The 110,063-nt window shown below is 42.0% G+C and overlaps 4 protein-coding genes across 11 annotated transcripts; 3 read left to right on the forward strand and 1 right to left on the reverse strand.

Moving 5' to 3' along the window:
• Positions 1 to 335: 335 nt before the first annotated feature.
• On the reverse strand, positions 336 to 6,726 carry mb (myoglobin). Of its 3 annotated transcripts, none has more exons than XM_026170700.2 (4): positions 6,577 to 6,726; positions 1,710 to 1,795; positions 864 to 1,083; positions 336 to 760 (listed from the first exon to the last, which is right to left on the reverse strand). In XM_026170700.2, exons 2-4 carry the CDS (start codon positions 1,790 to 1,792, stop codon positions 620 to 622), a joined length of 444 nt encoding a protein of 147 aa, XP_026026485.1. In that variant the 5' UTR covers positions 1,793 to 1,795; positions 6,577 to 6,726; the 3' UTR covers positions 336 to 619. The 3 variants fall into 3 exon arrangements, with proteins under 3 accessions (XP_026026485.1, XP_026026484.1, XP_026026486.1); XM_026170699.2 differs by having other exon boundaries at positions 6,646 to 6,712; XM_026170701.2 differs by lacking the exon at positions 6,577 to 6,726 and adding an exon at positions 2,367 to 2,608.
• On the forward strand, positions 5,618 to 16,329 carry serhl (serine hydrolase like). 2 transcript variants are annotated; one of them, XM_026170696.2, is made up of 12 exons: positions 5,618 to 5,816; positions 7,098 to 7,241; positions 7,608 to 7,721; positions 9,507 to 9,548; positions 9,642 to 9,661; positions 9,744 to 9,818; positions 12,252 to 12,358; positions 12,432 to 12,511; positions 12,609 to 12,643; positions 12,725 to 12,801; positions 12,892 to 12,979; positions 14,500 to 16,329. In XM_026170696.2, the coding sequence occupies exons 1-12, from the start codon at positions 5,759 to 5,761 to the stop codon at positions 14,641 to 14,643; spliced, it is 984 nt and encodes a 327-aa protein (XP_026026481.2). In that variant the 5' UTR covers positions 5,618 to 5,758; the 3' UTR covers positions 14,644 to 16,329. The 2 variants fall into 2 exon arrangements, with proteins under 2 accessions (XP_026026481.2, XP_026026483.2); XM_026170698.2 differs by lacking the exon at positions 5,618 to 5,816 and adding an exon at positions 5,864 to 5,987.
• A 17,479-nt stretch (positions 16,330 to 33,808) lies between these two features.
• On the forward strand, positions 33,809 to 45,333 carry LOC113024078 (serine hydrolase-like protein). Of its 3 annotated transcripts, none has more exons than XM_026170702.2 (13): positions 33,809 to 33,943; positions 34,113 to 34,256; positions 35,974 to 36,087; positions 36,198 to 36,239; positions 37,236 to 37,255; positions 37,363 to 37,437; positions 37,582 to 37,688; positions 38,030 to 38,109; positions 38,204 to 38,238; positions 38,343 to 38,419; positions 38,563 to 38,647; positions 41,951 to 43,911; positions 44,242 to 45,333. In XM_026170702.2, the coding sequence occupies exons 1-12, from the start codon at positions 33,922 to 33,924 to the stop codon at positions 42,068 to 42,070; spliced, it is 921 nt and encodes a 306-aa protein (XP_026026487.2). In that variant the 5' UTR covers positions 33,809 to 33,921; the 3' UTR covers positions 42,071 to 43,911; positions 44,242 to 45,333. The 3 variants fall into 3 exon arrangements, with proteins under 3 accessions (XP_026026487.2, XP_080158999.1, XP_080159000.1); XM_080302873.1 differs by having other exon boundaries at positions 33,907 to 33,979; XM_080302874.1 differs by lacking the exons at positions 41,951 to 43,911; positions 44,242 to 45,333 and adding an exon at positions 40,182 to 41,111 and having other exon boundaries at positions 33,907 to 33,979.
• Positions 45,334 to 49,584: 4,251 nt separating this feature from the next.
• Positions 49,585 to 73,437, forward strand: septin3 (septin 3). Of its 3 annotated transcripts, none has more exons than XM_026170704.2 (10): positions 49,585 to 49,740; positions 59,170 to 59,559; positions 59,645 to 59,773; positions 63,868 to 63,949; positions 64,135 to 64,272; positions 65,431 to 65,548; positions 68,403 to 68,498; positions 68,727 to 68,823; positions 68,922 to 68,973; positions 71,263 to 73,437. In XM_026170704.2, exons 1-10 carry the CDS (start codon positions 49,713 to 49,715, stop codon positions 71,390 to 71,392), a joined length of 1,260 nt encoding a protein of 419 aa, XP_026026489.2. In that variant the 5' UTR covers positions 49,585 to 49,712; the 3' UTR covers positions 71,393 to 73,437. The 3 variants fall into 3 exon arrangements, with proteins under 3 accessions (XP_026026489.2, XP_026026493.1, XP_026026492.1); XM_026170708.2 differs by lacking the exon at positions 49,585 to 49,740 and adding an exon at positions 49,910 to 50,097; XM_026170707.2 differs by lacking the exon at positions 49,585 to 49,740 and adding an exon at positions 55,014 to 55,207.
• The last annotated feature ends 36,626 nt before the right edge of the window (positions 73,438 to 110,063 follow it).

The raw sequence follows: 110,063 nt of genomic DNA on the forward strand, positions 1-110,063 counted from the left end.
GACTGCTAAAGTCTTTGTCTCATCCTGTTCACAGGATGAATGTGACCAAGAGTGGAAAGTGAGTCTGAAAGATAATACCCTGCGTGAGAGTCCAACAATACTGAGCAATTTGAGGGTTTTTTTGAGTGTCTTTGAGACCACGGGCACGCATGCCAACACCAAGGGTTTCACTCTTTACTTGCTTATCAAGACAGTCTGACAAATGTCCTCAGTTGACTTTCAGATCAGTCAGCAGCCACTATCAAGTTTAACTATAACGTGTCAGGACAATGCATATTCAAATGTGTAGAATGAGGAAAAAAAAAAAAAACCAAACAGAACTTCAATGGACAAAGTAGTGCAGAGAGTTTTATTGTTACGAGTGATTTCAGCATTATGCGTTTCCAAGTTCAAGAATGCAGATCAAGAATTTTATTTAGCTGAAACACAAAGCTGTTAATTTCTGAGTGACACTAGAAGTGTAAAGCAGTTGAATACAGTAAACCAAGCAACTCTGAATCAAACTGATTCCAGAAAGTGTAACAGACAGATTACTGAGGCTTTCAATTTCCCTATAAATCATTTGCATGTGGATATTTTTCATGTCTTCAGCTATGTATGGAAGAGTAGTAAGTCAGTCTCAGCCTGTGAAGCCCAGCTCTTTGTAGCTGACCTCAAGGTCAGCGATGACCTTGCTCATCACGTTCCTCAGGCCCTGTTGTCCAGCGGCATCGAGTCCAGCCTTCTCTGCAAAGACTTTAACGATGACCTCAGAGATCAGCTGGAAGGAGAAAAATTCATTTACTTCAGTCAAGCTCAGTTTAACAGCAAGCATGAGGTGATGGAGCTACAGTAAACTTTGTCCTCTTGCACACTAAGCTCACCTTGAAGTTGTTAATGGGGATCTTGTGCTTTGTTGCATGGCTGTTGGCCAGAGGTTTGAGAATGGCAGCATGGTTGCCTTTGGCCTTCAGCAGTTCGCCCAGTTTCTTTAGCACGGTGGCTCCATGGTCAGCAACAGCAGAGCTACTGGCCAGCTCACCCTGAGGGATGCCGACAAATTTGGGGAACAGCTTCTGGGTCTCCGGGTGCTCCGTGAATAAACTGAAGAGGAAATAGAGCAGCAGGGTCATACCACACAGATCATGGTTTGCATTTTAGCCATTTAGGGTGGCAGTGTAGACGCCATAATTTATCCTACTTTGATTACATCACTCTTATGCACAAAATGTTTATTCCTGGCTGTGATAAGACTGGATACAAACACATGGGACCGCTTTGATAAGGCCCATCCCATCTCCTTCAGTAGAATAGCTCTGTGCCGCCATTATGATCCTCAATATGCTCATGTTTGTGTTGGCACTGGCGGAAGTTTGGAAATTAAATTAGATCAGTTAATGGCGTTTTTCCCCTCTTGTCCATTAACACAAATTAGAAGGGGGGAGGAAATCTAAGCAACTGAATATAACCGAGTCAAACATCAACCATGACCTTAAGACAAAGATTTAATATCTCCGTGTTTTAAACAAACACAGATTTAGGCATCATAAAAGTTAGTGATGTGGCAGTGGTTGCCAAGTGTGCAATTAGACAGGTGGTGGCATAAATAACACATGAATTCTATTCTTAAACTGCACTGGAGGAGATGAATTTTTAAACTCCTGGCCACAGGTCTGAGTAATGAGACCTACAATGAGTACAATCTTATTTTTCTTTCCAGAGTCACTGACCGGTTCAAAACCAGGCTCCCATAGCCAGTGTAGTCTGCTTCCACTGGTCCCCAGTACTTCAGAACTGCGTCAAAGTCCCCCATGATCTGAGAAGATGAGGGGAGAGAGTGAAAGAAAAAAAAAAAAAAAAAAAAAAGTTGCCTGATTATATGAAGCTTGTCAGTTACAGATGCAGTTATCCTGTACTGCACTTCTGTTTGAGTTAATGGCTGAGAACCAACAACAATATCAGTCAAGGGCAACTTGTGAAAGATGGATATATTACCTCAGATGAACTCAGGGAGTCTGACTGGCAACCTCAGTATAGCTTTAAATAGTTTATTTGAAGTGAAATCAGATTCACTTTTAGTTTTAATGCATTTGAGGTCATGAGAACGCTGCGAGATATGTAAACAGAGTGAAGTTCTTACAGATTATCCCACAGTGCACTAATCAGTCATGCATTTCCTTTGTTCTGCTTACGCTAGTTTATTAAGATAGCTTTTAATTTAGCAGTGTTGACATTTTACATTTCCCCCTTTAACTGAACTCAGATTCCCAAACATCCTGAAAGAAAAAAAAAAGTTTAAGATTAATTTTACCCCTGAAATGTTTAACTCCCAAGTCATGATATATATTGTTTAATTAATTCTATTATTGCAGAATCCATTGCCTTACCTGCAAGCTTGTAATATATCCTGTGTAGTTACACCAAATTCCTCTTGTCCTGACTAAACCCCCCCAGAGCTGACCTTTTATACTCCCTCCCTCTGTGCTGTCACCAAGTTTGTTTCCCCCCCCCCCTCCCTCCAGCTCTGTGAGGCTGCCTCTTACTGCACGTCTCCCAAATGTTCCCAATGCCTCCAACGTCTACCTGGAAACTTAATTCCAGGTGACTTAGCCACTTGGGGCATCTTTGGTGTGTTTTGTGGCCGAGCCATCAAGTAGCCCAGGTAGAGTGAGTAAAGTAGGTCATTTGAGGGAGGGGGAAAAAAAAAAAAAAAAAAAAAAAAAAAATCCACACACACACAACAAAAATAACTACATACAAAAATAGGGCTCTAGTTGAGAATTTAGTTTTACCTTTCCAAGCTGCAAATCTAGCATCTTAAAGCAATTTTCCATTTGTGATTTTAGAGCAGCCTACTCACATTAGACAGCAGGTGAATTTCACAGCAATCCCTGCACTAAAACTTCATCCAGTACTTTCACTTATCAGTTTGTCATTAGCTACTCAAATAGTTCTGCAGTAAAACCTGCAGAGATACAGTAATTCTGCTCAACTAGAGCAATTCAAACTAATCGCATCAAAATGTCATTGATTCTAAGCTTCACAATGGATATAATGTGAAGGCAGAACACACGCTATACTTCAGGATCTTTTCCTGCTTTGATCAAACTTTTCTAGATTAATTTCCTAATTTTGACTTTAGATTCAGATAGTGGGTTTCAATTGTAATAAATTTGATCAAATTCCTCCCAAGAGTATTAAAATGTCAGAATTTTTTCAGTCTTGATTTTCTTGAGTCTAGCCAGTGATTTTAGTTTACTAGAAATACCCTGCAGTAAAAACACAACACGCTCCAGTCAGCTTACAATAGTCTGTGCCCTTTTCTTCCATGCTACACTTAAGGACACTTCTACACGCATTACTATGATTTCTACCACCTGAGTTTCAGTGGTGGGGAGGACAGACACTTAGAGGGTTTTCTAGATTAATCATAATCTAGAAAACCCTCTAATGGGAGGAAGTAGTCAGAAGCCTGACAGTTTTCCCAGTACCTTGCATAATTTTATGTGCAAAAACAGCTGCGCACCATGTCATATTTTTATTGCTAATCAATTTATAATTTCACTCTTAAATAGCAACATTTCAACACAGTTAAGATCAGATTATCAGCCATGTTGGTGGAAATACAGGAATCTTTATATCCAACAGCCAAGATTAGTTGTGGTCATGACTGTATGCAAGATCTGATGCACTGTGAATGTAATCAGGGAATTAGATGCTATAAAAATCCAGATAACACCCGCAACCACATGTACAAAATGTGTGATTGAAATTCCATCAGGAGAATATATGTGCAGAGACACACTCACCAACTCAAGAATACACACCAACCCAGGAAGTCAAGGTTATGTAAGACACCAGCAGCTTAATTGTTCAGTACAAACCTGCTGTAATGTTTTGTATAAAAATCATTTACCATGTGCGTAAGATAAATTAATGTACAAACACACTCATGACTAATTATCAGGAAAGCCCCTCTGGTGACCAATAAAACTACTTTACATTTCCATGAGATACATTTGGATTGTATAGCTGGTTCGAGTTTTGGGTCAGTTTGTGTTGGCGAATCACATTTTCTCAGCACGTTTACTTCTGCCCGAGTCCTAATTATTCAGTTTTCAAAAGGGTACACACTGAACAATGAAACCTCTGTTTCTTTTGATTCCAGTCTCAGCCGATTTGAAATGTATCAGATTCCGTTACTGAGGACTGATTGTTTGGTATTCCCTCCAACCTGAAACCTGAGCCCCTGCGCTGCCCACATGCTTCAATTTATTACTACGCCATTGCACAGGTAGCTGCACGGCAGAATTATTCAAATGCAACCAGTAAGAAAAATGCAAAGCGAAATGTCCAGGCTAAGGCACTGCAATGATGCCGACATGCACACATCGGTAACAAAGTCATATACAACACTCCCATTATAGCTCATCTTAACTAAAACCCTAGTCAATATTTTGACCTTTACTGCCAATAGCAGTCATTTAGTTACTATAGGACAGTAGTCAAACCTTGTAAATGTTTTAGGTTTGCAGGCAAATTGCATCCCCCCCACATAACTGCTAAAGTGCACCGTGTTGATGTTCACAATGGAATCATCTTGCCTCTCAAGCAAATGGAAAGTGTGTACACAGATGCTGCACAGTCCAGCTTTGATGCATTTGAACATAATTTGGAATCAGGTGACACATCTGATCCGAGGTCAAATACAGTTAATGACTTGGGGGGGGTAGGCTGCGATCTGCTGCCGCCTTCATTTGTTAAAATTACAAACTAATTCAGTGTCAACTATATAATATTAACCTGACCAGTTTCCTGGGAGAAGTTTGCGTGTTTGCAATTGCTATAATTGAGTATCAGTGTTGAACTAGACATATTAGAAGGCCTTCTTTCGTGAGTCTTCATTCATACTGCACAGTTCTGAAGTCTAGTTGAAAGCAGCATTAGGAAAAGAGCATGAAGCTGAAGTCAAGTACTGCATTTTTCCAGCATGGAACACTCGCCTACTATCCGCTGCAGCATGAATGCACACTTAAGTGTGCAAGACTAGTGTGGCACCAAAACAGTATAGATACAGCCTGCATTTAGAGTGAGGAGCAAGACCAGACAAATGCCCTACCAAGCACTTGCTGCCCATTAGTGACCTCGGGGAAATTTGAATAGACAGGTGGACTTTAGCAACAGCACCACAGGGTGAAGAGGGACAAATGAAGTCAGAGTGAAGACAGACCTTCCACCCCTCCATTCCCAGTGGAAATCAGTTTCAGATCACATCTATTTTTAAATTTAGTGTCCTATAACACATCTTTAACCTCTCCTACACTGCTGAAAGTTGGTGCATTGACTGGGCTGACCTGTCCCATCCCACTTTTCCTTTGGCATTTCCTCTTGGAAAATGCTGGTAAATGGCCACACACACACGAAGGGATTCATTATTAGTCACTACTGGGCTAATGTTGATAGAAATTAGGGAGTGCATTCGACATCTAAAATCCAGTTGTGATTAAATCTCACTGAATTCCACCAGGGGCCCTCTGCTGGACTTTTTCACATAACATTGGGGAGGCAAACGACAAGTCCCTCCTCTTCTAAACTGTGATTGGTTTACACTATGGCTTCAATAAGTGTCTAGCCAATAGAATTTCGCGTGCGGTCCAACACCCGGAAGACAGCAGTGAGTGTCAAAGAACCCGAAGTAGGTTGAAGCAGTTTAAACGTTTAAGGAAAAAAAAAAGAAGTTGTCAGTCAGGTTTTATTTGCAGTGTTTTCAGGCGCAAAGATGATGCAGGCTTTGAAAGGCGTCAGACACGTGACATCCAGCACAATGAAACAAGCAGGTAACCGGCAAGGCTCGTGCTCGTTTTAAAGCAGTCCGAAGTGGGGGAAAGAAATAGTGTTTGCAAAGTAGCGACTTCGTCTACAATTAAAGCACATTCGCAGTCTTACAGCGCCGATATGAGCGAAAATGTCATTCACAGACTTAACAAAAATATCTGGACAGCCAACAGGTTTGTGGGGCAAAGGTTATTGCCCGATTGAACTTGTGATTTTAAAGTATTGTTAACTGTAGGAATAGCGTGTCAAACATGAGGCCTGGGGTCCAGCACCAGCCCACTGAAGGGTCCAGTCCGGCTCACTGGCTAGCTTTGCTAGTCTGAAAACTGCCAAAAAGTCAAATAGCTTTAGTTTCAGTAAGATGTTCAGCTCCTCCTAGTGAGGCGAGGCCAGCATTACTACATAGTTACTGTATGCGAAGTTAAAGTTGGGACTTGGACAAGGTGTTTTAAAGGATACTATTAAGAGGCAAAAGAAAAAAAAGTCAAGCTGTTACCCATTTTATAACTAGATTATGAATATTTAACTTGCTGTATTGAGATTTTAGAGCAGATTAAATCATTTGTGGCCCATTAACTGAAGTTTGACATCCCTGCCACTTTCAGTGGCATGTTGAAGACATATTGCCAGCTTTGCACAGTTTTCTAAAAATGTGACCTAGTGTAGACACGCAGCTGAACAGGGCTCCGACCCCATATTAAGTTTAAAGAAAAGTAATAAACTTGCAGAGATAAAAAGGCAAATGCGCAGGTTTTGGCTTACTTTACTTGGTGCTCATTGAGAACTTTCCCAAAGTTTTATGGATCCAGAATTTAGTCAAGTCACTCCTACCTGTGGTAAGGTTGGCATTTAAGTTTCCTGAAAACACAGAGAGAGACACATTAAAGAGTCACATAATTGAAAAATGTGTTAAAAGTATTAACCAAAGAAAGAAAACAAACTATTTCTGAATCAGTAAAGAAGCTCTCACCTTCCTTCAAGACAGGTACCAATGAGCTGAGCACGGCTTTTATTCCTGTTCGGTTAATTGAGCAAGTGAGACACAGGTATCTGCAATTAGTCAAACAAAAGCTGTGCCCACAAAGCCAAGCCCCGCCTCCAAACAAAGGGGAGTTAGGGCGTGAGGAGACATATTTCACCCACATGACCACCAGGGAAAGTTTTTTGTTTTTTTTAAATGATTGTTCCTTTACATCAACTAATACATACAGTTGGTCACATGATCAGAAACTAAACCAGACAGATGTCGCAAGTCTTGTTAAACCAGAGTGCGCTGTGTCCAGTTTCAGAGCTCTCTGTGGCAGTCCCGTGGGGGGAGATCCGAGGTAAAGTCTGGGGTCCTGACCACGGACATCCTGTGCTGTGCCTGCATGGCTGGGCTGACAACTGCGGTTCATTCAACACGCTTGTTCCCCTTCTGCCAAAAGGTGAGTGTTTTGTACAATGCACATTGACCATCTCCAGTGGCTCCCACTGTAGAAACCTCAGTGCCAAAAATTGAACCCCATGGACAATAATTCTTAAAATCAGCGGATTCTGCTGCTCAGCTCACTCAGGTGTGTGGCGTTCGGTTAATTTGAGTGTACAGCTTGTGCAAACAGGTGCTGCCGCTCAGCTGCTGGAACAGCTGCATCCCATCCAAAAAGACTGGATCTGAGGATGACATAATTACCACAGCACTTTACCCAGATTTTACAATTGTAGCTGACGGATTAGGAGCGTTTTCCTAGCTTTGTGTCCTTATTAACCTGAAAGCAATTTTTAGTTTGCCTTCTCCCTGTGTCTCCACTCAGAGTGTCGATATGTGGCAATGGACCTGGCAGGTCACGGTCGCTCGTCGCACCGTCCTCCTGGAGTTCTGCACGCCTTTCCTTCCTACGTGATGGATGTACGCAGAGTCGTTGATGGTGTGTGAGTTCGAGGACACTTGCAGTTAAGCCTTTAAATCCCATCAGAGATATCAGTGTTTGTTCCAGGATTGCAGTTTGTGATCATCGAGTTTTGGCTGAAACTTACATGTTATCCTTCCATAAACTTCTGCACCCCACATTTTATAATCCTAAGAGGTCTTTAACTCTACACTTAGTTGCTTTCCCTCATATCCATGGGAGTCGCTTTGGTCCATTAGGTTGAGAGAAACTCTGTGAGAAATGTTGTGACAGCTAACATGACATATTTATTGCTCGTTACTGCTCTCAAAGGCAAGCTGCAGCAGTATACAGCTCCTGCAGCCAGCACAGCTGCTGGCTGAAGATGCGGATGTGTCTAATGCTCAGGCTATGATGCTATTTATGTATTCATGACTGCACGGTAACTATCCTTCACTGGTCCTGTTAACATGAGCTAGCATTAAGCCTGAGCCTGTGATGACAGGTATGTAATAAATACACCGCAGGTGTTCGGGAGGCAGCATGGCTGCAGTATAACTGGGAACTACTGCAAACTTTAGTTATAGTTATTGTTAATTTAAATGTAAATAATTATTGTTTTAGTTTGCACTTGAAGCAGGCTTGTAGCCCCGAACAAAAAATTGTGTTTTGGAAAAAAAGTTTAACAATGAAACTCTAAAAATCTGTAAAAATCTTGGCAAAGCTTTCGAATTAGGAGGAAAACAGTGAGGTTTGAAGAGCAAAGGATAAAAAGCTGAAAATGTAAATGAAGGCCAGTAGATGATGTGTGCTGAAATCACATCCTGGACTCGGACCGTTCTAGAGCCGGGGGCTGCTGTGGCTGAAGGATGATTCACTGTGTTTTTTGGTTATATGAGACACATAATCAAAACACACAGTGGGATGTTTGTGGTAAATTTACAATATTTTTATTACAGTATAAAACAAAAGGCTTAAAGGCCACCCATGTGGAACAGAAGATGCTGTTTTCCATCAACATGTTTGACATGATGCAAGCCAGTTTGAACCATTTCCATAAAAAAGGCACAGTGTATGAAAGAGCTGTCTTGTGTTAACTGACCTATCATTTCTTTACAAGTCTTGGCTACTCCTCCTAGTTTAATCAAATGTACATGCGGTGATCACCTAATGTGGCTTCACCCAAACTGAGCACAGTTTGGGTGGCTTGGTGTGTAGATAAATGCGCCTGTAACATATTTATCTATACTTGGAGTACCACCAACTACCTGATGCGGGTGTTACGCCAAAGCTTAGCCATCCTGCAGTCACGATCACAGCTACGGCCCGTCACAGAGGACTGAAGCAGCCCCACTGTTGAAGTTTCACCCACTCACGCTGTGCTCATAGGCAGTGATGAGTTGCCGCATCATCCGTAACAGTGTCATAATACTCAGCCTTCACTGTGGATCAGAGGGAATGTAAAATATATGAATATAAAAGCATCTGTGGCTTTTTCACAGGATGCTTTGTGAGCTTTGACAGTTTTGTTGTTTTTTTTAAAAGTGGGCAAACTCTGACCTCTGAGGTAGAGCATACACTGCAGTTGAAAATGAGATGATTTTAATATGAATATACATTTGACATAATTTAATATGCAGTTTATGGATCTAGAAAAAAAGGCCCTTTAATGAATGTTATTAATTTCGAGCATATTGCCAGAGCTGCCATGCATCTTCCTGACAGCTGAATCACAGCAGTGAGGATTTCTTTGAGCTAAAAATGGTCTGTGTTCTGTGATGAGATACTGAACCTGGTTGATGATGTGTGAAATTACTCCCACAGCTCTGCAGTGGAGCAAATTCTCCATTATAGGCCACAGCATGGGTGAGTGCAGCTGTATAAAGAATTCAAGCTTTAAAACGTATGTTTAAAAGTGCACGTTTATTTTATTTCTCTGTCCACCTCTTTGTATTTCAGGTGGTAACGTTGCAGGAATGGTAGGTGACTTACGATTAAGACACATTTGAGAGTGCTGTGCTTTATTGGGTGGCATCATTGTCCATGTGGCGTCTTCTGCAGTTCAGCGCTCTGTATCCGGAGATGGTGGATGCCGTTGTGCTGCTGGACTCCTACGGATTTTTACCTACAGACCAGGTACTTGTTTCTTTTTTTTTCCTTTGTTACTCCACATCTGTTTTCATAGGAAACATTATTCAACAATACAGAAACAGATGATACCCACACATTCTCTGACTCACCCAGTATACGGTTAACCCTGTACACCCCCCACCACCATCCCAACCTATGTAGTGGCACATTGAAAGAATTAGAATAAGTTAGAAAAGGGTTAGGGTAAAGGTGTTGGATATACATGCCAGACTGAAGTAGTTGAATGCTCACTTTTCATGTCTTACCTCACCCTAAGTGAATTTGTGAGTCGAGCCTGGGGCCACTGTGGCATTGTTTTAGTATGCAACTGAACAGTAGCTGCGTATGATTTACTGTTTTCCACAAATAATATGGCTTGAAATATTGGCCTGTCCTCTGGTGTGCTTTTGCCAGTGCAGGCCACTAGCAGCTCAGTGGGGGGAGAGCAGGTGTAGCGGTGTTACGGTTCTAGCAGGTGTCCCAGAGAGCCATGATGGCTAACCAGCATCCAAAAAATGCAGTAGTGCAGCCATCACTGGTACACTGGTTATCAATGATTATTTCTCCCCAAAACGAGATGTCTGCTGTGGGGGGGAAAAAGTCTGTTCTGTCCACCATGATTTTCTTTCCTGCTTCTTCTAGAAATGCTCCATAATAATTGATTTCCAATCCTCATGAAATGTGGGTTGCTCTTGGGGCATCAAGGCAGACCTGGCTCTGTAGATTATTCTAGTTAAGTAAAACTACATATCAGAAAAATGATCAAACCTTTTCTGCACAACCTGTGGAAGCTTTGGTTCAAATGTGATTGGGAAGCCTGCGTGACTTCAATAATGTTATCGTTAAAGTAGCAATACAGTGTCGTGCAAAAGTCTTGAGTCGCCCGTCATTTCACTTTACTGCATTGACGGTGTGTTTGGAAGCATTGTCATACTGAAAAATGAAACTGTTACCAGTCAGATGGGGTGGATCAAAATCTGACCATATGTTTTTATAATTCCATCAATTTGATAAGATCTCCAACACCACCAGATGAAATGCAGCTTCAAACCAGGGCAGAGCCTCCACTGTGTTTTGCAGATGGCTCTAGACAGCCTAGAGCAGGGGTGGGCAATCTCAGGCCACGAGGGCCGGTGTCCCTGCAGGTTTTAGATGTGTCCTCGAACCAACGCAGCTGATTTAAATGGCTAAATTAGCTCCTCAACATGTCTTGAAGTTCTCCAGAGGCCTGGTAATGAACTAATCATGTGATTCAGGTGTGTTGACCCAAGGTGAGATCTAAAACCTGCAGAGACACCGGCCCTCGTGGACCGGGATTGCCCACCCCTGGCCTAGATAGTCAGTGTTGTTCCTCCTCTGCTTATACTGACACAAACTGGAACCAAAAATACTGAATTCTCTAATTCATCGCTACATACTGATTTTTCCAGTTCTTGTGTAATTTGGAGTCAGGAGAACTGCTTTTCAAGACCACTTTAAAGCATTATAAGAAAATCTGGCTCCTTGGAAACAAAATGTAAAGAAATAAAGGGTATTGCAAGACTTTTCCGCAGCACTGTTTGTCACCATAAATACAATTCCCATCAGCGGTTCATTTACACCCTCTTGTGCATCATGTGAACCCATGAAGGGGGAAATTATAACGCTGACGTGTCTCCAATTACTTCTTCCTGAGTGAAGTGTGATTTTTAAGCATTGTTAGGCCTCTCACTGTGTTTGTATTATCTCATCCAGCCTGCTATTATTTAAATTTTCCAGTCTTCTGTGTAGAACAAGAACAAACTTCTTAGTTACAGGCAGCTTAAAAAGGGATGTTATGTGTGAAATAAGAGCTGTTTGATTTACTCCAATGTTTCTTTTCCAGCAAACAGAAAGATGACCTGGGTGCCGCTTTCAAAAGTGGACAACTATTTATTTATTTATTTATTTATTTATTTTTGATGAACTTTAATGTGACAGCTTCTTTTATAGTATGCAAAAAGGCTGCTGTTGTCTAGCAACTTCATCTAAATTAAGTTTTTCTCCTGAACACGTTGAGGTGTAGGTGAAAAGTAGAGGAGGTGCTCGGTTTTTGAGAGCATATAATTTGCAGTGACGAGAAGCCCCCCTCAGAGAGAAACACCTCTCTGGTGACCTCTAGCTAATTATAGTTTGATTTACACTTCAGGGCTTCATGACTTTGTGACAGTGTCTGATGAAGTCTGGATTGTGAGAAAATGAAAAATGCTGTAGGCGGTTTGACATTTTGAAAGGCGTTGCATTTAAGAAACACTTGCGGCCACCAGTGTAATTGAGTCTGGCGCGATTTTGACCTTTAGGCCTAGGCTAAGGCTTTACATTATATTATTGCATGTTGCATGTCTCTATATTATTCCTGTACAATTCACCCTTGTGAGTCGTTTTCAGTTGCTGTCCTTATTTATCTCTGCTCCCTCGCAGAAGGAAATGCCCAAAGTGATCAGGCAGGGGTTCGAAGAGATGCTTCTGTTTGAAAAAACGATGGAGGAGAAGAAGAGAGTGTACACTTACGAGAAGGCAGTAGAAAGGTAAAGCGCCTTCCCTTATCGGCAGTTTTAAAGGAGTTCACTCATGCGCTAACTTTGTTTTTGCAACCTTCAGGTTGATGTCTGTAAACCAAACTCTTTCTGAACGCTCTGCGAAAATCCTTCTGGAGCGAGGTCTGGTTCAGGTTGAGGGAGGTGCGTGTTTATCTTCCTCTCGTTTACCTTCTCTCAAGACTCATCTCTATTTCTTTTTCCCCTTATGTTTAAAGTGTAACTTCTCTTTCCCTTGCAGGAGTTGTGTTCTCCAGAGACTTTCGTGTTAATCTGGTAGGTTTCCCCTGATCACTTCTACCCAAGCTGTCATTTGCAGCAGATGGTATAAATGTGCACAATGTTTCTCAATTTCAGAAAAACATAGCACGCATCAGTTTGGAGCAGAGTCTGGAGCTGCATTCGAGGATCACGGCCTCTGTCCTAGTTGTTCTGTAAGATGGTCTCCTGCCTCTCGTTCTCTTATTGCTTGTGGAAAAAAATAAGAGACAAAATAGATTTGCAAATTTTTTTTGTCTTTACAGAGCAGAAAGTGGCTTGGACAAAATATTTGCTGAAGACGAGCAAAAAAAATTTACATCAGCACTTCTTCAGGCCTACAGGGACAAAAATGTGAGTGCACCTAACAGTCTGTTTGTGGAAAGCAGGTATGTTTGCATCCCCGTGTTTATTTTTAGCCGTTAAGCCTGCGCATAATTGTTCCTAGCAGACAGACAGCTGCACGGATGCTAGAGTAGCAGTGCAGTATGAGCTCAGTGTCTCAGGAGCAGCAGAAATTTATATAGCTGTGAATCTCAACACTGACCTACATACAGGAACTTGGTCAAGTGCTGCTGATGAGGGAGAGCAGAGGATGCGTTTCCACCAATCGTCTCCACTGAGTGGGTTTCTTTCCCAGTCAGATTTTCACTGAGAAACAAAAGATAAGCGTGGCATGTGGTGAGCACAGTGGAGCATTCAGCTCTTTCCCTCAGGTGTTTGTAGAGATTAAAGTAGAGATGTGAGAGCGAACGTAGGACTTGCATTCATTAAGCGCCCAAAAATATTCCAAATGACTTGCGATGCTGCTGTAAACATGGAGGACTTCATGTTTACAAGTTTAACACACAGTCATTTAAAATGGCTTTTCATAGCAGCCATGAGGGTAAGTAGCAGTCAAGTGCTGCTAATGTAGTGCACTTGATTAATTGATAATCAGTAACTGTGATTAACTCTATAGAATCAGAAGCTGGAACAAGTGTGTTAACACAATGCTTCAATGCATCTCGGACTTAGTTAGCATGTTCAATGTTAAACTTCGTGATGGCACAATAAGAGAAAAAGACTGAACAAGTATGGATACCTCTTCTCGGTAAAAAGAATATGGCAGCACATTTTAGGTTTGCAGAGGTGCTGAACAAATCACATGACTTCCGGAACTAACATGGAGATGTTTGACCACAACGCTAAACACAGCACACCAGCACAAATGTTTCATACCAACAGTGAAGCACGGAGGAGGAAGAGTAATGATTTGGGCTTGTTTTGCAGTCACAGGTCCCAAGCACCTCGCAGTCATTGAGTCAACCGCAAACTTCTCTGTATACTAGAGAATTCTGGAGTCGGATACGAGGCAATCTGTCAAACAGTTAAAGCTTGGCTAAAATAATACCATGAAACGGGACAATCATCCCAAGCACAGCAGAAAACAGAATGACGGAAGAAGAAAAGAATCAAGTTGTTGCAATCGGCCAGTCAAAGTCCAGACGTCAGCCCGACTGTAATGTGATCTAAGGAGAGCTGTGCATAAATAAATGTCTACGAACTAAACTAACCTTGAAAGACTTTTCAGATTTAGTCTAAGTTCATGACCTAAACTGCATAAAAAGATGGATGTAGCCATTATGTCATTGGTTTCCATGTTAAATTCTTTACTTGTGTGATTGAGACCTTAAACTCACCATGAAAATGTTTAGTGATTTCAGAAATAAAAAGAGAACTAGGGTCAGTTTTTGCGATCAGAGAACTCGCCCCCTGCTGGGCAGATCTTTCTGTGCTTCGCAGTCTGCGGCTCAAGTGGCCGGAAAGTCCTTTATTCCATGTTGAAAGCCTGCTTTATTCACCATCGTGACTGGTCTCATCTGTGTTTTCAGCAATCCGTGGTGACTGTTCCAGGTGATCATCACATCCACCTGAATAAGCCTGACATCGTCGCTCCAGTTGTGTCTGACTTCCTGCAGACCAAAGTCCTCTCACGCTCTGCTACACCAACTAATGGCCAGACCTCTAAGTTATAACAGACCAGTTACTCCTCGAGTCACGTCACACTGACTCTACTGCTAATCCTGTATTTGTACTGTACTATTTACACAGGTTTAATTTTGGTGCTTAAAACTCACTCGGCTGGTCGTCTTAGTGGACTCATTAATTATTTAAAGCCTTTTAAAAGGTAGTGATGCTGTTTAAATGAGAAAACAAAATTTTGCCATCACTGCCATCTCTGTCTGTTAACTCAGGCTTTCTGCCTCAGGATCTGCACTCACTAACATGAGGGCATCAGAGGTTTGAGTTCTTCTATTGCGCTGCCTGGAGCATGCACCACATACTCCAAGCAGAGGCAGTTTCAAACACATTATACCACATTGGAGCTCTCAAACTTAAACTATTATTAAACTATTCCATAGCTTGATAATTGTCCCAAGCACAGCAATAGTCTGTGGCCATATTAAAGTCACACAGGTGAAACTGGATGAAGGGGTTTGTCATTATCTGTGAATTCCTCCCACACAATCACTTGAGCCACCAAACTTGGCACAAAGGTACATCTTGAAGGCCTCTGAAGGTTCTCATCTATGTCAGGTATTATTAGGTCCTGGTATTGCCTAGCAACCACCTAGCAAGAGGCTCAAATGACTGCTTTTTAGCCTTTACATTCCTATAACACCTTATAAAATTAGCTTTAATTTCATAACTTCTTATTTATATCCACAAAATCTGAATTATGCATGTTGAGCAACCACCTAGCAACAGGCTAAAATCCATTTTTAGCATATGAACAACATCGCTTATTGTTTTACTGTTCTCCCTGTGATTAAGTATATCAGTTGTCCACAGCACCAACAGGCCAAGCAATACTGTAGCATGGGCACGTATGTGTTTCTCTAATGTGTTACTTCTCGTCTCCTCTGTCCTCCCTGGAAATCCTGTCTCAAGTGTGCCGTTTTTAAGGATGTCTCATTCCTAAAATGCATCTGGAGGAGAGAGGAGGCTGCACAGGTATGGCTTTGTGGTAGTTCTTTAACCTCTAGCGTAGGCCATAAGAGCTAAGATATACAAACTGTGCTGGACTCTTTAAACAACTGCTCGTTTCATCCTCTTAAGTGTTTCAGTTTTTTTTAAGATGATCACAGTGTTTCTGTGAAAAGTAATATCTGCTCACATTGTGGAATGTTGTGAATGGTGTTTTGTTTTTGTTTTTGTTTGTTTTTTGTTTTTTAATGCTGTGATATCCTAAAATACAGTAGTAGCCTTTAACAAAACCATGGGCAAATGATGTGGCTGTGCTACACGTCATGTTTCAGTTCAACCTGCAGAGCCAGTGACACCATCAGCTGAATCGCCCCGTGCCGGCTGCCTTTGAGGAATGATTGGGATTCACTGTGGCAGCTCAGAAGTCTCACCAGTGTGCTGTGTGTCATTAATATTTTAGCAAGTGCACAGTTTCTCAGATGTGCGACCACATGTTTAATCTCATAGGTTAAGTAAGCAGTGGAGAGGAAAGTGTGTACCAACACAGAGAGAGCAGAGGACGACTCGTGACTTGAATAACAACTATGATTTTCCGTACAGGGTGTCTTTTTAGTAAATCTCAAGTACTGAAAAGCTTTTATTTTGAAGAAACAATTTCCATAAAAACAATTTCTGTGCCTGATGCACTTTTTTCTCTTTTTTTTCTTATATTAAACTGATGGCATTAATTGCAACTGTCTTACAGTGTCTTTGTTCTTCATGAAATTATAAAATCTTGAAAGTTCAATTAAAGTTTTTCGACTTTCTGACAGCTGTTGAAGCACTTGTGAGCTTGGCAACATCAATTTTAAAACAAGCTCAAGAAAAGGGGAAAAACAGTCTTATCGTAGATATCTCATAACTTTCTATAATGTTCAATACAATTCAATTTTATTTATATAGCGCCAAATTGCAACAGCAGTCGCCTCAAGGTGCTTTATGTCCTGATTGTGGGTACTTTTTTTTTTTAATTCTACTGCAGTATTTCAGGGACACCAATGCTTAAAATATAGTATTTATAATAATTAAAATTTAATGGTGCATAAATTTGTTTTTTTTATTAGATTGATGCCATATAGGTTGAACCGTGGGCGGCCACTGTGGCTGTTGCAAATTATCCAGGCGTCTTGTTTTAGCCTCTAAATTTAAAAACAACAATAATATTAACAGTAAAGTTTATTTATAAAGCACTTCTCAAAAGGATCATTATAAAGTCCCTCCCAGAATAAAAGCAGAATAAGATAAAAGAAACTAAGAGGAATAAATTACAAATCAATTAAAATAAAGATTCAAGAGGAATGTCAAAATAAGAACGAGATAATGTTATTCCAATTTTAATGCAAATCATATCTTAGAAATCTAGACATTACTCCTTTAAGTGTATCATATTTGATAAATGTGATTCTGGGACTACTAACATAAAGTGCACAACTGTTTTTAAGCAACGAATTGTACAAAAATGTCATATGTAGCAAAAATTATACAAAATAAAACTCATATGCAAACTTATATTAAACTTCTTTGTGTTTATGTTCAAAATACACTCCAGTATTAAAAAATAAGAATTTTTTGGCAATTAATGTTTCAGGCTTTATGAATAAGCATGGTAAAAAAATAAACATAAACACATAAACTCTAGAATAAAAGTTATGAAAAGCCTTACTGTCAAGTGTTCCTCTGACTGTGAGGTGTCCACACTTGAAAAAGACCAGACTTTGAATTTCACTCAACTTTATTTAGACCAACTAGTTTGATAGCTGGTAGGTAGCAGCAGGTAAAAAACCTTTCAACACAAAAATAAAGAACATTTCATTAACCATTCAGATAAATTACATGCATTACACAAAAGACAGATGAAATAACAAAATACACTTCAGTAAAGCCATTTACCATGTGGTTAACTGTGTTAATTTAACTGTGGTTCTTAAATAAATATACACAATGTGTCTTCTTTGCATTTAACACTTTTTTATAAACAATTGTATTTTAAAGTATACATTTTAGAGTTCACAAACATTTTAATAGAGACTTTAACTAAGGATTTTCTTTACAAAGAATTATTTTCTTTAAATCAAAACCAAACATTTATTCACTAGTTTTACGATCCACCCAAGGATTTGGGGTAACTATTTTTAATATTAATTAACATAAATATGTGGGAACACTAACTGCACAAACAATTTATTCAAACTTAAACATTCATTTTTGTCAATATAATTAAACTTAAATGCAGCAACTATTTCCCTAAGCGTAAAACATTTGCACAACTGAGCTTCCATAGTCCCAGATACATCTGCAAAAGCAAAATGTGAACTCAAGAGCTTACCGATAGCCTGTCTTGTTCAAAGTCTTCCTCACAGTGGAAAAGTGCTTTGTTTGCCATCCTCTCAGTATGTTGCACCCGGGTCAAATGACTGCTGCATGCATTTAAAGGTTTACTCGGCACGCCCACCCTTGATTGCTCTAATGTGGCTCACCTGGCAGGGCGGCGCACACCAGGCCGTGCTTAGTTGTTGATTGCACCCAAGGTCTAATCAGTGGCCATGGGTAAGCAGCAGCACCGAACAGGTAGAGGGCAGGAGGAGGAAAAGAGGAATAACAGCCACACCTACTAGGTCAGCGCGACACTTACAATACAAATGAGTTTCCAGCAGTGATTTAAAAGATGACACTGATGACGTGAGCCAGTTTTCCTCAGGTGGGTCATTCCAAAATCAAGGAGCCCTTAACAGCAAACGCTCGACTGCCTTTTGTCTCTCAGCGTGAGTTAACAGGGTCTGCCTGAGGATCTGAGGCTGCACACTGGTTCAGGAACAGCAGTTTGAATGTGTAATGTAGTGCCAGGCCAAGAAGGGCTTTAAAATCAATTCTAAGAGTAATGGGCAGCCAGTGCAGAGTCATTAGGAGTGGTGTAATATGTCCAGTTTCTTGTAAGAAGTCTGGCTGCTGCATTTTGCACCATCTGAAGTCAGTTGAATGCTTTCTGATTAATACTTTTTAAAAGACCACTGCAACAATCTAGGCGAGAGGAAATGAAAGCATGAACGGAGGCATATACATGTCTGTTTGGTGCTCTGCGGTTATCCATCCTGCTGCACTAAGGAGCCACATGAGAGGAATGTCTGTCTCTCTTCTGTTTGTCAAATTCAAAGTTAAAGGAAGGATTTTTCAGAAGTTTTTACTACAGATAAGCGACTGGAGTCCAGCCTGAGAGTTCAGTTGAAGTAGGGCTCAGGCTGCTTCCTCCTCAACCTGACTCTGACCTTCAAACAAAAACCTGTCATTTTATATAAAGAGGAGCAAAAGTCCATCGCGTTGCAGTGAAGGTTTGAAATACTGATCTGCTACTTTTTGAATGAGTTCTTTGAATTCATTCAGCAGTTTCTTTGACTCTGCTTGTTAGCAAACTAATCTTTGAGGCTTTTATCGGGCGTTTTAAGTTTCTGTGCTTAAGGAAGTATCCAGAATCCTTTCTTAAATAAAAGTACCACAAATACCTCAGTGTGGAAATAAATGAATGTTTGAACAAAGCGTGATCTACTCAAAGCATCAGCTCCAAGATGTTTTAGTGGACTCATATTCGACAGGGCACCACTCTGTAGACCTCCTTCCTAAATCAAGACAAATCTGTGTGCAGCCACCGCCCCTCTCATAAATAAACTTGACAGTAATCTGATTCTGAAAAAATAATAAAAGTAAACTCACTTGTGTATCTGTGTTATATTAAAATTAACTTCTGTTGTTGATCTTTCACAATTTCAGCCTTAACTTTGTGTAAGAACTTTGTGTCTGAGCTGCATACTGAGGTTGTGTGGTGTCCATGCTCAGAGCTCACTGTAGGGCCCCAGGGGGAGGGATCATAGACTGTATATGAAAGAGGGAGAGATCAGAGGTAAAATCTGGAGTCTAGGGTCGTCCTTTGCTTTGGTCAGTCAGCTGAGACTGAAGAAGTCACTTGGATGAGTGACAAAACTTCCCACTGAAAATGCTAAGTCCAGATAAACAGAATCAACTTTTGGATATTTGAGATTCATCTGCTGCTACTTTTGTTCTCCACTTGTATCGACTGAAAATATGTGAAAAAGAAGCTGGAGCTTTAGGAGCCCTGGGGAACTGTTACTCAAGATCACTTTGAAGATTACGAGAAACTCTGGCTGCTTGCAAGTAAAATAGAAATTAAATGAGGGGTGGCTCAAGACTTTTGCACAGTATTTTATTGTATTAGTACATAGAAACCACTATCCTGATTATCTTTAATTTATCTAATAATAAACACAAAGTCATCAAATAATAAGACAAATATTTGTTGAAATCTGTTTATACCTGTAATTTTAATGAGCACATGAGTTAGGTTTGGGATTAGAGTCATTCCATTGTGTATGTAGAAAGACTCACGGAGGCTGTGCGAGTTTATGGAGCTGAAGAATAGTTTTATCCAAACAAAATTAAAATTTTAACACAAGCTTAGATCTCTGCTGGTTTATTTGTTTGTTGCTGCTGAAGGACTTTGGGGAACTAAAATTGATCTCAGTGTTCTTTGAAATCTGCCTTTTGAAGATGTGTGAAAATTCACTCCTGCAGCACTGCAGATGAATTCTCACACACTGGCCTCTGCTCACCACCAAAGACTCGCGTTAAGTAGAGGAGAACTTATTTTAAGCTGTGATTTGTGTTTTGCTCTGTTGCAAATTTAAGCAAAGCATCTATTAGGAAATGGCCTGAAGTCAAGCTAAGCTGCGATGCCTGTAGATCACGTGATCTCAATACCAGCCCACATCACCTACACCTACACATTCAGTTGGCAAAACCCAAATAGGGGGACGCATGATTTGTGCCATTTGAGCTTGCTTACACTTTGTGCACACCTGCAAGCTGCTTTGCAACCCATTTTTGCAACCCATGCACCAAATGCATGATTTGTTCATGCATTTGGTGCATGCTTGCAAATATGAATCCTCCTACTGTCTGTGGTGTTCCTGACCGAGACTGTTTAAAACGGTTTCAAATGCAAGTCTCGTGATTCTATCTATTTACAGGCATCTCTTTAGGCTGATTTGGTTTTATTTCCTCTTTTTTCAAATATTATAGAGGCAAATTTGGTGTGATTTCATTTGTAGTGTCATTATATGAACAGTTTTACTGCACTTTATGAGGAAGTTCAAGCACTTCTGGACTGCAGATTTGGTATTTTAATGACTTTTACATTAAAAGTCACCATGGAGGCCAGGAATTACTACATAAAAAGCAAAGACTTTTACCACTGGGATTTAGAATTGTTTATATTTCCATCTCTTTTGTATTATTTTAATCCAATCTTTCGAGTATCCTCTTGTATCTTGTCAAGTCTTTGTCTGTGTTAAATGAGTCCCAGTCTAGTTACTTCCTCGTTTATTTTGTTAGTTATTTGTCTCTTGTGCTTTGCCACTGGTTGCACTTCCCTTGTTATTTTCTTGATTCCTTTCAGCTGTGTCTTGTTACCCTGGAGTTTCTACTTCCTTTGATTACTTAATTTATAACCTTCGTTTCCCCTTTTCCTTTGTTTGGCTGTCATACTTGTGTGTTTCTGCTGTTGAAGTGGCATCACTGTTGGTTTTCTTCATGGGCTTTGTATTCTTGGAACTACTTTTCTATCACCATATAAAGTTGTGGTTTGGAGTCAGATTACATGTATTTGTAATATTAAATTCAATAGTCACAGGTATGTTATTTCTCACATTACAATGATTCTAAACTTATATTCGTGTGCCTTTATTTTCATAACAATCAACTGACTTTAGGCCATGTGCAGGTTGATTGGCTTACAACTTCTAAGAGGTGGAGATACAAATATTACTTTTATTTTTATCGTTAAAAGGATACAGTGCTGTGCAGTCCCCAGCCCCAAACAACTGTCTACCGAAAAAAAAATATATAGTTTCGATGTCATGCTGTCTGAGCTGGTTTTCAGTTTTATGTTAAAATTTGAAGTAAAAAAAAAGAGAGAGCGAGCTGGTGGGTTTTTTTTGGGGGGGTGTTTCCCGCTAGGACAGGAATCTGTGTCAGTGCGTGGAACTGTAGCCTGAGGTTTATTTATAGTCTTACCTTGAAATCCTGTGACAATGCTTATTGAGCCATTTTACTGCGTACTGCAAAGTTATGTAAGAAGTATTGTAGTAAAAAAGAAGCCACATAAAACAAGAAACTACATGATAGTAACAAACTACTGAGGGAGCGTTTCCTCCATGTTTCAGTCAGCCAAGTTCTCAGTTCATTTTCTTCGTGGTATCCCACAGGTGTTCTCTTGGATTTGGCGCACGTAAGACCAATACAAGCTTTTTTTTTCCTTTCCTTCCGCAGGCATTGCTTTGGATTATTATCCCACTGAAATGTCTGCTTCTTTATTGATCCCAAAAAGCCCCAGACTTTGACATTTGCTTTATGGGCTTGTTATCCTGTCTTCCTCTGCAAATTTAATCCTGCCTGTCTTTGTCGTCAAGCACATGAATGGTTTCCTCTGTTATCAGTCATCATCCGTACCCATACCTGCTGATCCGATTTCAAATTGCCTGTGAGCTCACTCGCATCTGGTCATTCTCACCGATCTCTGAAACAGTCCTGCTTCCTGCTTCTCGCCTGGTTTTTTTTTTTTTTTTTTTTTTTTTTTTAAATTTTACTCACAGTGATGCAGTCCAGTCTGCTGCTGGTCTTTCAGGGTCGGTCTGTGAGCATTTGGTTCACAGTCACAAGCTGCCATTTTTGAGCAAACAGCTCTATTTGATAACTTGAACCTTTAAAAAAAAAAAAAAAAAAAAAAAAAAAAAAAAGCTCATTTTACTTAAGTAACCAACACCAAACTGATGAACAGTGGCTCTACCTGAAGTAAGTAACCAGTCCTTGTAGCTCCACCAACCAGGATTCATCAGAACATGCCACACTTGTTTAAAGTTGTAGTGAATGTAATCAAATATGAGCACATCTAACATTTTATATACGAACCATAATTTAACCCCCAGAAAACTTAGTCCCTGTCGACCTTTGCAGTCAAAAAAAGTTTAGCAGCATATGCACACATTGTTATCATACATTGCCCCTGATTTGTTCAAGGCTTAAGAGGTCAAATACAGAAGACCTATTTTCTTTTAACTTGACAACCTGACTCTTTGGGTGACCTCGAGGCTTCTACTTTAGAGTCTTTGATCTGGGATCTATTCAAATGTGTTGAAGTCTGAAGGAAACAAACTGCTGAATAGTGTAAATACTCCCTGTGAGACGACAGCCTTCAGAACAAGACTTGTACACACATGCAGTCTCTCATATTCTCCTTGTTATCATGAGGGAAAACCTCTCCCCACCACATTTCCAACAACATCTAAGAACAAAAACACAATAAGTCAAAGAAAAACACATAAATATTGTGTATAACAACCAGAGGGACGTGAGACTCCACAGATGTGATGCATCTTCATTGAGCTTATAGGCAGTAAAGCTAGAATTCTCTGTGCCAGTTAATGATAGAGAAAAGACAAAGGCTGCAAGATAAAAACCTCTCGAGTGGATCTCTCAGATCACACAGAAGGTCCCAGTTTGGTGCTGGGACTGCTGATGGGTCTGCAGAGATTTGCACACCCACAGCTGCATGCTGTAGTTAGTGGGGTTGAAATATGTGGAACAGCCAGTAATTTGGCCTATTGTTTGTTGTGCTGATGGTCCTTTAGCCTTGTCCCTGCTGGAAAAGAAACAAAAGTCCAAACAGACAAAGAACGTCTTTGTAGTGAAGTTTAAAAAAAACAAAACAAAAGAAAAATTAATCTGTCAACCGGAACTGTCGTCTGTGCTTCCCATAAATGCTTTTTTTTTTTTAACCTCCCCTTCCTTTTTGTGGCGAAACCAACTTTAAAGCACACTCATTGCTGTTGGGCTACATGTTTGGATACTAACACTGGGCTGAATAGAAAAGGAGAGACGGTGGGTCACACGATAACAGCTCTTAAGGAGATATCTGAAGAGCATCATCTGCGGAGCATCTTTAGTCTGATGTGGTGATGTTAGAGCCCTGAATGAAAGGCATTTTCGCAGCGTGGGATAGCAGACTTTTCAGAGGAGACTGGAGCAGGAAAAAAAAGTGCAGGAAAATACTTGGACCAAAGATTAATTTGCGTCTGTATGCGTGCATGTCCTTCATTTTTACTGTGCTCACACAACGGGAGCCTGTTTCTTGTGCACAGTTCAGCACATGAGAGGAGTCAAATAAAATCCTAATGACCCTCTAAATAGTACTTTGTGTCTTTGAGACGTGATCTCGGTTATGTAGGACAAGATGTGTGGTGCGGAGGCTCGTGATAAAAAAGGGCATAATCATGCAAAATGCTAAAATTAGCCTCAAAAACAGACTTTGGAGCTTTGAGGGTTTGTGGTGTTCAGTGGAGGGCAGTAGGATGCTGGTTCCTCCTAGTGCATCACACCAAGGCTGCTAAAACAAAAACAAAAAAATATCAATATTTCTACGAAATGATTCACAACTCTCAAAATGACAGGACCGAATGGCTAAATGATGATTTACTGGAAGGACAGGGGTTGTGATCACGGCGTGGAACTAATGTGAGGTCTTTTAGTTTGGCTGCAGCTCTGGTTAAATGTTAATGTTTATAAAATTACTCTTTTTTTAATGTGTCTGCATCTTAATGACTAATCTGTCACTTCATCCAGTAATAAAGTCTTATAGTGTTTGTGCTCCAATAGTGTGAATTTCTATCAATTAAAATATGGCATTATTTAAAAAAAATCAGCTTTACTTTCCAATACTATCAGACGTTTTTGTTTCATCATTTCATTTTCTTTTCTGGCATTAAAAAAAACAAAATGCATTTTACATTCAGGAGAATCATAAAGATGTCTGCATGGTTGGCCTTTGACCCAAATGTGTTATTTCTCTTCAGGCTGTTGTTTTAAAGTGAGGTCTAATTCGGGTTATATGAGGTTTGTCTTTAGCTCCTCTTTTCCTGTCACTGAGAAATAATCTCTCTGCCAAATGTGTTTCTCCTGAGCAGGATTTATGTTTGCCAGAGCTGCATAAATTAATTTTCTAAGTTGCTTCTAACTTTTTTGAAGAATTCAACATATCCACCACCTCCTCTCTCTTAATCTACTTATTTCCTTTATTAAGATGCTGGAGCAACACAAACATGTGCAGCTGAGGCTACAAGTTACTGTTTAGTTGTTTTGCATGATCTCTGTACTGTAACTAATGGCACACCTATTCGGCTGCTCATTAATACAAATATCTAACCAGCTAATCGCTTGGCAGGACCTCAGGCACGTCGACATAATCAAGACGACCTACTGAAGTTCAAACAGGGCATCAGAATGCATGAGAAAGCTGATTTCAGTGACCTTGAACGTGGCATGGTTGTTGGTGAAGAAGGGCTGGAATTGCAGAAACTGCTGATCTGCTGCGATTTTCCCACACAGGCATCTCTCGGGTTTATGGAGAATGGTCTAAAAAAGAGAAACCATTCACTGAGCAGCAGCTTTCTGGGTGAAAATGCCTTGTGGTGCCACTTCTGTCAGCTAATAACATAAAAGTGAGGCTGCAGTCCAACAAGGCTCACCATGCCTGGACATCAGAAGATCAGAAAAACGTGTTTCAACATTTGGATGGTAAGATCAGAATTTGGCACAAACAACGTGAAAACGTCGATCCATTCGGCCTTGTATCAGCAGTTCAGGCTGCCAGTGGTGTAATGGTGTGGGTGACATGTTTTTGGCATTCTTTGGGCCCCACCTACTAAACCACAGACTGAGCATTGTATCTGATCACTCCATCCATCTCCATCCATGTTTTGTTTCTTCTTTACAGAAAACGTGTCGGTGAAAAATAACCCCGACGCAAACAAGCAATTTTAATAAACACTCTAAGATGTCCGCTTTCTAACAGAGTCTGTAAACAGAAGTTAATTACAGCTCTGTCTCTCTAAGCAAAGCCATGGTTATCAGCTGATTTGGATGTGGCACCACCAGGATAAAAGCACCTGAGCTTAGAGCTCAGCCTCGCTTTCTCCCCTGTTCTCATTTCCAAGATTACAAATGAATTCTCAGTCCATCCCACCAGGAATGCAAGTGAGGGAGGTGAGGAAGGGATACGAGGAAAGAATGACACAGCTGCACCGTGAATCATTTTGAGCGTCTGAGCTCATGACCCCAGATGCTCGTGATGTTTTTGCAAAGTCACGAGATGAGACCTCCAGTGTTTCAAAAACACAGAAACACCTGAGAGCAGAAAAGTTTGTTAAAAAAGTAATGTACAAGATGTGAAGTATGAACAAATGGTTTGTGAATTCCAGCTTTCATGTGTCTCCCAAAAAAGCCTCCTCTCTCCCCACGATGCCTTTTAGGAGTTGAGTCACCCTCCAAGATGGTGCATTGAAATTGATTTCCGGGTCTCAGCCAGGAGGGCGGAGGAGACGAGGAGGCACAAATTAGAGCAAGAAAAGAGCCTCCTCTTTGTGCACTCTTTGTGAGTTTGGTGAAGATCTGGCAATGCGCCTCACTTTTCACACACACCTGCATCCAACACCGCTGATGAGCGCACTTCATGGTTCAGTTGGCTCTCTTTCTTTCTGTTAATTAGCTACAATAAAAGTCGGTAATAACCGTCAGCTGTCGTGCTCTTTCTATTTTTCCCTGGGCTCGGGAGCCGAGCTGTGACAACACTTTCACATCTCCTTGTATTGCGCTGTGTGAGCTTGCATCAGCAGCAGAATTAAGCAGCCTTTGTCTCTTTGTGCTTCTGCCTGCGACACATTTGGTGCTGATAAAAGATGTTCCTGTTACAAATTACCGGGAAACACCGCCTCCTTATTCGAGCCATTTAACCGTCAAGTCAGATGCTTTCGCTGCTGTTGTCGCCGCCTGTTTCTGGGCACAGTGTTGATGCAGGACAAATCAATAAAAGTCCAACATAAAGCTCTTTTTCTGTGAACATGACAAATGTTTGGTGTTTTTTCCAGCTCTTGCAGGTCAAAATCTTTTCTTGTAACTGGTTGAAAAATTTAAAAAAAAAACCCCACTTATTTATCCACAAGGGGTAATTAAAATTTTGCCACGTGATCCAAAATGACCGCTCACAGTTCAGGTACAGAAGTACTGACTGTGGGGGAACAAAGGAAGGTCAGAGGTCAGATTGTTTCTGTGTGTCACCACAGATGGTTAGTGTTAACCTTCATTTTCTCAAAAAAGTATTCCAAGGGTTGAAAGTCAGGGTGTTTTTCAGAAGTTTTTCTAGCATCATATTTTTGAAGGGCCATTTCATATTTTCCTTTATCTGGAAAGCTTGAGCCTCAGAAGATCGTTCAGGTTTTTTAGGGTAAACATCTGCTCAGGCTCAAAGCACGAGCCTTCATCCTGGATGATGACGGTGCATAAATTTAATTTAAACCTGTTACTCTGCTTCTCAAACAATCTTTGGCTCCCGTACATGAATGACTGTTTCAGAAATTCACATTGAGAAAATCTGAGCGAAGTCCATCATGAATTTTGGACGTAATATTAACAGGAGCTTGTTCTTTCTGAAAAAGTTAATTTGGATTAGGTGCATATTGTGTCATATCATTGGAAAATCACACTGAAGTTGGCTGAAAATGTGTTTTCCTTTTCTTAATATTCAAGCTTTAATATCTGTGAAATCATTCCCCCCCTGACCCGCCTTGTATGTGAGAAACTGTAAATAAAATATCAGCCTGTGAAGCTGGGATTTCTATAGGCCTCCAAACCTGCCGAGATCGGACATCCAAATATTCTAGAGATTTCAAGACTTTAACCTGAGGCCACAGTCAGTATTCATCTAGTTATAGTACCGGATATTCATCCTCAAACATCAGAAATCTAGCTCAAGTAGATTTGTAGATAATGGAATTTTTAAATGATCAAACACAAAGGTAAATGAAACCAATGACAGTCTCATCTCCTCCTGCTTTCATCTCGTCTTCTAAGTGGATCTCTTGTTAATATACAAATAAAAAAGTCTGTATGAGCAATGCTGTACAGATTATCTTGTAACAAAGTTATTAAGATCCTTTTATCACTATCTAACACCCCAATCTCTCTCATATATTACTTTTAGTGATGTTTCACATCTTAGAGACAACTTTTATGACAACTTTAGCCAATTCACACCAAGTTTTACATTAATTTATATGATTCAATACATTAAACATGAAGCTTTTATGAATTCGGTTATCGTGTAACCCTCCTGCTTCTCCTCACAGTTCAGGTGCCTTTTGATTCGACTGCGGCGTGTATTCAAATAATCTCCTTTAGCTCACAAATAATATAAAAGATACTGAACAGGTAAAACAACTTCACCTTAAAGAGCTCCAGCATTAAATATGCAGAAAAAACACTAATGGGAGTACAGACTAATGAGCTGGCACTTCACGAAGAAATGCAGCGTTTGTACTGCAGTGTTTTTGCATAATTTTATAGTAATGGGCCTCGGTGGTGAAAAGCATCATTTTTTTCTGCGGTGAGTGAACGAGGAGCTGCTTCTTTAGCCTAAAGGTTAATGTTTTACATCATTAACGACACGTCACTTTGGAGGATGTTAATGCAGGGGATTTCTGTTTTGGGGCAACAGTAATGCTGAACTTTATGGGTTCTTTCACAAACTGGATGTGAAAAGAAAAACTTGTACCTTTGTGGTGACATTTGGTTTACTTGTTTCCAAACTGGCTTGCCCACATTAACAACACTGGGAATAAACAAGAGTTAAAGCCTCGTTTCTCCCAGGAGCTGAGTCAAAAACGATGGGAGCACCTCAGCTTTTTGAAAAGTTGAAGGGGACATGTGCTTTTCCCAAGTTTCTGTCATATATTTATAATGGCATGATGTACATGACGTCACTACATACAAGTAATCCTGTGAGTCGTCAGCGCTGACTTCAGACTGCTTTTACCCTTGGCTCTGTATGATGTGAGTGAGCGCAGACGTCTTTCATGTACCTGTTTGTTTGCAAGTAGCAGCCAATCAGAAGAAGACTGGCTAAAGGGGGGTGTTGCCATGAGTGTATTTTTTTTTTCATTCTTAACCCTCTTTTTTGTTTTTGTTTGTTTAGCAAAAAATGATATAGAGTAAAACTCATGCTTGATATTTAATTTCTTCATATTTTAGGTTTCATTGGGTAAAAGGCAGAAGAGCTCAATCTGCTCTTGTCACCAAGGCTCAGTATAAGATAAATAAGGATTATTTTGAACTGTGAATCATTTGAGGATATTAATAAGGCTCATTCAAATATATCGATGATTACTGTCTCAGACTGACAAAAATCTCTATCAATAGTATCAAAAATCACTTCCTGCTACAAAAGCAGGCAGTGTGTTCAGCCAGTGGTGGCTACATTTCATGTCAGAATATTATTAAATCAGCTTAAAACAAAGACTACCTTTTAAGGAAGATGGAAGCTGCAGACATGCATCTAACATGCAACATCTACATGCGTACATCTGTAGCTGCTTCTGCTTACATTCTCCTCTGAAGCTACCTTACTAATCTGCACCTAATGTTATATTTCCTGTGTTTCTTTTTTCCAAAGCATGATCCAGAGAAGGCACAGGATAGATGTTTTTTTTACCCCCCGATTTTCTTTTTCTATGTCAAATATGAATAATTACTTTCAATTTCCCCACACCTTCTAAAATAAATTGAATTTAAAGAACACCGAATTCCTTTTATGCACTCAGACACGTCCATCTTCCTTTTTCCATCTTCCCAGGTGTGAAAATCCGCCCGTACTCTGTCACTCCAAAGTGCAGACTCGATAATGAATGACTGCAGCGTCGTCTCTGAAGCCTGTCGTTTGCTGGAAACATCTCGCATCACCAACTGACGTTCAACTTACAGGATCCATTTCCAGTTTTTTGTGTGAGGCTCTTTTCACTCGGGCTTAGGAGGCTTATCACATCACTGCCTGTAAATTACTCGCTGTCTGCTTTGGACGTTGCACCACATCCTGATGTGATGGTTTCTCATCAGTCTGTCAGAAGCCTTTGATGCAGCTGATACCTCCTTATTTCTATCCAGATTGTCTTGTGCTATCAGAGCAGATGCTGCACTGCAATATGTTCACGTGTAAAAGAAGCAAATGTTGGTCTGAAGAATCGCCGCTGTGTTTTTAATTTGAAGCGATTATCCAGCGTGAACTCTGCTGTTTGAAGTGGATGCAGTCTTCATTTACAGCACCAGAGTCATGCAGAAGCATTGAATCAAGGATGGAAACAGGACGAAGTTGCCGTAGAAACATGATGTGACTGATAATGCAATTCTGTCGTGTTACAGAGGAGGAATAATCCAGAATAATGTCAAACAATAGTGATGATAAATTATCAAATTTGTGCCACATTTTTCAGAACAAGGCTCCAAAGTGCAATCGAGTAAGAGAAACAACGTGCCAAAAACAGGAAACTAGATTTCAAATAATCAATAATCAATAATTCGATGAAGGAAGGAGAAGCTTGTGTTGTGAAGCAATGAAAGAATAACTGCTTTTCTAAAAGAGGAAACTATTCTAGCTGTTTTCATGTTCACAGAGACATCTGACAGCATGATCAGCTTTAATACAACAAAACTAACCTGCAAAAAATCTGTAACCTGTTAGAAGCTGAGATTAATCTCTAAATTTCTGTCTTCACTAAGCCTTTATTCTGCTTCATCCCATTGAAATAATAATTATGTAATATATATATGGAATATCATCTTTGTTGAGCCTGAAAGTTCAAACTTATTTATGAATTTAAAGTTAGAATTTAAAAAAGAAATGGAAGAAGAGAAGTTGCAGAAACACGTGTGTGCATGTTTGTGTGAATATGTCTGCAAAAAAGCAACTGCATGTCAGGTTTAGTGATGGAGGACCCCAAATGCAGACTCCTAGGCTGATGTCACATGTTATAGATGGAAACCTGGCCCATGAGAAATCACAGGAACTCTAGACAGACACACAGAGAGCTATGAAACGAGACGACGGGAGCAGTAACAGTACAGGAACAGGATGATACGACAAAAAACTAAGGGGAAATAAGGGCTATGAACACATATAAGGTAATTAGGATGATGGGAAACACCAGGAAACACAGCTGGAACTAGTCGGGAAGACTTGGAATGGGAATCAAAACCAAATACAATGTACACGTGATAGCAGAGTACCAAAAATCAACAGGATGTCAGGTCTGCTCTTGCTCTTGACGAAGGCGGTCCCACTTTTCTCCTCTCCTCCTCCTCCTCTCCCTTAGCTTCCCTGCTTAGCCTCTTATGTCCTTGTCTAGTCTCGAGTTTTTTGTATTACTTTTCCCTGGAACACTCTCTCACAGTCTGTTCTCTAAAACCTAAAAGAGGAATTATGGATTTGATCAACTGGTCCCTAAATGCAATTGACACCCCTTTCTCAATGAGAAGTTTGGGCTCGGGTGAGCCTGAGTGCTCAAGATATCTACCTATTTGGAACCATAGTAACAGGGTTCTGGCTGATCGGAGCTGGCTTGGCCCTGACTTATCGAAGAATTAAGAAAGCGTAACCGGCTGTTCAAACCCCCACAAGGCTGCCCGCTGGGATTGAAACGATGGGAGAGGCGTGAGTTTCTCAAAATGGGCTCATTGAGTGCAGCACGGATAAGATCTTGGAGAAGCTTACGGCTGCTGTGAATACTCAGAATAAGATCTCTGAGTGCAGACTGGATACACCTTGGAGGGGCTCGCTCGGAATAACATCTCTGAGCGCAAATTGGATTACATTTTGGGAGGCTCACTGTGGTCGTGAGTTCTCAGAATCTGCTCTTTGAACACAAGAATGACAACATCACAGAGCGCAAGTTTGATAACATCATGGAGAAGCTCATGGCTCTCCAACGGGAGATTGAGAGACCAGTGTTGGACTGTTAAAACAGCTTTGAAATTCATATGAGCTGTTCGCACTAAAGTAAAAAGCACCATCACTTCATGCGGATACCCTCTCGGCGCCAGCTGCGGTCTCAAGGCTGGAGCCGAACAAAAACACCCTGATAACGACTGTGTTTAGTCTTTTTCTTCCCATTCCATGCAAGGCCACCTGGGTTGGCTGGAAGACTGTTTACTTAGCTTAGCAGGGTGAAGGACACTGTCTCAGCTGAACTCTGGAAACGCACACACATACATATACACTGATATGCACACACTCATCCCCCTCCCTTTCCAAAAGCCTTCGATGCTTGTTCCCTACTGGGGAACACGGCGGGTCTGAGCCCGCGCTGGAATGGTAGCGCTGGGCAGGATGGCTGCTGTGTTTGCTTCGGATTACTCCTCACCCCCCACCCGACCCTGTGGCTTGTCACGTGTTCCATTATGTTGTGCTGTGGACATTTATGTGCTTTTTTGTGCAGAGGAGTTTTTTTGTTTCCTGTTCTCATGCTGTCCTGCCAGGAGCCCAGCATGAGTAGAGGTCTCTTCTTTTCCTCTTGTACTTTCCCATCGTAGTGTATATTTCAGTGTTTTTTTTCTGTAACGCTACCGATCTCCGACCTGTATCCCCATGTGATGTCTGTGTTGTGTGTGTGAGGTCGGGGGGGGGTCCTATTTCACTGCAGGACAACCTGCACGTGGCGAATAAAGCCTTGATTGATTGATTGATTGATTGATTGATTGATTGATTGATTGATTGATTGATTGATTGATTGATTGCTGTGTGGCAGTAAGAGTAGGACCCAACTGTAGGACTTGGAGACAAGAGATTACCTAAAAGAGGCAGTTTTGTTGTAGAAACACAGAAATACAAAAACCCAAAAACTCAAGCAAGAAACTACTTCTGTGATTTCTTTGATCTCTTTGATTTTTTACAGTTTCTCTGACTATTGCTCAGACATCCACTCCTAGGAAAATTGTGGTGTTGTGTTAATAAACACTCGCTTGGTCGCACTTGCTGATGATCAGTTAATCAGCTACATTTGATTATTAATGCCTGGCTGCTGCTTCCCCTTTAAAATCCCATAGAAGCATTGACCACATTATTTTTATTATCGCACGATACACGAAAACTTGAAATTCATAGAGGCTGTATTTTCATTTTCCAAGGACTGCAAATGGGATGGAGTGAAAGTAATGCCGGTTCATTAAATCCAGACGTATTCATGTCTGATTGTGCTCGAATGGTTCATTTGAGTAAATGATGCTGAGTAAATGATTTGTTGCTATGATAAGTATGCTTCATTTTAAAACAGTTGTTAATATTTAAAAGTTACTACACTGATGTTTAAATATTTAATCTCTCTTTTTTTAAGTAATGCTCATCTAAGAAAACAAAGTCATTAACTGTGACTGAACACACAAAACAACCTTGAATATGAAATTTATACTCTTGTCATCAGGCCAAAGTGAGAGCTAAAAAAAAACCAAATATAGAGAAAAATATGTTTGCGCTTAGAGGCTCAGAATAACGACTCGGCGGTGTCGTTTTATTGCACTCGTTCTGCAAATTCAGCTGCAGCTCCACTAAATTTGATGCTATTAAGAGACAAAACCATTTTAGGTAGCAGACACCCTTTTTGCTGAACGTTTCACACTCAGCAGACTGTGAGAAATGGTGATAGGGAGCGGTGTCACAACAGCTGGAAATGGTTAAGAGATGTGTTAAGTTAATTTTTCATGTCCACAATATGATGGCAGAGACTTTGTACTGATTTTGGAGGATTCAGTAGCCTCTAATATATTGTTTATTTCTTTTGTTTGGTAAAGATGCTTTTTAATGCTCCTATATGTTAAAAATTTAGCATTTTTAACATATGGGAGTCTGTCACTAAAGCCACTAAAGGACCTGCAGTTTTTGGCCCTGCAGCCCGTGATGCACATGTGATCTTTCACTTGACGCTCCGGACACCAAACAGGCTGTTTACTTTAAGACAAAACAGGCCACTGGCCAAATTTATTCCTGTGTTTATGACTTAATTGTTTCTAGCTTCCTAAACTTCTGATGGCTTCACCTTATCTGACCTCACAGTGGAACAAACAGAAAGTGCTCTGGGCTGATAGGTCACGCTGTCCTCCGGCACTCCGGCAGGCCTTACTGACTGGAACAAAAGTAGCATGCTTTTACCCGGTGTGTGTAAAGGTGAAACACACCCCTGCGGTGTAGGATTGGCCATAGCTGCAGCATGTCATTCTGAACATCCAATAAAATCGCTGGCCAAAGGTCAGGAACTTCCTGCTTTAAAAAAAAATTGAAAGAGTTTGTGTGATTTGTTTACTTTACTGAACTTTGCACGTTTGTTTCCCTGAGACAAAAACTGAACACTGAAATGTCATCAGTGAAACAAGAAGGTAGTATATCTGCACAAAAAACGAGACCAGATGGTGGTTTGTTTGGGGTTTTTTTTACCACTTTCAGCCCTCATTGCTGTTGTGAAATCCTTTGACTGATCATCAAATGTCTGACAGATTGTTGTGTTTGTACTGCCGACTGACTGAATCTGTGCTGTGTTGTCTCTAGTTTCAGAGCTCTCTATACCGGTCCCATGGGGAGAGATCAGAGGCAAAGCCTGGGGTCCTGAACACGGCCACCCGGTGCTGTGCCTGCATGGCTGGGCAGATAACTGCGGTTCATTCAACACGCTCATTCCCTTCTTACCTAAAGGTAATTCACCACAGACAGGACAAGGGTGAGAAAAACTGTCACCTGTGGGCTGTTGTAGCCGTGGGTAAGTGGCTGTCAGGCCTGTGTGAATCATTATCTTTTGTGCCTTATTGCCCCGTACTCTGTACTCCCAGCACACCAAGGCTAGAGTGCAACCATCCAGTGTGAGCTCAAGAGTAACATCACAACAGTAATCCTGACCACGGACATTATATAAACAATCAAGTGGCAATCATTAGTTTATTAATTAAATACCTCTAGCGGAGGGGGGTCTAAACTATCCACCAGTGGTTTATATCTGCTGCTAAATCATAATAACTTTGGTTTTGTAGGCTTGTGGTCATAAACCACAAACATTATTAAATGATAACGGTCACAATGCCGGGAAAAGGTCAGGGGATGTTAAGCCACGTTATTTAAAACCACAAGTGAAAATCCAAAAGCAGAACATCAGTCAAAATACTGCCAGGAAGGACCGTCAAACTCACTTTACATCAGGAGCTACATAGAGCTTGCCTTATCCTAACTGTCCCAAACCAGTGAAACTCCGCTTTTTGTCAGTGTGAAGATGTTTAACTACACATTTAATGCCATTAGATATAAGAAAAAAGAAGTGCAGTTACAGTAATACACGTCGGTTTTTCTATATGATTAAAAAAATGCAGTAATGTGTGAAAATGTGTACAGAAATTACAGAAAATGTTCTGGTAGCTCACTCTAAACACTCTCCTGTAGCTACAATTGCGTTAATTCGTATTTCATGACTTGCATGGCTTTTTTTATTTGACTGGCATGTTTAATATTCAGCTAAAACAAAACCCAATCCAAACGCTTGTCAGGTTTAGGGTTAAGAAGTTAATAGCCATTATCGAGCTGCCTTAGTCTGAACCAAACAGGCAGATGAACACGGCTGTGACCGTCTCCACTCCAGATGTTTTTTAAGATTAAGTTTATTTTATTGCTTTTTATTTATGCGTTATTTTATTTTATAAAAATGTTTTCCATTTGTTAAATATTTACAAATTTCATTGTGATATTTTTATGTTTTTATTTTCAATTTCATTTATTTCATTTTATTTTGTTATTTTTTAATATTGACTTAATATTTATTAATTTATTTAAATTATTAATATTAATATTATTTAAATTAACTATTTAATTGGTGAATTAATATTATTAATATTTAAACATTTTAAATATTATTGATGCTGCTGGTCTGTTGTGGTGAAGAGAGAGCTGAGTGTAAAAGCGAAATTCTCATTTTACCGGTCGATCTACGTCCCCTCTCTCGTCTATGGTCACGAGCTGCAGGTAGTGACCAAAAGAATGAGATCACGGATACAAGCAGTAGAAATGAGCTTTCTCCAAAGGGTGGCTGGCCTCTCCCTTAGAGACAGGTCAAGCAATTCAGCCATCCAGGAGGAGGGGCTCAGAGTAGAGCCGCTGCTCCTCCACATCAAAAGGAGCCGGTTGAAGGTGTTTGGGCAGATGACAAGGATGCCTCCTGGGCACCCTGCTGGTTGAGGTGTTCCGGGCATGTCCCACTGGGAGGAGGGCCCAGTGCAGACCCAGGACACGTTGATCTCTCAGGCGGCCTGGGAACACCTTGGCCTTCCCCCAGACAAGCTGGGAGGTCTGAGCTTCTCTGCTTAGGCTGCTTCCCCCGTGATCCAGCCCAGGATAAGCATTCTGTCTCTCTCTCTCTGCTCCTGCTTAGAGTGCAGATATGTGGCAGTGGACATGCCAGGACACGGTCTGTCATCTCACCGGCCTCCTGGAGTCTTCTATTCATTTCCTGCGTATGCAGTAGACGTACGCAGAGTTGCTGAAAGTGAGTGGGACCTGTTCGTCTCTCAGTAGCCGGGCTGCACTTCCAATCTCTTGGTTACAACAGCCGAGCTAGATTTGATCAGATGAGTTGTCTGTGTCATACCCCTGCAGGTCTCAGCTGGACAAAGTTCTCCATCATGGGTCACAGCATGGGTGAGTCACAGGCATGAACACTGACACTGCGCTGTGTATTTTGCATTTAATCTTCTGGAAAGTCTGAATTTAAAAGAAGAACTTTTATAGGAACACAGTGGCTATCTAAACTAAGGTCTAACTGATTAAACGTGCTGCTGTGCTGCGTGTGGATCCACCAATCAAAGCGATGCTGCAACAATTAGTGATTTAATCAACGCATCAAGGGAACAGAGAACTCCAAATCTTCTGGCAATTGCCTAAATGGTAAAACGTGTTCTGGTTGGTGCTTCAAAGTAAACCTAAACAAGTTGTTCATGCCGAGCATATTTTTTGTTATTTTTATGCATAATGGTGACAGTGCTCACATAAACTAGTGTATCCTTTCCTACGGTCCATCACTGCATATCCTAATCTCCCAGACATGCACATAGACATTGAAACAATAGAAAGAAGTATAATGAAATGTTACTTTAAGCATTTATAAATTACTTTATCAATACTGTTTCCAATAAACAAAACATTTGGAAATTAAATAATTTGAACAATTTGCATATTTCTGCAAATATCTAATCAGCCAATCACATGGCAGCGATTCAGAACATTTAGGCACATAGACATGGTCAAGCCAATCTGCTAAAGTTCAAGCTGACCATCAGAATGGATAAGAAAGTTGATTTAAGTAAATACTAAAAGCCAAATGGGCTGGTCTATTTCAGAAACTGCTGTTCTGTTTGCAATTTCCCACACAGCCATCCTGGTACTAGAAAGGTGCCAAATAAAGTGGCTGGTGAGGGTTGCAATCCAGAAAAATTGATGCTGTAAAGTTTTTACTGGAATTCCTGGGGAAAGAAAAAATGGGAATACTAATGAAATGAATCACTGTTGCTTTTTTTCTGTCATTTTAAAGAAAGTAAACAAAGAAAACAATACTTGTTTTCAGCCAGAGTTTGTTTTAAAGTCAAGGTGTCACAAAAATGATCGTGTTAATTTGACGATGTGCTCACTCCCTTACAGGTGGCAACATCACCGTCATGGTAAATTAAACACATCACGTTCATCTAATCGCTGCTTTTATGAAATATGTGTCATAAACTGCGTTTTCAAAGTGATCACAGCAGGGACTTCACTGTGTTTCCTACAGTTCAGCGCATTGTATCCTGAGATGGTGGATGGCATCATAGTGCTGGACGTTTTTGGATTTGTACCTACAGATCCGGTACTTCAGCACTACTTCTCGTCACTGCTGGGGAAAAAACAACAACAATCTAATAGTTGGAAAGATGCAGAACTACTTTATTAAATTATCTTTATGAGCCACTCCTGTCTGTGTTTGTGTTTCTCACCTCTCATTTTATCGCAGAAAGAAATTCCCCGAATCATGAGGCAGGGGATGGAGGAGATGCTCAAGTTTGAAAAAAAGGCAGAAGAGAAGAAGAGGGTTTACACGTACGAGAAGGCAGTGGAGAGGTATCGCTTTATTTTATAGCCAATTCAAGTGGAGTAAGCCTTTTGTTTATGTGTTCGTGCAGAAGTGAAGTGAAGCTCTGCTGCTTTCTTCATGCATCTGAACTGCTGGCAATCACTGTGGGTAATTTTGGCATCAGGTTTTGACAGAGTGAACTGCATTTTGTTGTTAGTTTGTTTTCTTAAAAAAGGGGGAGCACCTCTTGTTCTGCCACATCAATTTGTTTTATTTCAAACAGCAGAAGTCCTTGCTGTGTGGAATAAAAATAAACTGCAGAGAGGGATGAAACAGAAGAAGGTAAAACTGAGTCGCAGTTTTGACTAAATTTTTTTGTTTCCTTCAGGCTGTTGGCTGCAAACCCGACTCTGTCTGAACGGTCTATTCAAACGCTTTTAGAGCGAGGCCTGACTCGAGTTGAAGGAGGTATGTCTTTATCGCTTCTCCTCCTGTCAGCGAGGAATAATCTCACTTTGCTTTCTCTCATTTGCTGGCAGCTGAATGTGTTTCTCCTCATCAGGATTTGTGTTCTCCAGAGACCTCCGAGTTAATTTTGTGAGTCACTTTTAACCTCCCCAAACTTCACCACATCCCACTTTGTGTCTCCTCCAACAGAGGTTTGGCATTCAGTTCACATACATTTGCTGTGTTTTATGCAGAAAAACATAGAGCGGATCACTTTGGAGCAGAGCCTGGAGATGCAGTCACTGATTCAAGCTCCTGTTTTACTTATCCTGTAAGATTTTTACCACTAATCTGATATTACAGTATACTTTATTTTACAGCGTGGACATGTCTGTTTGCGGTTTAAATGATTTCTGCTCTTTAAAATAAAGCATGTCAAAAAAAACATGTAACACCAATCTGTGTTTTTTCTAGAGCTGACAAAGGTTTCAGTCCAGCATCTAGAGAATCGAGCCAGAAACTCACTTCGAAACTCCTCCAAGTCTATCAGGAAAGAAATGTGAGTTTAATTTTATGTAAGAGTAAATCACTCTCTACTAACATCTGTATGATTAAAAAAAACCCTACAATAACACAGAGAAACGACCAAACCTCAACAATCAGGTGAGTCCCTATGAGCAAAGACTCAGCAACAGTGGGAAGGAGAAACTCCCTCTTAACAGGAAGAAACCTTCAGCCAGAAACAGGCTCAGGGAGGGGCGGCCATCTGTCGCAACTGTTTGTGGGTGAGGGGAGGAGACAGGACACACTTACTGCCTGATGCATCATCAGTTATTGAATTTTCTGTGCAGCCTAATTAGCCGGAGCCAAATTAGATCAAATATTTAAAATGTTTTTATGTAGCACTTTTTTCGAAATCCACTTTATGAAGTGTTTCATGTGAATAGTGCCAAAAAAAATGCTGATTACCAGTAAACTTTAGTAAAATTAGAAAATAAAACCAAAAGTCAGGAAAGGCTTTCCCATGAAAGTTTGTTTTAACCTCCTCAGATCTGAGCTATTGCTGAGCATCCACTTTTAATTTCTCCCATGAGTCAGACTGATGAGTGTAAAAGCAGCACATGTTGAACAAAAAGTCATCCTCATTGTCCTCATATGGAAGCAATTATTTAGTTATGCTGTAAAATAAACTAAAGCCACCATATTTGATCAAGTATAAATTATTTTACTGAGGAAAACGAAGCATAAAGTGCAGAAAAGCCGAACTTTAATGTCCCTGTATGAGGATTCAGGGTCTCGGGAAGTTAAAGGAAGTGATGGATGCCAACCTGATTTCCTCAGGCACATTGTTGAAGAGGCTAACTGCAAAAGACCTTTGCATGAGGATCTGTACTGATGTATACATTAGTAAGACAGTGTTGCTGTGTGGAGTTTTCCTCTTCTCCTTGTGTCCCCGTGGGTTCGGTCCAGCTACTTCAGCTTCCTCCCACAGTCCAAGGACGTGCAGTTAGTGGGATTAGGTTAACTGGTTGATTCTAAATTGCCCATAGGTGCAAAGGTTGTGTGTTAGACCTATGGCAGATCGATGATCTGTGCAAGATCTACTATGCCTCTTGCCCTGTGGCAGCTGGGATAGACTCCAGCTCCTCCACGACCTCAATTGGTAAAGCAGAAGAAACTGGATGGATGGTTAAGACCCAATTTTTATGTTGCATTTGTGAAATTAGAGAACTTAGAAGATGAAAACTATGTATTTTTCTCACTAAGGAAAAAGAACAACTGTGAAGTGGAAGTAAAAAAAATAAAATAAATCTGTTTAGGTTTGAGCAAATAAATCAAAGTAAAAGAAGCCTAGTTTGGTGATAAATAAAACATTTATAAGCCTAATGGCTTTACAAGTGGTTTAAAAAAAAAAGGTACGCGCACACAGTCAAATATGCCCACGCACTGTAAAATGTGACTTTGATTTCTCTTATTAGGATAAGAGATTCATGTTTATGCCTCCATACTAATCACCACTACTGAGATTCAGCAAAATTAAGAGGGCACTATTCACATGAATCTAGTATTTATTTATTTATTTTTTTTATCAGAGCCACAGGAAGCCACCGGGGACGGGCAGAAGAACTGCATGTGGCTCTGAGCTGCTGGACCAAGACGCCCGAGCTCAAAGCAAGACCGCAAAGGACCTTAAAATAAAATAACATCCTGAAACATCAAAATACTTAAAAACATGGAGGCAGTATTTATTTCAGATGCAAACAACAAAATGTCAGGGTGCAACTAATGATCCTTGTGTCATATTTACAAATGTTTTTCTTGGTTTTATTGCTATATTAGAAAAAATAAGAAACTGACTGTAACTGATATGAAGCACTGGGTCCTGCAGACAAACGGTTTGATTAAAAATGACAGCAGGCTGATCTGTATGAGAAACAATCATTTTCTGCTTTCAAAGAGCAGATGCTCTATCGCTGTGTAATTGGAATCCAGCTAATTGGATGGCATATCAGCTAATAGTAAGTAACCCGATTAATATTCATTAAATGATTATTTATGAGGCGTTAACTAGCCACATAAAGCCAATTGATTATTTCTTAACAGGATCCGTGACGCACCCTGCATATTAATTCATGCATTAAGTCGCGTTAGTTAGAAATGTTTTACAACTTTATTAAAAAGTGTACACCTGAAATCCCAAAACAGAGAATCTGCAGCAGTCAGATGCCTCCAATCACGGCTGAATCCATATTATAGTTTTAAAATAAAACGTGCAGGATTCATAAAGATCTGCTAATAAAAAACACAGAAGGGTCCTATTAAACAAATACAAATGACAGCGTGTAAAATCTGCACACTTTTTATTGTACTTAACTAAAACTGGATAAAAAAAAAAACAACACTTAGTTCACTATTATAACCTTGGTCAGCAGCCATCTTCAAATGTAATTGCGGACTTGGAGTCGAGCAAAAAGGAAAGATTTTAATAGCTTGAAGAAATAAACCTGTTTTATGTGACTTTATTATTATCTCACATCATTATTTTGGTCCGCTCTTCTTCACAATGTTCATCAGCATACATTTGTTTATGCTGAGCTCTCTGAAGTTTGTGGTTTGGACTTTGACAGGAGCATTGCTACACCTTGACTTTTTTTTTTTTTTTTTAGTCATTCTGCTGTGCTCGGGATCATTGTCCTATTGCATAATTCAATCTGTCCCAAGCCGAGCTACTGGTCTCACATTTGACTCTAGAATACTTTGGCATGCGAGATTTCAAGGCTCACTCAATGGCAGGTGCTGTTGCTGCAAAACAAGCCCAATAATCAGCCCTCCATCACTGTGCTTGACAGCTTGTATGTGCTGAATGTGACACTTTGCATTGTGGCCACACATCTCCACTTTGGTGGAGACTTCTGTTGCCAAACAATCCGTATTTGTTCAGTCTTTCTTTAAATGTATTGTCATGAATGTTCACCGTAACATGCTAACTGAGCCCTGTACCTGTAGCTCTGGGGTTTTCCAGTTTCTCTGAGAATTGCATGGTATGATCTTTGAAAGTGAATTTTCTGGGGCAGCCACTCCTTGGAAGATTGTGGGATTGTGTTAACACACAATGTTCCCGACCAGCAAACTGCCAAATGCTGTGCTTTCAAAGAGGAGATCAAACTTGCCGGTTGATCAACTGCATTTGATTATTGGTACCTGGCTGCATCGTATTCTCTTAATTCCTGTGGAAGCTGTAAGGGTGTGGCATTTTACCGACCTGCACAGAGTTCGGTGAAAACTTTCTTTTTCACAGTTCAACACTCTTCTCTTTTACTACTAAATCCTCTTACCCTGTTTGTCTGTCTGTCTCTCTCAGGACACTGTGGTGAGAGTACCTGGCAGTCATCATGTGCATCTTGATAATCCTGAAGTCGTCGCTCCATTTATTTGTGACTTCCTGCAGACCAAAGTGCTCTCACAGCAGGTGAAAGCCTAGTGGACAAGATGTAACCATCACACACTCACATTCTCCATGTGAAGTTTCACACTTCAAAAGTCTCAGTGCACTGTTTTCGTCTCTCTTAGAGCTCACATTACCATAAAATTGTTCCAGTAATTTGTTCTGCTCTGTACAAACCCAACTGGAGAGTCATTTGGAATAATAATACTGAATAATAAAAAAAAAACATGATTTATGAAACTAGACTTTTTCAATCTTTTGCAGTTTTTGTAGAAATGGTGTATCTAGCTCATTAGTTATATAAAGGACCAGGACAGAAGTGTTTCTCTTTATGTCGCTGAAAAGAAGCACTCCTGAAATGTTTCCATGTATTAATCCATCCATTTACAAGAAAATAACAGCAATTTCAGCAAAATATATCAGTTTTCTCTCATTCAGCCCGTCCTCTTGGCCAGGACTCCCTTGAAAAAGAGGTCTTTGATCTCAACGGGACATTCCTGGTTAAATAAAGGTTAAATAAAATAAATTAAAAAGTGTCATTACAAAGAAAAGATGCGGCTAGGCTCTTTGGCTTAACCACCTTAACTTTGGAGTGGTACTGCAGCCTGTGACTAATGCCATTGTCTGCAAGAAGGCTCTAAATCTGATGGTGATTCAGACCTAACCCTCTCATGATGTGACCCATTATTCCTGCAACATAACTCTTCCTGGTGCAGTAAAAAATCCAAAGAGGATGCCCCCCTCCTCTGTGATTGTCGCACTTTGCAAAGCCATGCAGTGGCTAGGCTGGACTGGATCCTAAAATGAGCCAGCCCAGGTGACACCAACGCTTTGTAAAGTCATTTAACACCTCCTCACGTCAACCTTTTTTTGATTGTGATTAGTTGTTGTCATATAAAGGCATCTTCTGATTTAATTTTCTTTTTCATGTAAATACTTCGGCAGTAGTTTGTTCTGTTGTCGTATTGCTTCTGTCAGGCGCTGAATGCCATCTACATCTCGATGAGCATCAGCCGACTGTGAAAACATGGGGCCGGGAACAAAAAGCCATTTAGACGTTTTAACATATTGCCATGCATTGTGGTTTTGTGGCAGTCTGCTTGAGTTTTCAGTGCAGTCGCATGTGCGTAAAAAGCCCCGAACTGAATAAAAATCCTCTGCGTGTAACTTATGCAGCGAGGAAGTCACAGTTCATCGCTTCTGTTTATGTGAGGCTGATCTGTTTAACTGCTGCTTTTCATGAATCTGGTGGCGGCGCTGAGTGATGCTAAAAATGGCAGTCATTAAAAAAGATGACATCCTCTGACAACTGGATATGTAGGCCACCCTCTGCTCAGATTTTTTGACTTTAAAAAAATAAATAAATAAAAATAAAATCTGACTGTCTTAAACACTTCAGCTGCTGTCAGTCAGAGCAGATATGAAAGGAGTCCCTCACACAGAGATGGCTCCCTCTCTCTCAATGTCACATAAACTGTGTGATGGCCTTGGTGTTAAATGGAGTGGAATTGATTTTACGCAGCGCGTAGCAAGGCAGCGAGCATCCACAGACATCTGAAGGGCTTGTCCCCCTCCACCAGCAAAACCCCCACACCTACCCACCCTCCTCAAAAATGATTATAGTTATATAAGTTTCCCTCCCACTCCCGCCGTCGTCATGGCAACCCCCACCCCTCCTTTTTGAACGTCAGAGCCGGGAGCTGGAGGATGAAGCCGCATCCAGCTTCAGCATCTCGTGCCTCTCAGAGAGCACCTGTGATTATTTTGCAGAGGAGGAGCAGCTGCTGCAGCGACGGCGATCATCTAATGAGAGGTTCGGACTCTGGGCTGCTCTTCGTCGCTTAAAAAAATCGCCACCGATCGAGCAGCGTCTGCAGGTAAAAGCGTGGTGCCTCTATTTACTCCCGTGCGCTATTTTTAGAAAAAAAAAACACCTGTGCCAGCTAATGATTGTGAAACTGAGAGGAGTAATGATGGAAAGCCCCGCTGCCTGTTTAGTCGCTGTAGTGTCTTTTTTTCTGTCATGAGAAGGGAGCGGGAAAGCTTTCTCGGAGATGCAGTTAGCGGTGCGTATTTGGAAGGTTTAAACAACTCTGCTCATCCACCCTTCCCCACGATCTCGTCTCTTTTGCTTCTCTCCCTGTCCTCTCCTCCTCACCCTCACCCTCCTTCTCCCTCACCCTTCCCATTCTTTTTTGCCCTGACAGCCGGTATGTCGTGGTTGTTCTTGGACTGGTTCGTCCCACTCTACTTGCTGGTGTCGGTGTTGGTGCTGGCAGGCTTCGGAGCGTGCCTGTACTTCCTAGAGCCCGGGTTGCAGGATGCCCACAAGTGGAGCAACAAAACAGTCCGGCATCACCCGCTGGTGGCCAGTGTGAACTGCAGAGATGACGATAGCAATGCCCTGATATGATCAAGAGGGCGAGGCGAAGCGGGAGGGCGGCTGACCATCTGGACAGGGGTGCTGCCGCCGGGACACCCGTGGGATGGGAGCCAACACCCAAACGACCGTGGAAGAAAAATGGGAGAGAAAGGACGAGAAAGGAGGGGAACATTATCTGTTGTCTGATAATGCAAACCCTGTTCTATATCATTCCAACTTTTCTCTGATCTCTGCTGATTTTCGTTGTAGAGGTGAGAGAAAAGTAAAGCAGAGGTGTTTTTAACGTTCTTAAAAATAAAAATAAAAAAAGAAGAAGAAAAATAAAAATAAAAAAGCCAGATGCACAATGCGAAGAAGACTGCATCCAGAAAGAGATCGTGAGGTGATTGGAGGAAGTGTTGCCCTTTAGAAATGTGTTTGTAAATTTCACGCCATCCTATACTTGTGCCAAGTTTTACATGCATTTTGTAATTTTGACAATCACTTTGCATATCTCATAAAGTTTACTTACATTGTGCATTTAATTAGCTGAAGTGAGCGACATAAGTGCAATGACTTTGCTGCCAGCTGGGAGGGTTTTTAATCCTCTCTCTGAAGTCGGCGTGGCAGCTGCTCAGACGCATGTGGATTGTTTAGTGCCGCTGTGCCAAAACGGTGTGTTATTCGTGACTTACTTTAAACTGTTATGTACCCAATAAATGCAACTGATTCATTTAAGGTGCCAAGATTATCATAGATGGACCAAGACGACTGACAAATAGCCTAGTATTTGGTAAAGGGTTTTTTTTTCTTTGCTTTGTTTGTTTTCATTGTTTTTACTTGACAGCATGGTGAGAAACTGTGGGTGTGTAACGACCCTCTTTTAAGAATCATATGCTTCCTTTGTTCATACAAAAATAAAACTGCTCAGTCCCCACTTCTTTGTATTTGCTGTTGCATGAATATCCACCCTAAATATATAGTCTAAAGATTTATGTGCTTCTAAATAATTCGTGTGTGTGTGTGTGTGTGTGTGTGTGTATATATATATATATATATATATATATATACACATAAATCCTTTTAAACTGTCAGCAGTTTAAAAGGATTTATGTGTATATATATATATATATATATATATATATATATATATATATATATATATATATATATATATACACATAAATCCTTTTAAACTGTCAGCAGTTCCATCAAAATTTCTCAAACTGTTTTAAGTTACCTGACTTTTTAAGCCCTGACAAGATAAAATATGGACAAAAGCAAAGGGCTTTGGATTTTCTGCCCTCCTTAGAAATCTCAACCTGGCTCTTTTGTAGGTTGAACCCTTGGTTTGGAAAGCCTTTCAAGTCAAATAATATGACAGCCCAGAGCAGTAAAATACTCTTTATGCTTTGATTCAGCAATATTAAAACTATGATATCATCTGCACTTCAGTCAAAGATTGAAATGCATGTTTTCTGTATTTTTGTAAGTAAATTTGAATGTAGGACTTTCATTTACAGTGCAGTCTTTTTATATATACCTTCAGCTTTTAAAAAAAAAAAGCTTACAATACTGCACCTACACTTTTGAAAAGCCCTTTAAACTCTGCTCAGAGTAGATGCTTCGAGTTTGAAGGTCACTCACTCATGGAGTGCGTAGAGTCTGTAATGAAGAGGCTTTTTCATTCAAGGCAGTTCGAGGATAAAACTAGCTCTGCAACAGAAATCATGCGTAGATATTCATATTTTCTCTTGTAATGCAGAAAAAAACAAACTCTGACAGTGTAGTTGTCAGCAGAGGAGGAGCATTCACATTATTATGAAATGCATTTGTAGGTGTGGGGTTGTTTGTCTATAGTACCTTGTTACTATTCTACCCAGACTCTGCAGCTGAGGACGATGTAGTAGCTTAATCTGGTTTGAAGTATACGATGCATCATTTCACCTGTGACATTAATGTTTTTGTGACTAGGCTCTATAAAAGCATCAAACATAAGTTAATGATCTGAGTGCTTCTGTCACTCATATTTTGCGCTATAATCAGACAAGCTTCACAGTGTCCCACGAACCAAATCAAATGAGACACCAGTGTGGGAGTGCAACAGTGAAGCCTCAGTGTCGAGGTATGGAGAGAATGGCACTTGTGTGCCCACTACTTCCTACTGCTCTGCTCCAAGTCTCACACACTGTGCCTTGTTTACTCTCTCAGTCTGTCAGCAGCAGACACGGGGCATCATCGCCACACGTCAGGTCAGTGTCTTTTTCTGCAGCTCTAACTAAAGAACAAAAAACAGTTGTTTTTTTCATAGTAAACACTGTTTTGTGCTGGTATTTTCAGTGTTGGTGCATACCAGCCATGCTGCCTCAGACTGCAGTGTTTAAAAGTAATTTAATGCACTCATAAAAGTGCTGCACTTTTACATAACTTGAGTGCTACGATTTTATGCAATTATGTGGTACTTAAGCCCTACTACATATTTTCTGTACAGACATAAGTGCTTATTCAATATTTCAATATATATATATAAAAACATAGTCAGTTGATAAAATGTGGTGTATTGGCTTAGACTTCCTAGACGTGTTTTTATTTTTAAACAGATTAACACTGGATTCGCTTCACCTGCACTTATCGATGACATTAAACCATTAAAGTAAATAAATCTAACACTCCTTTGGAACTACAGTAAGATTTTCAAACTTTTGATATAAGTGTAGTTTGCAGATATTTCTGTTCTTTATCTTACCCCTTTAATATTTATTAAAAGTTTGTCCTGTTTGTCATTTGCAGTCTCTCTATGTTTCTCTTTCCTCGCTTCTCCTTAAGTGGAGAGTTCTTCCTCCCCGCTGTTGCCATGTTTCTCTCTACATTGATTATCTGATTTTTGGGTCCTACCTCTAACACTGTATGGTCTAATATTGTGAAGTGCTGCTTGTTAAGTAAAATTCAATAGGAAAAAATCTAATTGAAACTTGCACTTCAGTTAATTTGAGTATTTTTTTAAGAATGTTATTCCCACATTTTCTATTAATTTGGACAGTGTTTATAGAAATGATGTTTGGCATAAAGTTGAATTCTATTCTATTCTATTCTATTCATATAAAACAAGTTATATTTTTTCTTAGTTTCTTCATTCTCATCATGTGATTAGTCTTTCTTTGCATCTTTGTCTTGCTAAAACAGAATGAGTGTTTTTAACCGTCTGGCACCTTTGATCCCACGAGTGCCTGACTCCAGCAGACAAACAAAGGAGCATCCAAAAGTGTGTTTGTCACCTCCTCTGCCTCTTTCTTCTCCCGTCATTAAGAAGAAAGCCATTCACATCCCATCATTTGATGAGAAGGGACTTATCTTTGAAAAACACAACACAAAGCTGTACACGGCGGACAGGTAAATTAATGTGAGGTTTGTTTTTCTGTCTTGGATTTTTTGTGCTACATAATCTAGTAATTATTGGTACATTTTTTTCTTTCCAGATCATTTGATTCAATTTGGACATCCAAGACACCAAGCCCGCCCTCGAGGAGTAAATCATGTCAGCTTTCACAGAGAAACCATGGAGAAAGAGCTTCAACCCTCCCAAGGACCAAACCTCAAACATGCAGCTCTCAGTCTCTCTCTGCAAAACCCAGCACCTCCATTTCTCCTTCTCCTAAGCCAAATTCCTCTCTCACTCTTCCCACTGTCAAACCAAAGCCAAGTGATTCTCTTCATCTTCCCGCCTCACAGGCGAGTGATCTTTCTCCATTACTGCACCAGCCAGCACCAAAGCCAAGTGTATCTCCAACTCTGACAGTCCCAACACCCAGGCTAAGCCCATCTCCAATGTCCCTTTGCCAAGGGACGAGCTCAGACGGTCCACCAGTAAAACAGCCTTCTCCTATTGCAAAAGAAAGACGTGCTAAATCGATTCCCATCTGTAATGTCAAAGCGGAGACATCAAATGAGATAAAGCATGAAATTCTTGACCAGGATGCTTTACTGGACTTTACTCACCCTGAGATGAGAAAAGGTCGTATGAACAGAGAGTCTCAACATCAGACTTACTCAGAATCCTACAGACGCCCGGTCACATCTTCGAATCCTTGCTTTCTGCAAAGCAAACTTGGACTAAGTAAAAAAGACAATACTGCCAAAGATGAAGCAAAGGCTCTGCAAAGGAGTACAGACATTACTGCATTACCTAAACCAAAGTGGAACATCAATCAGCACCAGGAATTTCAACCCAGTAGAATGACAGGAACACAAATATCCACTAACTCTAAAGGCATTAAGTCTGCTAACGTTGATCACCAGGAGTCTCCGTCAGTGTTTGATGGACCGGCCACTCTGTCAGGTCCTCAAAGAAAATATAAAAACTACCCTCAGAAGAGCAATTACTCTCAGACCTTACATTTTACCTCAGCTTACCCACCATACGAGCAACTGTATTCTGAGAAAAAAGCAGCTTTACCCGTGACTTCTCAAACATCCTTTTCCACTGAGCCTCTTTTTAATCAGTCAGGCGTTTCGCCAAGCATCGAGGCAAGGAGGAGACGGTTCGACCTGCACAGTGAAACAAGACCAGAAGCAGCATTTCTATCAGCTTCTCGTCCCAGGAAACAGCAGGAAGAAAACAATAATCAGACAATTACAGGAAACTCTCATAAAATCTTTCATGAAACTGGTGCATCTCAAAACATCAAGTCCCCACAGAGACCCCTCAGGTTCCCGTCGAAGGCACAGAGTCAAACTGTGGATGTAAGATGTGCAGTGAGTCAGTCTCACTGTTTATCAAAGGATTACAGCTGCCAGTCAAGAGAAGCTGATCAGAAAATGGAGGCTTCCCAGTGCACACACAGGTTAAATCAGCTTAAGACATGTCAGGTGGCACCTCAGACCCAGGAGGCCTCCCACCCTCCCTCTGGTGTGTGCACCACCTCACAAAGGGGATCCTTTTTGAAACCTGACCTTCAGTCACACAGATGTGGCTTAGATCAGGAACAGTCTCCTCCTGAAAAACAGATGAAGGTCAGCAGCACAGGACTGAATCAAACAGACATGTTAGCACCACCTGACCTCCGTGGGGTGCCAGCAAAGCTACCAGAACATCCCTCAGAGAAATATGTTGCAAGCTGGCCCCCGTCTGTAGCACACTGCCCATTCAGCACAGACAGTTTTGGCCTAAGCTCAAAGGGGGTCTTTGACAGAGTATACCAGAGCCTGGAAAAGACAACAACAGCAACAACAGCTTCCAGTCTACTAAATCAGCTGAATGACTCTGAAACAGGCAAAGTATTTTTCTCAGAGGAATCAGAAGACCCCTATTACGTCACGATGTATTACCCAGGCTCAATTTATGTGGGTGAGTACAAATATATCCAAGTCACCTGCAAGATTTTAACAGAACAAACCCAGCGACAGCGCCTCTTTGATGCCCCTGCTTTTATTTGGAGTGGGAGTTGAATAATTTTCTAACTTCTAAGGGGGGGTGGGAACTCTGATGAGGGGGTGGTTAAAGAGGATAGCAGAGGGACTAAAGGCAGCGCTTCTTATCAGTAGAGTAACAGACGTGGCGAGGAGAGATGTGACAAAGTTGGTTAGCAGACTGTTTCAAAGTGAATAGCACAGGAAGACGTGCCAAAGCAGTTTTACACTAAAACACGCTGAAAACATGCAGAAAGGAAGGCGGGACGAAAGGAGAGCAGCTCGGAGATAAAGTGTGAGTACAGTGCTGCAGCTGTATTTTTCTTCCTCTAACACCTAAAGAGTAATAACAACACAATATCACACAAACACTGGGAAGTACAGACTAACAGATGTGTCAAACTTAAATCATGTCGTAACATAGCAGGGTAGAGATTAAAAAACAAAGCACACATAGTACCTCAGCACTGCCTGGATGTTGTATGCCTATGAGTTAAAATGAGAGCTTCTGAGGCCCAACAAGGGAAAAACTACCAGGCGTATTTGACAGAGCAAAGAAAATTTAAACTAACAGCTTCATCTGGAGTCTTCATTAGTAGATTTCTTGCAGTTAGATCTGTTAATATATTTTCTGTCTTACAAGACCCTCAGATTCAGGGTCTCTCGTGGGATTCCACCGCTCAGAAAGCCCCGTTACACTCGCTGTTAATCATTACACACTGAGCTTCCACCGGTGGCAGGATACATCAGAGCACATTTGCATTAAATTTGAAGTGCTTTAGTTCACGGCATGTCACAGCTGATAGTGTGTCTCTTCACAGAAAAGGAAGCGCGGCACATACAGACAACGTCTACATATTCAGCCATCATTAGTTTAATTATTCAGCACTGTAGTTTTCCTGCTGTGACAAAATGTATTTGGGGGAAAGCTTCTCTATACTGCACTTCTTTCTACATTTTAAACAGTGCATTTAGCAGACATGCAGTTGTTACTTTGCAGATAAGACTTCAAACTTTAGGAGCCTGTTTATGTACCAGTTGTTACGTTTCGGTGTGTCAGTGTTTTGTTTTTGCGTGACTGTTATGTATTTCCTGCTTTACTTTGAAAGTCTGTGTTATCTTAGTGTGTTCAGTTTACATTTTCCCTGTCTCGTCAGTTCTAATTTGCCCCAGCTGTGTTTCCCTCCTGTGGTCCATTTCCTGATTGCTCCTTCTATGTATTTAAGCCTTGTGTTTCAGTGTGTCATGGTTCGCGATCTCCCCCGTGTTGTAAATAGTTTGGTGTTTTTGTTGTAAATAAATAGTCTGTTGTAAATAGTTGTGAATGGGTTTGTTAATATTTTCGTTTGAGACACCTTCGTTTTGGGATTCTGGTGGAGAGCTTTAGTTTTTTTCTCGTGTGTCTTTTTCTTGTTTTTATTTTCATACGTTGCACGCCGGTTGCCTAGGCCGGGGTGTAACATATGGGGACTCGTCCGGGATTGCCTTCGCTGGAGGGTCCGAGGGACCGCTCCAGCCTTCGTTTGTCTTCGCTGGAGGGTCCGAGGGACCGCTCCAGCCTTCTGCAGCTGGTGGGCTGCGTGTCCGTGTGTGCAGCTGGTGGGCTGCGTGTCCGTGTGTGCGGCTGGTGGGCTGCTCATCCGCCTTCGCTGGAGCGTCCGAGGGTCCGCTCCAGCCTTCATCCGCCTTCGCTGGAGGGTCCGTGGGACCGCTCCAGCCTTCGTCGTCTGCTGGAGGGTCGGTGGGACCGCTCCAGCCTTCATCAGCTTCGTTTGTCTTCGCTGGAGGGTCCGAGGCACCGCTCCAGCCTTCGTCTGCCTTCGCTGGAGGGTCCGAGGGACCGCTCCAGTCTTCATCTGCCTTCGCTGGAGGGTCCGAGGGACCGCTCCAGCCTTCGTCGTCTGCTGGAGGGTCGGTGGGGCCGCTCCAGCCTTCATCAGCTTCGTCTGCCTTCGCTTCAGCCATCCGCCTTCGCTGGAGGGTCCGAGGGACCGCTCCAGCCTTCATCTGCCTTTGCTGGAGGGTCCGGGGGACCGCAACAGTCTTCGTCGTCTGCTGGAGGGTCCGTGGGACCGCTCCAGCCTCCATCAGCTTTGTCTGTTTTCATCCGCCGTCGCTGGAGGGTCCGAGGGACCGCTCCATCCTTCATCCGCCTTCGCTGGAGGGTCTGTGGGACCGCTCCAGCCTTCGTCGTCTGCTGGAGGGTCGGTGGGGCCGCTCCAGCCTTCATCAGCTTCGTCTGCCTTCGCTTCAGCCATCCGCCTTCGCTGGAGGGTCCGAGGGACCGCTCCAGCCTTCATCTGCCTTTGCTGGAGGGTCCGGGGGACCGCACCAGTCTTCGTCGTCTGCTGGAGGGTCCGTGGGACCGCTCCAGCCTCCATCAGCTTTGTCTGTTTTCATCCGCCGTCGCTGGAGGGTCCGTGGGACCGCCTCAGCCTTTGTCGTCTGCTGGAGGGTCCGTGGGACCGCTCCAGCCTTCATCCGCCTTCGCTGGAGGGTCCAAGGGACCGCTCCAGCCTTCGTCGTCTGCTGGAGGGTCAGTGGGACCGCTCCAGCCTTCATCCGCCTTCGCTGGAGGGTCCAAGGGACCGCTCCAGCCTTCGTCGTCTGCTGGAGGGTCAGTGGGACCGCTCCAGCCTTCATCAGCTTCGTCTGCCTTCGCTGGAGAGTCCGAGGGACCGCTCCGGCCTTCGTCTGCTGGAGGGTCAGTGGGACCGCTCCAGCCTTCGTCAGCCTTCGTTTTGGGATTTTGGTGGAGGGCCTTCGTGGTTTTATTTTCCTTATCTTTGTTTTTCTACGTTGCACCCCGGTTGCCTAGGCCGGGGTGTAACATATGGGGGCTCGTCCAATCGCTGGAGGGTCCGAGGGAGGGACTGCTTCGGCCGTCTGTCTTCGCTGGTGGGTCCAAGGGCCGCTTCAGCCGTCCGCCGTTGCTGGGGGGTCCGAGGGAGGGACCGCTTCAGCCGTCTGTCTTCGCTGGAGGGTCCGAGGGCCGGTCCAGCCTTCATCCGCCTTCGCTGGAGGGTCCGAGGGACCGCTCCAGCCTTCGTTTGTCTTCGCTGGAGGATCCGAGGGACCGCTCCGGCCTTCGTCTGCTGGAGGGTCAGTGGGACCGCTCCAGCCTTCGTCAGCCTTCGTTTGTCTTCGCTGGAGGGTCCGAGGGACCGCTCCAGCCTTCGTCGTCTGCTGGAGGGTCAGTGGGACCGCTCCAGCCTTCATCAGCCTTCGTCCGTCTTCGCTGGAGGGTCCGTTGGAGGGACCGCTTCAGCCTTCGTCCGCCTTCGCTGGAGGGTCCGAGGCACCGCTCCAGCCTTCGTCTGCCTTTGCTGGAGGGTCCGAGGCACCGCTTCAGTCTTCGTTTGTCTTCGCTGGAGGGTCCGAGGCACCGCTCCAGCCTTCGTCTGCCTTCGCTGGAGGGTCCGTGGGACCGCTCCAGACTTCATCCGTCTTCGCTGGAGGGTCCGTGGGACCGCTCCAGCCTCCACCAGCCTTCATCCGGTTTTGATCAAACATTTCACTTGGGGTTACATGTTTGATTTTTGGGTAGGGGGAAATGTTACGTTTCGGTGTGTCAGTGTTTTGTTTTTGCGTGACTGTTATGTATTTCCTGCTTTACTTTGAAAGTCTGTGTTATCTTAGTGTGTTCAGTTTACGTTTTCCCTGTCTCGTCAGTTCTAATTTGCCCCAGCTGTGTTTCCCTCCTGTGGTCCATTTCCTGATTGCTCCTTCTATGTATTTAAGCCTTGTGTTTCAGTGTGTCATGGTTCGCGATCTCCCCCGTGTTGTAAATAGTTTGGTATTTTTGTTGTAAATAAATAGTCTGTTGTAAATAGTTGTGAATGGGTTTGTTAATATTTTCGTTTGAGACACCTTCGTTTTGGGATTCTGGTGGAGAGCTTTAGTTTTTTTCTCGTGTGTCTTTTTCTTGTTTTTATTTTCATACGTTGCACGCCGGTTGCCTAGGCCGGGGTGTAACACAGTGCAAAGCCATTAAAGCTATAAGCTTTTTCTGCTTGAACGATAATGCAGCAGTAATAATGTCCCACATAGCAGTAATGTTTTTGTTAAGCTTTGCATCTACATTAACCCGTACACACTGTTTAGGGTCAAATTTGACTCATCTTGATAGTGACCGCAGCAAAAAAAATCAAAAAAATCCAATATCATTCTTTTAGCTTGAAATTTGATGACTTTTCCTAAAGTGACCCAAAAATGAGTATTGTAAAGACTATATAGAAAAACAGAGAGCAGAATTCATGGTTGCATTAATTACTGCAAGTTGTCCAGGTCGTGAAGCAGCAACGCAGCCCCAGAACATCACACTATCACCACCATGTTTGACTGTTGGCATGTTGTTGGAACTCAGACCTTCCAAAAGTCCACAGTCCACAGAATATTTTGCCAAAAGTCTTGGGGATCATCAAGATGTTTGGGTGTTTGTTTGTTTTTTAACAAATGTCAAACGAGCCTGTGCGACCTTTTTCTCCTTGGAACTCTCCCATGGATACATATATTTCCCCAGTCCCTTATTGTTGAAGTGCGAACACTGACCTAAACTGTCTCAGTTTAGGTCACCAATTGAGTCACCAATGCACTCTTGGAGTAATTTTGGTTGGTCAGTTACTCCTGGGAAGGTTCCAAGTTTTCTCCTTTTGTGGATAATGGCTCTCACCATCATTTGCTGGAATCCCAAAGCCCTAGAAATGGCTCTGTAACCATTTCCAGACCGATAGATGTCAATGACTTTATTTCAAATCTGTTTCTGTAGACTGTCGCATTGTGTGTTTCTTTTTGAGATCTTTTAGCCTACATCACTTTGTCAGGCAGGTTCTGTTTAAGTGATTTCTCAATTCAGCAGGTCTGGCAGAAATCAGGCCACAGAATTAAAAACAGATAATTCACGATTTAAGAGGCAAGTGTGACAAATGTTGCACATATGGAAAAAAAAGAGAGAGAGAGAGAGAGAGAAAATAAATCAGGAATTGGGCAAGTACTTTTTCACAACATTATTAGTAAAGGATCCATCTTCTTTATCCACCAACACTGTTAAAGATCATCTCCCATGTCTGGACTTGACACTGATTATAACACAATTCAAATTGCTCGCTATAAATACTCTAGCTCTGACAGAAGACACTGTGCCCAAAAAAAAAAGTCCCTTTGAGATAGTCATATTGCGCATGTGCGCTGCATCTCCCCACTCCCTGTCCTCTTGTCGCCTTGGTAACGGAAAAGGAGGGGGCTCACGGCCAGAGGGAAGGAGAGGTACCCGGACTCCTCTTTACATGAGCGTTCCTGTTATTGTTATCAGTGTGGTGGATAGATATTACGGCTTCTCGAATTCAGAGCGCCTGTAGGTCGCCCGCTGTCTCCACGAGCTCGTTTGGTCAGTTGAACGGGAGCTGGTGAGTGTGACGACCGTTAGCGGGTGCACGCTAGCAGCTAGCCGTTAACGTTATTATCCAGCGTGACTGGTGAGAGAAACAATGAGGGCGACAGGCTTTGGTAGAGCTAACGTTGGGTAGTCACTTAAAACACGCAGAAAAGGATTCATGTTATATGCTAAAGCACGTTTGCTCTTAACTTTCATGAGCTTGGCCATTTTATTATTTTTTCAAACAGGGATTTTAAAAAAGGGAGTTTTAGCCTTCATGTAGCCAGAGCATCCTCAGATATCGTACGCTTCAGTTTCCTACATTTGCTGTAGTGTGTAGCTCGAAATAATTGCATTGCAGTGTGGGTTTGTGAGGGCAGGCAGGGAGGGGGCAGAGCTGCATGGCCAGTGAATGAATCAAAGTGACAGCCTCTGCCTCAGTGACCTGTATGTATGATCAGGACTCATGTATCTAGGACTGTGACTTAAAGCATGGCAGCAGGCTGTACACCCTGAAGGACTAAGCTCATCAACATCTTGGCTCGGCCTGCTGCCTGTTACTGTTACCATCTGCCTGCACTGCTTGCTTCACTTAAAGGCTGAGCTCACAAAAACATCTTTTCTTGCTTAGACCCGACTGGTGTCAAAGCCTTGCTCGCAGAGGTTTTTTTTGCATTTCTGGCCAGGCTTTTGAGATTTTTGTGTCCCATGTTTGACGTTTCTGCTGCCAACCCAAAGACAAGACAGCTGATTGTAATTTCATCCGTGGTTCTCTGCCAGAATTATTATATCTGTTTTTTCCAATTAGTTTCCTGTTTTGCTTTTTTCCAAAGTGCAAATTTTAGTTTCGTTTTCATTCGTTTTTAATGATTAAAACTTGAGGTGGGACTCACCAGACGATATAATTACAATACTCAACTCACGATACAGTATCATTGCGATTTTTAACATCTATGCTGAGCATTGCAATAACAAAAATTGCCAATCATGCCCTCAAATTTAAACTTTGTCAATATCAGATAGAGTCAGTCTGCTATCAGTTTGGGATCAGTCTGGGATTGAATGGAGTGAAGTTGGCAGTTACATCTGCGATCTGCAATAATACATCATTTAACTGTTGTTTAAATCAGCAGGAATTCACATTTAACTATTACATTTAAGCTCAACAACCTTCCAGGTCTATAGGAATAACCAGAACTGACTGACAGCCAGCTAAGTCGAGTCCCCTTGAGTTGTGCAAATTGACATCAACTCATTCAGACCGATAATAACATGTTGGCAATGTATCTGCATTTATCAATTAGACAGCAAACCTTTGACAATCTCTTTAAGAGTGACTGCAGTCAGTTCAAGTCAGACTGTGACTGTTTGCAGAAAGTTTGCCTCGTATTAGACAACCTGTGCATTTACCTTGAGATCAAAAGTAGTTGTGAATGTACAACAGGCTCAAGCTTTGGGAATTTATACAAGGAGGTTGTCGTCCTATTTTTACTCTTGACTGAGCCTTTAGCTTCCTCTGAATTAGGGGGTATATTTGTCAAGCAAAGTGTGTCCATTGTTGGATGGATTTTTGGTTAAATGCAAGTTTGCTAGGCTAACTAATAAATAAAGCCTTTTTAGACAGGGACATTTCTATATATGTTTCTGTTTTATGTTAGATTTCTACACTTTTAGGCGTTCTGAATTGCTGTAAATTTGGTAGTTTTATTGAAAAAAAAAACGTAATATTAAGAATGCTGGCTATTATCTTTGCCCCTATAGTATCAACTATTTATTAAGTATCACACTGTAAAATATAATAATTTCTTTTATTTTAAAAAAGAAAATAATCTTCGAATCAACATCAGAGTTGCTTTCACAGGTATTTGTAATTCCACTGTATAAACATTGAAAAGGTGAAAGAAAAGAACAGTTAGTTCAGTTTTGGGGGTTAAAATGAAATGTAAATGATTTTTCATTGTTTTGACTGGAGGACACCTTTATTAAGAAGACCTGAGTTTGTTCAGTCAGGCATTGATTTCTACACTTGGGGGGTGATCAGGGCTGAGACATACTCTGCTGTGTTGAGCAGATAGAAATAATAGATGGGCAACCTGGGTGTGATGAAGGCTGGAGGTTAGAGCAGCGCTTTTGTAACTCAGGTCAGGTCAGATGCTGCCCCACCTCTGCAGTCTTTCGGGGTAGTTGTTACTCATTAGTGCAAGAACTTCCCCGATTATAAATGCTAGATTTCCAGGAATCAATTAAATTATTCACAGTGCCCTAATTTCAGGTTCTGTCAGGCACTTCTGCACACCAATAGTGGATTTTACTGTTTACACTGTCTGTGTAATATGTGATAACTTAATAAAATAATAACAGCTTAACTCTCCAGTCATTATTCTCAGCTATTCTCATTTGATTTCCTACCTGCTGAGTTAAATGCTTAAGGTCGTGTGGACTCTTGTGGTTAGATGTGAGCATAACGAGTTGATTCAGTTCTGTCTCATATGTTATGTTCAAGCTCAAACTGTGCATGAGTCATCTTTTTATAAATTGATTTATTAACCCCTGGACTTTAACAGCTGATCTGTGTTTCATCAAGATTTCTGCTTATGTTCAAAACATTCTGCACACTTTTAGGAATAAGGTTTATCTCAACCTTTGAAGCAAACTCAAAAAGCACAGGCAGCATTAATCCGAAGATGAATCTTATTTTTAAACTAGAAACTATGCTGCTAAACTCAAATACTGTGTCTCAGAGCTATTTTGCTTTCAGACTTGGACCTCCCTCTCCCTTTTCCTTCCATCTCTGTCATATTCTTCAGCTTTTCTTTTTGTATATGGATGTGTGTGAAATATGAGCGCAGACATAACATCTATCTGTTGGTAAAAAAGAAACAAATGATGTTATAGCAGTTTTTCTTCTCAGTCATCAGCTTTCTTTTGTGCTTTTGTTGTGTGGGGTTTGGGTCGGATAAGGCAGTGGACTGGATCCCTCCTGAAATGTACATCTGTGTCCATGTTGGGACCTTCAGATGTCTTGATTTGTTTAATTGAAAACTCAAAGATATTTACTTTATTACATAACTGACAAAGAAAAATAAATGTTAGCCACATTTAAGTCTCTTCAACTTCTCTTAACTTTTATTTTAATCAGCTAGTTCATTCATTCATTCATTAATACAGTTCACATGGTTATGAAATTTGAAAGTGACAGTTATGCATTAATTACATTTTTCATACATAAACTCCATGTGTCTGCTAGCCTTGAGTACCACAGCTCCAGTCAGTACCAGATTTTTTTAGGAAGGAGGAAGGGGAGGAGTTCATAAACTGTGATCATAACGTATTCTCCTTTTCAGTCCTTTTTCAATGCCTCGGTATAATGTCAAAAACAGAAGATGTTCCTAATATGCTCATCTCAGACATGAGAACAGAAATCCCTTTTGTTTACAAGGGGCAGCCAATGAGAAGAAGACTTTATGGGAGAGAATAGGGCTAAAATAGTATTTCATACAGTGGATGAAATAAGAGGTAATTGAGACTCACTTTAAAGTAAAGAAACATTATTCTGAACTGTGAATCATGCAAAGCTACTCTAGTAGAGTCTAAGAATAACAGCATGGAGTTGGACATGAGCACAGTAGGCGCTCTTCAAGGAAAACTTTATTGTAAACATCTGATTTTGCTCACCTCATAATGTTTGTATAGCTCCAGCTTCATATTTTTAAAATAAACAGATAAAACGTTTGTTTTACAAGCACCTTTCATCATAACCATCAAAATCTGGGAAGCAAATTATACAACTACACCAATTATACAAAGCAGTGTTTGCCTGACTAGATGAATGTGAGGATTTTTCTGTTGTTTGGGTGATCGAAGCCTGCTGCAATAACCCATTTCTTCAATGTAGAACGAGTAACTAGAGGAGAGGCCTCGGCTGATCCACTGACCTACTTCCTCGTCATTTTTTCAGTGTGACTTATTTTCATCTTCCTTCCTTTTCTGTAGACATGTCAGACATCGTTCCTCCAGAGGTTAGACCCAAACCAGCTGTCCCTGCTAAACCCCCAAACGTGGGGGCTCCTTCTCCTTCTAGCCCCTTCCCACCCCAGGGCCTGGGTGTCGGAGGAGGCGGCATCTCTGCTCCCCCACCGAGCGCCATTCCAGTTCCCATTGGAAGTCATGGTGGCAGTCACAGCGTGGGTCATGGCATAGGACACAGCGTTAGTCACGCTGGAAGTCACGCTGCACCACACAGCGGCGGTCATGGTCATGGTGGCTCCCACAGCTCCAGCGGGGGATCCACTCTGCTGGGATACATTGGTATCGACACCATCATTGAGCAGATGAGGAAGAAGACCATGAAGACGGGTTTTGACTTCAATATCATGGTAGTAGGTACGTCACAGTAGACTTGCTTTATGCCTGGACACTTTCTTCCTGTATGGTGCTCCAACCTTAATTCTTCTGCCTTTCACTTCAGGTCACAGTGGTCTGGGAAAGTCAACCCTGGTGAACACCTTATTCAAGTCCCAAGTGAGCAGGAGGAGTGCAGGATGGGCTCGTGATGAGAAGATCCCCAAAACTGTGGAGATCAAGGCAGTGTCTCATGGTGAGTGCAAGGACAGAGAGGCTGCTCTTTCTTTAGAGCCAGGCATTTATATAGCACTTAATTAAAGAGAGAAAATGAACAATCTTTGGCCATGTTCTTAAAAGTCCCACATAGCCTACTTATAGTTCATCAGTGCACCCTGGAAGCTGCCAAGAAATCTAAGCAGCTGAAGGATGGGCCAACTTCTGCCTCTCCTGCAGGCACTTTTGATCACTTGTTGTTTTCGACTGTCCGTGTGCTGGGAATTTAATTGTCATGAATTAATTTTTCAAGCTGCTCTGTAATAACTCTCTTATGTGTCATATAAATAAATCAATGCTGAGACCTACCTTATTTGCGTTTTGTAGCTGTACAGACAAAGTCGAAAGAAGGTTAGGTTTTCATCACTGTCTGTTGGTGAAATCTCTAAAAATGAACAGATGCTGAAATTCAGTTCAGAGATGGCTGAAAAACAGCAAACAGATCTCTGCTCAGTTTTCTGCTGTCATGTGCCAGTGCACAGTTGGGCACACTGTGGGTTTCCAGGCAATATTTACAATGTAGAAACGTTTTTCATTAAAGACAGGCACAAAATCAAGGGCAGGGATTGCTCAGTAGGTAGAGTATTCGCCCCATGATCGGAAGCTTGGGGGTTCAAATCCACTGAACGGCTACCCTGAGGTACTATTGAGCAAGGGTCTCTACACACTGCTCCCTGGGCGCTGGATTGGTAGTTGCGTACTGCTTCACTGAATGAATGGGTTAAGTGCAGAGGACTAAGCAATCCCCTACGGTATTAATAAAGTATGCATTATTATTATAAAGGTACAATATCCAAAAATAAATAAATAGATAATAATAACATTTAAAAAACAAGCTGACAGGAACATGTAGCAAGAAATATGATGGAAAACCAAGGCTAAAGATCTGATAGTAGCTGATTGGCAGCAGAGGTGTAGAGGTCAGGTGGTGCTGAATGATCCTGGCATGGTACTTGAGTAGTCGATGTTCAATGCAGAGATTTGCACACATGTCTACATGTTGTTGCTGCATGCTGTCACCAGGAGGCAGTGTTAAAAGCATGTGGAAGAACCTCTAATGTGGTCACTGCTGTTTGTGCTTGTTTGTCCTTTAGCTTAGCCTCTGCAACAAAGACAATAGTAAGAATATACAAAACAAACTGTTTTATCTTTATTGTTATTTTATGCTTCCTCTCCTGTTTGTGGTTGACTTTGATGTTCAAGCCAACTTAAAAAAAAAGAAAACTAAAACTGTTTGTTTCGATATTTTGTGTTCTGTTGCAAAAAAGAAAATACTTTGCCTTGTGGATATCCATTGGATTTGTCAATCTCAGGCTGCTGGAGTTTCATGCACACTTAAGATAATCCTTTGAATATGTTTTTGCTACTAAAGACTGCAGATTTCTGCTGCCGCCCTGTTTACTTTGAAAGTACAGTGATAGTGGTGGAATAACTTCAGCAAAACAAAATAGCTATAGTGTTTTAGGATAGACTTGGGAAGTTGTGAGCTTACCTTTTAAGGCTGGGTCATCATGTTTTATAACACAACATCAAGTAAAACAGGCTTCTGATATTTCTACACTTTTTTTACATCTCGTTTATGATGGACTGTTTGGAGTTTGACAGATTAAAAAGGAGCTTCAATTTTGTATTAAAACTTTTTTGTGTTATTTTCTTATCCAACGTTTAGATTGTATGGCAGATTTGTTTGGTCTGCTGCTGCTTATAGTTTATTCTGTCTTTCTGTCTGTAATTGTTTCTCCAATACACAGATTAATTAAGAAGAAATCCTTTGGAAGAATTAAACATGATTTTTTTGAGATACAGAATCAGTTATAATATTTGGCAATTAGACCCATCATAGCAGCAGAATGCCAGCATCCAGAGTCCAGACACTGGTGGTGGTGAGGATGAAGATGACGGCTTGGATGGAGCTCTGAAATGGTGAGGAAGTGGGTTGCCGAGATTTAAAGTATGCAGAATGCAGGCTTATTGGTTCGCTGAAGGCAAGCAAGAAGATGATTGGCAAAGAGCAATGATATCAGTATTGACTTTGACAGCATTGGAAAAGTGGATGTGTTGAAAAGTATAGATCATAGCAGCTGAACACCCAGGATAGCAGGCAGATGAGTGATAACAGTGTTTTTTTAAGCTCCAGTGCATTTGACCTCACAGGGCCAACATATTGCAGGGTGTTGCTCACTATCATTTTAAGATCTGCTGGCGTGCTGCGTGTGCTTTCATTTCACTTGTGTTTGACTGACTGGGGGTTTAAAAGGGTCTTACTTAACCTCAGTGAAGTTTCTGAGAGTGCGGGCAGTCGGTCATATTTCACAGGAGTCACAAAGCACCACATCGCTGAACTCAGTTTGTGGAGCCTGATCAAAGCTAGGACCAACCATGACCCAATTTAAAGCCCAAAGTATTTGTGAGTAAAATGCGAGATAACCTCAGAGCTCAGAGTTATGTCTCCATGGTAACAACCGTAGATCAGCCTGACAGCTTATGCAAAGATGTAAACATAGCTCAATTTGTGGCTCACTTTCAAAGTTACAGGATGAGGAATCAGAAAGCTGTTCTTGTAGAACATCTGTGTAACTGAGAAGCTTTCCACTCAGGTAACAGGGGCAAGCAGTGACAGTCAGCCGTGTGCTTGATTTGAATAAAGTTTTAAATTATCCACAGTGCAGCCCAAACGAATCGCTATTTACAGCTACTCTGTATAACATTTGAAAATGTCGTATTTTGGTGCCCCTCCCCCACTATTAGTATCAAATCCTCACTGTGGCAGACAGCTCACTATGTAGCATTCAAGCCTGTGCTCATTATGCCTTCTGGGACCTAGCTGCCATTTGCACGTCCTTGACGACTTATGAGCTCCCGAGGAAACTGTAGGGACATGTCAAGCCTGTGGGCTGCTACAGTTTACGTGATCATGCTCCCATTGCCTGCGGATGACAGTACCCTGATATTATTATGCCAGGAGACGAAGCATAAAAAATTCTGGCCATGCTATTAATATTGTATTTGCTGTTTGTGTGATTATGGCAAACACGAACATTCAGTCATTATGTTGAATATTCAAGTTTTTATTTATTTTTAAATAAAAACATTAAATGTGTTCTTCTTCTGTGGTAAAGGTAAGTACATCCTTGGTTTAGACACTACCTTTGCCCCCTTCAGCATAAATAACTTCTTGTAGGTGTGTAATTGCTTTCTGCGACTTTCTATGTGAAATTCCTTCAGTTATTGGATGTTAGAGGATGTTGGCTGTGCAGGAATTGGTAGTTGCACAGACTGCGTCACATCCTGAAGAACACTTTGAAATGATGCAGACGCTGCCCAGACCCCGGACATCTCCTAAACTGCTTTCGCCACTGTCTTGTTTATCTAAAAGAGCTGGTCTTTGCCTTTATTGCCACTGGTTAACAGTCAGTTTTCTCTGATGCTCTCTTTGAAAAGCAGAAGCTATTTCCTGGCAGGCATTTCATGGAGGTGCATGCACTACCTTACCTGCAAATCCTGTGATGAAATTTTGCAGCTCTGTGAGATTTTAAATTATGGGCAGCATAGTGGTTAGTGAAATCATCTCACTGATTGGCTTGGGCCTCTGCATGTGGAGTTTTTGGGTCGGTTTTGACTCTGGCTTCAGGCGATAGATTGATTGATCCTGGACAAACGAATTTCTTGTAGCCACTTGTAGATTTTTTTATTTTTATAGTAGAACATCCTAAATCTCTGAGGTTTAGTTCCACTACTTGGTACATAATCTGGAAAATTTCAAGGTGAAAATCATGTACCTTATTTTTCCAAATAATTTGTTTATTATATAATTAAGTTTTAAAATAACTTCTAAATATGATGTTTATCTCTCACTGTATCACTTGTATCTATGGCCATTGTTCAAAAGAGAAGAGAAAGATTTGCATGTCAAGTGCACTGCCTCACAAATGTGCTTCTGGAAGAATGGTTACATATTCCCATAAACACAGGCCTATACCTTCTGCAAAACCTTCCCAGAAGACTTGAAGCTGTTATTATTTATTTTGCTGATTTCTTTGTGTGAACATGTTTTTGTTTTTTTGTTTTTTTTAGTTATTGAAGAGGGTGGTGTGAAGATGAAGCTGACAGTTGTCGACACTCCGGGCTTCGGAGACCAAATCAATAACGACAACTGGTGAGATTTCCAGCTCCGGCACTGTTAAAGCATCATAAATGTCATAATAACTGCCTTATATCACCGAGGACAAATCTCCACCTTTCATCTTTAAAAACTGTATTCAAGGTTTAGGAGTGAATCAGTGCTCCCTCAAACATGTTTTTTCCTGCCTCGGTGATGTTTTGCTTCTGTTGTATCCACAGCTGGGAGCCCATCTCCAAATACATCAATGAGCAGTATGAGAAGTTCCTGAAGGAGGAGGTCAACATCACCAGAAAGAAGCGAATCCCGGACACCAGGGTGCACTGCTGTCTCTATTTTATCTCCCCAACCGGACACTCGTAAGTTAAGCTTTGGCTGTATGGAAGTAAATCAATCAGACCATCTTTAAGTATCTGATTCTTTAAGGGATGTGGGGTTTTTTAAGTAATCTGTAAATGGTAAATGGCCTGTATTTGTATAGCGCTTTACTTGGTCCTTAAGGACCCCAAAGTGCTTTAGACATTCAGTCATTCACCCATTCACACACACATTCACACACTGTATGCTGCTGCTGCAACCCGTTCTCACTCCCAAAGCGTAACATTTTACGCTAGGTGACAAATCGTCACCATATTACGTTTTCGGCTACCCACCACGTTCCTAAATGACGACCTCGGAAAACAGAGGAAATATGAGAACCGTCTGGACTGAATCTACACATGTTCGCTCTTTTTCTTCAAATCGCTTAGAAACACGCTATTTAACATCATTAAAGTCCTGGTTAAGGTCAGGAATACGGTTATGGTCAGGGCTAGGGATAAGGTTAGGTTTAGGGCTGGAATACAGGGCTGGAACGTCTATTACCGCGGGATCGTCATTGCACTGGATTCCAGCCATAACCCGCTGCGTACCATAAGAACGCCGAAGGTCTCCTTTCGTGTTCCTCAGGAACGCCGCGGGACGTGACAAAACGTCGACATGTTACGCCTCGGGAGTGAGAACGCTCTGGCTGGCTGGTGAGACACACACGCACAAAGCTCACAGTGTTAATGTCTCTTTATTCAAAAAACATTTAATTTCACTTTATCAAAGCCTTAAATTGAGTGTGCTACTTTATATTGCAGACAGCACACACCTCTCTCTCCTTTTCACAATTAGCTCCTGCTGACAAGTGTGAAATTGCTTTCTAATGAATAAGTGGATACAGTCTTTTGTGTATTACTGCCAGCGTATCTCATCTTTCTTAGCCAGGGTAATTGAGACCGACAGGATGTCTTATGTGCAAGCAAACAAGAGCTGGGACACAACCTTTGTTCAATGATAAGCCCACTTGAAAAAAAAAGATTCTCACTGTAAGTCTTTTGTAATCGCTGCAAGGCCAAGGAAAGGTAATGAGACGTATGAGAAATGACAAATGAATTCCAGACGCCTCCTTCTTTTATTCAGTGTTTATGAGCTTCCACATCTCCTATATCTGCCCTCATGACTCACTGTAATTATTTGTCCTTCTGCTTCAGTCTTCGACAGCTAGATACTGAGTTCATGAAGCGCCTGAGTCACTCGGTCAACATTATTCCCGTCATTGCCAAAGCAGATACACTGACCATTGAGGAGAGACAGGAGTTCAAGCAGAGGGTGAGTTTCACCAATAATCTGACTTCAAAATGTCTTTCTTCATAGATATTTACTGATGAGTGTGCAAAGCTGCTGTAATAAACATTTTATACCAGCAGTGGATCCAAGTTACTAAACTCTACAGCTAAAAAGTTTTCTCAGTGATTTGACTTCTCATCCAGAACCTCAGTGACCTTCAGTGAACTTTTTTCTGATTACTTCATGTTCTCAGGCACTAATTTTTAAGTCTTATTCAATGATCCCAAGGCCAGTAAACACAGAATGTGGGGCGAACTGTTTGCCAGCCACTAGCAATTTGGCCCAGAGACAGTGATTTACCTGTCAAGTCATACACCTGAAAATACCAACAATAAGATAAGATAAGATAAGATAAGATAAGATAACCTTTATTAGTCCCACACGTGGGAAATTTGTTTTGTCACAGCAGGAAGTGGACAGTGCAAAAGTTATGAGGCAAAAATTAGAATACAATAAGAATAAATACAGTACACAACTGTACAGAATAGAATAAAATAAAATTCTATATACAGTAGAATAAAATAAAATAAATATACAATAAGATAAAAATAGAATACAAATACAAATACTATATACAACTGAGTAAAAATACAACGATGACAGAAAGGATTATTGCACTTAGTATTATTGCATATGTATGGATGTGTGTGTTTGTTCAGTTAAAGTCTTTGTTGTGGAGTCTGACAGCAGTGGGGAGGAAAGACCTGCGAAATCTCTCCGTCCCACACCGTGGGTGCCGCAGTCTCCCACTGAAGGAGCTGCTCAGTGCTGTCACAGTCTGCTGCATGGGGTGGGAGATGTTGTCCATCAGGGATGACAGCTTAGCCGCCGTTCTCCTGTCACTCACCACCTCCACTGGGTCCAGAGGGCATCCTAGAACAGAGCTGGCCCTTCGGATCACCCTGTTCAGTCTCTTCCTGTCCCCAGCAGAGATGCTGCCGCCCCAGCAGACCACGCCATAAAAGATAGCAGAAGCCACAACAGAGTCATAGAAGGTCTTCAGGAGTGGGCCCTCCACTCCAAACGACCTGAGTCTCCGCAGCAGGTACAGCCTGCTCTGCCCTTTCCTGTAGAGGGCGTCTGAGTTATGAGTCCAGTCCAGTCTATTGTTCAGATGAACACCAAGGAACCTGTAGCTGTCCACAGCCTCAATGTCCATACCTTGGATGTTCAGTGGTTGCAGTGGAGAATGCTTGTGCCTGCGGAAGTCTACCACCAGTTCCTTGGTTTTACTGGCGTTGATCTGGAGGTAGTTCAGCTGGCACCAGTCCACAAAGTCTTGGGTCAGACCTCTGTACTCCTTGTCGTCCCCATCAGTGATGAGGCCGACTATTGCAGAGTCATCAGAGAACTTCTGCAGGAAGCACTGGGTGGAATTGTGGGAGAAGTCTGCAGTGTAGATGGTGAAGAGGAACGGAGCCAGAACCGTTCCCTGTGGGGCCCCCGTACTGCAGACGACCCTGTCCGACACACAGCCCTGAGTCCTCACATACTGTGGTCGGTCGGTGAGGTAGTCCAGGATCCAGGTAGTGAGGTGATGGTCCACTCCAGAGTTCACCAGCTTCCTTTAGAACCGAGGGAAGAATGGTGTTGAAGGCACTGGAGAAATCAAAGAACATGATTCTCACAGTGCTTCCAGCGGTCTCCAGGTGAGCGAGGGAACGATGTAGGAGGTGAATGACGGCATCATCCGCTCCAATGCCAGGCTGGTAGGCAAACTGAAGTGGGTCCAGTGATGAGCTTATTAGGTGCCGAAGCTGAGCCAGGACCAACCGCTCCAGGGTCTTCATCAGGTGGGATGTCAGAGCCACCGGCCTGTAGCTGTTGAGGTCCTTGGGGCGTGAAGTCTTTGGCACTGGTACAACACAGGAGGTTTTCCAGAGCTGTGGAACTCTTCCCAACCTCAGGCTCAGGTTGAAGAGGTGCTCCATCACCCCACACAGTTGGTCCGCGCAGGACCTGACGACCCTCGAGCTGATGCCATCTGGACCCGCTGCCTTCTTGCCATTAATCCTCCTCAGTTCCCTCCTAACCTGGGTGGTTGAGAGAGACAGGCTGGAGCCTTGTGTTGAGTGTGTATTGGATGCTGTTGTTGGGGGTGGGGGGGAGTGAGCAGGGTGAATAGAGGAGGTGTGAAGTGTCTGAGGTGGAACAGCAGCAGTGGGGGTGGGTGAGTCTGCAGCCGATGTTGCAGACTGCCTCATGGCTGAGTCAAATCTGTTGAAGAAATGATTCAGTTCATTTGCCCATCTCACATCCCTCCCAGGCAGAGAGTTCTGCTGTTTGTCATCAATCATCAAACCGATTGTTCAGATAGTTTTAAATGTGAAGAAATGCAGTATTTTTACCTGTTCCTGTCCATCCAACGCAACAGAATTAAGGAGTTAAAAAGAACATCTGTGTGCAGATAAACTATTAGTTTAATTTGCTAAGAAATTCAATTCAATTCAGTTTCCCAGATTTCTTGTATGCTTTGCTGATAGTAGTCATCCACCCCAGGATTCGGTGTTTACTCCACTACATTTATTTTAAAGTTTCAGTTACTAATTACATTTCTGACATAGATTTATAATATTAAATATAAATCTACTAATAGATTATTAATCTATGGTAGGTTTATAAATTAAGCTAGCAATGTATGAAATCATTTTCCTGTTTGTAGGCCAGTAAAAATACACAAGGGGCTGGTAAAAGTCTGTCCTGGCTGTTTCCCAGTAGAGAAAAACTGAATGAATTAATTAAAAAAGACTTTTGGTCCTTTGTGCAGTGTTGGGTACCGTTGTGACTAATGTTTTTTTTTTTTATTCATTTTTCCTTGCTTTTGTCTGCACTCCAGGTAAGGAAGGAGCTGGAGATGAGCGGGATTGAATTTTACCCACAAAAAGAGTTTGATGATGACATGGAAGACAAGAGTGACAACGATAAAATCAGAGTAAGTCGCTTTTTTGTCTCACGCGATATTTGTGGAGCGATTTTCTTCCTTGGCATTAGAATGAATCTTTGATACTCAGCTTTAACCCAGCCTCTTTCACAAACATGCAGCGAGTCCTCTAAGCAGAATGCCAGGGCACTTGGGCATGTGGTGCATTTGTTTCATCTCATAAACCTCGCGTAGCTCTCTTCGGTACACTGAACCATGTTCAAATGTCTCTGTTCACAGGAGGCGATGCCCTTTGCTGTGGTGGGGAGTGACAAAGAATATCAAGTGAACGGCAAACGGGTTCTGGGGAGGAAGACAGCGTGGGGAATTGTGGAGGGTGAGTCAAACGCTCTCCATGAACGAGTTTCTCTGTTTGGTTTTTTACACAGGACTGATGTTGATGGATTTCTGTCTCTGTTTTTCTGCTTTGTGCAGTTGAAAATCCAAACCATTGTGAGTTTGCTCAGCTGAGAGATTTTCTGATCAGGTAAAACTTTCTTTTAAAGCATTTTTTTAAATAATAATGCAAAAAAAGTGGAATAAAGAAATGAAATAAAACAAAGAAAAAAATCACTTTTCTCTATTAGTAAACTTTCTCAGCATTTTAACAGTAACACAAATGTATTGATCGCCAGTAACTGGTCACTTTATTAGGTACACAGTGCTAGTATTGGGTTGCCCAACACCGTCTGACTGAACTGATGATACAAGGCAGAGTATCCATGCTTTCAGGATGTTAAGGCCAAAATTCTGACTCTAGCATCTGAATGTCACAGCAGAAATCAGTCCTCTTCAGACCAGATGACATTTTTTAATTTTCCATTGTTTTGTAAGCCCCTGCAAACTGCAGCATCAGTTTCCTGTTTCTAGCATTGCTGAAGTGACACCTAGAGTGCTCTTCTGCTGCTGTACCCCATCTGCTTCAAGATTCAGTGTGCTGTGCATTAAGAGATGCTCTTCTGCATACCTGGGTTGTAACAATTATTTAATTGAGTTAATGTTGCATTCCTACCAGCTTGAAGCAGTCTGGCCACTCTCCTCTGTTCTCTGACATCAACAAACCTTTTTCTCTTAGAGAATTTCCACTCACTGGATATTTTCTTGCTTTCAGACTACTCTCTGTAAACTCTAGTTATGATTTCTGATCCTCAATTTGAACTTCTACGTGCCTGGATGCATTGAATTGCTGCCATGTGATTAGCTAATTACCGTATTTCCCGGACTACAGAGCGCACCTGAATATTAGCCGCACAAGCTAAAATCAGGGGAAAATCCTGTTTTGTACATACATTAGCCGCACCTGACTAAAAGCCGCAGGTGTTTCAATGTTGACTTATCATATGTAAGAGAATATGCACAAATCGAATTGTCAGGAAAGAGATGGCTGTTTGGAGACACACCACTTTTATTAATATTTTGAAAAACAAGTTATGGGTACATATTTGCATAACTTTTTAGGGTATATGTACAAGTAGCGGTAATTACAAGTAGGAAACATGTACTGTGCTTCATAAATGAGTAACAAATGTAGTACATAACAATAACCTAGGGCACACCAGAAAAATAGATTGGACTACCTTTTAGGCTCAGGTGCAGTGACACGGCTTTAACAAGAAGAAAAGTCAGTCATTCACCATCTTTCTCTTCTTCCTGCGCACTAAAACCACCAAAGTCCTCTTCTCCAGTGTCGGATACGAACAGGCTCAGGATGGCTACGTCATCCACTCTCAGCTTCTTTCCTTTGTTGTCAGTGTCAGAGTCGAACACCCTCTGAAGGGCCGTGGCGGTGTCCTCCTCTCCATTATGCAGCAGTCCAGCCCTTCGAAATCCGTTGGTGATCATGGATGTTTTTACACTTTTCCACGCTGTCAGATTCCACCGGTGGAGTTGGGCATAACTTGCTTTTCGCACGTTTATCGCCGCACATCATCCACGACTCCCGCTGAACGCATAGCACTACTTTGAAGTTTGTTTTTCGCGCTACTTTTACGGCACTATGTTGCCTGGCGGATGGACATGTGACCAACATACCACTCTTGAACCCGATACTGTGTGTCTGATCACATGCCCTTCCGCCAGGCAACGTAGTGCCGTACAACACCGGAACAAACAAAACAAATCGTCTTACGATATGACAAAAATCATGGACAATCCATAGAAAAGCCGCACCTGACTAAAAGCCGCAGGGTTCAAAGCTGGTGCAAAAAGTAGCGGCTTATAGCCCGACAATTACGGTAGATATTTGTGTTAACAAGCAGTTGAGCAGGTGTACCTAACAACGTGGCCAGTGAGTATAAATTTTATTTAAGTGACCATTTGGTCTCTGAAACGTTAGAAAAACAGTTAAAATTTGTAGGGTGGATTTTTGTTCTGATAAACTGGGATAGTTTAACATCACAGAAAGAGCAAATATTCACATTTAAAATAAATTACATTAATTAATTATAGTTTTATGAAGATGGGTCCTGATCAGCTATTTGATAAAGCGATTAAAGTTATTTCCGCTCTAAAAAAAATTAAAGCATTTTTATTATAATAAATGTGAAATGTTTTCAAAGCGGTTTTTGAATATAAGACTATGCAATTTTCTTTGATTGTGAGAAAACGTTTGTTTCTTGTGTTTGCTGTTGTGGAGGATTTTACCATTTTATTACCACAACACAAGAACAACAATACTGTATTTCAAAACACAGTAACTCTTATCCCTTCCTCTGTCAAATGAACGTACTTAACTAATAACTCGCCCACTCTCTGTATTTACATTCATCTTTTGAAGGTCTCACCTGCAGGATCTGAAGGAAGTCACTCATAACATTCACTATGAAACGTACCGTGCCAAGAGACTGAATGAGAACGGAGGTCTGCACCCCATATCATCCGCTGATACCCAGGAGAGCAACCTGTAGTCAGAGAGAGAGTGAAAACAATGAGTCCAATAGATGAATCTACAAAATACTATAATCCTTATCACCACAGCATTGCTGCATGCGTGGAAAAGAAAATTAATGTGTTAAGAATTGGTGTCATTTAATCCCCAAACTCCACCCATCCTTTTCTTCATATTCTTCCCCACCAAGCATATCAAACCCCTCTGTTACCATTTTCCATTCATCCCAGTGAGTCTTTGGAGGAAAGACATAATGTAAAAGAGACTTAGTGCCGGTAACGTTTTTTCCACTGCCAGCGCCTTTTCTCATTGTTCAGAGTGTACATGGAAAGTGCTCGTGTCTCTCGTGTACGGGAGGCTGATTTTTAAGCCTGTGTGTTGTGTAGCAACTGACAGCCGAGTTTAGACAAACAAAGTGATTTGCTCTAAATATTAAAATCATAATTCCTGTGTAGCAACGGTGCATTAGCCGGCTCTGCGGCTGGCTCTGTTGAAATTGCCGATTTTAAATTCTGAGCAGCAGCTGTTCATTTAAAGGAAGAATCCCAGCGGCTTTACTGTCAAGAGGGTTTAACGAACATTACAAGCTGTGCTGCCTTCTTTAATAACCGAGTCCACGAAGGAAAATAATGAACTTTCTTTTGAGAGTTGCAGCATTAGTCACATGTAAAATGCAGTTTATAAGGAGTCCACATGGTGAGTGACTGCTCGCTGCCGATTCAGTGATTCACGGTAACAAACACAAATTTAGCTGTTCATGCAGATGCAGCTCACCGTGTTTTGTTTCAGCACAGTGCTCATACAGGAAACTGCATCTGTGTTCACTTGCAGCAATGAGCTGTGCTCTTGGAGTTCCACCATGCATATTTTATCAAGGTTCAGACTGATTTTTGTTAGATGTTTCCTGTTTAAATAGTTGACAGGCAATAGATGCAGGAATTATAACAAATTGCATATACAAGCTTTCCCAGCTGGAATGACTTGTTTTTGGTCTTTGAGAGCCACTACTATCAGTGCAAACGTTGTTTTGTTTAAATATTTTTGGTTGTTGTTTTTTTCTTTATCATTACCATTCATGGCAAGTAGCCATTCAATAAAATATTATATTAAACCCGAAAGAAATCCCATCACTGGTTTGGTCATCGCATCTTTTTTTGCACACAGGAGAGCAGGAGAATTGAAATATTTTTGATATATTTGTATTAATATTCAATTCCTGCTGTGCACCACTTGGTGGCAGCATGCTGCCACATTAAAGAAGTTTAACGGAGCAGCTCCATCTGCCCCAGATGTTCTGACTGCTGAGATTTTTTTCTCAAATATGTCACATCCAGTTCTGATGAAGTTTACTCTTCTGCTGTCAGCAGCAAAGACATTGGGTTTACAAAAAACTTTGATAATATCACCCTTTTCATAATATTATAACATTGCCAAGGGGTTTGCCAGGTTTTCTTCAGGAACTAAATATGATATTCTGCCACAGGCTGTCTGCATTAGAACACAAACTACAAATCTTTTAACATATCTCAATCTTTTTTTAAATCCATTCAGCCTTTTTAATCAATCATATGTATTTGTATGATTTTGAAATCAAGTGTGTGCAACAGTATGGTAGTAGTTGTCCGTGATTTTAGTGCAGTCAGAGGTTTTCGAGCAGAAATCTGAAGCAGTGTTAATGAACCATTGTTCCTGTGTTTGTGTGCATGCTTGTGTTAATATTGCCTGTTTGATTACAGCCAGTCGGTTGACTCATTCCTGCAACTTCACATCCACTAACAGTTACTGTGTTTCTGAATGTGTGATGTGTAAATTTAATTGATATATCATAAGGTAAAGCGCTGCTGTCTTACCCCCAAACTAAGCTGATGGCCCCCACGCACACACGTATCACCCAGCCCTGTCACTCAGTGAAAACTCGCAATGTACATTTATTTAACAACTTCTCACAAAGTTGCTGTGACACACCGATGTATGATTTCCTGTCTTGTATGGAGTTATTTTTACATTATGTCTTATTATTGTAACTTATTCTTTATTTAATAAAAACACATGATCAAGTTCTTAGAATTTTGTCATGATTTCTCTTCTGAATGTTCACATAACCAACTGTGTGTTGTTGTCTTTGTTGTTTATAATGATGTTACATACTGTGTCAGTGAAGTCCATAATTTATTGGAAAAAGATGCTCTTGTTATAGTTTTAGTGTACACCACCACTGTGGATTGTAAATCAATCAATATGCGATTGACCTGCAGACTTTCAGCTTTAATTTGAGAGGTTTTACAATTTCAGAGGTTAAAAATTAATGGGACAATTGACTCACAAGCAGTTCATGGCCAGGTGCTCCCTTGTTGTTTCATCAGAAATAAAGCAGACATGAAGTCAATTCAAAGTGATTAATTTTTATTTTATAGCTTTTCATTGCAATTTTAAATATGAATCCAAAAATAATCTCAAGTGCAACCGAAGAAGATCATCATTAAACAGAAAAAGACTGAAGAAAAAACTTGGATGAGTGACGACACATTTCTCCTACTGAAAACACTCCGTCCAAATGAAGAGAATCAGCTGTCTAGGATGTCCTTAACTGCAGCGGTCCCCAACCCCCAGGCCTCGAAACGGTACCGGTCCGTGAATCGTTTGGTACCGGGCCGCGAGAGTTGAGGCTCAGGTGTGAAATGTATGGTTTTCAGGGTTTTTATCGGTTTTCAGCGTTATTTTGTTATCGTTTTTATCGTTAACTCGGTTTTCCTGGGTCTTTTCACGTGTGTTATGAATAAATCTCCTTTTTCCGGTACCGGTACTGGTTTTATTTTGTTGTATTTATCCGCCTTAAAGGCCGGTCCGTGAAAATATTGTCGGGCATAAACCGATCCGTGGTGCCAAAAGGGTTGGGGACCGCTGCTTAACTGGATGAGCATCAAGACAACAATATGTATTCTTAAAAAGAATTAACGTACTGAACAGCTCAGCAGTACATGCATGGTGACAAAATTATTTACACCATTAAAAACAATATTATATTATCTAATCAAGTCCAAAACTTGAGGAGGTGTCATTGTCAAACTCTAATATCAACAGACACCTTGAAATAAAGGAGGTTTACAGCAAGGTGCAGACCAATGGTTAAAAAAAAAACATAAAAGCCTTCACAAGTTTGTAAATGAAAATTAAAAAAAAAATATTTGGACAGATGAAACCAAGATGAACTACCAGAATGATGCGAAGAGAAAAGTGTGCAAAATGAGAGAAACAGGTCTTAATGAAGCATATCACGTCATCTGTCAAACATAGTCGAGGCAGTGTGGCACGGGCATTTGCGGCTTCCAGTTTTTGATCACTAGTAGTTATTTATCATGTGACTGCCAATAGAAGAAGCAAGGACCATACTCTCTGCTGATTCCACCAAATGCTGCAAAACTGACTGCACAGAGCTTTCAAGGATTCAAGAATTCAAGGAAGCTTTATTGTCATTCACATCACATGTTTAAGCCCTGTGTTTTCCTTTGTCTCTGTTGTGATCTTCATCAACCCTCATTTCATGCTGTGTGTTCTGTCTGCCTGCTTAGTTTTTTTGTGTTTTCAGTTTAGTTTCTGTATTCTCAGTTTAGTCAATTTTCTGTTTTGCCATCTAGCAATAAATCTAAGTTTGAGTTGACTTTCTGTCTCCGAGTGTCTGCACATCCTCCTTACCACCTGCACACAGCCTTCACGTGACACCCGAGAGTTTCTCAAGGCAAAGAAAAAGGCCAATTCAGTCACCTGATCTGATCTCAGCCAAGCAAAGTGTGGTCTAAGGAGCTTGGAAACGAAAAGCGTCTGGACTTCTTTAAGTTTCATGAAGACGTTTCACCTGGCACAACATAGAAGAGCCACCTCAACGGGAGAAGACTCAGCTGTCCATCTGCATCTAAAGGACAAAGGTCAGTCTTTCAAGGACGCCAATGTTCATAATTTGGACAGAGAACACAGATGGTTTGAAAGAGGAGTGAAAGAAGCCATCTATGTCCACTGTGAACGACCATCTTTAAACAGAGGCGCTGATTTACGACACCAACTGTTTGCCATCTATAATCCAGTTTTGAGATCCCTTCTCAGACGCCTTAATGCCCACTCACATCCTGGGCCATCTGGCCTCAGGAAATCACATGATAGGGTGGGGGTAGGTTTCACAATGGTTTCACCTGAAACCTTGGCTGATTGTGACCTACACCCGTTTTCACACCTTGGCTCGTGTGATTATGTAGAGGATCAATAGGGGGTCCATGACCCCCTTGGGGGGGACACTCCCATAGGGCTTAAAATCTGGGACTCTCCACCATTTGCTGTTAGAACTAGAATTGGATGTCTACAGACATATCTTGGTCTCGAGACCACTTTTATGTGGTCTTGGTCTCGTCTTGGTCTCAACGGACTTTTGTCTTGGTCTTGTCCACACGTACCCGGGTATTTTTGAAAACGCAGATTTTTCTATGCGTTTGCACCTTTCGTCCACACGTAAACGGCGTTTTTGGTCACTGAAAACAGAGATTTTTAAAAACTCCGGCCAGGGTGGATATTTTTGAAAACTCCGTTTTTGCATTTACATGTGGACGAGAAAAACAGAGAAAACGCAGAAATATCTATGCAAAACAAGAGGAATTTCAATACACAGCAGTATATTCACAGTTGAAACCAGATATTTACATACACTTTAGGGAGAAAACATAAAAACTTTTTTTTTTTACTGTTAAACCCCCCCCTGTCCCCTTCTGGCTGCCTCTGCCTCAATTTTATCCCACAACTTAGACATTCACATTACTCACACTCTCATTACACATACATATAGGATCTTGGGGGTGGGCACGATACACGGAATCCAAAGTACCATCAGGGTGTACACCCCACCCCTGGCGTCGTTGCCCACCTCTCAATTTTAAATCCACGTAGACATTGAGGGCTAGCAGGAGGGGCTATGCGCTTACCTGCTGCTCTCTGGCAGGTAGCTCCATGCCCTCCTGGGTTTTAAATGCACCTTAGAACACACATGCATCAACACTACAATGAGCGGGTGGAGGGAGGTTTGGAGTCTTCTCTCACCCCCATTCTCTGCGACCTGCTGGAGCGGGGGGGCTAGGAGGAGGAGTTGGCCGTCCGACTGCGGTCTGGAGTGTGGGGCCTTCCTGCTGCTGCGGAGTCGGGGCGGTCTGCCTCCCCCCACTGCAGGGAAAAGGGTAACACCACCTGGGTCTGGGTGCAGTTCCCCCCTCCAGGGGCGGGGGCACCTAGACCCGGTTTGTAGAGTACGCTTGGGGAGTGTGATCGTGTGTACAGCGTCTCTTTATGTCTGTATCCACGTTGGTTGAGTGTGGAGTAAGTGCATATGAGCGCATGAGGGTGGGAATGGATGTTTGTATCTGTGTGTGCCTGTATGTCTGTGTCTATATGTCAGGTTGGGTATCAGGCGCCACCTCTCTGGGGACATCTCAGGCCCTCCAAGGTTTGGAGGCCTATCTCCCCCCACCACCACTTCCCCTGCCAGTGGCGGACTCCCTCAGGTGTCGGTGCGTTGGTGGTTCTTTGTGTCCGGGGATGGGCGTCCAGGTACACACTGGCTCACTCCTTGGCGGCCGCTTATCGGGGCCTGGAGCCTGGGGCTCGCTCGGGCCACTTCGGAGGTGGGGTGCCCCCGGCCTCTCGGCCTGGGGCTCGGTTACTCAGGCACGGCTGGCTGCCGGCGGAGCTCACGGGCGCGTCACTGCAACTCCCCCTGGCTTCTGCTCCGCGGCTGCTGGGTGAGCCCTCATCTGGGACTCTGCTCAGCTCTTTCTGGGACAGTGGCGCGGCTGCCCCTCTGTTGGTCTTTCTTGGTCTCTTGTGTTCTGGGGGCCTCTGGATGTCTGGAGTTTTGATCTCCTCCATACCTGCTTCATACCCTGGAGGACGGGGCTGTGGCCCCCCCACACCCTCTAGCAGATCATTACTTGAAGGAACCTTTTAAAAAAAACAAAAAAAACAAGCGCGTCCATGCTCACAGGTGTACACACGGGTGATCACACCCACAAACTACACCCTTTTTGGCTCCTACCTCAAAGCACACTGTGTTCTGTTGATCTTATGTGCTGCACAATAATGTTTAACATTTAGTATTTACTGTCATATTCCCATATATCATCATGATGTTGTTTATTCTATTACTCTTGTTCTCTTCTGCTTGTTTTCTTTTTTCTTTCTCAGCAGGTGATCCAGGTGATTGATATATGCATTTTTTTTAAAAAAAAAATTTCTGCCCGTTCTGTTGGTTTTTGTCTTTTGCCCTTCTCCCCCGTCCCTCTTCTCAGCTGTTTCTCTTTCCCTCTTTCTTTCTCCCCTTCTTTCCCCCAGTCAAGTCTGTCCCGTATTCAGTAAGTGAAAATAAAATAAACAATAAAAGGTGAATCAAATGGACCATTACGGCAAGGCTGGGATGGTCAGTTTGGTAAAGTAAATCCGTTGGGCATCTTTCTTTGCCTTTAGACAACAATTCTGATGGCAAGAGAGCCAAACGGGACAGGCACAAAAAAAAAAAAAAAAAAAAAAAAGTCTGATAGGTTAGTAGAGTCCATGTGAGTAAATTGGTGGCACACCTGTGGATGCATATAAGGCAAAACACAGAGCCTGTTTCTGTGACATGGGAAAATCAAGAGATGTCAACCAAAACACCAGGAAAAGAACTGTGGAGCTCCATAAGTGTGGCTCAATTTTGAATACAATTTGGTGCCATTTGCAATTAAGAAACACAGATAGGTTCTCTCTTTACTCTTAAAGTTAACAAATATGTTTTTTATATTTATCAATCTAAAAAAATAAACATTTAGTCTGATTTGATGTTACAATTAAAAAAGTGTTTGTGTTTTTATCTGAAGAGTTTGTAAATATCTGGTTTCCACTGTATATTTGATGATGTTGGTGTTTGGCTTGATTGTCAGCACAAAGAGGGAGAGAGAGGAACAGAGAGGGAGAGAGAGGAACAGAGAAGGAGAGAGAGGAACAGAGAGGGAGAGAGAGGACAGAACAGAGATGGAACAAGAGCAGGTGAGACACACATGTTAGTCAAATGGTTGTTTGCCAAAACTCATCAGAACATGTATCTAGTACCTACTGTAACTTTTTAGATACCATTTGTTACTTTTCAAATTCTACATTTATTAAGTTATGCAGGCTTGTTTGCACAACAAGGCTAATTATATTTTTTAATTATATAAACTTTACTGAATCTAAATAGTGGACTTTGGTAGAATTAAAAAAAATAAGTGTAGTGCAGGTCTATGATGATTTTTAGTGCTAGTATCATCTAGTTTTGATTCTGGTTCTGTTTTGGTTAAATCCTAAGTACTCCTGATTTTGAACTGTTGTAGTCCTGTTTTAATTCCAGATCAGTTCTGGGTCTGGTTGAATTGGGGTTTATTCCCTGTGTCTTGATACAGTCCCGACTTTGTTCTGCCTTGCTGCTTAATTAAAAAAAACTAGTTTAAGGTGTCCTGCATATGTAATTTTTTTTCCCTATATGAAGTCATTCCTTTTTGAACAAAACTCAAAACAGAGCCTATTAATCTTTCAGTCATTTCTACCCTCACTTAATTTCCTTTCGCTGCTCAGCTCTCACACAGTGGTTCAGCTATGCTCCAATCCCTTCATATTGTGGCCAATCACATGCGAGGATATAGGATAATATCATAATATCATTATGTGAAAAACAGAGAGGATGAGAGACGCGACAGTCAAGTGGAGCATGCGTCTGTCCTCTCAGTAAGTGAGTGAGACAGTAGACAGCGGTGAGGAGGGCTGTGCGAAAGCAAAAACACATAAATATGCCTGACACCAGTAAACGTAGCAGAGTCTTGGTTTCGTCTCAACTTGGTCTTGTCTTGGTCTCGATACCCTCTGGTCTTGTCTTGGTCTCAGATTAGGCAGTCTTGACTACAAGTCTAGTTAGAACTGAAGAAGGTTGTCAGATGAGAGGTCTTGAAGAAACTTTATGAAGTTCAGACGCTTTACTTTTCAAGCTCCTTAGACTACGATGACCTGGATGACTGAGAACCTTCGCAGACAAGCAGAGCATGCTTTTTTTCAGTTAATGAAGACAAAACTGAAGGCTGAAACCAGCAACTAAAGGCAGAAGCAACAAAGGCCAAGCAGAGCATTTAAGAGAGGAAATTTGGTATTTGGTGACTTCAGGCAGTGATTGACTTTGAAGTATACAAAATGATCTGTTAAATTATGACATTTAAAAATATAAAAATTATGATATTACAAGGGAACAGGGCTCACCTGGCCTTAAAACTGCTTGTCAATCTATTGTTTAATTATTTGAGCACCTGAAAATGGGAGACTGTGACTGTAATTCTTTACACAATTAATGAAACAATAAAATACTTTTGTTAAACTACTTGAATTAAAGCAGAAAGTCGCCACTTTAGAAACATTTTGACTGATTTGCTGTGGTCGTGTACAGAGGCAAAGGTACAAGAACTGTCTTTGTTCAGCAAATTTTGGACAATTGTGAACCATATACAGTCATGACTTTCGTTTTTGGAATGGCTTCACACGCTTTAAATATTGTATTCAAACACGCTGGTATATATTATACACACACGCACACAGTCTTTGAGCTACAAACAGTCAAACGTTTTAGAACGCCCTAATTTTTCTAGTTATTTATTGCAATTCAAGTCCAATGAATAGCTTGAAATGGTACAAAGGTAAGTGGTGAATTGCCAGAGGTTAAAAAAAAAGGTACGGTTACCCAAAACTGAAAAATAATGTACATTTCAGAATTATGCAAAAAGGGAACTAAAAATGTATTAATATGTTTAAAACTGTTCTGCAGCAATGGAGGTTGATTAAGCCTTGAAAGCTGGCGCTACTAATTGCTACAGGTGTCCAACTGGATTAATTTTTTTTTTCCAAAAAACTTTTCTGGATTACTAATAACTAGGGATGGGTATCGTTTAGGTTTTATCCGATACCGGTGCCAAATCGGTACTTTTGAAACGGTGCCGGTGCTCAAACGGTGCTCAAACCAGTGCTTAAAGAATGGAGAACACAAACTTTGTCCAAAAACCTCTCATGTTCAGCTGGTTTTTGTAAAAAGATAACAATGTTAGCCTTTTCTGCAGCTATGGGGCATATATGGTATCACTCTTGGCTGGAAGCAGTGCTTAAACAATGGAAAAAACACAAACTTTGTCCAAAAACCTCTCATGTTCAGCTGTTTTTGTTTTTTTTTTTGTAAAAAGATAACAATGTTAGCCTTTTCTGCAGCTATGTGGCATATATGGCATCACTCTTGGCTGGAAGCAGTGCTTAAACAATGGAAAAAACACAAACTTTATCCAAAAACCTCTCATGTTTAGCCGTTTCCCTCTTTTTCTTTGGTCATTTTAGCCTTTTTGGCCAGGGTGAAGGGAGTATCTGCCATCAAACAAGAAGACAGCTGCATGTAGCTATGACTGTGTTTGCTAATTCACCTTACATGCATTAATGTAATAACGTGGTTAGCCTACTCAACGTAAATTACACACGAACAACATTAAGCTACTCACGCAGAGAAGAACGGCTGCTGCTGCTGCCATCATCATTTCTGCTACACTGGCAGGGCTAGGGGCCAGGACTCTCCTCTTCGTGTTTCTGGGGATGTTGCTAACTCCGGGTCTGATAACAGGCACCACACCCGCAGTAGATGTGCTCGGTGTGAGGTCTCGCAGCAAGCTATCAAATACAGCGCATTTCTCGGCTTTTAAAAAAAAAACAGTATTCGTCGCCAGGTGTTTCATCGGATTCGAGGTGTTACCTCCTTTGACAGTATCACAGTATCAGCTTAAAGCACTTGTTGCAGGCTGCTGACTTTGCATATTTTGCGTACGTACCTGGACCCGCCTACTATCCTCGGAAACGTAAAATGATTGGCTAGAAGTGTATCACAGCTCAGGAAAAAAAAGCACCCAACTAAAGCACCAAAATGTGCGCTGCTTTTCGGTCTGGTTACTACCGTTTATGTCATGGCACCGGACACCGGTACCCATCCCTACTAATAATCCCCTCTGAATAAAAGCAGTGTTGGAACACACTGTGGTACCATACCCTTGTGAGCATCAATTGAACAGTATTGTACTGCAGAAAGTAGTGTGTTGCTACAAAAATGGTGAGAAAAAGGTAAGTAACAATGGAAGCGAGACAGACCATCACAACACTTAGGTCTTGTGTAGGTCTTTCCTACAGAGAAATTACAAAGAAAGTCAAGTTGTCAACTTCCCTCACCATCAAAAGACACTCGGAAACTGCAGCAAACTCTGACAGGAAGAGGTCTGGCAGACCCAAAGCCACAAATGAATCCTGCCGGAGGTGAACGAGGGTCCATGCCTGCCGGAGGTGGACGAGGTGCGCGAGGACCTGCTCCTGCTGGAGATGGAGGAGCTGTGTGAGGGTCCGTGCTTGCCGGCGGTGGAGAAGGGGCCGCGCGAGTGACTGCTCCAGCCGGGAGTGTAGTGGTGGAGGGGTGGCACACAGGGTCGCTCCAGCCAGGAGCAGGGGAGCCTGCTCGACCGGAGCCCGAGGGCGAGGCATGCGACAGCCCCCCCAAGCCAAGTCTGGCTTGCTGGCGAGACCAGCTTCATCTTCATCAGAGGCCGGTGCGCCAGTTGATCCTGCACGCCGGACGTCGGTCCAGCCACCTGTGAGCTGGGGCTCACGACCGAGTCTGCCGTGCCACGTCCACCTGCCACGCAGCCGACCTACGGACCAGCTTCGCCGTCACTGCTGGATACGCGTTTGGCCTCCTGAATGGACACATCCCTGTCGCTGGGCCGGGGACCGGGGGCACCGACGGTCTGGGGTGATTCCCTCTCCTGCTCGTGCACGGGGGAGTAAGTTCGGACGGATGGCTCCCCGGCCTCAGTTGGGCGATGGGGGTATGTGGCGGGTGTGGTTGTGGCGCGGTTGCAGTAGAAGCAGACCCACCGGAGCTGCATCGGCTCATCACGCCGCCTGAGTGTGTGGGTGATGTGTGCGGCTCGCAGTGGGAGAGCTGCAGCCAAGTGTGTGAAATAATAATAAAACTTTTGACCGGTAGTGTATAAACCAAATTATGACAGTATTAAAATCACCAATCATATGGTGCAGTTTTCTGACACTTGATACTTGTGGATCACTGTGTTGCAGAGTGGGCCCTCTGAGGATCAGGCTTGTTGGAGCATATTCAGGGCCATTATTTATACATCAGGGAAACCAAACAACCTCTGGCTAAGCGGATGGTACAACACAGAAAGCTAACTCGTCAGGGCAGGACTTCGCAGCCTAATAACGCCTACAGGCCAGTGGCCACTCTTTCAATGACGGGAATGCTGGTTTGAGCAGGAATTTGAGGAGGGATTTGTGAAAAGGCCAAGACGATCTCTGAATAGAGATTGACAGACCACGTGACTTTCGCGCATTGCATACCGCATTTGCAGCACCGCAAAACGTTCATTCTCCGGTTCCAATACCTTCTTGCTTTTTCTTTGCCCCCCAAAAAAGGTATGTACAAAACGAAGGAGAACAATGCCGGTCCATACAAAGACAGACTTGATGAAAAGTCAAAGAAAAGATACGAGGAAAAAAATCAAAGGAGTGAAAGGGTTAGACCCTTACGAGCACACATAGTGGACAAAATACCTTAGCGTGCTGCCCAACTTTCACCACGCTCATATTTATAATTATACGGTTCTTGGAGTGAGTGCATACATTCATGAAGTTCAGGTCACTGCAACAAGCCCAGGTACAGTTTACTGACAGATGGGTACAGGACCTTGAAATGCACCGTGTAGAATGAAAGACCATCGTACGAACAAACGTAAGTTTACCAGTGTCACAAATCGTCTTCCTAAATACACATTCGTTAACCATTTATTAATAGGACCTTTGAGCTCAACTGTAATTAATTAGTAGTGGAAATAATTTCTGGTACGCATCACAGAAATGTAGCAGTGACAATAATATTGTATGCTGTAATCGTACTGGGCAATTAGTGATACAAAAAAAACTGTTTTATACTGTGAATAAAAGTATATGTTTTTGTCAATGTACCATGGTAAAAACAGAAGCGAAACGCAATATTGTGTCAGGACAATTCACTATTTATGCACAATAAACAAAGGAGCATAGCGCGACAATTTCTGTTCAGCGCCAGACTTGCTTGTAAACTATATCAACAATTATGTTAAGAAAAATGACGTATTAACTACTACAAAACACTTACCTTTGTGGGAATGCTTGGAGCAGACTAACATGTGAGCTGGAGTGTTCTGGGATGTTATATTTGGTCTTCGAATGGCTGCAATCCAGGCCATCCGTCGCCTCTTTGTTACTTCGGAAACATGGCTCGAACAATTTCTCTTCAACGACATAATCTGACAACAACTGATCTCTTTACCCGTCGGCTTCCCGTGGCTGTCATGCGACCGGCTATTGCAGTTAATAATACAACAGCTTCTTGCCATTTTTTGTGTTTCTTTTTATCACTGTGTAACTGATTTCAATTGAAAGCCTGCGTGCGCTAGTACCTCTTGCCACGAGTTCCCAGAATCCTTTGCGGTTTTACCCCTGAATGACGTCACATTTTCAATCTCTATTGAGGAAGGGGCCAAAGGGTACATCTTACACCATCTTACGCTGCTGTGATTGGTACTCATGACCATTAGTCAATGGTCATAACAATTTGCATATTAACACCAGCCGGTCAGGCTTCTACCTTTCTACCTTTAAAAACCCACCTTCCAGCCAAATGGCTGGTAGGCTTTTAGCTAGGCTTTAGCTTCAGCCAAGTGGAAGCTAAATTGGCTAGTCATTCATATGTAATTTAGGTTGTTACCTGGGAATTCTGGAGGGGAGTGGGGGTGTGTGAATGAGGGGGTGGGGGAGCTGCTAAAAGCTGTGAACTTCCTTTTGTGTTCGTCTTGATGCATTCTCAATCATCCAGGGAAATAAATCTCCAAAAGTCACCAACTTGGAGTGTTTCAGTTTGCCATCTTAGGGAGAAATCAACACACATGGGTGTATGTCCTTTGTTGCTGAGATTTATTGATAAAAACAGTACAAAAAACCAACCATTTGTACACATATTTACAAATAATAATAAAAAGTGAGTGATTACATTTCAACATTTTCAGCAATCACTCACAATCCTGGCACTGCCATGGTATCTGTAGTCTGCATTTACCACATGTGTATCTGTAGCAGTGAACACATCGCACAGTGGCATGATTGTTCTTGCATTTGTGTTTGACCTGACACATGGCTCTTTTTCCAAGGCTAGGTGTGGAGGGTTGTGTCCAAAGCAACTGTTCTTTTCTTGCCTTCTTCCCAGCTACATGAGAGTGGTCTGATTGATGCCACAATGGACCATTGATCAGTGGTCCATTGTGATTATGCTTTATTATACCAGTGGTCTGATTGATGCCACAATGGACCACTGATCAGTATTATTTAGTATTTATTTAGTATTTATTTATTTATTGTCATTGTCAAGAACAATGAAATTGCGTTTGGGGCTTCCATACAACCCAAAAAAAAGAAGAAAATAATAAATACCCCTTAAAACCCAAGTGTACATATTTAACCCAGTGTGACTCCAATGCAATAAGACAATCCTTAGCAATAATGTTCGTAGAAATTCAGACAAAGACCTGAGAAACATGACAAAATACAACAATGCAACCCATTCAATATTATTGTACTGTGAGATATGATATCAGATATGATAGTTATCTATTTAAGAAAGAGGGGGGGGGGGGGGGGGGCAGGAGGGGGAAGAGAATAAAGATATGATGCACCAATGCAGACCAGTTCATTGCTATTAAGAAGTTGGATATGGTTATTGTCCGTGAGAGGGGGGCAGAGAGTTCAGGAGCCTCACAGCCTGTGGATACAGGCTGTTGGCCAGTCTGGATGTTCTGGCCTGTATAGACCTGTACCTTCTCCCTGAGGGCAGCAGATGGAAAAGGTGGCGCGCAGGGTGATGTTGGTCCCGCAGGATACTGTGCACCCTCCTCAGACAGCGAGTGGGGAAGATATTACTGATCTCTGGCAGACTTGCCAATAATTCTGCCAGCTTCTTTCACCACCCGCTGGAGTGCTTGCTGATCGGCCTTGGTGCAGCTGGGGAACCACACTAGAAATCCATACGTCAGAACGCTGCTGATGGCACAGTTGTAGAAGTTCAACATCAGAGATCTGGGAATGTGTGCGCTCCGCAGTCTCCTCAGGTAGTAGAGGCGCTGTTGGGCCTTCCGTACAACTGAGGTGATATGGTTGCCCCAGGACAGGTCCTCGGTCACAGTTACCCCCAAGAATTTAAAACTGCTCACCCTCTCCACCGCCTCACTGCCAATGAAGAGAGGCAGATGGTTGTTATGACCCCTCTTCCGGAAATCTACAATGATCTCCTTGGTCTTTTTGGTGTTTAAGACCAAGTTATTGTCGTGGCACCATGACTCTAGTTGTTGCACCTCTGTCCTATAGTTTGTCTCATCATTGTTGGATATAAGTCCGAGAACTGTAGTGTCATCTGCAAACTTAACAATGAGATTGGACGCGCAGGAGGAAATACAGTCATGGGTGAAGAGAGTGTATAGCAGAGGGCTCAGAACACACCCCTGAGGGGCACCGGTGTTGACCACAAGGGTGGAAGAGGTGTTCTTACCCACTCTGACACTCTGTCTACGGTTAGTGAGGAAGTCCACAATCCAGTTGCACAGAGAGGAGTTAAGTCCCAGTTGGTGGAGTTTGGGACGGAGTTTGTATGGCCGGATGGTATTAAAAGCCGAGCTGTAGTCTACAAAGAGGAGCCGTGCATAGGTGTTCCTGTGTTCCAAGTGCTTCAGTAATGTGTGCAGCACTGTGGCGATCGCATCCTCGGTTGACCGGTTCTCCCTGTATGCAAACTGGTGCGAGTCCAGGGATGGTGGAAAAGCAGCTCTGATGTGTTTAATGACCAGTCTCTCCAGGCATTTGGCGGGAATGGGGGTGAGTGCCACAGGTCTGAAATCGTTCAGACATGTGACATTTGACTGTTTTGGGATGGGAACGATGGTTGCTGCTTTGAAACAGGATGGTACCAGTGAACAGGACAACGAGGTGTTATATATAGAGGTGAAGACGTCCGCCAGGTCCGCAGCACAGTCTTTTAGCACCCGGCCCAGCACTCCATCCGGCCCGGCCGCCTTCCTGGTGTTAATGCTCCGGAACACACGCCTCAGCTCATGAGTGCTCAGGACCGGAGCAGGGTCGGTTGAGGGGAGAGGGGACAGGACAGGGTCGGTGTTCTCCCTGTCAAAACGGGCATAAAAGAGATTTAGATCCTCAGCCAGAGTAGAACTGTCGGCTGAGGGTGATGGTGTTCTTCTTTTGTAGTCCGTGATAGCCCTGATGCCCTCCCAGACCTGCCTTGGGTTTGTGTTGTTCTCAAACCTGGCCTCGATACGCCTCCTGTGCTGCTGCTTGGCAGTCTTGATGCCTCTTCTCAGGTTGGCCCTGGCAGCACTGTATGCCTCCTGGTCCCCGGATTTGAAAGCGTTGTTCCTTGTTCGAATAAGTTGTTGAACTCCGTGTGTCATCCAGGGTGGATTATTAGGGAACACACGGAATCGTTTCCAAGTTGTTACATTGTCCACACAGAAACAGATGTAGTCCAAGACAGTGGAGGTATAACTGTCCAATGCGACACGATTGTCAGTGTCCTGCACCTTGAATACATCCCAGTCTGTGCAGTGGAAACAGTCCTGAAGCATCGGAATAGCATCCTGCGGCCATGTTCTCACGGTTTTGGTTGTAATCCCAGTGCTCTTGATCTTTTGTGTGTATATTGGGTGTAGCAGAAGGGAGAGATGGTCTGACAGACCCAGGTGGGGATAAGCCTGGGCTCTGTACGCATTCGCCATGTTGGTGTACACCTGGTCCAACGTTCTATCTCCTCTGGTAGCACACTTCACATTACGGTGGAAATTGTGAAGTACAGATTTCAGGTCCGCGTGGTTAAAATCCCCAGCCGCAATAAAGACACTGTCCGGGTGTGCTACCAGGCTGTTATTGATGCTGCTGCTCAATTGTGCTAACGCTAGCTTAGCATTAGCATCTGGTGGAATGTAAACAGCGCAGATGTAAACGGCAGAAAATTCCCGAGGGAGATAGAATGGACGGCACTTTAACACCAACAGTTCTACCTCTGCACTGCACAGTTTTTCCGTTACCGTGACGTTCGTGCACCAAAGGTTGTTAATATAGATGCACAGCCCCCCGCCAGTCTTCTTACCCGAGTCAGTGGTCCATTGTGGCATCAATCAGACCACTGGTATAATAAAAGCATATTTATCAAAGACCAGTGGTCTGATATCATCACCGTTGATGAACAGCTTTTCCCATCAAAGACTCGGTGCTGTTTCCTGCAGTATATTGCAAGTAAACCTGACAAGTTTGGGATCAAGTTTTGGGTGGCTTGCGACCTAAAATCCAAGTACATTTGCAATGTCTTCCCATATCTTGGCAAGGACCCCAATCGTCCCACTGGGGAGAGACTTTCTGAAAATGTAGTAATGAACTCGCTCACTTTTTATTATTATTTGTAAATATGTGTACAAATGGTTGGTTTTTTGTACTGTTTTTATCAATAAATCTCAGCAACAAAGGACATACACCCATGTGTGTTGATTTCTCCCTAAGATGGCAAACTGAAACACTCCAAGTTGGTGACTTTTGGAGATTTATTTCCCTGGATGATTGAGAATGCATCAAGACGAACACAAAAGGAAGTTCACAGCTTTTAGCAGCTCCCCCCCCGACAAACAAAGAGGCAGTTGGCAGTTAGAAATTAGCAATCATTCACACACACCCACTGCAGGTTTTAGATATCACCTTGGGTCAAATCACCTGAATCAAATGATTAGTTCATTACCAGCCCTCTGGAGAACTTCGAGACATGTTGATCAGGTAATTTAGCCATTTAAATCAGCTGTGTTGGATCAAGGACACATCCAAAACCTGCAGGACACCGGCCCTCGAGGCCTGGAGTTCGACACCTGTGGGTTAGGGAAACATGCAGTCAGCTGAGATTGAAGAAGTCCCCTCTATGAGTGACGAAACATTTCTCCCACTAAAAACGCTATGTCCAGATGAACACAATCAGCGTTTTGGGAGCTTTAGTGAAGGTTGCAAATTATTTTCTTATGGTTGCTGACAGTGGACTCTTATCTGTACTTGTCCTGATAGACCTCAGCTCAGCATTTGATGTTGACCATAATATTTTATTACAGCGAATAGAGCATGCTGTAGGAATTAAAGGTACTGTATTGCCATGGTTTGAATCATACCTACCTAACAGACTCCAATTTGTTCATCTAATCGGAGAGTCCTCTACACATACTCCAAATTAATTATGGAGTTCCACAGGGTTCCATGCTAGGACCACTTCTGTTCACATTATACATGCTTCCCTTAGTCACTATCATTAAAAGACATAGCATACATTTTCATTGCTATGCAGATGACACCCAGCTTTATCGTCCCATGAATCTACGTAGATAAGACACACCAATTAAATTGCAGGAATGTCTTAAAGACATAAAGACCTGCTTCTAAATTCTAGATTATAGATACCTGGGGAGCATTACCTTGGCCTCCAGTAACCCTGCGAGGGATTTACCAGGATGTGTCCTTCACTGTGTATGTTAAACAAATATGAATGACTTTCATGCATTGTGCACAATAGCTCTAAAATTAGAAGCTGAAGCTTCCAGGGCCCTCTTCTGTGGAACCTGATCCCAGTTTAGATTTGGGAGACAGACACTTCTCTATTTTTAGGATTAGCTTTAAAACTTAATTTTTTGACAAAGCTTATGGTTAGGGCTGGATCAGGTACCCTGAATCCTCCCTTAGTTATGCTGCAATAGGGCTAGGCTACTCAGGGGTTCCCATGAGGCACTGATTGTTAACTTACTTAACTCACTTTTTTTCACTATGTGTTTAGATACCCCTTTGAATTTTTGCATTAGTCATTATTCATCTCCGAATCTCTTTCATAGCATTTCTTATCCTGTCTTCCTGCCTTCACTGACCACTGGTCACGAGAGATGGCTGCCCTTCCCTGAGCCTGTTTCTACCAGGGGTTTTTATTCCTGTTCAAAGGGAGTTTTTCCTTCCCACTGTTGCCAAGTGCTTGTTTACAAGGGGTCATTAGATTGTTGTGAGTTTTTTCTGTATTATTGTAGGGTCTTTATCATATACTATAAAGTGCCTCAGTTTGACAGTTGTTGTGATTTAGAGTAACATAAATAAAACTTGTTGAAATTGTTTTACGGAGGGGAGCATGGCAGTTCTGGAAGAGGCTGCTGCAGCAGGAGGAGTTTTTCCGACAATGTTTGAGTGTATGCAAATTAGCATTAGATAACCAGCATCACATGTTGCCTGTTTGAATGCTGGGGCTGATTACAATGCAGTTACAACATGGTGTAAAAGAATATCCAACCTCACTTGTTTGTGGGCTGCAGGCTTATCACTTACAAAGCAAAATATAAATGGCAGTGAGAATATCTGTAAACAATAAGAAACAAATGGTTCCAAAAATGTTTTAAAAAGTATGCCTCAGGCTACATTAAACCTCAGTGAGGTCTTAAGAAGTTCACCTGTTTTTCCTTGTTTTCTCCTTTCAATAACATTGATTATGCTTGGGTTTGCAAGCATGCACAACTTCCAGTCATAGCATTACGGCCATATTGACAGCATTGATATCACTTTTCCACAAAAACATGTGCTGAGTCACCTTGTATCAGTAATGTCACTGCATTAATGTGTGTGGAGAAGCCCAATTGGTTTTAGAGCATTTGTGCTCCACTGAGACACCTGTAAAAAGGCATGGCCATACATCAAATAGAGTGCTGAGCATTTCTGCACTCCTGCAAGCATGCTAATTAAAAAGCAAAAAAAAAACACAAGACAAACCTCCCTTATGCAAGTGAGAAAGAAGCTGCGTTGAGAGTGCTTTACCACACAGTACAAACATCTGGACTTTTCTGTTTCACTTTTATTTTACAGTCAGTATATATGTGTGTAAAGCTTGCAGAGGCAGGAAGAGCTTTTAAAAGACACACAAAAGTAAATCAATCTGCGCATAAATGTGGACATACAACTCAAGTCAATGGAAGTCCTCTTCTGACCACTTGCACATGTGTGTATTTACCATTGACCTCAGTCATGTAGCCAGCACACCATAACTTGTGGTTTAAAGCTTTACATGCAGGACCATTACATGTGGCAACTGTTGGGTTTCCAGCTATGACTCAACAACTTTACAGCAATGCAGTTGTAGCCAGATGGGCTACTCGCCTTCCGTTGTTTTTCTTCTCTCATTCTCTCTCTCTCTCGCTCGCTCTACCACCCTCGCTCTCTTTCCACTGCACTCGCTCCTTGTATCAGGTGATCGGGTTAATTGGGAACCCACCTGCACATTGATTGCAGGGTGGCGCTAGCCTGTATAAAGCTAAGCCGATGTCTTGTTGGATTAATTCCTCCCGAGCTTCTGGTACGATACAGCAGTAAATGCTGGCGTACTGCGACGGACTGATCAGCAAGAGCCGATTATATGACAGCTACAGGTATGCTCTCGCTTAACCTTGGATTCCCTCCGAATACTGGAATTGGTGTTAATATCCTTTTCCGGCCTGTTGTAGCGCAGCAGTCTGTTTAATTCTGCCATTGCGGAGAGAGGTGTTCGTGGTATCTCCACCAATGAGAGTATAGTGCCTCCGGTCCTGGGGTAAGCTGTTAGAACTACTTTTATTAGCCTTCATAGCTATAAGAGTTTAAGGTTACACTTATCTGTTTCAGGGTTCACTGCTGTACTCACCTCTCCATGGTAAATTGTTCAACCTAAATTGGAAGAGTGGACTGCCTTCTCAGCTGCTGTTGTGAACTCCTCCTTGGTGGAGTCTGCTGTCTTGTCTTGTTTTGTCTTATCTTGTTTTTATTAAGTAGGCTTACCTTTTTTGGGTTCGCCTGGTGTTTTATTTTACCCTGGACTGTTGTTCGTACCCATACTTCTGTGATCGGGCTGAAGTGATCCTCTGCCCGAGTGTCGTGCTGGGACTCTAAATCGCCTGGGTGGCCGGTCTCAGCCGGTGGGGAGCCAGACCGGCCTACGCCTGAGAATAATTATTACCAGCACGAGTGGTAGTTTGACCCGTGGGGAATAAGCCTTTCCCGTGTGTATGTGTGTGTGTGGGTGTGCGTGTGATTTCTTTTATTAAAGTTATTAAAGTGTGTTTTAGTCTTTTTATGATTTGTAGCGAGCCTGACGCTCAGTGTCCTTTTATTCTTTTAACATACTTTTCTGTGTTTTATTTCAGTGAAGGAGGACGAGCCAGTGGCCCTGGGACCTCAGGTGGTGGGTCGTTTTCACACTTTCTTTTGTACAGCACTGGGTGGTCTGCAGTGATTCTTGTGGTGTGATTTTCTTTTGGTTCCACGGCTGCTGGTAAGTCCAAGTTCCACGATTGTTTATTTTTACTGTAGGACACTGTCAATAATGACGCTACATCTTGACTTTTAATATTTTATTTATAAAATATTATTTATAATATTTTATTCATTTCTATAAATAAAACTGTTTTAATATTGGAAGCCAACCTGCCTCAGTGTGCATCCTTGAATCTGTGCGGTCTTCTTTTATTCCTTTTCTTTATTTTTCTTAAATATATTTCCTGGGGGTGTAATTCCCCTAGGTGGCGTTGTCAAGTTTATTTATTTTGTTCATAACCCCGCCGACCACTTGGTCACACAGTGAAAAGGCAGGAGGTTGGTTTTTTTTTTGTCCCTTACTGCCCACACTACTTGGCTCCCTGCAATTTTCCCCCAAATTAAAGTCAAGCTAAACGGTAGCACCTTTAATACAGTTGAGAGCAAATATATACAGATGATCAAAAAATATTTCCAATGAAGAGGAAAAACTGCACAAGGACATTATTATGAACAACAGAGTGGTTAAATTAAAATTTACGTACACCTGAATGCAGTTAAGAAACTATTTGATCATACCATTCATCTGTCCATTACCACTTATCCACTCCAGGGGCGGAGCGAGAGGGACTAGAGGCTATTCTTGTCTCTCTGTGTGAGTAGAGACACCATGAATGATGGGAAGTTCCATGTGTAAGGAACCCAGGGGGTCTCCCACACAAACTTCTGCATAGCAAGGTAAACACGTGTCTCTTCTCTTTTCCTGCTGGAGATCATGTAGGAGCCCCAGCTTGTTTAGGTTAGAAGAAATGCATGAACCATGTGGAATACTTTGTCTTTGGCCTCCAGTGCCTCATCTGCATGATTTGAGCAAGTGGGAAAATAAAAACATGTGTCCCTCAGGTGTTGCCTGTGCTCAGTTGCAGGGTTTCCTCCTTCCTTTTCCTGTAACTACATGAGGTCGTAATATTCACTAAACAATGCCAGAGGTATTAAGAGATCGGTAGAGAAACCTGAAATACTGATCTTCAGGGAAGTCAGTGTGAGTCACGGGTGTAACCAAGTCAGTGGTGTTTTGGCCATGCCTTTCCCCGAGGCTAAATAGGCAGTATCAAAAAGCAAGAGGATAGGTTCTGCTGTCCTGCAAACCTCATTCAACAATCTGACAGGGCTCTCTATGATCAGGAGGCCTCATGCAATTTCTAAACTGGTAAGCTATCAATACTAGTGTGCAAACGATGATCCTTTGCTCACTGTAAATGTGCTTTTAGAGCTATCCGGTCGTTAAGTGATGACGTGATGAATCCTACTTCCGGGCCTAAAGTAGTCTGCGTATAATATGGCTTTTGTGTTGTTAACATGTTTAATGTTATGTATTTTCTTCTATTTAATCTCAAAAAGCTCCTAAAACAGTCAGTGATCACTGTTGACCTCCCTCGGCTTTTATTACCGCTAAGCTCAGTTTTTAAAACCTTAGGATGTAACTACAGCCCAGCCCATGCAGCAGTATATGAATGACTAACCTCGTATTGTGGATGGATTATCTCAGTTGTTCTCCTGGCTGAAGTTTGGTCCTTTTACAGCATCCTGCCATTCGATTACATTTGTTCCTGACCACCGAGAGCACTCACGTTAACTTTTATCGAATGGAAAAAAAGTTAGCTTGTTTATATTATGCTAACATAGCTGTGTCGCTAGCGGTCACGTAGCACATCATTATATACCAGCTAGCCAAACTTCAGTAACCCTACAAACGTCACTGCTGTTTAGTTTTCTGTCTTCATTTATGTTGGAAGTGATAACAGAGCTGTACGTTTTAATTTGTTTCCAAAACCCCGCAGTCAGGACATGCTATATTGTATTTCGATAGAAGCTAGCGAGCTAACTTCCTGCTAACTTCTAACTCCGTTAAATGTCCTAAATTCCGTTTTCATGGATGCCTGGATGTTAAACTCAATTGTTACACCTGGTAGAGCAGAACGCTGATCATTTTATTAAAGACTTTAGACAGTTTCTCAACTCTCAGTAATGCCATAGTGATCGTGGCATCACTATGGCATTATGGCACAGCGGTGGCTCTGGGAAAATGTGTATTCCCCAACTCTTTAATAATAATAATGGATTGGATTTATATAGCGCTTTTCAAGGCACCCAAAGCGCTTTACAATGCCACTATTCACTCTCACATTCACACACTGGTGGAGGCAAGCTACAGTTATAGCCACAGCTGCCCTGGGGCAGACTGACAGAAGCGAGGCCTACACCAGTAGGCGGTAGGGTACAGTATCTTGCCCAAGGACACAACGACCAGGACAGAGAGCCCGGGGATCGAGCCCGGGGTTACAGATGCACTTCCCAACCCCCTGAGCCACGGTCAGCCAGTGATTTTTGGATATTGCTGGCTATCGTTGGGTAAAAATCAGTTGCAAAGAAGGCACTCCACCAAAAACTTTCTAGTTATTGTTTTGGTTGCTAGCAGATTGGCATGGTTTCTGTAGTTTTCCATGATTCCATGCAACTGATTGGGAAATACTTATTTTTCCTACACAACTGATGGTTGCCAGAGGATCATGGACGGGTCTCTAGGTGACTGGAGCCTACATTGTCAACATAATTTTCATGTGTCAAAAATTTTGAAATTATTAAATGTCATGTGGTTAGCGATTATGTCTGCAAAACTTCAACAGAACTCAAACAGCTTTGTCTACCTCACAATTTATGACAATCTCCTGAAAATCTGAAAGTTTTATTTCTTTAACTGTTCCAGGCATCATCATGGGAATGTGAGGTGTTTGGACAATAATATTTGTGAAATCAGTGAGCTGCTTAAGACCCAAAGGGAACATCATGAGTGTGGTTTGATGTGTTGCAGTGAGATGTTGCCACGGTTATTTAACTGTACCTAGCTTCAGGACTTTGAGGTGGACAGTTAATCTTAGCAGTAAGGAGATCGCACTAGTTATGGCTGAAAGTAGGGACATCCTGGACATAAAGCTGTGAAGGAGCATCATTGCCATTGCTGTTTGAATCCAGTTTGAATAACTGTAATTTCCTAATCCCTCCATTGACGGACGCAGATGTAATCCAGATGACTGTGAATAAATGAATAATGTGACCCATATTCAGCACTAGGCATGCACCTGAACCAATATTTAACATGTTAGATGAGGCAACATGAAAGGTTTAGCAAATTTCCCCATTCTATTAGGGAACAGCACAGTTGAGTTGATATTTTGGTTTTCTGGTCTACCAGTATTTTTTCTCAATGAATCGTTATGCAACTTGGCACAACCTTGTCCCTGTGTATGAGCCCTTAGTGCATGAGCCCTTAGTGCGCAGGGAGCCACCAGCCACCCGCACAGTACAGAGTACAGAGATGGTCGGAGGAGAGCGAGGAGGCTCTTAAGGATTGTTTTGAGTCGACTGTGTGGGAGGTGATCTGTGACGACCACGGAGAGGACATCAACAGCCTTACTACATGCATAACTGATTATATTAATTTCTGTGTGGATAACACCGTACCTACCAGGACTGTACAGTGTTTCTCCAACAGCAAACCTTGGATTACCCCAGAAATTAAAGCTGTCCTCAAGCAGAAGAGGAGGGCCTTCAAATCCAAAGACAAAGAGGAGTTGAAAAGGGTGCAGAGAGAGTTGAGGGGACTGATAAGGAATGGGAAGGACAGCTACAGGCAAAAGATGGAGAACCAGCTTCAACAAAACAACGTTGGTGAAGTCTGGAGAGGCCTCAGAACCATCTCAGGCCACAAACATCAGAACTCTCTGCCTGGGAGGGATGTGAGGTGGGCAAATGAACTGAATTATTTCTTCAACAGATTTCATTCAGCCATGAGGCAGTCTCCAACATCGGCTGCAGACTCACCCACCCCCACTGCTGCTGTTCCACCTCTGACACCTCAGACACTTCACACCTCCTCTATTCACCCTGCTCACTCCTCCCCACCCCCAACAACAGCATCCAATACACACTCAACACAAGGCTCCAGCCTGTCTCTCTCAACCACCCAGGTTAGGAGGGAACTGAGGAGGATTAATGGCAAGAAGGCAGCGGGCCCAGATGACATCAGCTCGAGGGTCGTCAGGTCCTGCGCGGATCAACTGTGTGGGGTGATGGAGCACCTCTTCAACCTGAGCCTGAGGCTGGGAAGAGTCCCACAGCTCTGGAAAACCTCCTGTGTTGTACCAGTGCCAAAGACTTCACGCCCCAAGGACCTCAACAGCTACAGGCCGGTGGCTCTGACATCCCACCTGATGAAGACCCTGGAGCGGTTGGTCCTGGCTCAGCTTCGGCGCCTAACAAGCTCATCACTGGACCCACTTCAGTTTGCCTACCAGCCTGGCATTGGAGCGGATGATGCCGTCATTCACCTCCTACATCGTTCCCTCGCTCACCTGGAGACCGCTGGAAGCACTGTGAGAATCATGTTCTTTGATTTCTCCAGTGCCTTCAACACTATTCTTCCCTTGGTTCTGAAGGACAAGCTGGAGAACTCTGGAGTGGACCATCACCTCACTACCTGGATCCTGGACTACCTCACCGACCGACCACAGTATGTGAGAACTCAGGGCTGTGTGTCGGACAGGGTCGTCTGCAGTACGGGGGCCCCACAGGGAACGGTTCTGGCTCCGTTCCTCTTCACCATCTACACTGCAGACGTCTCCCACAATTCCACCCAGTGCTTCCTGCAGAAGTTCTCTGATGACTCTGCAATAGTCGGCCTCCTCACTGATGGGGACGACAAGGAGTACAGAGGACTGACTCAAGACTTTGTGGACTGGTGCCAGCTGAACTACCTCCAGATCAACGCCAGTAAAACCAAGGAGCTGGTGGTAGACTTCCGCAGGCACAAGCATTCTCCACTGCAACCACTGAACATCCAAGGTATGGACATTGAGGCTGTGGACAGCTACAGGTACCTTGGTGTTCATCTGAACAACAGACTGGACTGGACTCATAACTCAGATGCCCTCTACAGGAAAGGGCAGAGCAGGCTGTACCTGCTGCGGAGACTCAGGTCGTTTGGAGTGGAGGGCCCACTCCTGAAGACCTTCTATGACTCTGTGGTGGCCTCTGCTATCTTTTATGGCGTGGTTTGCTGGGGTGGCAGCATCTCTGCTGGGGACAGGAAGAGACTGAACAGGCTGATCCGAAGGGCCAGCTCTGTTCTAGGATGCCCTCTGGACCCAGTGGAGGTGGTGAGTGACAGGAGAATGGCGGCTAAGCTGTCATCCCTGTTGGACAACATCTCCCACCCCATGCAGGACACTCTGACAGCACTGAGCAGCTCCTTCAGTGGGAGACTGCGGCACCCACGGTGTGGGATGGAGAGATTTCGCAGGTCTTTCCTCCCCACTGCTGTCAGACTCCACAAAAAAAGACTTTAACTGATCAAACACACACATCCACAAATGTGCAATAATCTTTTCTGGCATCGTTGTATTTTTACTCAGTTGTATATAGCATTTGTATTTTATTTTTATCTTATTGTATATTTTATTCTATTTTATTCTACTGTATATAGTATTTTATTTTATTCTATTCTGCACAGTTGTGTACTGTATTTATTCTTATTGTATTCTAATTTTTGTTTCATAACTTTTGCACTGTCCACTTCCTGCTGTGACAAAACAAATTTCCCACATGTGGGACTAATAAAGGTTATCTTATCTTATCTTATGCTGCATTGTGCAAGAGTTGACAAACAGTGCTTCAGTTGAACATTAAGCTTATTCCTATTTGTTCCTGTTTGCAAACAATAAAAAACATTTTTTTAAAAACAGTAATTTTACTAAAAGAGAATCAGTTATGCTTTTTCTTGTCTGTGCATGTTCTCAGTCATCCAGGTTATATTAGTCTTAAGTACTTTATCTGAAGGCAACTCAAGAGCTTAAGACAAGGGGTTAGTGGGTCTGCCCCCGTGGAGGTGGTCCTGAGAGTTGAGGACCCTTCCTGTGATGACCGCCTTAACTGAATACTTTATACACTGCCTTTATCTGACAACAGAGCTCTCTGCAGGTATACAGGCTATCCTCTGACTTAGAGCGGTTTCTGAACCATAAATTCCCATAATTCAGAGAATGACAGGTTGGGGCAACGAATTTTGGGAACACATCCAAGGGGACCACCTCACTAGGGGTTTTGCTGGGTTCCAGCATCAGAAATCCTGCATTCTGAATTAGAATTGTGAGCTGGAATGCCTTCTCTGGATTTCCAAAGAGAAAGTTGGGAGAAGCCGCACCAACCCCATTTATAATCTAAGATGGCAACAGTGCAGAAAAACAGTAGTAATATGGTAAAATCCTGTAATCTGCAATGAAACTGTAGAGCACTGAGCAGACTATCCGTGGATGTGTTGCAGCTGTGTTTTTGAGCATCATTGGCTCTACCACAATTTTTCCTTGCTTTTCCGACTACAACTGTAACATGGTCTGAGAGATGTGACTCCCTGCTCCAACTTTTGTGGTAAGAGGAAGACAGCATTAAAGATACAGAATACAGAATACATATACATGTATTGTTGCATCCCTAATATATACATATACATGTCACAGTGGTGGAAGCACGTTCTAAATACCGCTGTGCTATTGAGAGCATCCTCACTGGATGCATCACCACCTGATATGGCACCCCTTATAACCGCAAAGCTAGCTAGAGAGTGGTGCGGTGTGCTGAAAGGATAATTGAAGGTGAGCTTCCCTCCCTCCAGGACTTCTCCAGGAAGCAGGGCCTGAGGAAAGCGGAGAGGATCATCAAAGACTCCAGTCACCCCAGCCAACTGTTCAAACTACTTCCATCAGGTACTGCAGTATCCGGTCCCAAACCAGCAGACTGAGGCTGTGTCCCAATTCAGGGTCTGCACGCTTGAAGTACGCATTTCAAGTGTGGTTACGTCACCGCCATGCGACGACAGCTGTCCCAATTCGAAGTGTGCTTCAAATGCATACTCCAAATGCGCCGTCGATTTCCCCAAATATCAAGCGTGGTTCGGTGTACGCTTCGTGGTCCCATATATCCCACAATTCATAGCGCGGCGGTGGGTGTGGATAATTTTGCCGCGAAATACGGCAGAAGGGAGCGGCCGAAGAGGTTTTTTTTTTTTTTTCCAAACTTTATTGAACTTATAAAGCGAACAGTCAGTCATTCCAGTTCAGTTTGTACAGTAGACATACAACGCAAATAAGAGTAACAATATACAGTACAATGAAATAAGAAGGATAAATAAATAAAGGATAAAAAAAGAAAAAAAAGGGGGGGGAATGTGACAGACTTCATAACAACTTTGTACTTGAAAGTTGTGACAGCTCATCCGTTAAACATTTCTGAATGAATTTCAATCAATGATAAACCTTTTTTATTGGAAGTTAATTTAAGAGAGTTTAAGTAATATTCAATTTCAATCAAAGACTAATTAAATGATGGGGTTGAGTTTTGAAATTGACATTTATGTAAGTGGACTTTCCCTAATAAGATGGAGCAGCCGAAGAGTGAACTGTCAAAAGTACTGAATATGACGTCACTTATTTACGTACGAATGTTTAATAATTAAAGTCAGTCATATATCCACAAACACAACAAGCTGAAAGTCAGTGATATATATATATATATGTGTGTGTAATATATATATATATATATATATATATATATATATTAGGGGTGCAACGATACACAAAATTCACGGTTCGGTTCGGTTCGATACTTTGGTGTCACGGTTCGATATTTTTTCGATACAAAAAAATGTTCATGCCTTTTTAATTTGTCATTTATTAAAATTATAAATATATATTTTAACTCAAAATTACAGTTTTTAAATTTAACCCTAACCCTTGTGCGCGTTTTTTATTTTGACAGCGAATGCGCACCTGCGGACCACTTATGTGCACCCCTGGTTATTTAGCTCGTCATATTGCAGCCACAGAAATTCTTTTGTCCATGAAACCATAAAGCTGCACTTTCTTTTTGCCTTATAGTCTCATTTGTCATAACTTCTCCGTTTTGTGGTAAGCTTTTCTTTGGCTGTCACTTTTTCACCCCGACCTGTCTTATTTGGCTCAGCAGAACTAAAATATATATACTGCTACTTTTACACACGGACTCACATAAGCTCAGCGATTCTCTGCGCGATCAACCTCTCACATGTTTAAGCTTGCTGCGGGAGATTTCACTTGTCATGTTTGCATAGTAAGCTAACGATTAATAAGACGATGTCAGAGGAATTGGTGCACAAATTATCATCACTCACAGATCAGTGCTGTCATTGCAAAGTGAAAGCAAAAAAACAAGCGCAAATTCAAACGCGATTTCAATATGTCACATATTGACAGTGGCTCACCGATGCCAATGACATAATTACCCAGCTACATTTCTGAAAGAATGCAAAAGCATTGACATATATTTTTCCTACAATAGCCCGACGGGCAGGGCAGAGAGATTTTTGTAGCCCGACTGGAAAGATCGCTAGCTCCGGGACGTCGGGCTAGCGATTTTGCAAGCCCTGTATCTGATCTCATCTTTGGAAAAGAGAGTTTATTACAGAGAAATGTCTCTTTCCAAAATAAAAGCTATACTATCCGCTTCTTCTGGGCTATATTCTCAGCAGCATAAGGAGAATCACGTGCTAACAGCTGTCTAAATGACTCGGCTAAAGTTAGTAGCATGCTTGTTGTTTTTGTCTTTGCACTAGGATGATGTCGGCGTAAATGTGCAGTCATATTCGTTGTGTTCCCACTAGTGCTTTCAGGTTAATCTCGTTGAAATGACCTTAACGCCACAACACGGCAAATCTCCGTTAACAAGCTACCGCCGATCGCCCCGTGCATGGGGCTAGACGGCCAACACGTTAACGAGCTAACTGCGCTAACACACTAGTTCACACCAATGTAATTAAGCATTGCATGGCACATCCAACATACTGTTTTACTTTAGTCCATGACTCGCTTACCTTCAGGGTCATACGTCACATGAAAACCAAAATAATTCCAAACGCCAGATCTGAATGAGGGTGGGGGAGGTCCATCTTGCAAGGAGAGCTTAACTTCTGTCTCGCTAGCTTGCCCTGCGCTCTTCCTCCTGACTATGCTGTCTGTGTTGAGCGCTCAGTGGATCTGCGCTCGACAGTGCAGCCTAGGCGGAGTAGTCGAACGCAGATTCACTGAGCGCTCAACACAGACAGCATCGTCAGAAGGAAAGTTGATAAAATAAATTACAAATGTTGTATTGTTCGATACATATGCGTACCGAACCGAAAGCACTGTATCGAACGGTTCAATATCGATACGAATATCGTTGCACCCCTAATATATCATAATAATCTGACAATACTATAATATTGGCCATATTATATTTACATTACCACAGTGAGATGACTTTAGTCTCATGAACAACATTAACTAATTGTTATTTACTAACTAATCTTAAATGACTGTTCAGCACAGAAATGAAGCCCAACAATTTTGTTTTACAGTCTCGTGGTCTCAGCCTCAGATACTCAACTAATCAAAGTGATGTCATGACAAAAATATATGACCAACAAAACATTTTTCTCCTTCATTTCTGTCAAACAATGCTGTATGTAACGTGTCTCGCGGTTAGTATCATGGTTGCTAGGCAACCTGAACAGCGCAACGAAGCATATACCGTCCCATTTCACAAGCCTCTCACTTCTGCACTTCTCGTACTTATAGTACGCACCGTACGTAGTACGCGTAGTGCGCGTACTTCAAGCGTGCAGACCCTGAATTGGAACACAGCCTGAGACAGCTTTTTCCATCAGGCCATCAGATTGCTAAACACTTCATAGACACCTCACCTTCACTTATCGGAATGTCAACATTATGCACTCCATACTGTACATAAATGCCATTTCTTTTGCACAATATCCAACTGCTAACCTCTGTATATTTTATTTATTTTATTTTATATATATGTATACACACACACATATATGATTTGGTATACATATTAAGTAATGCGCATGCATTCTCATATTTGTACATATATTTATTATAATTCTCATATTGCTATTCTTATATTTTGCTTTGTTATTATGTTTCTTGTATTTTGCACACCTCGGTTGCTTGTGAAGCTTGCACACAAGAATTTCACTCACATGTGCTGTACCAGTGTACCAGCACACATGATGTGACAATAAAAGTGATTTTAGTCTTTTTTCCCCCCAAACAGTCTATGATTTCAAATAAAGAGGTCAGCAAGTACAAGTTACAAGCAACCGCTGCTAGCTCAATTCTCAAGCTTCAGGTTGCTCTAAACGTTTGTTTTTTTATATTCTTGGTTTGAGATGATGTCAGTGACAGCAGATATCCTCAATATGGCCATCTCTGGCACACAGTGGGAGATGTAAGCACAAAACCCCCGCCTACCTGCTGTTCAAATCTTTTCTTTACAAGCACTAGCCAATAAGAGGAATGCTGGCTTGAAAAGGAGGGGGATGGGAGGTGAAAGGTCTTGTTCCACAAGCGCTGAGCTGAGGGGTTCCACCCAGGCTCATAAAGATGATTTTGAACAGTGAATCATAAAAACTCTGAGTCCAAGAATAAAATTTAGGAGTTGGACATGAGCTCTGAGTTAATGAAATGGGTCCAGTTAAAGATGTCTGAGATGTCATACACTTTGGATTCCAGCCAATCATTTTACCTTTGTAAGCGTAGTAGGTGCATGGGCCCAGGTACATACGTTCTTTTAGAGCAGAGCTACAGATTAAAAACGCCCAAGGCCAAGCGGTCAAAAGTCTGGCTGTACTTCACAGCAAAAGATGCAAACTCAACAGCCTGCAACAAGTGCTTTAAGCTGATACTGTGCAAAGAAGGTAACACCTCGAATCTGATGAAACACCTGGCGACGCGTAGCGTTTTTTTAAAAGCAATGCACCGTATTTGATAGCTTGCTGCGAAACCTCACATCGAGCACATCTACTGCAGGTGGGTTGCCTGTTATCGGACCCTGAGTTAGCAACATCCCCCAAATCTCCGAAGAGGAGAGTCCTGGCCCCTAGCCCTGCCAGTGTAGCAGAAATGATGACGGATGATGATGGCAGCAGCAGCAGCCGTTCTTCTCTGGGTCAGTAGCTTAATGTTGTTCGTGTGTAATTTACGTTGAGTAGGCTAACCACGTTATTAAAATAATGCACGTAAGGTGAACTAGCAAACACCGTCGTAGTTACACGCGGCTGTCTTCTTGTTTGATGGCAAATACTCCCTTCACCCTGGCCAAAAAGGCTAAAATGACCAAAGAAAAAGTGGAAAACAGTTAAACGAGAGGTTTTTGGACAAAGTTGGTGTTTTGTTTTTTCCCCCCCATTGTTTAAGCACTGCTTCCAGCCAAGAGTGATACCATAAATCCCCTATAGCTGCAAAAAAGGCTAACATTGTTCTCTTTTTACAAAAAAACAGCTAAACATGAGAGGTTTTTGGACAAAGTTTGTGTTCTTCATTCTTTAAGCACCGGTTCGAGCACCGTTTAAGCACCGGCACTGTTTCAAAAGTACCGGTTTGGTACTGGTATCGGATAAAACCTAAACGATACCCATCCTTAGTCCCGTCGCAGTGTGGACACTCAAAAACGCAGACTTTCTAAAATGATGACGCATTTTAGTCATGTGATGCAGTCATGTGACCAATTAAACAAAGATAGCAGTTGTTTTGATTGCTCTCAATTTTGACAGCCCTAAAAAAGATTAATATCACTTTGTACATGGTCCGGATAGCTTTTCTTCAATTCTTTAATTCTCAATCGCTTTTGCGCACGCGCAGGACTGGAACGTAAGCGTTTTCAACTCTGTGAAAACGACTGAAAACGCTAGTATGGACGCGGAGCGCTTTCAGACGAAAAAGCCATTTTCAAATCTATCCGGGCTAGTGTGGATGTAGCCTAAATTGCTCCACTCCTATAGGTCTGAACGTCAGTGTGAATGGTTGCTTTGTGATTGGATTCTTCAACATATAGTGAAGTCCTGACAATTGTGAATTTCTAAACAGTGATGTCATGAAACTTCTACATCTGAACCATAGGGAAGCTGGTTCTCAAATTTGTTTCTACACAGCATTCAAATTCCGGAAACAGCTGTTTCGATGCTGAAAAACCCATGTAGGCTTACTTTTCCCCCCACACACATAAAGGTTGATTGGGATCTCATAATTTCTCTAACAATTTCTCATCTATAAACACAAAATTGATAATAGCATTGCTATATAAAAAGTGTTATCTTTACTATGGCAGGAATCAGAAATCTCTAAATGCAGCTGAGTCCTTATCTGATGAATAAATTGTGCAAATTTTAGGGTTAAAAAACCTTGTATTTCTACTTCTTGAAGTCCAACTATCAACTTAACATGGGTTTCTTCCCAATTTAAAAGATGAGGTCAAAAACGTTTGTAATTACACTTACTTGTCAGATGATGACACTATAACAGGTAGCCTTGGATTCAGGTAAGGTCTAAAATGGATTAGTGTTAAGAGTCAGGATTTATCAAGTAGAAAATGCATTTAAATTACTTTCACTCAATTTTCTTCTTCTTAAAGCTTTTCTGCACCTCTAAACACATGCTATTTGGAATACCTGATTTTCACTACACGATTATTGCAACAACACATTGCAGTATCTGTGGAAAATTTGAACTTTTTTAAAAGTGTGCCTTGTGCCTTGTGCTTTACGCTGGGAAGAGGGGGGAGGGGCGGTAGTTACACTCAGTAGCACAGGAACAGAGCCGGAGAGAAAGAGAGCCAGGGACAACAACGTCACATTAGAAAGGTATAGTAATCATCAGTGTTGGGACTAACGCGTTATTAAGTAACGCGTTACAGTAACTGATAGGTTTGTAGCTTGAACCTATTTGCTGGAACGTTGAAGGCAATATAATTACACAGCAAGCAAGACACGAAGTAGGCAAAGTTCTTCTTGTTACTCATGCATGAGGGAGACCTGCCTGGAGCCAAGTGTCGTTCCACCACTTGACCTCCATCAGACTCTCAGCCAGGTTCCCCATAGCACTCCTTTTATTGTGGTTACATGAACATGCATAGGGTCATTAACATATGACGTCTACATACAAACAAAGAGTACCTTGCCTCTGTGTGTGTGTGTGTGTGTGTGTGTGTGTGTGTGTGTGTGTGTGTGTGTGTGTGGTCCTGCTGATCAAAGGCTCATATAACATGAAAGCACAAAAGGTACATCCTTGGTCAGGAAGAGGGTAGTCTCCCCCTCACCCTAGATGGTTCACCCTAGATAACACGGTGAGGAAGTCCAGCAGTTCATCTAAACAAAAAGCACTTAGACTAGAACAGACGTAGCTACGTTAATCCTACTGTAAAACAATAAGACAAGGTACGACCTCTCTCGTGCTCCCAGAGTGCTCTCTAATGCACACAAAGTTTGCAGACTATCAAGGATCAAACCTCTACCAATCTACAACTAATTATAAAACTCTAAGCATATATAAGTAGATATTTCTAAGCATAAATGACAATCAACAATACAAAACCTAACAGTAACTACGTTATTATTGTGGTAACGAGCACAGTAACTAGTTATTATGCCAAAACCGGGAACGCGTTACTCGTTACTGGGATTTAGATAGGCTCGTTATTCGTTACTTCATGTGGTGGCTATCGCGGAGCTTCCACAGATTCAATAACATTAGCAAGTGGTGGAGGCCAGCAGGTGGATGAAGGAAAAGGGAGCCAAGAGGAGAGACCCGAAGCGGCCGCTGGTCCGAGAGTGTCAGGTGAACTGAACTTCAGGTAAGAAGTTATAACCTGCAGTCCATCTGGGTCAGATATAAACCAAGTTTAGGTGGAGTTTATTTTCGTTATGCTGACTTTTTCGTACTGCGTGCTAGCTAGCATGACGGAGTTTCTATACAGCTGGGTGGGTGCTATGTTACTGATGTTGAACTTTATTTTGTTCATAAGGTTAATTATTAGAGTTGCCAAGCATCCAGTAAAAAACGGAATCGTCTCGTATTCAGAGAAAATATTACGCGTTTCGTATTGAGGTGAAAAAGAACATTTTGTCCCGGACTTCAGCTACAATGAAAAAGACACAAAGCTGGAGTTATTCTGTGTTTACGCTGCACAGCTGCCTCTTCTTCTCTCATCCTCTCACCCTCCCTCTCCTGTTTCTACTTCAATCATGAAACTGATCAATGATCAGCTGATCGGCTTTTCTCTCTTGTTTATTTGTCGCTCACTTTGCGCCAGAAAGAGGAAACCAGCGGATGTCGCGGTTGTCACGGTTTGCCGGGGCAAAATCACGTCCGGCGAGTCGGGCTGCGAGGTAGTAGTGGCGGAGAGAAGGTGTGGTGTGAGGTGGAGAAAGGCCTGCATGGTCGGGGAAAGCGATTCCAATAGCCATGGCAGGCCGGAAAAGAGCCGTTGCAGCCGATTTTCCGCTGCGCGGCGAAGCTCTTCCGGGGGGTGTTCCAGCCATAGGCTGAGAAGATTCTCCACAGTGAAAATGATATCGTCCTTTAGCTCCTCAGAAGGGTTGCAAACTGCTGGGTCGTGGTAGTGGCTGGTTCGTACTGTCACGGTTTGCCAGGGCAAGCCGTGTGGAGTTGGAGAAAGGACCCAAAAGGCGGCAGCTCTGGTGCAGGTGAGTATTTATTTACAGGAGTGGGTACAAACAGCAATGGTGGGTGAACATGAAACCGGAAACCTAAACTGGGTAAACTAACAACACAAACCAGAAACGAAGATGCAGGGAGATCCGAGGAAATACACATGGAGAGATGCAGGGAGACCGAGGGGAAACAACACAGACGAACCAGCAACTAACCACGAAAACAACAGCAGCACTTTTAAGCTTGATCAGCTGTTGTTAGAATTGATTTAATATTAATTTCTAGTATCAGCTGATGTTTGCTGGAGCCACAGCTGTAAACCTGCTGGTCATGATATCGGTTTGAATATGTGATGAGAGGGAAACATGAAGATGAAACCAGGAGATGTCCTTCCTGAATCATCAGAGCTGTGATGGAGAAATAGACTTACCTTTTAGTTAACATGAATGAGTTGAAGGGAAGTTATGAACTGTTTCTGAGAGACAAATAACACCAGGATCCTTTTCTAAGTAGCTGACAGCTGGTAACTGTGCAGGGGCGGGTCTAGCAAAGTGTTGCCAGGGGTCCATGTAGGGCATTAAAAGGAAAAGGGGGGCACAAAAAAATACTTTCTTATTCTCATTTAAAATGTCTCACTTTTAAAAAAATAATTATCTGAGTCTTGCAACAAACAATTGATAGATTGATACATATATACCATCAGAACAGTGTACATCACTGTCACAACAGCGTTTATTTTCATTCAAAGGCTTTATGATTTTTCCTATAATGGTGGGCTGGTCTCTAGTCAAAATGCCCGGGACGATTTTTTTGTCCCAGTCCAGCTCTGTATGCAGCTCATCTGCAGTCTGGTGTTGCCTACATCTTCCTATTCAGAAGGCAGAATTTCCGAGTTCTGAGTACAATCAAAAGCACCACGACTGCAGTTTTTGTGTTGGATGTAAAAAGCAGGCTAGGATAGAATCAGGTGTGGGATTTCTCTCGTGGAAATGTGCACATTATTTTTTCCTTTCTATTGGTAGGTGGCACAGTGCACTTGTGGCATGTAAGCAAGCTAGAAGACTGGCAATCTTGCTGGGTATCCAGTTACGGAAGCAACACATTAACAAGAGAATTCTGAGTAAAACCAAAGTTACTTTCCCTAGTAACTAGTTACTCTGAAAGTAACGAGTAACTTGAAGTAACTGAGTTACTTTTGATAGAAGTAACTAGTAATGTAACTAAGTTACTAATTTAAAGTAACTTACCCAACACTGGTAATCATCCACAACTATTTTCAGTTGCAGATGATAAAGGATTCAGAAAGTTTATTCATGCAGGTCCATATGACAGAGAATATGCATGTTCTTTTTGTTTTCATATTATAATTTATATTTAATTGTGTTGTGGTTTGCAGTGTTTTGTGTTGTTTCACTTTAAATTTGTAAAAGGAAAAAGCTGAAAATTTAAATAGTTAAAAGTTGAAATGTAAATAGTTGATTTTTGTATTATATGATTTATTTATTACATTTTATGTGGAGTGAATAAATAAAAGTATATTTACGGTGGCCCCTACAGACAAAGCACATACAAACTTCAAATCGCGTACGAACTCTGAAGCACGTACAAACTCCAAAACACATAAAAACACGTACAAACTCCAAAACACGTAAAAACAAGTACAAACTCCAAAACACGTAAAAACTCAGAAGCACATAAAAACTCAAAACACGTACAAAACAGAAGTGCTCCAGGATGCTAGGAGCAGTGTTGAGCTTTTGTTACATAGAGGCAGTGTTGCCAACTTAGCAACTTTGTCGCTATATTTAGTGAGTTTTCAGACCCCCTTAGCGACTTTTTTCCTAAAAAGCGACTAGTGACAAATCTGGCGACTTTTTCTGGTGTTATTGGAGACTTATTTATGACGACTTTTTGACGTGAAAGGGCGTGTTGCTCTTACTCTCAAAAAGCAGCGGTGCTGCCGTGGGCACCTCACCCGTGCTAAAGCGCTCACGGGCGGAGGATAGTCCTCCCCCAGCTGCAGGAGATGTTCACACCTATGCGTCCAAACTGCAAATGAACCACACATGAGCGAAGCCGCTGCTCCCGCACTGACTGTAACGCAGTCAGTTCTTCTTTTACTGTTATGCTGTTTTGTGGATCACAAGGTTTAAAACTACTTATAAACACACACACACACACACACATAACGTAACTCCACCAGAGTGCCTATTTCGAGTCACTTTTGCCGGTCGAAGCCCGGATAAAGGAGCAGGGTTGGAATTGTGACATTAAAAAACAATAATTGCTAAAAGAAATTTAATTTGTAGTTCTAAATAAATTCTAAATGCATTTAGGACGTTTTTTTGCTCACTTTATGTCTCTTCCACGATGTTATTTCTCTCTCCAACAGCGTAGGTTACAATTATATTAGCATGACCAATTATGCAAATTAGGTGATGACATCATTTAGCGACTTCTAGCGACTTTTAGGACAGCCAATAGCGATTTTCCCTACTGAGGAGTTGGCAACACTGCATAGAGGCTACACAAGCCAGCAAGTACCAACGACCGGATTTGGTGTGTGGTAATAACAGGTAAATTAACTTTTTTTTTAAAATTATTTGACTATATATGAATGCTTGTGTATAAATACTAGGGGTGCAACGATATTCGTATCGATATTGAACCGTTCGATACAGTGCTTTCGGTTCGGTACGCATATGTATCGAACAATACAAAATTTTTAATTTATTTTATCAACTTTCCTTCTGACGATGCTGTCTGTGTTGAGCGCTCAGTGAATCTGCACTCGACAGTGCAGCCTAGGCGGAGCAGTTGAGTGCAGATTCACTGAGAGCAGGGCAAGCTGCACTCGACAGTGCAGCCTAGGCGGAGTAGTCGAGTGCAGATTCACTGAGCGCAGGGCAAGCTAGCGAGACAGAAGTTAAGTATGGGCAGAAATCTGTGCCATCAGAAACTGAATTTGAATAAGTTAAATTTGAATTTGAATTGCTCAGACTGAATCTGAATTGTAACTTGAATAAATGCTTTTGAAAACCGAATTTGAATTAGTCTAATTTGAAATTGAATTTATGGTTTGAAAATGATCATCACTAAATTGAAATTGAATTTTAGATTTTGAAAATGAATTGATTTGCTTTGAAACTGCATTTTATCCTTTAAAAATTCAGCTCTCGAATACTTTCAGTTTCACTTCTCACCATTCAGTTTCAGTTCTACAATTCAATTTCAGTTCCAAAATTCAGTTTTTTGGAACTTACATCCGGTTCCGGTTCAAGCGCAGATTAATAGAACTACGTTTTACTAGCGGACCGAAAGTGTTACTGACGGGAATCTACAGCGTCTTGAGCTGAATTAAGACTTCAGAAGTCATTCGTCATGTCGAATGACCAGCGGATGAACTCTCAGGTTGGTAATAAATGTACTACATGTATAAGAACAAGCGTCATGTTAACAAATGATAGCCGTACGGTAACTTTTATGCTTATTGTAGCTGCTAGCTAAAAACGCTAATTTAGCGTAGTTTGCCCTGAATTCAGCTTTGACAACAAATATGATCGACTGTTTCTAGTAGAATTCCAAAGTTGTCATCTTGGA

Source organism: Astatotilapia calliptera, chromosome 6 (assembly GCF_964374335.1).
Source record: "Astatotilapia calliptera chromosome 6, fAstCal68.1, whole genome shotgun sequence".
NCBI lineage: Eukaryota > Metazoa > Chordata > Actinopteri > Cichliformes > Cichlidae > Astatotilapia > Astatotilapia calliptera.

Excerpts from the sequence above, each read along its gene's own strand:
- mb (XM_026170699.2), bottom strand. Across the intron at positions 1,084-1,709 it reads GGGAGCCTGGTTTTGAACCG|TTTATTCACGGAGCACCCGG; the intron begins GTCAGTGACTCT and ends TTTCCTCTTCAG. Across the intron at positions 761-863 it reads TCCCCATTAACAACTTCAAG|CTGATCTCTGAGGTCATCGT; the intron begins GTGAGCTTAGTG and ends TTCTCCTTCCAG.
- septin3 (XM_026170704.2), top strand. The coding sequence starts at position 49,713 with ATGTATTACCCAGGCTCAATTTATGTGG. Across the intron at positions 59,560-59,644 it reads CTTCAATATCATGGTAGTAG|GTCACAGTGGTCTGGGAAAG; the intron begins GTACGTCACAGT and ends CTTTCACTTCAG. Across the intron at positions 59,774-63,867 it reads GATCAAGGCAGTGTCTCATG|TTATTGAAGAGGGTGGTGTG; the intron begins GTGAGTGCAAGG and ends TGTTTTTTTTAG.
- serhl (XM_026170696.2), top strand. The coding sequence starts at position 5,759 with ATGATGCAGGCTTTGAAAGGCGTCAGACACGTGACATCCAGCACAATG. Across the intron at positions 12,802-12,891 it reads GCCTCTGTCCTAGTTGTTCT|AGCAGAAAGTGGCTTGGACA; the intron begins GTAAGATGGTCT and ends TTGTCTTTACAG. Across the intron at positions 12,980-14,499 it reads AGGCCTACAGGGACAAAAAT|CAATCCGTGGTGACTGTTCC; the intron begins GTGAGTGCACCT and ends CTGTGTTTTCAG.
- LOC113024078 (XM_080302873.1), top strand. The coding sequence starts at position 33,922 with ATGTCATCAGTGAAACAAGAAGGTAGTATATCTGCACAAAAAACGAGA. Across the intron at positions 37,689-38,029 it reads TACGAGAAGGCAGTGGAGAG|GCTGTTGGCTGCAAACCCGA; the intron begins GTATCGCTTTAT and ends TGTTTCCTTCAG. Across the intron at positions 38,110-38,203 it reads CCTGACTCGAGTTGAAGGAG|GATTTGTGTTCTCCAGAGAC; the intron begins GTATGTCTTTAT and ends TCTCCTCATCAG.